General features: G+C 38.3%; 6 protein-coding genes, 1 long non-coding RNA gene and 1 pseudogene across 8 annotated transcripts; 3 read left to right on the forward strand and 5 right to left on the reverse strand.

The window, feature by feature from the left end:
• Positions 1 to 6,649: 6,649 nt before the first annotated feature.
• LOC125261553 (P2Y purinoceptor 12-like) lies at positions 6,650 to 8,743 on the reverse strand. Its single transcript, XM_048180107.1, has one exon. The coding sequence runs from the start codon at positions 7,821 to 7,823 to the stop codon at positions 6,663 to 6,665; it is 1,161 nt and encodes a 386-aa protein (XP_048036064.1). The 5' UTR covers positions 7,824 to 8,743; the 3' UTR covers positions 6,650 to 6,662.
• A 6,657-nt stretch (positions 8,744 to 15,400) lies between these two features.
• Positions 15,401 to 18,659, forward strand: LOC125261554 (annotated as a pseudogene).
• Positions 18,660 to 33,747: 15,088 nt separating this feature from the next.
• Positions 33,748 to 36,539, forward strand: LOC125261545 (complement C1q-like protein 4). Its single transcript, XM_048180098.1, has 3 exons — positions 33,748 to 34,009; positions 35,574 to 35,705; positions 35,907 to 36,539. Exons 1-3 carry the CDS (start codon positions 33,748 to 33,750, stop codon positions 36,185 to 36,187), a joined length of 675 nt encoding a protein of 224 aa, XP_048036055.1. The 3' UTR covers positions 36,188 to 36,539.
• Positions 36,540 to 40,686: 4,147 nt separating this feature from the next.
• Positions 40,687 to 67,772, reverse strand: LOC125261549. Its single transcript, XM_048180103.1, has 5 exons — positions 67,488 to 67,772; positions 67,300 to 67,387; positions 51,032 to 51,266; positions 46,523 to 46,767; positions 40,687 to 46,409 (listed from the first exon to the last, which is right to left on the reverse strand). The coding sequence occupies exons 2-5, from the start codon at positions 67,372 to 67,374 to the stop codon at positions 41,259 to 41,261; spliced, it is 5,706 nt and encodes a 1,901-aa protein (XP_048036060.1). The 5' UTR covers positions 67,375 to 67,387; positions 67,488 to 67,772; the 3' UTR covers positions 40,687 to 41,258.
• A 4,396-nt stretch (positions 67,773 to 72,168) lies between these two features.
• On the reverse strand, positions 72,169 to 74,064 carry LOC125261546. Its single transcript, XM_048180099.1, has 3 exons — positions 73,250 to 74,064; positions 72,846 to 73,128; positions 72,169 to 72,750 (listed from the first exon to the last, which is right to left on the reverse strand). Exons 1-3 carry the CDS (start codon positions 73,588 to 73,590, stop codon positions 72,169 to 72,171), a joined length of 1,206 nt encoding a protein of 401 aa, XP_048036056.1. The 5' UTR covers positions 73,591 to 74,064.
• An 11,087-nt stretch (positions 74,065 to 85,151) lies between these two features.
• On the reverse strand, positions 85,152 to 91,423 carry LOC125261544. The gene is made up of 9 exons (XM_048180097.1): positions 90,986 to 91,423; positions 89,504 to 89,691; positions 89,298 to 89,403; positions 88,956 to 89,089; positions 88,596 to 88,858; positions 88,442 to 88,499; positions 88,134 to 88,339; positions 87,867 to 88,026; positions 85,152 to 85,592 (listed from the first exon to the last, which is right to left on the reverse strand). The coding sequence occupies exons 2-9, from the start codon at positions 89,688 to 89,690 to the stop codon at positions 85,456 to 85,458; spliced, it is 1,251 nt and encodes a 416-aa protein (XP_048036054.1). The 5' UTR covers position 89,691; positions 90,986 to 91,423; the 3' UTR covers positions 85,152 to 85,455.
• Positions 91,424 to 98,854: 7,431 nt separating this feature from the next.
• On the forward strand, positions 98,855 to 103,235 carry LOC125261548. Of its 2 annotated transcripts, none has more exons than XR_007183361.1 (4): positions 98,855 to 99,859; positions 100,540 to 100,786; positions 101,156 to 101,283; positions 102,366 to 103,235. It is a non-coding gene; the product is annotated as an uncharacterized LOC125261548 (long non-coding RNA). The 2 variants fall into 2 exon arrangements; XR_007183360.1 differs by having other exon boundaries at positions 99,599 to 99,859; positions 100,647 to 100,786.
• Positions 103,236 to 105,445: 2,210 nt separating this feature from the next.
• Positions 105,446 to 112,758, reverse strand: LOC125261552 (SE-cephalotoxin-like). Its single transcript, XM_048180106.1, has 5 exons — positions 112,659 to 112,758; positions 107,885 to 110,503; positions 106,191 to 106,327; positions 105,959 to 106,077; positions 105,446 to 105,785 (listed from the first exon to the last, which is right to left on the reverse strand). Exons 2-5 carry the CDS (start codon positions 110,490 to 110,492, stop codon positions 105,659 to 105,661), a joined length of 2,991 nt encoding a protein of 996 aa, XP_048036063.1. The 5' UTR covers positions 110,493 to 110,503; positions 112,659 to 112,758; the 3' UTR covers positions 105,446 to 105,658.
• Positions 112,759 to 141,767: the final 29,009 nt, after the last annotated feature.

Genomic DNA, 141,767 nt, shown 5'->3' on the forward strand with positions numbered 1-141,767 from the left:
GGAGTAAGGAGCCCGCCATGACTTCGTCAAGTCCTCATGCACCTCGGGAAAGAACGGGGCGGAGCGTTGTCGAGGGGCTTGGCGACGGCCTGGAAGGAACCATTCGTCCAAGCGGCTCCGCGATGGCTCCTCTGGTGGGGCCCACTCAAGATCCAGATCCTCCACGGCTCTAGAGAGGACGCGGAAAAGCTCGGTGTCCATACCCGCGCTGTGGTCGATGGGCTCCAGGGAAGGCAGGGGGGCGGGGTCGTCCGACTCGCTGACCCATCCTTCAGGTTCAGAGGCTGCCAGAGACATAAAGTCGTAGAGCGGCTCTTCGTCGGATCCACCAAAGGAGACAAGATCACTCACATCTGCTGAGGGACGTTGCTCAGGGCGGGAGAACGAGACGGGGAACTGTTCTCTGTTGGGAGAGGGCGAGGCACGTGGGCGCTGGGCCGACGTGGGCTCGCTCAACTCCATGCGCTGGACCATCCTGCCCCGTGGTCTCTTCCTCGCCGGCTTGCGAGGGGAGGGAGACGGGAGAGCGCGAACGGCGGGGTTGAAGAAGGCGGCCCGCGAGCGCAGAGACGCCAGACTCATGTGGGCATGAGCCGCCGGCAAGTGCATCATCCGCATGGGGCTTGCCCAGACATCCAACGCACTCGTCGTGTGGCATTTAAAAATGCCGAGCGCCGTGAAAACGGCGATTGGGAGGCTCTTAATGGCGAGGGCTGGGCTCAAAAAGCGGTGAAAACCGCTGGAAAAGTGCTCATGGGAGGCTTGTATAAACCGCGGGGAGATGCTCTATAAGACGCGCCGGATGGGGGCGAAGGCGCTGGCTGGATCCGGCGAGTCAGCAGTGTCTGCTGCAGGGCCTCTTCGACGGCGGCAGAGCTTCTTCTCGGCGGCGAGCAGGCTTCGGCGAGGATCAGTGAAGAGAAGTAGAGTCGTCGCTGAAGGAGAAAGGACTGATGGCCTATGGTGAAATGCTCGCTTATATAGCCCATTACCCCGCCCCTTTCGGCGGGAAAGTTTGCGCGCTTTGTCGCCATAGGCCGCGCAGCTATGCCGCGCCGTCATTGGTTCAACAACTTGTCTATGAGTGAACCAATGATGATGCAGTTACACTGCGTTATTGAAAAGGCTTCAGTAGCGGGGAAAAAGGGAGACTTTTCACCCATATGCAGTACGAGTGAAGTATCGAAAGGGAACAAAAGATGACATCTATGCTTTCATGTCCGAAAACATTACTTTTGTCTTATATTTCATAATAAATTCAGACAAGCTCAATACTGACTTGTTTTCCATCAGTTTATTTTCATGAATATCTATATCTATACAACATCTTATGGCTGAATCCAAAATCCCGCAAACCCTCAGATATGGCTCCCTAGGTCCAGGATTAAGAACCACTGATTTAGGGTAATGATTTCATTTGAAATCCACCTCTACACCTCCACATTCACTATATCCATGTCTTCTTACAATTTCTCCTCTTGCTCTTTCCTGTACACCAGTGTCCTCCACTGTACTCAGCTCTTCTCCTATCCTCATTTTTACTTCCTCCTCTCTCCTCATATCTGATCTCCTTCTATCTCTTCCACTTTCCTTCTCATTACACCCCTTCCTCTACCCACACAACCACCTCTTTATTTTCCCCTTCTCTTACATATTTTCTTGCTCTATTTATACTCTCTCCTTTATATTTTCCTTATTATATAATGCAATTGTAATAAATGCATAATCATTTGGTAAAACTGCGTTTCCTGTGTTGCATGTATTATTAAAACCAGTTTGGGGCAAATTGAAAACATACCATGTGCATTTGATAATATGACACATTCCAGAGTTTTGTTTGTTGTGTTTGGACAGATTGTACTTTTTGTGATTTATGTAAAGCCAGTAAAAAAGCTGTGCTAATTTTTTCCTGATATATTAAAGATTTGAACTATTGTATGATGTATGAACTATTATGAAAACATCTGAGAATTTTGTGCGTAGTGTTTTGAGTAAATGGTTCACATGATTGTAATTTGTGTGAAATGAATGAAAACTTACAATCAGTTAAGGACATTTACAAAGAGCTCATGAATTCACTGTTTTGAGAACAGTGATCAGAGTTCGTGAGAACAGCACTCTCAGAGACATTAATTGTTGTAAATACAACAAACAATAATATTTTTGATTAATTGTGGTGGCATTTGCTTGAACGACACTATTTTATGCCTACGCCAGACTCGTTTGGTTGTTGTTAAGCTTAATGGAGGGCTATTACTTAAGTCACACTGGCTGTATTGAGACGTTTTAAAAGTAAATTTCATAGCAGTGATAAACATGTCGGAGCAAACACACTAGGGGTCTATCTGTGCTCATGCCTGCCCAGATCTGTCACAACCACAACAACACTGCTACAGATAACATACTCTCACTGAGGCTTGTGTCTTTCTGACAGAGAACTAGAAGTATCATATGCTCAGGGTTTTATCTCTGTGTATTTATTTTGACACATATTTTAGTTTTATTTCTGTATTGGTTTTCACAGTTCATATTGCACCATACAAACATTCCCAATGTGCAAAACTAGAGCAACAGCGGCTGGCAAAATCTCCCTGTTGGTAAGAATGAAACCAAGACTCAGCATGGTGAATTCATTCTGCTTTGGCTGTCATACTGAAAATACCATCAAACACTGACATACTTATCTTTCTCTTTCTGTTTTGAACATTGCTGTATATAAATGTACAATTGGTAGATGTGCACATAATTATGACATATCAGATTTTACAAATAAAATAAGAATTTCTGAACATTTTTTGCACAAGTATCCTTTATTTTTATCCCTGCATGGTACAGCCAGTTTTTGCACTCAGTTTTTGAGTAAAATACAGTAAAGAACAAATGAAGAAAACATTGTTCATGTGGTTTCTCTTTGGTTGAACATCATGTGTCAATGCCAGTGATGTTTTTTTAAGTGTACTTGCAGTTATCTGCAGCAAACATGCATGAGGAGACCAAGTGAATGACTTCAGCTTCATAACAGAGAATTCAGACAGATAAATAAACAGTCAATAAAGGAAGGATACTTCAGATTTAGAATGAATGATGATGATCATGGAGAAAGATGAATTATTCTTCTGAAGCGATATCTTCAACAAACCATACAATTCTAATTATTAGCTTAGCAGATGCTTTTATCCTAAGGAACGTCACAAGCAATTTATCATGAGCAACAATATTCATACATATTACACACTGCCAAATATAAACAAACAAACAAAGTGTGTTCATGGTTATGGATTATTTCCTGTAAGCACTCGCAGAAGAGGAGCTTCTTCAGCTGTTTCTCGAAAGTTGTGATGGTGTCAGCAGATTGGTTTGAGGTTTGCAAACCTCATTCCACCAAAAGGGCCCTCTCATGGGTCATTAAAACCTTAAGATGTCTTAAAGATAAATCAAATATTACAACAAAAAGTCTTTATTATGAATCATTTGATTATTTGCAGAATTCTGTTGATGTAGATTAATGCAGATTCTCACTGATGTGTTTAAAGGCAGTCAGGCTAGACTTTTCTCCATTGACATTCACTGACCGCATATGAATGCGGGAGACCACGGGCATATGACACTTTGAGGAATTCTGTCCTGTGAGTTCATATGACATGAAGATGAGTGACCAGTGAAAGATAAAAAACAACTTTGCAGCGTTGCAGGAAAGTGGAGTAGAAATATTTTCATGTTTTCAATGAAATTAATGGGTGTTATTTATTAATTGACATCATATCCTGTCTGTTGTGGTGCCCTGAAAATTTCTTGAAGGCTCAAATATAATTTAACTGCAGCTTTAAGACTTTGAGCAAAGCTTTTTCCATTCCCACTTACCTTAGGAAACCTGCTTCATGTTCTCTTCACACTAGCCAAATTTGCCATCGATGTCCTGCTGTATTGAATCATCGTCATTTGACATGTTTTGTGTGTGATGGCAGCATCTGACTGATATTTGGAGTGAGAGAAAACAGATGCTCAGGATGAGGTGAAGATGCAGTGAATATAATTCAAATGTATCACACAATCATGGCGTTTCTGTTATCATTTACTCAACCTTCAAGTCATCCCAAACATGTACAGCTTTTTTTTTCTTCTTTGGAACTTAAAACAAGATTTTTTGGAGATTACTGGATTTCAGAGATAGATTTTTTAACAACATCTTTTATGTTCCAGTGAAGGTAGAAATGCATACAAGTTTGGAACAACACTTCAGTAAATTATGCCTTTTTTATTCTTTTTGAAAATATCTCTTTTAAGTTATTTATTTATTTTGAATAAATTCCACAAATAAGTTATTTTATTCCATTCAGACACATTTCACAGTTTTTGTTTAATAAATAGTAGGGGTGTGACGAGACAGGTATCTCACGAGACGAGACGAGACTCGAGATTGAGTTCACGAGACGAGACAAGACAAGATTTTTACACACTATTTTTAAGAAATCCTCAATGGCGAAATACATGACTAGAAAAAATATTCTGCAGGTGTATTTGAAATGTTTTAACTAATCATCTTATAATGAATGTCATTCAGTTCTACTTTCTTAGTATGAATTATCATATGCGGTAAAAGACAACAATACTCAAACACTGTAAAAGGATTTGCCACAAACTCAACTGACTGACTTCTCTTCTGTATGATTTCAGTCTCTTCAGATCTTACTGTACATGATTTATGAGCTTCTACAACTTTTGACCTCCTAACTGAACTCCTTTCCACAATCTGATCATAGAAATAAAAACAGTATAAATAAAAATGGTAACACTTTACAATAAGGTCTCATTTATTAACATTAACATATTAACCAACATCAACTAACAATGAGCAATATATTTGCTACAGTATTTATTAATCTTTGTTTATGTTAGTTAATAAAAATAGTCATTCATTGTTAGTTCATGATAGTTCACAGTGCATTAACTAATGTTAACAAATGAAACCTTATTGTTTGTGCTTAATAAGATTAAGAGAAAACTGTTATTCATTTTTATGCTAACACTTTACAAGTTGAAACCATAATCGCACTCTCTTAATATTCAAAGTGCAAATAAGACCAAATTTTTCTTTGATACAGAGCTAAGAGATGGTTACAACTACGCTGCCCAGCCTAAAATAGCTTTCATATTGAGAGATATTTGCATTCATCAGGGAGCCGCTTTCAAAATGCGGGTATTGAAATCGCGTTTGAATGCGCGCGCGCGTTTACTTTCACTTTAAGCGATCGCGCGTAACTCTTTAAATATGGAGAGCCGGCAACCGTTATCCAACTTAATTAAATGTTTTTTTATTTAAACACAAAGCAAAAGGACAGTGGAGGCGTAATGTAAACGCAGCGGTGGCATATTCTTTCCTAATCATCCTAACACTCTGTCATGGCAACATCACGAGACTACTTTTCGCCTCGACGAGAAATCTCGTCACACTTTAGTCTCGCGAGATCTCGTGACACGAGATCTCGTCACACCCCTAATAAATAGGTAAAGTGTGTAAAGGCCTGTTTTTATGCTTAAATATAATACTCCCATAGCCTTATTTAGTGAAATCTGGCTAAAGACTGGCTAAATGTGTTTTTATAGTTTGAGTAAAAGAAAGAAAGAAGGGAAAGAAAATATAATACATGATTTATTTTTAGATCTATTTTTTTGAGATGTATTTATTTAGTTTGTTCTGGTGTATTAATTTTATTAGTTCATATCTTAAAAAGCATTACATTTTATGTTAAATTGTGCAACAACCCTGGAACAGAAGGTTTGGGAAGCAACTTTGGTCCAGTTGTGAAGCACAAGATGAAGAAAAACAGTGATGTGTTGCAACAGTCAAAGACATTTGCCAATGGTTTACAATAAATCTCAGCTTTTTGCCATAGTCCCAGTTTTATTTTTACAGTATTAGGTTTTTTTATTATTATTGATTTATTCATTACAAATATGACAACTATATCAGCTACTGTGACTTCACAATGAACTAGAGCTGGAAATGACTGATGTAACAGCATTGAGAATCAAAATGATCATCTGTGTCTGCATTACAATAATGTCTTTAACCTGTTATAGTGTTATATCCACAGTACTTATATTCCCAGCATGCACTGTGGCATTGATCAGTTAAGCGGTTGCATTGATTTTCTATTCACTGTATCTTTGTATTTAAAATTCTCTTTCTCACCATTGCCAAGTTTTCATGAAAAATGTTAGTACTCTTGCACATCTGGCAGAAGGTTTGTCAGTGAGAACAAATACTCAAATCACCAAAATACTATTGCATCCCACGCCTTTACAAATCAGTATTACTTCTGTCACTAGCACATTAAGAACTCTATGAATGTTTATCTTAACACAAGCTTTAAGGTCACACATCTACATGGAGAACATTGATCACTCCTGCTGTTGTGTCAGCTGACATCCTTCCTTCCGCTAGCCAATCATGGCAGGTAAAGCCTCTTGATTTGAATCAGGGTCAGACTGAGGTAATTGTGTGAAAGAGAGTGGAAAGAGCCAGAGTGAAGAGGAGAGAGACAGATGTTGTTAAAAGCTTTGATTCACCATGTTTGCTGTGTAAATCAGTTTAAATGGAAGAGTAGACATGTAGGAGAACCACAACATTTTCACATGGATTCGCACAGAGCGTCTGTCCATCATGTCTGCGTGTTGCCCAGAGGAGTGCTGGTCGAGTCCGTCCCAAGCTCCCCGCAGTGGCCAGGAGACAGACGCAGGGTGTTGAACAGGGATGTCCTGAAGGACTTGCAGAGGAAGAAGTAGATGAGAGGATCCAGCACTGAATTAAGGGAGGACAGCCACAGCGTGCTCTCCTTCAGCTGGAAGAAGAACAGCTTCTGCTGGCAGTTGAACATGCGTCCTCGTGTCTGGCTGATAGTGTACGGCACTCGGGCGAAGTGGAAGGGAACGAAGCAAACAAAGAAGACGGCCAGCACCAGGAACACGTTCACTTGAATGCTGCTCTTGTTTAGCTGTCTGTGCGGGACATTCGCTCCCTGCCTTGCCTCGTGTTGAGCGCGAGTGCGGGCGTAAGACTTGTACAGCTCTTTTGAGATGAGCGTGTAACATATTATCACGGTTACGAGGTTTCCCCAAAAGATCACCTGGCACACGTGGTTGACCAGCTCGTGCCACTTCAGTCCCAGATCCGTCTTGAGGTCACTGCATTTGAAGCGGTCCGAAGTGTTGCGACGGCTGGTCAGGATCACGTTGGGCAGCGCGAGAGCAAACAGTGACGTCCATATGAAGGCCGAGAGGAGCTTTCTGTGGAACAGCCGTCTAGCGTTGGTGCCCACAAAGGGCCACATGGTCTTCCTGCAGCGGTCGATGCTGATCAGGCCGAAGAACAGGATGCTGATATACATGGTGAGGTAGAACAGCACAGAGGACACGCGGCAGACAAACACTCGCACGCCGACGGTTGCTAAGTTGGCGTCGCTGAGGATCTTGAAGGGGAAGGTGAGGGTCATGATGATATCAGCCACGACAATGTTCTTCAGATAGATGATGAAGTGAGATTTACTGGGGATTCGGAGGAACACCCATGCTGCCAGGCCATTCAGTGACATGCCCAGGATGAAGAGGATGGTGTAGAGGAGAGGAAACACGGTCGTCTTCAGAGCGCTGTCGCGGGAACAGTCCTCCGACGACTGATTCCTGTCGGTCTGGTTGGAGTAAGTGTCCGTGACATCTGTTGTGAGCTCCATGGAGGAGTAATTCCTGTCACACAAACACACACTGCCTATATTTAGAAGAGCATAACGACCATAATGAATGTGACTAAAGAACATGTTTAGCATATATTTTTTTAATAGTATAATACAAAGGACTTACTGTATCATAGAATTTTTATATTAAGTGTCTTTAGCTACTATGTACTACATTTAACCCGTGTGCGGTGTTGAAAACCCAGTAACACTTTAGAATAATGGTCCGTCAATAATAAGTGACTATGCAGGAAGTAATGCAGGACTAATCTGTAGTACTGCTTTAACACATAAGGTACTACTATTAACTAATATAGAATCAAGCTTAACTAATCAGTAAGTAATATCAAATTTAGGACTAAGATAGCTCCTTATTAGCTAATCAGTAATTATAGAACGAGATTGGCATCATTATGACAAATTATTAAGAATTACTAATTAATAAAGCTTTAAAGTGTCTGAGATATATGTAATTATATTTTTTTACCCTCAATGTGGTCATGAAATGCATCATTAATTACTCAAGTGTTGCCTAGTCACTATGCAGGAACTACCAGCAATCTGGACCATTATTTTCTTTTTCAAAAACATCTTTTTCACTTTTAAAGTAATGGTCCAGATCAATAGTAGTTCTTGAAGGAACTAGTAGTTCCTTTTTTTACTCAGAACGTGGTCATAAAATGCATCACTTATTACTCAAGTACCTAGTCATTCTTCAAGAAGTACTAGTGATCTGGACCGTTATTTTAAAATGAAAAAGATGTTTTTCACTTTAAAATAATGGTGCAGATCACTAGTAGTTCCTGCATAGTGACTAGGTAACACTTGACACTTGTTTTATGACTATATTCAGAGTAAAAATGATGACTGATTATGTCTCAGACACATGATAATGTTCTTTACATTTCGTCAGTCAGTTAATAGTTATTAATAATGCTAATCTCATTAAGTAATGATTGATTAGCTAATAAGGAACTATCTTAGTCCTAAATTTGACATTACTTACTGATTAGTTAAGCTTGTTTCTATATTAGTTAATAGTAGTAGCTGAAGTGTTAATGTAGTACTACTCATTAGTCCTGCATAGTTACTTATTAATAACGGAGCATTATTCTCAAGTGTTACCGAAAACCCTATAACACCTTGTTCCCGGTCAAAAATTGCTTGTAATTCGCTCGTTATGCTATATTATCACCAAATATAGGATTCAATCTTTTTGTCAACTTGTTTTCTTTCAACGTTTTGTATTTATTTTTGAAACTGACTAATAGGTTGTTTGCAATCACGTGGTTCTGGTGACGCGCGAAATACCGGTGGAGGGCAAGCAGTGAAAATTAGAATGGAAGAGATGGAGAAAAGTCCTTTCTTTGCTGGTTTAGAAAGGTATAAACAGAAAATCACAACATATGTTGGACGCGATCCTTATGTTATGAAGAGGAGTGACTTTTCCGTTGAATTAAAAGACTTTCCTGCCATCGAGGAGGCAGATTATAGAGGATGTGAAGCTGCCGTGTTCAGTTCTAGTCTGGGTTTGTTTATATCGCGCTGCCTTTCTAGTGAAGATAGAGCAGTAGGGGAGAGTGGGGTAAAGTGGGACATTTTTTACATTTGCTCCCCTCTAAGCGAGCTAAAATGATATATCAGTAAAATGTACACATTTCCCATTAATTCAGGATGTTTCCTAGCCATGGAAATGATCAGAATGTATTCAGGATGAAGATCCATGAAAATATGATTGTTTTTAAAAAAAGTCATCTTGTGTCTCACTTTACCCCAGTTTAGGGGTAAACTGAGACAGACCACAAAAATCAAGGGGGTAAAGTGAACCAGCTGGGGGTAAAACTGATCCACTTACTTTTTCCACTGTGAAACTACCATAACAACACTTGTTGTAACCGTTTGAATCCTGACAGCTAGTCTGACAACCACACATTCCAGAACTAATGTCGGACTAGTAACAAAATCATGGGGATTGGTCAATTAAGCACTTTTTTTCCTAAACACTTGAAAGTAACTTTGAACAAAATCAAATACAACATAATATAATTCAAAATATTTTAATTAACATTCAAATGACAGATAGAACCAGTTAGATTAGAACACAGTCTGGGGGTCAGAACACAGGACCCTTAGGGTGCGTTCACACTTGTCATGTTTGGTTCGATTAAAACAAACCCTGGTGCAATTGCTCAGTTAGCGCGGTTCATTTGAACATATGTGAACGCTGCCTAAAAAGAAACTCTAAAAAGGATAGAATCCTCACACATGTTGGTTTTTCTTGTCATAGTCGCAAGTTTGCCCATCACAGGCATCAGATGCACGTCTCGTTTGTGTGTGTAACGGATGGATTCCCGCCGCTATTTTGACTACTTTACACATTTTATGAGCTCTTCATGAGTTCCCAGCTGGTCAAAATACCATCACATGCAGGCTACGCACACACAAAAAGCGCATTTACCTCAGCACACAGCATTGTTTTGGATGTTTGTTAAAGGTACAATCTGTAATATTTTTTTCCGCTAGAGGTCGCTAGAAGCCTATTCAAAACAAAGGCGTAGTTTGAATGGCTCCAAGTTTTAGAGCAGAAACTTGGGACATGTGGTCTCCATCTCAACGGACGGTGCAAAAGAATAGGGATTGGAGTCGGGAAGAACTCATGTTCATGGATGCGATTATTAACGTTACTGTAGAATGAAGCAGAGCAGGAGCGAGTGTTGTGGAGCTGAACGAGGAGCTGGAGCGATTGATCAACACACGCCTCACGAGCAGCGGGACTTTTATTATAACACAGTCACCAGCGCCGCTTCCGCTTTTCCGGTCATGAGTATGAAGTTTACGGGAGCTGTCCTTGTCGACAGAACCAGCGGCAGACGGTAAACAGTAATTATGTTCCATAAATAAGTAACACAATCCACCATAAAACGTGCAAGAAGTAAATAAGGAACAGCTTGAAGCAAGCTAGTGGTTTGCTGGACGCTCGGCACTACTTTCGCATTTGTCCACGACACTGTTGTCATGTGGTTTCTACGTCAGTAAAGGCGGTAACAAAGGGTAACCAACGTCATTGACAGGCGACTGCACTGCCCCGTGTCACTGTTTAGAATGGGAATTTTCTCATGATTACAAGGAGTTGAAAACATTAGAGATATTGTTAGTCATCAGCTGGACAAAATATATAACACTAGCCTAGTGGTTTTTGGATATTTTACTGCGAATATCTTACAGATTGTACCTTTAAGTTCCAATTCAAAATAGGCAATACATCATAAAATCTGACCAATCACATTGTGAATGTATTGAACGTAATGAACTCAAGGTTCGGTATCTTTTGGTTTGGTGATAAAATTGCCAATCTGAACGCTAATTGGACCGGGACTAAATGTTTTTTTTTTCTTCTTTGGTCCGGACCAAATAAACCAAACGAACCGAACTACAAGTGTGAACGCACCCTTAGAGCCAGCTAGTGTCTGGAGGTCAGAGCAAAGCACAATCAGAACCAGCTAGAACAGCCTGGGACTCAGAACACAGGACTAGACCCACCTGTATTAGAACATCAGCCTACTGTCATACTCTACAACTAGACCTACTCTACATTCCAGCCCTGAAGGTTACAGGGAAAGATGAGGAGATGCTCTCTCCATCTCTCCAGGCCTTTTAGGTTGAGGCAGCTTCTTTACCACATCACTTTTAGGAACATGTGCCACATCATTCTCCTCGAGGGTGTTTTGCCCCAGAGGTTGTCTTCCTGGTGTTTTGCCTAGGCATGATGGCTTTTCTACAATGTTTATGACATTAAAAATAAAACATATGTAATGTAATATTACATTAAAATATGTTTAAGACTAAATTTAACTTGTGCCTTATGTCTCACTTTACCCCAAAGCATTTGTCTCACTTTACCTCACCACTACATTTTAGAAAAAAATGATCACTCTTAGCAATTCAGGCTACTCTTCAGCTTGCATCATCACATGGTTTTATATGTTGATAGTTCATCAACATGTATGATATAAGTTTTTCTACCTGAATCAGTTTGCTTTGGCACAACAGTTGATTAAGTTGACCGCAAGAAAATTTACTTTTANGACTAGTGGAACCAAGGGAGGAAGGAGCCAAGGCTGAGCCAATGGGTTGAAAGCAGAGTGAAGGGTTCAGAGGCTAGAGGCCAGAGCTGGAGCCCGGAAGACCCAAGGCCAATCCACACCATGGAGAGATGTCAGAAGGGGGCAGAGGGGTTGAGGAACTGGCTGTCAGAGGAAGCGGGAGATGGAGGTAGAACGGGAACTTTGTAAACACAGGAGACTTGAAGCTGGGTGGGACCAGCGGGAGATTCAAGGTTATATCCTCCTTAAAATCATCTACATAATTTCCAGAGACCAGGCAATACTTATCCACAGTGGCAGGGATATGGCTGGGGCTTCCGTCCATGCCATTGAACTCCAGAAGTAGTCCCTCTGCAACACACAGTGTTTCCGGCTCACACACCTGGTCAGACTCTGATGCTCAGGATCCTGGGCGATGTTTGCCTCAGTCTTTAATCCTGCTGGCTCATTCATACACATCCTGATATTGATGAGTTAGATGCGTTCCTGGGTCAACATATTTTGTTGATCCTGGAACAACATTCTAGTCTGAAAACTTAGTCTTAACCCTATTCCTACTCCTAAACCTAACCCTACCCATAAGTTATCCCAAAAATCAGAGGGAAATGATAGATGAATAACACTGATGTAGAAGCACCAATTCATGATTTTAAGCCTAAACTTGACATAATCTGTAAACTTGTCCCTCAAATCTGATTGGTTGATTTCAATGTTGTTCCAGGATCAACAAAAATGTTGACCCATGAACATGTTGAACTCAGTAATATCAGGTTATGCCTCATTCATCACGACAGGCTCGGTCACATAGTCCTCAGTGGGCTGTAACAAATATTCTGTACAGCTTGCAGGTGGTGAATAGCTGGACTTTGGATCCAACGCATCTGGAGCGGGGCTGGTGACAACGTCCTCAACTGGGCCAATGGTGAATGCCAATCTGTTGTTCACCAGCACTCACTCCACGAAAGCTCAAGGACTGTTCACTGGTAGGCATGCCTTAGACAACAGAGTGAACGGTCAGGGTAGTGTGAAAGGCAAGCCAGGTCTAAAAAGTTCCTAGCATAATCTTCCAGTGAACGGTCCCTCTGATCCACGCACAGGAGTTGTACAGTGGGCAGGTCCGTAAGTGAAGGGGGAAGAGAAAAATAAGCTTTTTTTACTACAAAACCAGGACAAGGATGATTAAATATGATAAAAACTAAAAAGTACATTTTACTAAACAGTACTGAGACTAAAAAAATATCTGACACTTCTCCAAAGATATCACATCCTATAGAGATCCTTTATATATCCTTCACATCTACCTTTGTCATAATTCTATATTATAGCAACCTCTCTACACAAGAGCTACACTTGACTAGGAGCTTATTTTAAAAATAAATAGGTATATTTCTGATAACTGAAAAGAGACATCAGCCTTTCTTGATGGATCTACAGGAAGTCAGATGTAGAAAGAACGTAATGTCTATTTTTTCTATAATAAATACGATAACAGCCTTGACATGATCCCACCCAGAGGTATGTTGCATGAAGCTAGTTGAACAAACTCTGAGTTTCAGAGTAGGTTTAGAGATGACAAATCCATACAAATCCAACCTGGTTTAGATCAGGTTCAGTGTTTTCACAATGCTCGGTATAAACGTTCTCTGTTAACTCAGATTTTATTTTACAAAGAGCTCAAATGAATACACATATGCTCAATCCGTTTTAAAGACTTATATATTAATGCATGTATTATATTTATATTAAATTAAAAGCTAAATTTAATATTAATTGTGAATTAATATAATAACTATATGAAATGATATTATATAAATGATGCATAGTTATAATTCATATAATATAAATATAATAAATAATTAGCAGCAAAAAATGTTGTCCAATTTTTTTTTTTATTCAAAACTGCTTTAATTTGGAGATAGAGATACAGGGGGAGTGGCTTTATTGCATTAAATACATGTCACTTTACTCACAGTTCAGTTTAGGTCTGCAATCTCTAACCCAGAATAAAACCTGCTCCGGAGCAGGTCAGCCGTGTAGCATAAGTTACCATAGCGATGAACACCACTTAAAACCAATCCACCTTCTTGAGCCCAAAAAAAACAAAACAGAGATTGCTCAAACTAATTTTAAACTAACTTAGGTTGCAACTGAAACCAGCTTTGTGCAACATGCCACAGGGGACAGATATTTTTATAATATTAATTATAATGTTTACGTGGCATTTTAGTTTAAAACAGTGGTTTCCATCCTGGGGAACTTATGTTTTGAGGTCAAATATAAATGAATGTTCCAAATAATTGGGCACTGATCAGAATCAGCTAATAATCACATCCATTTACTCAATATGTTATAACCGTTTCTGATTGAACTAAACCCAAAACCAGTCATACAACTCATTTATAAAAGGAAACCTACTGCAATAACATAGTTTGTTTAACAAAGCATAAACATAAATCAGAGACTCTCATTGAATGCAAAATACCAGTAGTGTACAAAATGCAAAACAATGCAAAAATAAGTCAAAGATAAATTTCATACACAAATATAACATCACTTACTTTCAGTTGAACATAAAACAAATTTTTCTCAACAAGGACTCAAGGAGCACATGGCAAGGAGCACATGATTAAAGGCAGGAACACACCAAGCCAACAGTCGGCTGTCTGGCAGTTTTTGTTCGTCGCCCGACTAACTTTTCTCAGTTTGTTCCGTACTGTTGGCTGAAGTTGATTGGCTGTTCAGATACTGCCACCTGCTGGTTCAGAAAGGCATTTCATCTTACGCAGGTGCAGAACTGACGTGCTACTTGGCCGTTGGCTGTCTAGCATTGGTTTGGTTTGTCAGGCCAACTTTTGACACAGATGCTGTCGACGTGAGCCAACCCCACAGTCTGCTTTCATCACCACTAGTTCGTTGGCGCCGGCTTGGTGTGTTCCGGCCTTTATACATAAACATGTTGCCCTCTAGTGCCCCTAGAGAACGAGCCCTATAACAGGCTTGTGACTGTTATAATCTATCTCAAATCTTGTTTTTTAAGTTTCCAGTCAGCGTCAGAATTTTCACAAAAATATCTATGGCTTCCAGAATATTTTGTTAAGATTTACACCTATGCATTTAATATCAATTGGTCATCACATATTTATGTAAGGATGGAGGGTTTCAAGGGCAAAAGTTTGTGAACTACATCATAAATATAATACATCATACATAATGGCAATGTGGACAAGCATTTTTATGATACTTGGAATTTTGTAAAAAAAAAATGGTTGAGTCTCTCACAGAGGATCTCCAGAAGCATAAAAGGAGGAGTGACGACAGTGAAGGACGAGAGAGGACCAGGCCTGGACTTTATTTTATGTTTTGTTATGTTTGTGTGGCCGGCAGACATCCGTGAGGGTCTGTCGGCATTACTTTCATTTTGTATTTGTTTATTTTGAATTAAATATTATTGTTTGAAAGGTCGCCGGTTCCCGCTTCCTTCTTCCCGTATATACAAACTACGTTTTATATATATATATATATATATATATATATATATATATATATATATATATAGATATAGATAGATAGATAGATATAGATATATACAAATAATTTCTACATTGTCACTATTTATATATATTTAGTGACAATGTAGATAATTATTTGTGCATGTTCTTAAGTACTTTACTGGAGTAGAAATGTTTCTGTTGACTTCACTACAATTAGAAACAAAAATGAATACTAGTTATTGTAACTGCAAAAAAATAAACTGCACAGGTCACTGTGTGGTTGATTTCTTAATGCCAAAATAACCATGTGGACTGTTTCCATATGTGTTTGTAGATTGTCTGGCTGTATGGTGACAGAGGAAGGCTGTGGTTATCTGTCTTCAGCTCTGAGTTCAAACCCCTCACACCTGAGAGAGCTGGATCTGAGCTACAATCACCCAGGAGATTCAGGAGTCGAGATGCTCTCCGATGCACTCAACCATCCAAACTGCACATTGAACAAACTCAAGTATGTTAAGCAGGAATTTTTAGATATCATTAATTAATCAAATATCTCTTTGTCAGAGATATTAAGAGTAATTCTTTCAGATTACAAACCATGTAAAGTAAATGTAAAAATCTGATCAATATAATAATAATTATAATAAATTTGAGCTGCTCACTCAAAATGGGGAGAGAGATAAAACATACACTCATACAACCATCTACAACATATAACAATATAAACATCACAAAGTAAGCATTGTCATAATTAATCAACAGCAGATTAGAAGCAATCATTAGCCATAACACATATTGGCCCTCATTTACAAAACGAAGGTTCAACAAAAAATTAGAAAAGAAATTTAATTAGAAATTAAAAAATCATTTCCATGCAAAACTTAGCATTTATCAATATGGACATGAGTGGTGGCTATGATTAAATCTCATGTCAGGTCTCAGCTCTTGAGTTAGCTTGCATGCAACATAGTAAATGTGGTGAAGAATTGTAACGAAAGCATTTTGTTCATTTTATTTGATTTTTTTGTTCACAAAAGATGTCCGTTTTTGCTCCAGAAAATCACAGTAAGAGCTGAATAAAACAGTATAAGAAGTGCACATTAACGTCTTTTCCATAAACTCTCTCTCCCTTGCATTATCATCAACATAAACAGCGAATTTACACAAATACAATCCTTATAACTAACAGCAAACAAATATATAAAGACCTTATGCTTTTTGGGGGTGCTTAATAAACTGGTAAACTTGGCAACTCTGGATGTGGCATTATAACCTATTTATCTTGAGTAACAGGAAACATAATTTGATTAATCACTCAGCCCTGCACTGTGTGGGTTTACTGACTGAATTTGACACTGTGTTTTATAGTGTGGATCATGGAGGAGAGTTCAGGATTACAGCAGGACTACTCAAATGTATGTACAAACACACACACACACACACACACACACCTTTAGTGATTGTTGTTTGTTATAAATGTTTATCTTCTTGTTTTCAGATGCCTGTGATCTCACACTGGATCCAAACACAGCTCACAATGATCTCATTCTGTCTGAGGAGAACAGAAAGGTGACACATGTGAGAGAGTCTCAGTCATATCCTGATCATCCAGAGAGATTTGACAAGTCTCTTCAAGTTCTGAGTAGAGAGAGTCTGTCTGGACACTGTTACTGGGAAGCTGAATGGAGTGGAGATGCTGTTATATCAGTGACATATAAAGGAATCAACAGGAAAGGACGGAGTGATGACTGTTTGTTTGGATGCAATAAAAACTCCTGGAGTCTGAAACGCTCTAATGACAAATTCACTGTCTGTCATGAAAATAAGTTCACTGTCATCCATGTAAGAGAATCGGAGTGTATGTGGACGTGGCGACCGGCACTCTGTCCTTCTACAGCGTCTCTGACACACACACACTCACACACTTGCACACATTCACCTCCACATTACACACTCAGTCTCTCTGTGCTGGATTTAGGGTCTATGGTTTGAACTCCTCAGTGTCTCTGTGTGAGATTGAAAAGCTTGTGAGCAACATCACAGAGAAAAAGCTCAGGAGAAACAACCCTGACTGAAAGAAATACTCACACTTTATATGTTTTATTAACAAAAATCGGGAGGAGCACATGATCTACCCAATCAGTACAATTGGAGGCCTAGATATAGATAGCCGACACACCTCCATTCCTCGACAGTCTTTTCTGAGTCCCTTCGCCACCCCGACCACTCACTCTCGGCTAGTTCCTATCCCAGCCAGGGATTTGGGGGAGTACTCTGGCTTCGGGCCACATTCCAAGCTCGGAACTGTCCTCGGACAGCACACCAAATATTTCACGTGAACTCATGAAATACTGTTTATGTACTGTCAGTTACCCAGCATGCTTTGCATCTGTATAAGCTCTGACTGTCCATTTACTCGTAAAGAGTAAATTAAGTGTAATTAAGTGAAACTGGTTTGGTGGAGTTTTATTTTTTATATATTTAGTTTATAGTTTTTTATATCTCACTTATATAAAGGTATTGTTTGTATAATTGTATGTTTTCTTTTTTTTTCTCCTGTGAAGCGCTTTGAGATGCTACTTTTTAAAGTTTATTATTATTTGTTAGTTAAATGTCCAGAATTGTGTGTAAGGTCATATGTTGTGTTTATGTTTTATCACTGTTGAATTGTCTAGTCTCAGAAATGTAGTGCCACTTTACGGCCATGTTCAATAATGTTTTTTTTCTATCTTATACATTATATTTATTCAGCATACTATACTGAATAGAGTTTAAATATGGACTAGGTTCGACTCGAGGAGGATTCATTTGGTTGAGTCAATTGATATTTAATAAATTAACAGCCGGCTCTTTTATTGCAAACATGCAAGAAAATAAAGTTTGAATAAACAATTACCACAATTTAAACAAATACACAATTGTCTTCATCAAACTCAACACCATGAACAAAGTGGAAGAATGGTTTTGTGGTCCAAATGGTCCAAAGTTGTATGTGAATTCGATGAATCAAAACAAATAAATCAAAGTCTCAATAGTCAATAGTCCTTATAACTCCATTGGTGTGTGTGTATAATCCTCAAATGTCATTGCGTGACATTTTTGTGTTTGACTTTTTGTGATTTCTACCTGGGTAGTGTGTTTGTGTGAGATCTCAGTTTAGCTGTAAAGTTAAACCGATCCATGAAGAATCATAATTATTTTTTGAATTGTAGATCAGGGCTCTGGCTCGCCATTCAAATGTAGATAGCTAGCAGGATCAGCATACAAAAATTAATAAAAAAAAAAAAATGTGCACAAAACAATGCAGTGACATTAAGCATACATTTTGTAATTATGCTGGTTTATAAAGGTGTTTGTCATTTACAAATGCATTATAAATCATTAATAAGCAGTTATAACTGCATGAATAAAAAGGGCGACTTTAATGCAATACCTGCCAATTAGTGAGCTGTTTTTAACTCACATGTTATAAATGCTTAATAAATGTATTTATTCACACTTATTTAACTCAAAACCAGATTCATGGTTTATTTAATGATGCAGCAAAAATGGACTATCATAATCAGAGTGAAGGGTGTTGTGTTTGTGCTTTTCTTTTTAATATCTCATGACTGCCACTTTTCTTACTATGTTGCTTACCAGAAGTTTCTGTCTTACCCATGATACTCTCCAAAAAGATCATGATGCCTATCCACAGCTTGTTTATCAAGATGAAATTGAACCTTTTTTTTAATCAATATATTACTTTCAGATGAACAATTTACAGAATAATTTCAGTAAACAATTTTTTCTAAACACCCTCTCACCCCTGTCCCACCCCCTCAAGAGACAGAACACTTGCATGGACATTATTACAAGAGCTTGAGCTGATGTGTAAGATAATAATAATAATAATAATAATATATAAATACATTTTAAAAAGTTAAAGTAAAGAAGGGTTACATTATCACATCAGCATTTCCAATCAATGTAACATCCAAATTATTGAAATATTCAATAAATTTGCCCCAACTCTTTTCAAACATCAATGATTTTTTTTTTTTTTTTCAAATTATACATTATTTTTTCCACAGGCACATAAGACAAAAGTTCCCTATTGATTGATTGACTGATTGATTGACTGATTGATTGAATACTTTACTGAACAACAACAATCAACACGAAGTGTTCAAAAGGATAAAAACACAAAAAGCCCATAGGCTTATTTCCATTGTGGTCCTTAAGATGGAAGATGAGTAACAGTACATGTACTAACAACATTGAGGACAATGAAGAAAGGGAGCATAAAAAATACAAAAAAATAAACCAAAAACACAAAATAAAAACACAATTCCCAAAAGACAAGCAGTCAATACAATATTCCTACTACCTCAAGGGTTTCTATTTCCTTACTTTTTTCTTTTTTTTCTCTTTATAAGTTTAATAACCAATTTTTTATTGAAGATTTAAAATGATAATAGGAAGAGCTCAACAGTTTAAGGTTTAAAGGTAAACCATTCCACAAGACAGCTGCAGAGTATAGGAAAGAGTACTTTCCCACACAGCTCTTAAAGCGCCAGGGCCTGTAATCTGTGGAACTCCCCCTGGTGCAATAATTGTGCGTATCACTAATTTTTGAAAAGTAATCACATAAATACTTGGGTGCCAGATTATTTCTTATCTTATAAACTAAACACAGTTTAAGTTGAGAAACCCTCTCCTCCACTCTGAGCCACCCAAGATTTGAGAAATGGTCAGGAAGAAGATGAGTTCTAGGGTGTAATTTAAGGATCACTCTGATTAGTTTATTTTGACAGATCTGTAGCTTGTCTTTAAGACCTTAAGTAGTGCCTGTGTACCAAGATGTACAGGCATAGTCAAGATGACATTGAACAAGCGCATCAGCCAGGATTTTTAATGTTTTATTATCTAAGAGGCTGGATATTCTTGCCAGGAACTTAGTCCTTTGGCTTACCTTTAAGATAATTTTTCGAGCCATAAGCTCCCCTGACAGTTTGTTATCTAATATACGGCCCAAGTAAGTAACTGCTTCCTTGGCTGTAATTTCAACAATACCTACGACTACCCTAAAACCCATAGCCTTTTTCAGTTTATCTCTAGACCCAAAAAGAATTGACTCTGTTTTGCCAAGGTGGATAGACAACTTGTTGTCTGTTAGCCAAACACTGAGGTTAAAGGATTAGTCCACTTTTAAATACACTTTTCCTGATAAATTTACTCACCCCCATGTCATCCAAGATGGTCATGTCTTTCTTTCGTCAGTCGAAAAGAAATGAAGGTTTTTGAGGAAAACATTCCAGGATTTTTCTCCTTACAGTGGATTTCAGTGGCTACCAACAGGTTGAAGGTCAAAATTACAGTTTCAGTGCAGCTTCGAGGGCTTTGAACGATCCCAGATGAGAAATAAGGGTCTTATCTAGAGAATCGATCGGTCATTTTCGAAAAAAATACAACCGTTTATGCTTTATAAACAAAATATCGCATTGAACGTACTTTCCGCTTCCGCATTCTTCATAACGCTTACGCTGAATGTTCTACGCCTTCCCTATTCTACTTATGGAACGAACACGGCGCCAGTTTCGTTTTTTTCCGTAACTTGAATAGGGAAGGCGTAGGACATTCAGCGTAAGCGTTATGAAGAATGCGGAAGCGGAAAGTACGTTCAAGGCGATATTTTGTTTATAAAGCGTAAACGGTTGTATTTTTTTCGAAAATGACCGATCGATTCGTTAGATAAGACCTTTATTTCTCATCTGGGATCGTTCAAAGCCCTTGAAGCTGCACTGAAACTGTAATTTTGACCTTCAACCTGTTGGTAGCCATTGAAATCCACTGTAAGGAGAATAATCCTGGAATGTTTTCCTCAAAAACCTTCATTTCTTTTCGATTGATGAAAGAAAGACATGAACATCTTGGATAACATGGGGGTGAGTAAATTTATCAGGAAAAGTGTATTTAAAAGTGGACTAATCCTTTAAGGAGTTCTGAACTAAGCAGCCTTTCAACCTCTGATTTGTCTTTATGAGAGACTAGAATAGCTGAGTCATCTGCAAATAAAAACAAATTACAGTTTATAGCTGACGACATATCATTGACATATAATAGAAAAAAAAGAGGACCCAAAATACTCCCCTGGGTAACTCCGCAAGTTAATTTAAGTGGTGAGGACAAGGACCCTTCCACATCTACCACCTGTTCTCTGCCCACCAGGTATGACCTCACCTTCCCCTTTTCTACCTCTTTCCTAATAAAGTCTGTAAGATAAAGCAGACAGGTATCAGTGGAATGGGCCTTTCTAAAACCTGATTGGAAGTCAAATAAAAGGTTATGTTCTGCTAAATAACTGTCTATTTGCTCATAAATGATCCTTTCCACAATTTTTGATATTGAACACAAGATAGATACAGGGCAAAAATTTCCAGGATCAGATTTGGGCTCCTTTTTATATAAAGGTATCACTCTTGCCACCTTAAAATTACTGGGGAAATGATTTTTTTCAATAGATAAATTAATAAGATAAGTTATGACAGGAGTGATTATTTCAGCAGCATCCTTAAGAAATCTGGCAGGGATGTTATCAAACCCAGTAGCCTTGGAAAGATTTAGGCCTTTGAGTTTTTTTAGTAGGCTACCAGCTCCTCTGATACTTGTTTGAAATAAAAAGTGTTTGGCTGAACTCCCTTATCTTCATAAAACTTATGCACCCTCTGTGGATCACTAAAAACACCTGACGCAGATGGAAGCTTCTGCACCAGATTACTTGCAATTTTTGTGAAGAAACTATTAAAAGTATCTGCCACCCTAAACCATACAGCATGACTGAGCGGTTCTTCTGATTTCCAGTGTATGGCTATACATTTATTTGCTGCTATCAGAGCCATATTAAAGGTGCCATCGAACGTTTTTTTACAAGATGTAATATAAGTCTAAGGTGTCCCCTGAATGTGTCTGTGAAGTTTCAACTCAAAATACCCCATAGATTTTTTTAAATTAATTTTTTTAAACTGCCTATTTTGGGGCATCATTAACTATGCACCGATTCAGGGCTGCTGGCCCTTTAAATCTTGTGCTCCCTGCCCATCGAGCTCGCGACTCTATAATACAGTGCATTTACAAAGTTCACACAGCTAATATAACCCTTAAATGGATCTTTACAAGATGTTCGTCATGTATGCTGCATGCATGTGAGTATAGTATTTATTTGGATGTTTACATTTGATTCTGAATGAGTTTGAGGCTGTGCTTCGTGGCGAAAGCTAACATTACACACTGTTGGAGAGATTTATAAAGAAGATGTGTTTATGAATTATACAGACTGCAAGTGTTTAAAAATGAAAATAGTGACGGCTCTTGTCTTCTGTGAATACAGTAAGAAACGATGGTAACTTTAACCACATTTAACAGTACATTAGCAACATGCTAACGAAACATTTAGAAAGACAATTTACAAATATAACTACTAAAAATATCATGTAATCATGATCATGTCAGTTATTATTGCTCCATCTGCCATTTTTCGCTGTTGTTATTGCTTGCTTACCTAGTCTGATGATTCAGCTGTGCAGATCCAGACGTTGTCTAATGCCTTTCATAATGTTGGGAACATGGGCTGGCATATGCAAATATTGGGCCGTACATATTAATCATCCCGACTGTTACGTAACAGTCGGTGTTATGTTGAGATTCGCCTGTTCTTCGGAGGTCTTTTAAACAAATGAGATTTATATAAGGAGGAAACAATGGAATTTGAAACTCAATGTATGTCTTTTCCATGTACTGAACTCTTGTTATTCAACTATGCCAAGGTAAATTCAATTTTTAATTCTAGGGCACCTTTAACAAAATGTATATTCTTCCTTTGATCAAATTGGAGGACCGATTCATTGCCCGAAAAAAAAACTTAATGTAAAGTAAACACATGTAAACCATTTATTCATGAGTTATAAACATTAATAACCTGTGAAAGTGAACCTTAATGTGAAGTGAACACATGTGAACTATGTATTTATATGTATTTATTGACGCACACACAGATGATAGTATTTTTTTTCCCTGGAGACATTTTTTTTTTTTTGTTGAAATATTAATAAGAAATTCATAATTATTCTTGATATCATGATAAAGGATTCTGTAACTTTAGTATTTGGCCATCTGCACAGTACCTGCGCATGATAGAAACGGGAGCTATTATTTAAGATAACACACTTCTCTTCTTTGATCATACTCAGCACCACCTCAATACTCAAGCATTATACTGCCACCTTGTGCTCAAACTAAGAAACACCACATTTCCCCTCTTGAAAGATTTCTTCATATCACAGATTAATATTCTGAAATTCTTTTTTTTTTTCAGACTAAAACAATTACAACCTCACAATATTATTCTGTAAAAAACTTTAAGAAACTCAAAATCAAGTAAATATTACCGTGCACTGTTACTGTCATTAGCCCTTAACACTGACTTTACTCTGTAAATGAAATTGCATAAATGTAGTTTCAAGCATTTCAGGCAATTATAACTTCACATAACTTACAGTATAATACTCAAACAAGATGCTTTTTTTTATATGTAATAACAAGATTGTGATGCTATACTGTTCCTGGCTGTGGAAAAACATAATCTTTGCATAAGCTGCTGAAGGATCTTGATGTCAGAGAAGAATAAATTCAGTTTATTTTTACATTCACTGTGGATTATTTGGTAATTCAATCGCAATATCGACACATTTTATGACTTTTATTTCTAAATTATGACCTTTTTATGTAAAAAGCATGCTAACATTATAAATGCACATCAGGAAACATTATAAAATAATAATAATAAAAAATCCACTTTATGACCCCTTTAAATAGTGTGGTAGATTACCATCTACAGTTCGGTTTTGCAGAAGTAAGTGGTGCTTGACTAACTTGTACTGTAGTATGTTTTTAAGGGGGAAATATTAACAGGATTTAAAAAAACGAAATAACCGGCATGGGAATATTACGTTGGTGAGGTTCTGAATTTCGGTTTTCGATTACTTTGATTCATCGACCAGCCCTAACCTTTACGCTGCGCTAACGCTTCTCATTTACTTTGAATGGGTGACGACATGCGTTGCCGAACTGAATTGTGGGTTCCGTCATAAATAAAGTCACTTAAACTTGCATATGGACATACATTTTGATGTAATCATTCCTCATATTCAAGGCCTGTTTTATTAAGTTAGGTGCGATAAATACTATTAAAATGTGAGATTTAAACCATCCATTCACACAACCGTAGGTACACTTTCTGTGATTAGCTGTCCACATCCAAAAAGGATGCCGACCGCTGATCTATACAGTATATATTTTTTTAAAAATGCTTTAAAAAACCACAAACAAACAAAAAACCTTTGAGTCATAGTGCCACATGTTGAAATTAGAGATAAACATCTACTGAACCTTGAACATCCCGCTTATGATTAACAATTAACTTGAACTTCTTTTTTATCCTGAGCAATATTAAACCAAGTATAAAAGAAAGTAAGGACACTATAAAAAGAACAAGATTATTTTTCTTTCCCCATTGGCAGATAATTTTGCTTGTTTTAAGCAAAGACTCAATTAATTTAGATTTTCTTTCAGAAAACAAGATATAATATCTTACATCATTTTACTTATCTAGTAAATGCTTCTTGATTTAAGAATTTTTAGATATTTGGACTGGAAACAAACAAAAATACTACATAAGAAAAGCAGCAGAGGGCCTAACACAGAACCTTGTGGCACTCCATAATTTACTGATGTTATCTTAGACTTTTTCCCTGTTTAAATGGACAAAAAATGGTCTAATAGGTATGATCTAAACCACCTTAATGCCTGTCCCTGAATCCCACTATAATTTTGTAATCGATCCAAGAGTATTTTATGACCTTTAGTAGGGCTGGACGATTATAGCCTAAAATCAAAACCTCGATTAATTAAAAAAATTTACTTTGATTATGATTAATGAACGATTTTGTTTTTGTTTTTTTGCCCTCATAGTTCACTGACAAGGTTTGTACTGTAAATATGATTGACTATTAAAGGTGGGATATTTTTTTCCTATTGAAAAAGCAATCTGACAAAACAGCTCAATTTCAGCAGTTATTTTATCTATGCATGGTTGGTACATTTCTTACAGATTTCTGCTTGTTGTAAATCAGATAAAGTTAAATTAGCACAGTACCAGTAATGAGAGCAATTGCGTGTGTGAATTAGTGAAGTGAAGTTTAGTCAAGACGCAAGGCTCACCGTTCACGCGCCATCACTATGACAGGGCAGAGTCACGTGGCTACACATACTGTAGTATGTTTTTAAGGGGGAAATATTAACAGGATTAAAAAAAACGAAATAACCGGCATGGGAATATTACGTTGGTGAGGTTCTGAATTTCGGTTTCAATTACTTTGATTCATCGACCAGCCCTAACCTTTACGCTGCATTCACACGGGGCGCCGGCGTTAACGCTTCTCATTTACTTTGAATGGGTGACGACATGCGTTGCCGAACTGAATTGTGGGTTCCGTCATGTCGCTACACTCGCGTTGCAAGCGGCAGAAGTTGAAGATTTCTCAACTTTTCAAGTGCCAACGCAGGCGTCATCCAATCAGATCGCCCTATGCAAATACCCTAGAGCAGTCGCTAGCTAATTGCATTCGTGCAACACCGGAAAGTAATGTGATTGGCTGTTATCACTATAACGGTCACGTCAACACAAGCTTCAGACACGCTTTCCGTCAAGCGTTGAAGCTGACTCCCCGTGTGAATGCAGCATTAGTGTTGAACGCAGCACTAAGATCAAGTAAAACTAGTATTGAGATACAGCCTTGGTCAGAAGTAAATCATTTGTAATTTTAATGATTGCAGTTTCTGTGCTATAACGGGGCCTGAATTCGGACTGAAATAATAATAATAATAATAATAATAATAATAATAATAAAATATAAATAAAAAAAAACCTATAAACCACTTAGTGATTTTGCACCATATGACTAGAATCTAAACACACAGCAATGGCAAAACAAATGGTAAAATACAAATAGAAAATAGATGTGCACAATCAAACAGTAGTATTACATACAGTGTATTTTTAGACAGACTACTCTACATATGAACCAAAACAGAGAAGTTTTCAGAACCACTCTATATAAACACAATTATTTCCAGTCTTAAGATACTGTAAATTCTTACCATAAGCCATAATAAGCTCACTGCACCAATACACCAAATGATACATGAACACATTTATTTAGATTACTAATGCTGACAACAACTCATGATGGAAAATTGCTATGGGGAACATCTATGGTGACAAGCATACCTTACTTTTAGTTAACTTCTGAGGAACTTGGAAAGGAGATTAATATTGTGCCTTCAGTCTTCAAAGACCATAAAATGATTCATAAAGTAATCAACCTTGGAGATACAAGAACTCGAGGATTTAATTTCAGCTACTGGAAATTAAACAATTTATTGCTCGAAGATATTCAATTTAAGGATAGCTTAAGTCCAAAATGATACTAAATTATTTTCACATATGTTTGCAAATCGACTAAAGTTAGTTTCATAGATGATTGTCAATCTGGCTTTATATGTGGAAGATATATTGGCAATAATATTTGATTAATATTAGATTTGATTGATTATGATTTTCTTTTAAATGATGATAGTTACATTCTCTTTATAGTTTATTATAAAGCGCTCAATACCGTAAACCACAACTTTTTATTTGAAGTTCTGGATTTCTTTGGTTTTGGCAACAACTTTAACTATGCAGTTTGTACGTTATACAATAATTGCAATAGTTCCATTAAACTACCTTTGGGGACCGCTCCTAGGTCCCTATCATACACCCAGCGCAATGCGGCGCCAGGCACGATGCAAGTGTTTTTTGCTAGTTTCAGCCCGATGCAGTTATAATTTTCACATCCTGCGCCACGTTTAAATAGCATATGCATTTGCACCCATTTGTGCTCCCATGGGGGTGCTGGTCTGAAAACGAGGTGTGTTCAGGTGCGTTGACGGCACATTGCTGTTTTGAGGCAACTGAAATAGACTGTGGCATTAACCAACTGAAACCTGGCCTAAAGTAAATGGTGCAATATTTGCTCAACGTTAACAATTCAGCATTATCATAAGTGCATGAATCCACTTTCTTGTGAAAAGTTTTATATCAGGTTAATAATTACATTTATTGAATTATTATGGGGTTTGTTCATTTATTCACTTCTACTTCTGTTGATACAGGACATTGTTGCATGGTGGGGGAAAATAACATGTAAAGGTATTTTGTGGATTCAACACAAGTTAAACTCCATCAGCGTCATTTGTGGCATGATGTCAGTCACCTCAGAAATAAATTGTCAGACACTTACAATCGATGTAAATGGGACAAGCAGGAAACATTAAAATACATACTGTTTCATTAATATAGGCACAAGGCACAAATGAACTTGCATATGGATGTACACTACCAGTCAAAAGTTTGAAAAATACTATTTTTAATGTTTTTGAACGAAGTCTCTATGCTCATTAAGGCTGCATTTGTTTCATAATAAATACAGGGAAAACAGTAATATTGTGAAATATTATTACAATTTAAAAATATGGTTTTCTATTTTAATATACTTTAAAATATAATTTATTTCTGTGATCAAAGCTGAATTTCCAGCATCATTACTCCAGTCTTCAGTGTCACATGATCCTTCAGAAATCATTCTAATATGCTGATTTGATACTCAGTTATTATCAATGTTGAAAACAGTTGTGCTGCTTAATATTTTTTTGGAACCTGTGATACTTTTTTCAGGATTCATTGATGAATAAAAGGTTAAAAGAACAGCATTTATTCAAAATATAATATTTTCTAACAATATAAATCTTTACTATCACTTATCAATTTAACACATCCATGCTGAATAAAAGTATTAATTTCTTTAAAAAAAAAAAGAAAGAAAGAAAGAAAAAAATTAATGACCACAAACTTTTGAACAGTAGTGTATATTGTTACAAAAGATTTCTATTTTAAATAAATGCTGATATTTTTTAACTTTTTATTCATCAAAGAATCCTGAAAAAGTATCACAGGTTATAAAATAATATGTGACACTGAAGACTGGAGTAATGATGCTGACAATTCAGCTTTGATCACAGGAATAAATTATATTTTAAAGTATATTAAAATAGAAAACCATAATTTTAAAGCTGCTGTCCGCGATTTTTCCTCTTTGTCGCCATCTCTGTTTGAAACCTGCGATTGCAGTCATATGCGGAACAGTTATCTGTACGTTTGTTGTGCATCGGCACAGCTCGTCAGCGCGGATGAATCTAATGTTTGCTGTCAGTCACCGCACTGGTGTGGATACTGTACTTCAGAATCACAGATTCTACGTCTTGAAAGTATGACCAATATAAGAATTTTCACTGGAAAATATCATCTGAACAAGTAAGTAACATGTCTGCCATTTTTGTTCTGACCAACTGAGGAAAAAAGCATTAGGCCTACAATAAATCACGCTGCCAATGATGATTAAATCTAACGATCGCTTAGCTCAGATCATGTCAAACCGTGCACATTATTATTACTGTTATATTGTTCTCAAATTGTTATTGTTAACAACATCAGCATTGCATGACTGTGTATTTAGTGTGTATTAGCGTTACCTGTAGATTTCAATTTCTGTTTTTTCTGTATTTATTATGAAATAAATGCAGCCTTAATGAGCATAAGAGACTTCGTTCAAAAACATTAAAAATAGTAATGTTTCCAAACTTTTGACTGGTAGTGTACATTTTAAAGTAATCATTCCTCAAGGTCACACAGGTGCTAATAGCTAGGTGCTATTAATACTATTAAAGTGCAATATTTTAACCTGCTCTAGTGCGCAGATCAGACAATCCATTCACATGTGCACATTTCTGTGATATCCCTCTGTGTTCCATAATATATATATATATATATATATATATATATATATATATATATATATATATATATATATATATATATATACACAAACACACACACACACACACACACAAAAACTTTGAGTCAAAGTAATTTTCTGTTGATATCAACATAGTGCCATTTGTCACATTTGTCATTGATAGCATTTCATAATTTAGATATATTTTTAAGATCACACCCAGCACATCCAGGTTCCTAAATGACGATGAAGACTTAACAGAGCAGCCATCAAGTGTACAGTATTCTAGGTTATTATGTGCAGAAGTTTTTGGTCCAATAATTAAAATCTGTTTTTTTCTGAATTTAGTCATGGGAAATTACTAGTCATACAATTTTTTAAATGAGCTATGCATTCCTTTAATTTAGAAAATAAGAAATTAATAAGAAATATAGAGCTGAGTATCATCAGTGTAACAGTGAAAACTAACCCCATGCTTCCTAATGATATCTCCCAAGGGTTGCATGTATAGAGTGAAAAGCAATGGTCCTAGTACTGAGCCTTCCGGTACTCCATACTAATCTTGTGATTGACAAGACATCTCTTAGTTTACTACTACAAACTGATAATGGTCAGATAAGTATAATTTGAACCATGCCAATGTAATTTCACTAATGCCAACAGAATGTTGTGGTCGATAGTGTCAAATGCAGCACTAAGATCGAGTAACACTAATAGAGAGTACCAACCACGATCGGATGATAATAGATGAGTCTAATGAGAGCAGTCTTAATACTATGAAACTGTCTAAATCCTGAAATGAAATCCTCACAGATACCATTTCTTTCTAAAAATGAACATATTTGTGAGGACACTGCCTTTACTAATATCTTTGACAGAAAAGGTAGATTCGAGGTAGGATAAAAAATAAGCATATCTAGCAATTTTTAAAGCCTTCCTGTATGCATTAGTTGTCTTTCCACGAAATGCGAAAAACCTCTAGTTTTGTTTTCTGCCAGCTGCACTCCAATTTTCTGGCTGCTCTCTTAAGGACCAGAGTGTGCTCGTTGTACCACCACCATTGGGCTAATCTTTTTTTAATGCAAAGGAGCATCTGTGTCTATAGTGCTGGAAAAGAGAGTCAATAGTTTCTGTTGCAGCATCAAGTTCTTCTAAGATATCTGTGATGCTGAGGAGATCAAAATGATCAGGGAGATTGTTTATAAAGCAATCTTTAGTGGTAGAAGTGATAGTTCTACCCAGAGATGGGCACTCGAGTTAGAGACTCGGACTCGAGTCGCACTCGAGTCGCATTTTAACAGACTTCAGACTCGGACTCGGACTCGACCTGAAATGACTTCAGACTTGACTCGACTCGGCACAAAAGACTCGGAATATTTTAAAAACGACTCAAGTCTTTTACTCTTAACTACTGATATAATAAAGAAAGAATTTGTGTTGTATTTATATGGTTTTATAATATCTGCGTCACATATATTTCCTTGCGTGTCGTGGTAGATCGGACTCTTGTCATAGAATTTGATTACGTATGTCTGTGCGCATAAACTCCAAAATGTCATAATAAGAGTCCCATGCATCATGATGGAAGCCACCGTGCCATGTTCTTTCGTTCGGGTTTATTATCACGTCAGATCAGCTAGACGCACAGAATGTGGAAAAACAATTAAAGACACCGGAACAACATCATCAAATTTTATGAGACATCGCATCCACAAAGGTTAGTCACATTAACTCACACAACTAACTTTTATACAGTGGTGTAGCTGCATGGCTTATTTGAATTGCCAGCCTGTTAAAATATGAACTAAAAAAATCTAGACTTTAAACCTAGCACTACGTTTTTATCAATCTTCGAATTATTTGCAGCTTTTCTATTTCTTAATGTGTGTCCATAAGAGAGATAGAAAGAGATTCTAATCCATTTATTACTTAAAGCTCATATTTTAACGAATCACAGTCAGCATGTGTTTTATATTGACATTCTTAAACATTCCGAAGTTTGATATTTTCTGATAATGACTGTCGTCAATAACAACGAAGCTGTATAACAAACTGCTGTATAACAAATCGTGACTCACTGGCGCCCTCTTGTGTCCGTTTAGTGACTGTATTGAAAATGACTACTCGTGTTGCCAGGACAACTGTTTTGTACATTGTAATGGATTATAGACCTTTTATAGTCTCAATCAGCTCCCTAGCTCCCTAGGTAGTGAATCAGTACATAATGAAAGTGAATGTGGCTGATACCCTGATCAGTGCCCTGACTACTGAACTAGGGAGCTGATTGAGACACACGGCTTATTTACCAGAGAAACAAGCGCGCCGCCATCTTTATAAAATTGTCTTTGAACTTCCGTTTTGCGGTAGCTCTGTACATTTCTATGGCATCGCTGTCAAAGAATAATTAGTTGGTTAAGTGGATTTACTTATTGTAGAGTTAATGAAAGTTATCATGAGTATTGTTATGTTTAAAGCAGGTGTCTTAACAAATGTCAGTAGATCGGGAAGATTTTAAAACGAGCAGTTCATTCATAAATGTAATATCGCTGTGGAAATACAAACCGGAAGTCAAAAGACAACGAGCGCAACGCTGAAAAGGGGCAGGGCTACATAAGGTCTATAAAGCAAAAAACTGGATGTACATTATCCCTTACATCATAGGACCTTAATTTCAAATAAAACATTATAGAAAGATCATATAATTTTTCTATATAATACAACTAGGATAAACTAGGATTTGATTATGAGAATTTATTTATTTATTTATTTTTTTTTAATGACTCGAGACTCGACTCGGACTCGTGACAAATGACTCCAGACTTGACTCAGACTCCAGTGATAAAGACTTCAGACTTGACTCGGACTCCAGCTTAAAGACTTCAGACTTGACTCGGACTCCAGATAAAAGACTCGTGAACATCTCTGGTTCTACCTATTTGTAACAGGGAGTTTTGCAGCCATGGATAAATGGAGTATACACAAGACTAGATAATGATCTGAGATGTCATGGCTCTGTTGCAGAATTTCAATGGCATCAATTTCAATTCTATATGACAATATTAGATCTAAAGTATGATTACAACAATGAGTGGGTCCTGACACATGTTGTCTAACTAACTCCAATACAATTTAAAATGCAATTGAGTGAGGACAGTCTGCAAAGTATCTCATCACTCTAGCAAACAGGGAGGGGGCTAGAGCATATTACAGTGTCTGACATCATACTTGCGAGTTAATGTTAATTTTAGTGATCTCTGACTGGCAAAGTCGGACATCATTAGTGCTGACGTTAATATTAATCTTAGAGAAGTTGCGATTAGCATTAGCCAGCACTTTCACATTTGCTATGATGTGAGGCACTTGGCAAACATGTGACTATGGTTGTTGGTGTCTCAATTTTCATGTTCCGTGTAATAGAATCGCCAATTCTCAGTGGGTACGTCACTGAGTGGAGATAACCTGTTTGATGTTCTTATTGGAAATGTAGCTTTTAGCATAAGTTCTACCAGGAAGACTCTAATGCCACGTCATTCATTCATACTAATAGGTCTGGCCAATCACTGCTTGACACCTGGAGTATATAAGTACTGAACTCTTTTTCACATTCGCAGTTGATGACGTTGATGTTCCTTAGCAGTTGTTTGATGGTCCAACTACAAAGTTAAATGTTAATAATTTTAACAATGGGAAATGTTAAATGCTACAGTGGTGTTTTTAAGTCCATGTCAGCCATTCATTCCAAATGTTCATTGAGCTGTTGTGGCACCAGACTCAAGTTTCTATATCACTAATAAGAGTAAATCTCTTGTTTCAAATTTGAGAAGCATGCATGTCCTCTCTTTGTGGATTTCTTCTTTCATTTTCAAATTTTGTTTCAGCAGTCACTTTAATTGAAATCTCTCTGGGCCTATTATCAAAGAATCTTCATCACCATTCTGGCATCATCACTACATCAGCATTGATCTCAGTGATGCATATCTTCATTGTTTTATGCAACTTTGATGTTGCTTGGGTGTAGCATTTTTGCACTTTTTGTCTTTACACATACATCAGTATCAATTTTATGTCATAAGCAGCAAGCAGGGCTGTACAGTGCAGTCACACACATTTGTATGAGACACAGCACTTGATTGTGGAAAGTAAGTGCTTGTCATTGCTTGTTTGTGGCACAACAATGGGCCTCAGGATCTTGTCAATTAACAATCTTTCATGATTGTTCTTTATTGTCAAGGTGAGAATCCTGACTGGTGCCCCGAAATATTGGAAGGAATCATCTGACTCAATATTAATATTAATACAAAATATTAATATTTAAGACCAAAATCACTATATTTGTGTTGCCCTCATGTGAGGCTAATCCAAAAATCACTACAGGTGACATGTCCGGCGAGTATGCTGGCCATGCAAGAACTGGGATGTTTTCAGCTTCCAGGAATTGTGTACAGATCCTTGCAACATGGGGCCGTGCATTATCATGCTGCAACATGAGGTGATGGTCGTGGATGAATGGCACAACAATGGGCCTCAGGATCTCGTCACGGTATCTCAGTGCATTCAAAATCCCATCAATAAAATGCACCTGTGTTTGTTGTCCATAACATACGCCTGCCCATACCATAACCCCACCGCCACCATGGGCCTCTCGATCCACAACGCTGACATCAGCAAACCGCTCACCCACAAGGCACAATACACGCTGTCTGCCCTGTACAGTGAAAACCGGGATTCATTCGTGAAGAGAACACCTCTCCAAAGTGCCAGACGCCATTGAATGTGAGCATTTGCCCACTCAAGTCGGTTACGACGACGAACTGCAGTCAGATCAAGACCCAGATGAGGATGACGAGCAGATGAGCTGATATGTGTGATAAAACTGCACATTTTAGAGTGGCTTTTTATTGTGGCCAGCCTAAGGCACACCTGTGCAATAATCATGCTGTCTAATCGCATTGTCTGTTAACACTTTGAGATTTTCTTTAAAATGTAACATGCTTTATAAATAAAACGTATTATTATTATTTTTATTTGTAATCAGCATCTTGATATGCCACACCTGTGTGGATGGATTATCTCAGCAAAGGAGAAGTGATTACTGACACAGATTTAGACAGATTTGTGAACAATATTTGAGAGAAATAGGCCTTTTTTGTACATAGAAAAAGTCTTAGATCTTTGAGTTCAGTTCATGAAAAATGGGGGCAAAAACAAAAGTGTTGTGTTTATAATTTTGTTCAGTGTATTTATTTATACCTTAATTTGTCATAAAATGTAATACTAATCATTTGGTTGTTCAATTTTAGATAATCCAGTTAAGAAAAGCCTCAACTTGTGGGTTCTTTTTAGGGGTATGCTCCAACCCTGCCTTCATCTTCAGGCAGGATCAGCCAAATCTGCATCCCCAGGAGTAAGGACGAGGCCTACATGCCGAAAAAGTTTTCAATACAACTAAACATAAATCATTGTAGCTTACTACCATCTGTTAATTCTTTAACGAATAAATACCATGGAAATGTTCACCTGCCCTCTGAGTCTTTGTGGTACAACAGAATGGAGATAAACATCTACTGAACCTGAAACATTCCTTTGATTCTGCTTAACAATTAACTTGAACTACTTATTTATCTGAAGCAATATAAATCAAGTCCAAAAGACAGTGAATCAGGACACTATAAAAGGAACATGAGAGGCTGTGAGGATGACAGACCAAGAGCTGGAAACAAACATCAGTGAAGAATGAAGGCTTTAGTATGTATACTGCTGCTGTTGGAAACCTTTGTGTTTGTCGTCCAGCAGCAGGTAGATGGAGGACTCAATGAGAATGAGATCAGTCAACAGATCAGCTCTGAGGACGGAAGACAGAATCCACCTCAAACAGACACTTTGAGAGCTGAAGCTTCAACTGACAGACAACAATACTGTGATCTGGGCATCCCTGACATCTATGCATCACTGAGAGAACTGACGGATGAGCTGAAAAAGAAAAATGAAGATACCTCACCAAAACAATCACTTTTATATCAAAAATATCAAATGATCCTCAAAGTAAAACACCAATGCAATACATTGTATAGTGTAAATGTTAGTGTAAAGTTGAGTGTATACTGTGTAAATTGTGTTATCTATTACAATAATCAGTGTAAATGTCATTTAACAGAATCTTTATTTCTTCACAGAAGTTTCAAATCTTTCAAGTCAAGTCGAGGAGTTGAGAAAGGAAAATAGAGGTGAAAGTGTGCTTGAATGATGTTAAATTCAGTTATTCATTCTCAGTGTAATACAGTAATATATCACAATATTGCTTATGTTTTTCAATAACAGACAGAGAAATAGCTTTTTCAGCTTCACTGATGCAATCTGGCAGTGGATATACTGGTCCTTTTACCACTGACATCACACTGACCTACAAGAACGTCTTCACAAACATAGGGAACGCCTACAACCCAATTACAGGTAATTATCAATGAAATGGAGTCATAAAACACAGTTTATAGTAATGAAAACCTTCTGCTCCATTCAGACCTCTCTGCAGTTGTGTAATGTGTGTAAGAGAATTAAATGATCTGCAGTCTTTCAAAACTATTACAGTGTGTTTGGTAATTGAGCAATCATACAGGAAACAGCTGATTCTGTATCTCTTGTTATTTGATTTAGGTATTTTCACAGCCCCACTGAAAGGAGCGTACATGTTCAGAGTCTCTATATATGGTCATGCCCCAAATACAGCAGGTGCATTTATTTATAAGAATGGAGAGCGTGTGGTTACAGCATACGATATTCAGGATCAGGGTCGGACAAACTCCTCAAATGGAGTTCTGTTGATCCTGGAGGTTGGAGATGTTGTCTATGTGAAACTTGGGTCTGGCAGGAGGATATATGATAACGAGAATAACCACAACACTTTCAGTGGTTTCCTACTGTTTCCCTTAAGATAACAGGAGATTTGAAGAATGTGATTTCAATAATTCTGAACCTAATGATGAAAATCATGACGAATCATTAACATATGAACCTGTATTAATGAGGACTAATGTGTGTTGAAGTTTGCAGTCGATTACAGTATAAAGTCAGTATAATACACTATAATCAAAGTTCTGATCTGTCTATTCATGTAAGTTTGTATAAAGAGTTTCAGCATTGAGACAGACAGGACCCATGAATATCACATGTGACTCAAAAGTGTTTTGTTAAAGTAATAAATCTAAAATGTTAAATAATACCTTTTTAAGTGTATCTTGTTACTGATCCTTGATCTGTATCTATTCATCCTACATTAATAAGTAAGAGAATAAAGAGATTTTGTGGCATTATCTTTTCCTCATATTTTCTTGACTATTTCCCCAAGAATGCTTGTTTTCATGCATTAATGAAAACATATTTATCACCTGGATTTTACTTATTTATTTATTTATTTATTATGGTGTGTGTATTTTTTGGTGGCAGTTTCCAGAATGTTTTATTTTTAATTACACATTCACCAGAGTATGTATCATGTTAGATGCACAAACAAACTGCATAAATAGTTTATTTTGGTCTCTTACCAAATTCTGATACATTTAAACTTTTATGGACATGGACTTTTATACCTATGGACATTTTTTGCACATAAATATTGGCAATTAAATCACATTTAATTGCACATAAATATTGGCTGACAAATTACCCCCAAAAAGATCATTTGAATTAGTTTTGTTAGATGAGCTCTGAATATACATTTAAAAAAAAAAAAAAAAAAAAAAAAGTAGCTTTTATTAATTTACTTTTGAACATAAATCTCACTTATGCTACAAAAACCATGACATATTTTTTTATTATTATTTTTTAAACATAAGCCTGTCCCTTAAGCTACAATGGTCATAAATTAACAGAAACAGTTAAACTGACTAAAGTTTTTCTCATTCAACCAGTTGCTAACTTGTTTATATTTTCTGAGTTTAACCCCATAAGCCATGAAGGCATTTTAGAGTGTTTTTTCCCCCCTGAGTGACACAGGGGAAAGTAAAGACTCATAACTCATAACAAAATTATAGCAATGAGAGTCAAAATGTTGGTATCGTTTGAGAGAACACTTTTAAATTTTAGAAAACATAAATTACATTACATCCGAACATTCTCATGCTGAGAAACTGCTGATAAAAGACCCCCAAAAATATAGAATTTATTATCATTTTACATATCTATGTAAACAATTTTTCATTTTAATCAGTGTCTGGTGTAAATTTTTTTCCCCGTTATTTTCCACAATCGGAGCATGCGCCATGAAGTTATGAGCGAAAACGTGACAAATGCCTCATCTGTATATTATTTACATTTGGGTCTTGCGAGGTTTCACGTTTTAGTCAAAGCCCAAAACAATTAGGCTTGTTATAGTCTACTCTGTGAGACAAGCAACTATCTGAGCTGTATAATGTTTTTGACATATTAAAGTAATAGTACAAAACAATGTATTTAACAAATTATTATTAACAGAAATTATTAGTTCGGCTCTCGGGTCTGAGTCCTTAGTTCTTTTTTCACGTGACAAGACAGCCATTCATAACCTTCCTTAAAAAATAGTTTTTTTTTTTTTTTTGCTAGTGTAATAATTGATTTTCCTATATGAAGACTGAACATATTAGTCTAATATTTGTATTAAAAAGATTGGTCAGAAGAGACAGTGGCATAACATAAATGTTTATTGCACATATATTTTGATAATTATAATAAATGCATAAATAAAATATTACATACAGTCAACAGTAATACAACTGTAATGTATTTGTTGTGAGACACTTAGCCAGAAAGTGCTCATGTGACAACAGAACTAAGTTTTTATAAGCTGTTGACTCAAAAAAAATAGCATTTCAGTACACAAAATTTGTGGCATTGAGGCATTGTTCTGTCTTTTGTTATATGCAAGAAATTACGAGAAGGCAGCTTCACTCAATACAAACTCAATGGAGAGGGTTGAATTGTCCATGCATTCAAGCATATGTTATAATCCTGACTGATTAAAATGATTAAACGAAGACAATTAATTTTATGAGACCACACTGTATAGCCTACAACTATCAGTCTTTGCATTAATGTTGCAACAGCAACAATACTACTACTAATGGCTTTGTAATACTGTGCATATTACAGACTTTAAAGTCCCTGTGAACCAGTTGCAAACGACTTTTCTCCAGCGTTGTGACATAATGAAACGGAATATTGAATAGAGGTATGCATCAACGTCACTTTCCTGCCGGAACGCACTCCCTCAGCTGGACTGAGTGGTAAAAGAACCTGCTGAATGACTGGATTTAATAGACATTATTCCTGACTAGCCTACTGCGTTTCGAATTACGGGTTCCACTTCCGGTTTGGGGAACTTCCATTCAAAAAGACTGAAACTAATCGTTTCAAATCATAAGGTTGCCCTACAATTAAAGCTTATCTGTCAGCTTGACTGAATCAGCTGTCAATTTTTCTTTCATGTTTTATTTTCAGACATCATGAGAATTACATAACGCTTGGTATTGTAACGTAACGTGTTATAACAAGAATATCTATGGCAAGAGCTCTTTTCAGCAGCTGCTTTCTATCCTCCCGATTATTTTATTTTGTCCCTTTGCATACCACTGTAATAGTATGAAAAAGGACAACATATGCTGCACATTTGTGGTCTGTTCTTTCTATATAATTTACAATACATCCCATTAATAATTCACTGGAATTCATGAACAATCTCTCGTTTTTCTCCTCAAAGCCTCACGTCTCTTTCCAGGTTTGCTTTCTTAAATACAATTTATTAAAATGGAAATCACTTTGAAATAGTATCACACAATGCTGAAGTTCATGAACATTTTTATTAAGGCAATGTATTACATAATGCATATATATATCACAATGATATGTTCAACCCCGTCCGTTATTGCTGTGGAAAGAATCACACCTTTTCATGGCCTGTTGAAATTACCTTGTTGATGCTTTCACACTTTTAAATGTCCATTTATTGTTCACTGGTTGAAGGGTGAGTAGAATAATGTCATCTCATTGTACCCAGTTTAAAAATAAAACGCATTACTGCGTTCATAGAGTCTATCACTGACTGTTTACAGCTTAATGGAAGTTACTCCCATAATTCGCGCAAAGTGTCATGGGGCGTTGGAATAAGGTAGGGGAAACTGCAAGTAAAACAAACAATTACACTAAAGGTTGGACTTGAAATTGTTCCTTACAGCTTGTCAAAGAAACCTAATCCATGGACATGCAGCCAGGAATCATGTTTCCTGACATTTATATGTGCCTGATTTCGACACCGGGGAAATACATAAAGCAAATCTGCCTGTGAATATTTTATATAACTACAATATAGATAGGTTTAAATCCGAATAATCACTTATATCAATGTTATATATATTGTCATATCGTCCAGCCCTAAAACTTGTATAGTTTTTGTCAGTTTTAAAACACCCAATTTTGCAGAATATAAGATGGTAAATATTTAGTTGATGAGTTTTCAACACAATATATAACAATACAATATATACGGTATGATTTCACCTCAAAATCCAACGATTTGACACAAAATAATAACTGCAAATCCATGTTTCTCTGCCTGGAGTCCAGCTGTTTCTGTGAATTGCAGTGATTCATTTGCTTCTTTTTTCTGTAGCTTTCAGCAGTTTTTAAATATATACTTCAGGTTTTGTGTCAAAGCTATTTGTACATGGATGTGGATTGTGTGTTTTTCGCGGCATTCATGCTGAAAACCAGTGCTGCCGCTCAGTCTTTTGCCACTCAGTGGGCGTAACCGCAGTCATAACGGTCGACGGTGACGTCACGTGCATACCCTCTATAGAGGACAAGTTTTACTTTAGAGCTCCTCCTCTCCATCTCTCGCTCATAGCAGACTAACAGTTGGAGGGAAGTGGTTTAAGCGCCGTGCCACGTCTTTAAAATTCGAACGCATTGTTTTGTACAAGTGTACGGCGACATTTGGCGCCTGTCCGCAGCACCCAGCTACGACTCAGTAAGTTGTTCAAAATCCTGCCACGCCATGTACATTGTTTTACATTAAATTTATATTATATTTCTCTCAAATTGTCGTTAATGTACATACTGACTTAACCCTGTGCTGAAAGATACATTAGTTTTACATTCTTAGTTTAACAGCTTGAATAAAGTCTGAAAATGTATAATAAACGTACATAGCATTTTCTTTCATTTTGCTCTGTTGTGCCATTTTTCCATGTACACTAACCTCTGCGAAATATTAAAGCATAGGCATATGTAATGTTTCAGCATACGATGGACGATGTGATATCCCGTGATGGCACAGGAGAGGATTCTTCATATTCGAAAATGGCGGAAAGCGGCGATATGCAGCTCTTTTCAAGTCCTTAACTACCTCAGGGAAAAACTTAAACCTTTTTTTTTTTTTGGGGGGGGGGGGGGGGGGGTACTCTGTGTTCGGGCCGATTACCGAGCTCGGAGCCCTCTCCCCAGACAGCACGGCAAATACGTTTACCAATTAATTTACCTGAGTTATTTGCAAGTGTGAACTCGTGAATTATACTGCTTTCATCTGTGTTTTAAAACAACAAACGGACACAGCCTTTGTCTTCCCATGTGTGAAACAAATCAATATTCATGATGATTCATGCCTCCTTGCATACAGCTTTCTAACACAAAACATCTTACAAATTTTAAAATCTATACATTGTTTTAAAAAAATCTAGGCTAAATGATTCTCAAAAGTCTTGTGAACAAATATTCAGTATGGGTTTTTTGGCCTTATTTCAGTTACTTTTTTTGTTTTTACTAACACAAACATCATTTTCTCAAAACTGCAAACTTTTACATACATGCTGCTCACTTATTATTGCTTATTACTATAACAGAAATAAGCACAAAAGTCAGGGCATGTCAAAACATCTCAGAATGTCAGGACCCAGAAAACATCTCAGACTCCAGAAAAAAATAGTAAACAGTAATAGTAAAAATAGTTTTGCACATATCATTAGACCACATTTGTCCTCATCAGACAGCTGTTCCACATCCTTGTGGCCTGTTTTTTTCTCTTTGGTCATCAAAGAAACACTGAGTCTTATGTCTGCACATGACTTTGTCTAATGCCTCTTCTGTCTTACTGGCCAACTCTTTCTTAAATGTGTTGGTCATGAAAGAAGTTATATGTTCAGAACAGGAACTGATGAATTGCTCAGAAGCCTTCTGAGCGATAATCTGTAGAAGTTCTCCTTTAAGGCGTTGAACATCAGGTAATTTGTGCCGTTCATCTTGGTCATACTTTGGCATTTCTTTCTCAAGCTCACTGATGTTCTCCAGTAATTCAGGAACAAATTTCTGTTGTATTATCTCCTTTGTTGGTATGGCACCCAATATTTGACAGAGAACTGTTATGTACTCGGCTACTTTCAGAGCCAGCTTTGCCGTTTCAAGCACACCTGACTGTTTCTCTTTATTCATAATCTCTGTTGCTGCTTCACACACATCAGAGAGTTTGCTGATAACATCCTGTGCTGTGGTACAGTCCAGTATGAGGTAAGGAATTATCTTTTCGCAGAGCATGTGAACTGACTTTTTAACTTGCTTCTCATAATTCTGGTCAATCTTGAAATTCTCTTTTTTCAAGGCAGCTTTCGGAATGCCTGAGCTGATGAATTCAACTAGATTCTGATCCAGGTCACTGCTTTGCTTCACTGATGAAGTAACAGCATTCTGAAAGCTGCTTTGTAAAATCTTCTTAAATACTTCCTGGAGTGCTGCATCAACTGCGTAGTTCATGGCAGTGAGCACAGACTTTTTCCCGATTTCCTGAACTGCATATTTAGTTGCAGCTTTGAAGTTTTGTCTGACCACTGCTGAAGATGTCATGTTTTTCATTGTAGACTTAAAAGATTCTTTACCGAGGGTTGATAAACCAGACTGAATGCCACCTTTAAATGAAGTAAACATTGCCTTTCCTGATTTAATGAATCCAGATGCAACAGAAGAGAAAGACTTTGTACCATTGAGGAGACTTTTTGTCACTTTAAACACTGAAGTAACTGATTTCTTGATAACGCTAAAGCCAGCCGTTAGTAAAGAAAGCCCGATGCTGATACTCTTAGATATTGCCCATGATGCCCAATCAAACGTGCCCTTTATCATCCCCTCTATTCCACTGATCATGTCAGACACTCCTTCTGCAATCAGGCCCAGTCCAAACTGGCTGGCTGTTCCAAGTGTCAGCGCACAAACAAGAACCCCAGCGAGAACCTGTACAGCCCCGAGTATGAAACATATCAAAGCATCAAAGCAAAACTTGGGCTTGTTTTTCACCTCAAAAACAATACCCAGGCCATAGTCGTATAATGATCTCAGCTCATTAGTGATGATGAAGTCCTTTTCTTCAGACAGCATGTAGACTGAACAGTCCTCTGTAATGGCATCACTGTTGCTTTCCTCCAGCTCTTTAAGTTTATTCAATGCATTATCAATGTACGTCATCCAAGACTTAAATATGTTCATTCTGGCCTCCATTTGACTCTGAAAGTTGTTGTTTTTGTCTGTTTTCTGATCTTTGTTACCAGTGACTGATAAGTTACATGAGACCATTGTGTTTGAGACTTCTGAGACATAGACGCCAATTGATTTCTTTGCATCTTCCAGCAGTTTCATAGCATCTGCTTTATAGTTACCCTTACTGAGGTTGATGGTGATGTATGCCTGGTTATAGAGTGCCACAGCCTTGTACTGGGGGTCAGAGTTAACAACTTTTTGCCAATAGGATTCAGCTCCAAAGGCATTGTTGGATTTATCACGGCAGTGTAGATCAGTTCTTACAATTGCCTGTTTGACATGATCGTAGAAATTATCACTTTCTCCTTGCAGCAGCTTTCCACTTGTTTTGTTTATTGTCCTGATAAGGTCTTCTTCAAGTTGTCTGAAGTCATCATGTCTATTGATGTCATCCTCGTGAAGGGTCAACCACAAGGCCCAAGATTCTTTCAAAGTGTTGATGGCTGGCTGATAATCAAACTTGAGCTGACGATGTTTAAAGCATTCAGGTATATTTTTGAGCTTCATTCGCATGGGGTCCAGTTTTTCTTGCTCTGTGTAATACCTATCAAACTCCTTCAGCAATGTGCAAAATGTGGAGAACAGATTTTCCTTTAGGTTTATTTCAACCAGCTCATCACTTTCCATTTTGAGGATTCGTTTAATTTCATAGTCCTCTCTTAGCTGGCGCATAATTTCTACAGACTGACCTTGGTAAGGTTGTGCGAGATGATCAAAGTTCACAACCATCTGGACCATCCCAGGATTGCCTTTTCGAGACGTACGACCAAATATTTGTTTCTCGACTCTTCGGTTTTGTGGGAAGTGAGTAAGAAGAACAAAAAGACCACCACACTTATTCACACTTTCATCAACCTTTATGTCAGTCCCTCGTCCTCCGAGATTTGTAGCAATGATGATTCTGCCTGCACAGAATTTCTCTTTTTCAATGTTGTGCTTCTCACTGATTGTGTACAGAGTAATCTGTTCTGCCTTGAATCTGCTGCCCTCTTTCATTTTCTCATGTAGTTCATCTGCTGTTTTAACATCTTCACAAATTACCAAGACAACTTGTCCTCTCTCTGCTACTTTCCATGTAGTTTCACAAATAGTCTGGATCCATTGGTCATTCCCACCTTTCACCTGGATGACTGGAAGCTCCACCACCCTTTTATGGCGATGTGCAGGTACAGTGTAGCTCTGTGCTTCATAATGTCTTGCCAGAAAGTCCCGATCTGCCTTACCTCCTAAAGTACCAGAAACACCAAATATACCACTCCCATTGAGATACCTTTTAAAATAATGGAAATTTGACATGTAATTTGTCACAGTGGATATTGGTGAAATTGCAAGTTGGTGCTTGAACTCCAAAAATTGTTGCAGACCATTCCCCCACTTCTTGTTTTTCTCCAGCACACCGCTCGCTCTGAAGTCCACTGGAATGATTGCATTATACTTGTCTCTGTCATGGATGCCAGCAACTTCTCTTTCAGAGGCCAGTGAGGTGACAATCATGTATTCCCGGCCCCGTGACATCTCAACAGCCCTTAGTGCATTCTCAACAAAAACTGGTAACTGATTCTCAACATAGCTTTTCAAGAAAGCAGGAACAACAATGAAGTTGTTGGATTCTGTGGCTTTTTGAGGGTTATCTGAGTACATGATATATGACTTTATTGTGCTTACAGTAGCATCAATGAGCAATTTCTCAGACATGATTTCACATGCTAGTCCTCCTTCCAGCAGTAGCATTTCAACATTAAGGTCACATTTTTTTTCCCGAGTTTGAAAACATTTGGCTTTCTTGTTCTCTAAAGAATAGCAATTAAACACTGCAGTGTTTTCCAAGACCTCCTCAAATATACTCACAAGATCATACTGTTGTGAAACTCCAAGTTTCTTCATGACTTCAGATAATGCATTAGACATTCTGTTCTCATTCCCATAATCTTCATTTTCTTTCTTGCTCTCAGCTTGATGTAACTTTTCAACATCCTCCTGGGTGAAGAACCCCAAAGTCACTCCAGGTAGCAAGATCTCGTTTGCGGAAAAGCTTTCTGATGTTTCCAGCCCCATAACGGCGGCTGTTACAGCTTTATGAAAGTACTGTATCCTCGTTGCCCATTTTATCTCCCCCGTTTCAAACATTTCAATTGGTTGACAAGTAGAAATCATAGCCCATATGTTGGAAAGCACTTGCTCCACATGCCTAAATCCACTAGATTCATGGGACAAGAATGTTACTTGAACTCCATTATCTAAGGTCATGTAGTCCACTTCATCCACTATTACAAGCTCAAATGTCCTTGTACCGCGAGTAGTCCTCTTCTCAAATTCCTGTTTAAGTATGTCTGCAGCAAAGACTTCCACTGTGCCATATACTATTTGTTGCCTGTAAGCATTTTTAAAATGTTCCTCTTGTTCCTGTGCTGAATAGTCACTTGAGTAATGTGGAGGTACTACAGATGAGGTGATGTCAAACATTTCAAAAAAACGTTTCCACTCTTCTTGGTCTCGTCGGGCAAGAACTGGAGAGCTTGTCACAATGTCCACTTTTGTTCCACGAATGGCCAGGATTGTTGCAAACATGGCTAAGATACATGACTTGCCCTCACCTGTGCCAATCTCTAGAAGACATCCTTTATTTTCTGTCAGCTGTGCCAGGAGGAGCAAAAGCAAAGATGCTAGTTGTGTACGTCTTGGAAAATAGCCTTGAATCTTCATGTTGTCTTTTGTGGTGATTGTTGAGCAGTCTTGCACTGCTATTGACATTCCAATTAATACGTCTTTCAGAATGTTGATATCTGGGTTTGTAAGATTAAGGGATGTTATCTTCCCTTTTAAATCAGCAATTTGTTCTTTGTTAAGGTCCTTCAATTCATATTTTGGCAGTTCCAACTCTATGTATCTAAGCACATCCTTCAGCAGCACCAAGACTTTCTCTGGGCAGTTTGCTTCACAAAGTTCCTTTAGAATTATATCAGCATCTTTTTCCTTGTCATTCCTTTTTTCTTGAAGAAACAATAAGGGGTTTTCTTTCGTAAGAGCAGATAGAACAAGTTTGCATTCCAGGTGGTAGGTTTGTGCTGTGTGGAGAACTGAATCGAGTTGATCACATTTGATAGCTGGATTTTTGAAAATAAAGAGCATTATTTCTGTTGGTGTCCAGATTCTGTTGAACAATATTTGACCCAAAATCTCCCTACTTTGTGGTGAAAGCTCTGAGATCGTATCAAGTACATTTGATAAAATGTGTTCTGCCAAAGTTGGATTTGTGGAATGAAGCTGCTCCACCAAACCAAAGAGAAAGTCATACTTTTTCTCATACTCCCAGCCAAGCGGCTGATCTTCATCATCTTTAGCATCTTCAGTGCTACTGTGCGGACTGAACTGTAGAGATGCCTCGAGAACTGTGAGCTTCTCTGTAAGAGACAGTTTGTTATATCCTATAGCTTGATCAAAGGTAAACTGAGACCATTCTGAAAGGTTGTTTTCTTTACAGTATTGATCTGCAAGTTCATTCTGGAGCGTCTTAATCCTGTCCCAAATCTGGTACTGCTTTATCTCTTTATCTTTTGTGATTTGGTACTTTAACAAAAGCTCTTTGAATTTTTCTTCAACCTCAGTAACCTACATGAATAAATGTGCAAAACAAAAATGGGTCTCAGTAAAAAGTGATATTTTATCACACGCTGTATAAACAGAAGATTTGTAATTTAGGTAATTCCAAATTAAAGTCATACCTCGTCCCTCTCAAACACAGCAGCGTCGTCTTCTATTTGCTGATGGAGAACTTGCGTGTGTTTATATTGTTGCTCGTGACTTCTGAAGCTCTGTTTTTCACGAAGTTGCTCAGTTGCTTGAGAAAGCTTTAGTGTGGACAATTCACTCTCTCGGTCCAGCTCCCACTGAATCCTTTGCTCACGTTCCAAACGTTCCAGACGTCTTCTCTCCTCTTGCTGTCTCCGTTTTTCATCCTCAATATTTCCTGTATAAAGACATTGTCAGACACCACAGGATTAGAAATAATTTACAGATTACATTGAACATGCACTGTATAGACTATGGAATAAAAAAAAAAGAGAACTTGAATACAATAAAAATAGGTTTTGCATCTTCCCTTGTGTGAATATGTATGTAATTGGGATGTTACAGTACACAAAATGCATGGTTTGGTATGTACCTTGGTTTTAAGTCACAGTTTGGATCAATTTTGGTACAGTTTGAGGAAAAAATGTGAAAACAATTCCAAATAAATCCAGCAGAACTGTTGTTTCTCAGAGCAACACAGCGGTGTTTCATTACTGAATGAATCCATGGTTTTTAAATCGAGTGAGCCAATGATTCAGTGACTCATTCATAAAGAAAGATCAGTTGAATGAATGTATGAATGACTCACTAACTTTTTTTTACTACTAATTTGAATTAATTAATCGGCACAACATAATTAATTGGATAAAAAAAAAATTCTTGACAGTCCTAGTAAAAATAAATTTAATAGTAAAAACTGAAATACAAATGCTAAATTATTGGAATACAATGTGGTCACGAATAATAATAATAAAAAAGCTTCAATCAAAACTTTACCCGGTAAGTTCATTCTTACATTTACATCAGCCTGGCTAGATTTGACAACAGATTAATGAAAATTAAAGAGTTACAGAGGAGATTTCACAAAGCTATATAATTATATATTACTATAAGATTGTTTTAAATATCACATTTTGAATATAGCAACATGAAAATATTTAAAAACAAAATTATAAATTAAATATGAATGTAGAAGTCGGTTTGGTGTGCCGACTTTTTTCAATTCTTTTTGTCAATGCATTGTTTTTTTTGTTTTTTTTGCATTTTTTTTTTGCATTGTTGTATGCATGCTGTGCCATCAAGGTGGTTTATGCAGTCTGTGATGCTCCATACGACATGCTAGCATACAACTACCTTGACCTCATTTGAATACTTGATTAAAAGTTACAAAGCTATTTTCAAAGTCAAAATCATACTAGAAAATAAACACATTGTGTTTATATGACAAGATTATGCTAATTTTAGATATTTATTTTAAATAATTTTAAATAATTATGCTATTTCTGAAAGGACTTCAGTTAATGTTATTAGACCAACTATGTTTTTACATATTAACTAACCTCATTGTCAAAGTGAAGTTATTAAACATAATTTAGGGAGGAGTATGCCCATCATATCTTCATATTATAACAGGGTATAAAACCAGCCTCTTTGCACTTCTCGTTGTTAGTTCTTTTGGCATCCCTTCTCCTCCTTTTTGTACAATCCTGCCTGTGTTATGGGGGGCAATCGGATCTCGAATAGAATATCCTCTCTGAGCCCCTCTATAGCAGACAGCAAGCCAAGCTAAGATTATATAGGATACTCGTGAACCTTAAATATGCGTTAGAATTCATGCCTTTTTAAAAATGTTTTTAATTTTTTAATTCATTATGATTTGAGTTGCTTAAAATTTTTTTCGATCTTTGACCATGTTTTAAGTGTTAAAAGGCTTGTTTTTTTTACCTTGTTATAATTGGAAGCGCTTACTTCTCCCGAAATTACATTTAATAACTTCACTTTGACAATGACGTTAGTCAGCATGCAAACTGTAGTTGACCACATTGTTTGCTATTCCGATAGTTTTGTGCAATATATTAAGAGTTATAATAATGAATTGATTGCGTGTGTTATTCTCCACATAAAGGTGAGAATGTTGGTGTTTGGACCAAAAATATGTGACTTTAATCTTAGCGCCTATTTTACAATTTGTTTAGACTTTTTCTGAGATGTGAGCTCCGGTCATTCAGGGGTCGTGTACGCGCCGAGAACAGCTTCATCTTGCCCAGTGCTTCGGGAATTTGCCTTACTGTGGCCCTTTCCCAAATGGCACCCTAAACACTCACGCCCTTCCTACAAGTCTGCATTTTCGTGACGTAATGTTACTTTGACTGTTGGGAATAAGTCTGCCACGGAGCTTGCACCAGTGCGGGCTCAACAAAAGTACGCAGTGAGGGTGCATAACGGCTGCAAAGGGGGCGCTTGCGAGCACCCTTCTGAAGTCTAAAATTGACAAATGGGACACCCTACGGTCAATGGCTGCCATACATTTGGGATGGCAGCCATTGTAAGTCCACAAGACCGATAGTGCATAGAAGTGTGCCATTTGGGACAGGGCCTGTGTCTGAGACTCTGAGACTGAGGTGGGGAGGATTTATGAAGTTTGATTGACAGTTTGAGGATCCAACGGAGTGACTAGGTTTTGTCACAAGCTCTTTAAAATCCTTTTCATTTGTTAAATATTTGTAAAACCCACATACAGGCATGAAAGGTGACCAATAGCATTGATTAAATAAAATAAAAATGAGGAAATATAGAGATACAAAGTTTCCGCCAGACACCGACGATGAATTCTTAACTGTGTAGCATTTAAAAAAAAAAAAACATTTTATTTTTGCATTTGGTAATTATTCACGGCACACTGGTTGGGAAACACTGCTGTAGAGAACTGCTGTTGTCTGTTTGACTGAATTGTACAATTGTGTTTATTTCTTACTGTCATTTATAGTGGCTATATCCTCAGCAGACATTCAAACGGATTTTTATAATGGATATAATATTATGGACATCAACCTGAAAAAAAAAATGTTATATCAGACATAGGTAATGGTCGCTCAGGTCTCTCAGTCTCTGTACAAAATACAATGAGTTTCAAATTTAGCGACTTAACATTCCTTAATTACTAGTTCTAAAGTGACGTTTTAGAATTAGTAATGGGGGCTTGGTTAAACTGTCAACTTGAGATTTGAATTCGTGGCAGAAGGAAGTAGTGCTGCACAAAAGAGGGCTTTAAAGACTCTCGTTATTTCTTATTTATTTACACACTCATGCCGTCGAACTGTAGTATAAACGCAATATCACACGAGTAGCCATGTATATCAGCATGAACGAGTGTGATATTGCTTTATATATATATATATATATATATATATATATATATATATATATATATATATATATATATATATATATATATATATATACAGGGCTTGACATTAACACCAGCCAACCGGGTGAGACAGGCACTCCCACTAGCCACTTTGGCGGGTTGAATATAATTTCAGCCTACAGTGAAATTAAAGGGAGCTAAGCTTGTTTTAGCACAAAATTACAATCCGATCCCAGTTCTTTATCAATTAACTTGCATTTAGTGAAGGCGGGATCGGCAGAATCATGCTGAATGACACACAACTAAAGCGCTCTCTCGCGTGCGCAATCAGATCTCCTTGTGCCTGCCTCCTTGTGGAGTATCTTGCGTGAATACAGTCGGTTATGGCTTAAGTGGACGTAAACAGGTTGGTAAAAACTGGATATGTGTCAGTATATTACATGCATGCATTCAGCAGCCCAATTAAATATCTGTCTGTCATTAATGTTAATCAAACAACAAAATATGTTAAATAAATGTTAAATAAACCTACTCTATCTGAAAAAAAAATAATAATAATTTACTATTGTATTTGTAATTTACTAATTTGCTTCTTTGTGGCCCAACAAAAATAACTTATACAATTATAAAATTTATCATATTATGGTCATATTACCCACCCCTTGCCCACCCGTACATACCAGCTGATATACCATGTAGGCCTAGTCTTGATTTAGGTGGTCAGTCTGCATTTGAAAATTTGAAAAGGTTTTAAATCTAGCTAATCAAGTAAAATGACTCAAAATCAAGTAATTTTAGCATGTCAAAGTCAACTTTAATCATATAAAATATAATTTCCCAACAGCAAAATTATGGCCAGTGCTGAGTGGCTAGTAACTTTGGAAAACCACTAGCCACAGTGGTTGGTGAGCAAAAAAGTTAATGTCAAGCCATATATATATATATATATATATATATATATATATATATATATATATATATATATATACACTTTAAATGAATTTAATTTTATAAGTTACCTTAATCAAAACCACACAACTGCAAAAAAAAAAAAAACACAAAAAACATGATATTGAAACGGAGTTATCTGTTTTTGCAAATAAACTTTTTCAATATATTTGGCATAAAATGAATCCCATAAAAGCTTTCTCAGAAGAGTGGAGCTCATTAAAACAGCAAAGAAGAAATAACTCTGGAATCGGACACAAAGGTACACATGGGTATGATGGTCAGGGGTGAAAATACTATTAGCTGTTTAATGTGGTGCAGAACTGATATGTTTGTAGGAACTTACTGTAGTTGGGACAGTAACGAGAGCCACCGTCATTGGTGCAGCGCAACTCAATCTGGGAACGGTCGGGGGTTTCCCTTAAGGTAAAAGTGATTTCCCACCAGTATTCCTGGTTGGTGGTGTTAAACTCGTACTTAAAACTCTCATGTGTGTGATTTTCATATCTGAAGCAGATGTAGCAATTGATATAATAGTCCTCCTTATAGGATGTTGAGCAGCCAGCATCGATGCTTGTAAACTGGGGAGCAGAATTATACATCAGTTTCCATCAGAAAAGCATTATAGAAACTAACATGTAAAAAACAGACTGACATTATTGTGAGATTATTTCATGCTCTCAGTTATTATATGGCTAATCAAAAGACATGCTAACTAGGAAAAAACAATTATTAAGCAGAATTTAGGGTAACGCTTTAAATTACAGCCAGGAAAGTACTGCGTAATTACAAAGAATTTACAGCGTAACTTTCGATAATTATAGTGTACCTATACAGTAAGTATGTGTAAGTATAGGGGAACAATATGTAAAGTATTGGGAATAAAGGGGTAACAACCAGGAAAATAACAAATTATTTATACTGTAAGTATTTTAGAACTAAGGGGTACTTACACTGTTATGAAAGACAACGATCTTACATTTGGGAGCAATTTAGCGAGAAAGTGCACTGATTAAGTTTTTTCAAGGCAAGTAGAAAGAACTATTGCAATCTTTTTTAATACATGGGGAAATATGCTTTTGTTTCATGTAGTTACAGGGTAAGTGTGACATTACGGGGCGTAAATTAAAGTGGAGCTTGTTACACTCTTATTTCATGTAGTTACAGGGTAAGTATGACATTACGGGCCATAAATTAAAGTGGAGCTTGCTACCCTCTTATTTCATGTAGTTACAGGGTAAATATGACATTACGGGCTGTAAATTAAAGTCCGGGCCGTAAATTAAAGTGGAGCTTGTTACACTCTTATTTCATGTAGTTACAGGGTAAGTATGACTTTACGGGCCGTAAATTAAAGTGGAGCTTGTTACCCTCTTGTTTCATGTAGTTACAGGATAAGTATGACATTATGGGCCGTAAATTAAAGTGGAGCTTGTTACCCTCTTATGTAGTTACAGGGTAAGTATGACGTTACGGGCCATAAATTAAACTGGAGCTTGTTACCCTCTTATTTCATGTAGTTACAGGGTAAGTATGACATTACGGGCCGTAAATTAAAGTGGAGCTTGTTACACTCTTGTTTCATGTAGTTACAGGGTAAAAATGACATTATGGGCCATAAATGAAAGTGGTGCTTGTTACCCTCTTATGTAGTTACAGAGTAAGTATGACGTTACGGGCCGTAAATTAAAGTGGAGCTTGTTACCCTCTTATTTCATGTAGTTACAGGGTAAGTATGACATTACGGGCCGTAAATTAAAGTGGAGCTTGTTACCCTCTTGTTTCATGTAGTTACAGGATAAGTATGACATTATGGGCCGTAAATTAAAGTGGAGCTTGTTACCCTCTTATGTAGTTACAGGGTAAGTATGACGTTACGGGCCATAAATTAAAGTGGAGCTTGACCTCACTCTGAATAAAGCTGTCTCCATAGCAGTGCAAATGGAGACTGCATTGAAGAACTCTGAGATTCTTTCAGATACTTCACAAGTACGGGCCATACAGTGTCACCGGAATGTAAAGCATCGGGACAGAAAGACAGCATCTTCCTCTTCATCAGATCGTCCAATCGCCAACGCGAGACAATGGCGTTTATGTTATCGTTGCGGATCTAACAACCATCTGGCTAACAAACCTTCATGTCCAACGATCAAAGCAGTATGCAATTCATGTGGAAAAATTGGGCACTTTTCCAAAGTTTGCCGCTCATCACAGAAACAGGTGCGTAAGATCGTTATACCAGAGCTCACTGTATTATACATGAATGATCCTAAGACTGTGACAGACCAAATTCTCTGTTCCGTGCAAATTAAAACTAATGATGGACATTGTCAGCCAGTAGAGTTAATTGTTGACACAGGCTCATCAGTATCCATAATGCCTGAGAGCATTTACTATAAATATTTTTCTTCATGTGCCCTCAAGCCAGCTAAAGTAAAATTAGTTTCTTATTCCAAAGAGACTATTCCAGTGCTGGGCTGTTTCTCTACAGATGTCTTCCATGATGGTAGTACTGCAGTGGGCACATTCTACATAGTACAGTCAGGCACACCTTTGCTGGCAATAGATCTGCTGAAAGCACTTCACTGCCGTATTGCAGTGATGCTGTGATTACAAATGACAATTCTGAAATACTACCAGTGCATACTGTAGGATGCGCAAGTGGATTTATACATAAAGTGAAGTTGAAAGAAGGTTTCATTCCGGTTCAATAAAAATTGAGAAGACTGCCATTGGCAGTTAGGCAAGCAGTTTCTGAGGAGCTAAATAACTTGCTGGAGCAGGACATAATTGAACGGGTTGACGCATCTCCATGGGTCTCCCCAATTGTAGTGACACAAAAAAAAGGAGGTGGAATCCGCATGTGCATTGATTTAAGGGAGCCTAATAAGGCTATAGTTGTAGATAGCCACCCCTTGCCTCATCTGGGAGGAACTGTTGGCAGAACTGCGTGGGGCGACAGTGTTCTCGACCACAGATCTGGCCTCAGCATATCATCAGGTTCCATTGCACCCTGAAAGTCGTGATTTAACAGCTTTTATTACCCAGGATGGGTTGTTCCGTTATAAACGGAACCATATGTCCCATATGGACTGGCTTCGGCTGCGCCTGCTTTCCAGAAGATGATGATGACTATACTGCATGGATTGCCAGGTGTTCAAGCCTACCTGGATGACCTAATTGTTTATGGAGACACAGAGGACATCCATGACACTCGCTTAAATGCTGTACTTCACTGTCTAAGCAAGGCTGGTCTAAAACTAAATATGCAGAAATGTAAATTTAAGGTGCAAATCTTGAAATTTTTGGGGCACACGGTTTCTTCTGAGGGACTACATCCAGACCCTGCGACAGCAGGTGCGTGCACGACAGCAGCACGCACCTGCTCCCCATGATACAGTTTCACTGCGCTCATTCCTGGGCCTTACATCTTGGTATAGTAAATTTATACCTGATTACGCAAGAGTGGTTGAACCCCTCCGTGCTGTTTTGAGGACCTCCACTGACATGAACTTTCTCTGGACTGATAAGGCAGACCAAAGCTTTGTCACCCTGAAGACACTCTTATCAAAGAGCCCCATTCTAGCTCTGTTCGACCCACAATTGCCAACTTACGTGAGTACTGATGCTTCTGATTACGGTGTGGGAGGAGTCCTTTCTCAGCTACACACTGATGGTACGGAGCATGTAGTGGCCTCCCGAACTCTTTCGCCAGCTGAAAGAAAATACTCGACTGTGGAGAGGGAAGCACTGGCTTGTGTGTGGAGTATTGAAAAATGGAGGACGTATCTCTGGGGTAGGCATTTTGTTCTGCGCACTGACCACCAAGCACTTAAAACGCTCCCCTTACCTGAGACAAGTGACCCAACAGATGAACCTGAAATGGTTGCCACTATTTCTCACTTACTTGCCTTGTCGGTCTCTGAGTTCTCTTCTGCATCGGAGAGCTGCCCCCAGTTAGCCCAACTTCATGAACAGATCAAGAATGGCTGGCCTAAAACCAAGAAGTCAGTGAAACAAGAACTAGAACCTTACTTTCACATCAGAAACGAGCTGTCCGTGGAGGGTCCCTTAATTATGTGGGGTGATCACTGCCTTGTGGTTCCATTGTCACTGCGTACAAGACTGGTGAACTTAGCTCACGAAGGACACCAAGGCATTGTACGGACAAAACAAAGACTTCGCGAGCTCTACTGGTGGCCAAAAATGGGCAGAAGTGTAGAAACTCTGATTGCCTCATGTTTGACGTCAGCTAAACGACAAAACGGCCAAGACTGCACCGGCGCCTCTCATGTCTCCCTCTGAAGGAAGTCCAATCTGATAGTTCTCAGAAAATGAACTGTAACTTAGTGAATACTAATCACAAAAAAATTAGACTTGTGTCTAAAAAAACGTTGAAATGTTAGGTTTTAAATCGTGTAAGTCAAAACATTCGTGTAAGAAAACAAACATTCTGTGTTTATGTAATCTGTATGAAAAGAGAGCCATGTCAGAAATCCGTGATTCAGCTCATTATCCGCTAATGCGGCCACGCCCATGGAGAAAGCGCTATTCAGATGCAAATTCTGAGTCAATACATGCATTCATCGTCTCAATCGTGTATTTATTGTCTTGAAAAGTGTTTTGAATAGCCATAGTTAACGATCTCTGTCCTCTGTTAGTTCGGTTAGTTCCTGGATTGCCTATTCTTCTTTAGTGCTCAGGCATTTGTGGACTAAAGGTGTACAGAGCGCCCTCCGGCTGCAAGTATGAATTGAAAAAACACGTATGCAGCACTCATAGTAATGACAATAAATCCTGAATAAATATTACTCTTCTGTATAGAAAATTGACAAATATATGAGAATCCATCAATATTTCTCCAAATGTGCATGCTTTTAAGCTAAAAGCCTATATGAAATGCCATAGAGGTAACATAATTGTTCAGACACTTTGCATCACAGAAATACATATTTTAAAGAATATAATAGAATACCATTATTTTAAATTGTAATAATATTTCACAGTATTGCTGTTTTTTCTGTATATTTGATTGACACCATGATGCGATTTGAATCATGATCACAAAGGGTTTTTTCACAGCCTACCTGACTGAAAGGCCTCATTAATATGCAAGTCATTTCAGGTCATTATTATGTGATTCTTTTGTCTTCTCAGGTGATAATCACCCATTATACATGAGGATTCACGCCTCCACGCATACTGTGTTTCTTGACCAATGATGTTTTAGAAAATTTAAATCTCTCTATTGTTTTATATGAACAAGCAGGCAGCATAATTTTTACCTCATTTTGAAGCAAAAACTCTAGCCTACAACCTCAAATACCCAGAAGTCTTGTGAACAAAGATTTAATATATATTTTTTGGCTTTATTTCAGTGACTTAAGTTTTTTGTTTTTTCAATAACCACGCATAAACGTTATTCCTTCAAAAACACAAACATGTACATACATGTTCCTCACATATTATTGTAGCCTTTGTAACCGGCACCGCGGGGAAGAGGACGACCACCACGGCGTCGGGGTCCTCGGCCCTCTGGAGCGGGCCGTGGAGGGGGGGGGGTACTGTCACAGACACGTCAGGTTCCAACATCCAATCACAGCGCACGCCATCACCAGAATACTGATCACCGCCACCTGCACCTCATCACCTCACTCATCAACAGCACTATATAACCCACATGCACACAGCACTCCACGTCCGGTCTCGTTTGCATATACCCATGTTATGCTTATCTCAAGGACTCCTCTTCGTATACTCACCTGTCTCCAGTGTGTCTCCTTCCCTCTGTGTGCCTCGTCTGCTGTGTGGGTGTGTTTCAGTCAGCTCCTCAGTTCTCCAGCGATCTCCTCTGTGCTCCAGCGATCCCCAAGCTCCAACTTACATCTACCTGCAAAGAGAAAGGACAGTAACTATTCCTCATACTACCTGCTCAAACTTCAATATAACCAGTTCACTCATCTGTGTGTGTTCACCTGCTCTACTGTGGTCAAATAAACATCCATTACCTGTTACATCTGTGTCTGTCTCCTGTATACCGTAACAGAAGACCGGACCAACACCGCAGACCCAGTATGAGCCAGCCAGATCCATTCCAGGAACTTGTGGATGCACTTCGGCGCACATTATCCACTCATCATCCACTGCCATCTCCAGTTACTGTCCCTTCACCTGCACCAGCTAACACCACCAGCGATGTCAACACTCCTCCTTCACTGCCGCCGTACGCCAGTCCCATGGCCAAACCGGCGCCCTACTCAGGATCGGCGGAGGATTGCAGCGGATTCCTGCTGCAATGCACACTGGTCCTGGAGATGCAGCCGCACCTGTACCCGAGTGACACCTCCAAAATAGTGTTCATTATATCTCAGCTCAGCGGCAAAGCATTAAAGTGGGCCAACTCCATCTGGTCCCAGCAGGGCGCTGTAACCCAATCCTACTCGGCGTTTATTTCCCACTTCCGGGAAGTGTTCGGGAAACCGATCACGGACTCTTCAGCTGGTGAGAAACTTTATAATTTGAAACAAGGATCTCTGTCTGTTTACGACTATGCTTTGCAATTCAGAACGCTTGCAGCACTCAGCGGATGGAATGAACAAGGTCTAATAACGACTTATCGCCAAGGTTTGGAACCTCGGGTGCGGCTGCATCTCGCTGCATGCAAGGACTCCATCGGCCTCGAAAAGTTCATCCAGCTCTCCATTCGCTGCGCCACTCGCATGCAAGCGTGCATCCAAGAGCACCAGGACCAGTCCCTCTCCAACGTGCTCCTCTGCCGATCCGAACCTGTCAGCACCCCAGAACCAGCCCAAGTACCTATGGATGTGGAACAATCTCGTCTATCTTCTGAAGAACGCCGCCGCCGGCTGACCCTCCGTCTCTGTCTCTACTGTGGTGAACCCGGGCATGCTATTGCTGCATGCCCCACACGACCTCCGTGACCCCTGGTGAGTGCCATTATTCCTGCTACTCATAAGTTGAAACCACTCACTACTGTCGTCAATCTTACTGCCGCCAATGTCTCCCTTTCAGTGGTCGCGCTCATCGACTCGGGGGCAGCCGGCAACTTCATCTCCGGAGCCATCTGCCGCCACCTTCGTCTCAAGACCACTCCATCTCCTACCATCTACACGCTCAACTCACTAACCAGCAGACCCCTGAGCCGTAAGCGCGTCCGCACCGTGGCTGGACCAGTAACCATTCAAGTTGGTTTATTACACCGGGAAGAGGCTCATATGCTGGTTCTGGAGGACTCAACTGCTGACGTGGTTCTGGGGCGCCCCTGGTTGGAGCAGCATAACCCGATCATCTCCTGGAAAACGGGCGAAATCCTGAAGTGGGGCGACACTTGCTTCTCTCACTGCCTGGCTGAACTTTCTGTTCCACCATCTTCTTCACCTGACCTCTCTCTCTGCGCCACGTCCATCGAAAGTCCAGTCGAACAACGCTCCGTCGACATCCCCAAGTGTTACGCCCCCTTCAGCGATGTCTTCTGCCTGCAACGGGCTTCCAAGCTGCCTCCACACCGGCCATGGGATTGTGCCATCGACCTGCTTCCGGGTGAACCAGTGCCAAAGGGTAAGATATACCCACTTTCCATCCCGGAGGAGAAGGCCATGGAGGATTACATCAAGGAAGCCCTCGCCCAAGGTTACATCAGGCCGTCTACTTCCCCTGCTGCTTCCAGTTTCTTCTTTGTGGTTAAAAAGGACGGAGGCTTGTGGCCCTGCATTGATTATCGCTCCCTCAACAAAATAACCGTCAAGTTCCGGTATCCCCTTCCTCTCGTCCCAGTGGCCCTGGAACATCTCCGTGGTGCCACTGTGTTTACGAAGCTGGACCTCCGCAGCGCGTACAACCTCATCCGGATACGTGAGGGGGACGAGTGGAAGACCGCCTTCATCACCCCTACTGGCCACTACGAGTACTTAGTAATGCCGTATGGACTGGTCAACGCCCCCTCCGTATTCCAGGACTTCATTCATGAGGTGCTCCGGGAGTTTCTCCATCGCTTTGTCCTAGTCTACATCGACGACATTCTCATATACTCCCGGAGCCAGGCCGAACATCACCGACACGTTGCGGAGGTCCTCACCCGACTTCGCCAGTACAACCTGTTCCTCAAGGCAGAGAAATGCTCATTTCACCAACCTTCCATCTCTTTCCTGGGCTACAATATCGACCACAGTGGCATCTGGATGGACGAGAGGAAGGTGGAATCCATTACCAACTGGCCAGAACCCACCACCATAAAAAAACTCCAGCGCTTCCTCGGATTCTCCAATTTCTACAGACGTTTCATCAAAGGTTACAGTTCCATCGCCCATCCACTCACCAGCCTGCTCCGTCATCAGCCCATGTCTCTGTCCTGGACCCCGGCAGCCACCAACGCCTTTAACCAGCTCAAAGAAGCCTTCACCACCGCTCCCTTACTCGTACATCCAGACCCAGAGAAACAGTTCGTCGTAGAAGTGGACGCCTCGACAACTGGAGTGGGAGCGGTGTTGTCGCAGCAGCAGGGGACGCCAAGTAGACTCCATCCATGCGCCTTCTTCTCCCGCAAGCTCAGCCCGGCGGAAGTCAACTACTCCATCGGTGACAGGGAACTTCTTGCTGTTAAGATTGCCTTGGAAGAGTGGAGGCATTGGCTGGAGGGAGCCAAACACGCGTTCCTGGTGCTAACCGACCATAAAAACCTTGAATATCTTCGATCAGCAAAGAGACTGAACCCCAGGCAAGCCCGTTGGGCGATGTTTTTCCTCCCGCTTCAATTATACCATCTCCTACCGCCCAGGCACCAAGAATGTAAAGGCCGACGCTCTCTCCCGTCTCCATGCTCCTGACGAACAGACCGAGGAACCAGAACCCATCATCCCGAGCTCTCTCATCGTAAGTCCTATTACCTGGTCAGAAGAGACCATTCCCTCCTCCAATGCCTCCACAAACCCTCCGCCGGGCTGTCCACCCGGCTTGCTCTACATTCCACGGACACGACGCACTCCCACCATTCACTCGGCTCACACGTCACTTGGCACTGGTCACCCGGGGGTCAATGAAACCCTCTCGTTGTTTAAAGAACGCTTCTGGTGGCCAGGGATGGCTTCGGATGTCAGAAGGTACGTGCAGGGCTGTAGGGAGTGTGCCATCTCCAAATCTCCTCGTCATCTGCCAGCTGGGAAACTCCTTCCGCTGCCCGTTCCAGATCGCCCATGGTCACACCTAGGAGTGGATTTCATTACTGATCTCCCTGTCTCAGACGGAAATACCACCATCCTAGTTGTTGTGGACCGCTTCTCCAAATCGTGCCGTCTAATCCCACTTCCAGGATTACCCACTGCCATGGAGACAGCCGAGATCCTCTTCAACCAAGTCTTCAGATACTTTGGAATACCAGAGGACATTGTCTCCGACCGAGGACCCCAATTCATATCCAGGGTATGGAAGTCGTTCTACTCCCTCCTAGGTGTGGCCGTTAGCCTGACATCCGGATACCACCCGCAATCGAACGGGCAGACGGAAAGGAAGGTGCAGGAGATCGGCCGCTTCCTCCGTACCTTCTGTCATGACCACCAGGACTCTTGGAACCAGTTCCTGGGTTGGGCCGAGTACGCCCAAAACTCCCTCCGACAGTCTACTACAGGACTCACACCGTTCCAGTGCGTACTCAGCTACCAACCCCCACTGTTTTCCTGGGATGGGGAACCCTCCAACGTTCCGGCAGTTGGTTACTGGTTCCGAGAGAGCGAGAGGGTCTGGGACTCAGCACACCATCAACTGCAACGAGCCCTGCGCAGACGCAGGATGGTAGCTGACCTCCGACGTTCCAACACCCCTGTCTTCCAGCCTGGTCAGTTGGTTTGGCTATCCACCCGAGACATCAGACTGCGTCTGCCCTGCAGAAAGCTGAGTCCCAGATTCATTGGCCCATTCCCAATCGTCAAGCAGGTCAACCCAGTCACCTATCAACTCCGTCTTCCACAAGGGTATCGTATACACCCCACTTTCCACGTGTCACTCCTGAAAGCTCACCACCCTTCTGTTCTTCCCACAGGACCTGACGTGGCTCCCGCCGAACCCCCCCTTCCACTCATCCTGGAGGACGGAGCTGCATATGAGGTTCGGGAGATCTTTGACTCCCGACGTCGTGGTGGTCAGTTGGAATATCTTGTGGATTGGGAAGGATACTGCCCCGAGGAACGCTCCTGGGTCCCAAGGAACGACATTTTAGACCCCAACTTACTCCAAACATTCCACGACAGTCACCCTGAGAGACCGGCACCGCGGGAAGAGGACGACCACCACGGCGTCGGGGTCCTCGGCCCTCTGGAGCGGGCCGTGGAGGGGGGGTACTGTCACAGACACGTCAGGTTCCAACATCCAATCACAGCGCACGCCATCACCAGAATACTGATCACCGCCACCTGCACCTCATCACCTCACTCATCAACAGCACTATATAACCCACACGCACACAGCACTCCACGTCCGGTCTTGTTCGCATATACCCATGTTATGCTTACCTCAAGGACTCCTCTTCGTATACTCACCTGTCTCCAGCGTGTCTCCTTCCCTCTGTGTGCCTCGTCTGCTGTGTGGGTGTGTTTCAGTCAGCTCCTCAGTTCTCCAGCGATCTCCTCTGTGCTCCAGCGATCCCCAAGCTCCAACTTACATCTACCTGCAAAGAGAAAGGACAGTAACTATTCCTCATACTACCTGCTCAAACTTCAATATAACCAGTTCACTCATCTGTGTGTGTTCACCTGCTCTACTGTGGTCAAATAAACATCCATTACCTGTTACATCTGTGTCTGTCTCCTATATACCGTAACACCTAGTTTGTGCTGAATACAGTGTAATGACACTTTTTCCATAAATATGTTTATGAACAACTGAAAAAAGCACAAATGTCAGGGCATGTCAAAACTTCTCCAGGGTCCCAAAAATCCTCAGACCCCTGAGGGTTTGCCAACAGCCATATCACCCTGTAGCCCAAGACTGGTTGCCCACTGAAGCTAAGCAGGGCTGAGCCTGGTTAGTACCTGGATGGGAGACCTCCTGGGAAAACTAGGTTGCTGGGTGCTCACCCTGTAGTCTGTGTGGGTCCTAATGCCCCAGTATAGTGATGGGGACACTATACAGTCAAAAAGCACCGTCCTTCGGATGAGACGTTAAACCGAGGTCCTGACTCTCTGTGGTCATTAAAAATCCCAGGATGTCCTTCGAAAAGTGTAGGGGTGTAACCCCGACATCCTGGCCAAACTTTCCCATTGGCCTCTGTCCATCATGGCCTCCTAATCATCCCCATACAGTGATTGGCTTCATCACTCTGTCTCCTCTCCACCAATAAGCTGGTGTGTGGTGGGCGTTCTGGCGCAATATGGCTGCCGTCGCATCATCCAGGTGGATGCTGCACATTGGTGGTGGTTGAGGAGATTCCCCCTTCAATTTGTAAAGCGCTTTGAGTGCCCAGAAAAGCGCTATATAAATGTAAGGAATTATTATTATTAATTATTAATGACAAAAGTGTCATTACACTGTATTCAGCACAAACTAGGCTACAATAATATGTGAGGAACATGTATGTACATGTTTGTGTTTTTGAAGGAATAACGTTTATGTGTGGTTATTGAAAAAACAAAAAACTTAAGTCACTGAAATAAGGCCAAAAAAATATATTAAAACTGTGTTCACAAGGATTCTGAGTATTGGAGGTTGTAGACTAGAGTTTTTGCTTCAGAATGAAGTAAAAATTATCCTTCCTACTCCTTCATATAAAACAATAGAGAGATTTAAATTTTCTAAGACACTTTTGGTCAAGAAACACAGTATGCATGGAGGCGTGAATCCTCATGTATAATGGGTGATTCTCACCTGAGAAGACAAAAGAATTGAATAATAATGACCTGAAATGACTTGCATATTAATGAGGCCTTTCAGTCAGGTAGGCTGTGAAAAAACCCTCTGTGATCATGCTGATAACAGGATTAAAGTCCACTCAGGACAAAAAAAAACATGATTTTTGTGATCTCATGCATGCACGTATTATTGCACATGATATGAAGAACATGCTGTGTTTTAATTCATACTTGAGCCGGAGGGCGCTCTGCCCCTTTTGTCCACAAATGCCTCAGTAAAAGAAAAGGCATCTCATGTGACAATCAAGGAACTAACAGAGGCAAGAGATCGCTAAATATGGCTATTCAAAACACTTTTGAAGACAATAAATACACGATTGAGATGACGAATGCATGTATCGACTGAATTTGCGTCTGAATAGCGCTGGCTCCGTGGGCGTGGCCGCATTAGCGGATAATGAGCTGAATCACAGACTTCTGACATGGCTCTCTTTTCATACAGATTACATAAACACAGAAGGTTTGTTTTCGATTTGACTTATATGTTTTAAAACCTGACATCTTAACGTTTTTTTAGACATAAGTGTAATTTTTTTGTCATTAGTATTCACTAAGTTACAGTTCATTTTCTAAGAACTATCAGATTGGACTTCGTTCAGAGGGAGACGAGAGATCACGCATCATGTTAGTTTTCTTTATTTTACAAAAAGCACAACATTTTGTTTTTACTCTGAGTGTATACAAATGAAAGAAGATATTCCACTGATTAAAATGGTGTATAACTCTTGATTTTATGTGCAACATTGACAGAGTATTTTGAGTCTCTTTCACACTGATCAGAAAAAACCACGGTGGTATCGCCGGCGATACCCTCAGACCTCAGAGTGTTAATGGTCCATGGGAAAAGGTAGCCATCGATATTGTGGGACCATTTGAATCTGCTACATGGGATTGCTGCTACTCCATAACGGTAGTAGACTACTACAGTAAGTGGCCAGAAGTAGCTTTTGCATCGCAAGTGTCATCAGATGTCATCATAAACTTTCTGGACACCATCTTCAGTAGAGAAGGTACTCCACTCTGCTTAGTGTCAGATAATGGTCCACAACTAACATCCACTGCTTTTGCTGACTTTCTGAAGGAGCATAACTTTCAGCATTTGTACTCCAGCGTATATTATCCACAGGCCAACGGAGCAGTAGAACAATTTAATAGAGTGTTGAAACAATGCATCCAATCTGCAATTCAGGAAAGGAAGCCTTGGAAATCGGCTGTGACACAGTTCTTGCATAATTACCGGGCGACACCACATGCTACCACAGGGGCTACACCGTTTGAACTCCTGCGTGGCCGCAAGATGCCTACAAAGCTGAATGTCCTGCCTGTCAGCGCAGAAGTGAAGACATATCCTGAGATCTAAAACACAGTGACATGTAAACAGCAGAAATGTAAAGTATATACTGACCAAAGAAGAGGAGCTAAGGTACCTAAATTCAAGGAAAAGGACTGGGTGCGTGTTAAGAAACCAGAGCATGTTCACAAAGGTACACTGCTCCATGTTTGGTGAAAAGGAGAGTTGGTCCAAATATCTTCCTGCTGGAGGATGGGAAGAAATGGAATGCATCTAGTCTCACTGGAGTTCCAAATGAGGTATTGATAAGCTTGGGGAAAACGACAGAAGAGAAACCAAATGTACAGCCTCAGGCTCAGGGTGATGTGAAGGAACAGAGTCCTAGAAGAAGTGCAAGAGTTCTGAAACAACCAGCTTGGATGAAGGACTTTGTGTTAGAGAAATAAATAGGTGCTGAAATAGTCAGTGGTTCAAATCCAGTCACTTGTTGTTTTGGGTTGTTTACTGGGATTAGTTTAAATGTTATGAAGGCACTCCTTAAAGAAAGTGTTCTTTAAATTCAGGAGTAAATACACCATTTGTTTTGTTAATATTACTGGTTTTATATAAAGAGGTAAATTATTTACTTAAAGTAATCCTGTTTTACTTGTGATGTTTGGATTATGTTAGTATTATGTTGTAATGTTCCAAGACAGTACCCTAACAAAAATGCTTCAAAGAAAAGGGGAAATGTTGTGTCTGCAGAGATAATGTGTAGCCACTAGATGGCAATAGAGAAGGGAGAAAGAAGAGAGAGTAAAGTAGAGAGAAGAATATACACTCGTGTCTGTGGTTGCTTCTTTGTTTTATTACAAAAGTACAAACACCACACAATTAAAATACAACTTTAAGTATATTTAGTGTACTTTTGTGTGCTAAATTGGAACAACTTCAAGTATACTTAGTACACTTTAAGTATATGCCTGTGTAGGGACTAATTACATGCTTGATTAGTGATATTAAAGTGTACTTAATTTGTGTTATAAGTATACTTTATTTGTGTTATAAATATACTTTGTGTTATAAGTATACTTTATTTGTGTTAAAAGTATACTTTTATTTGTGTTATAAGTATACTTTATTTGTGTTATAAGTACACTTTATTTGTAATTTAATTACATTACAAAATAATTACGAGTGTCTTCCGAACACACAAGCAATATACAATGAATATATTATTTTACAGGTAATAGTATATACTGTATGCTCAGTACCTTTGGCTTATTCCAAATACTAAAAATTACACACTTTGCAGTCAATAACAATACACTTTGTTATTACTTATACTTTGTATAATATAGTCAACATTTGAAGCGGATCAAAACCTTTAATCAAAGTTGTCCTAAAACCTTCTTAGGACAACTTTGCTGAACTTTTTTGATCCACTTCAAATGTTGACTACTGTACTTTGAATTACATAATCTCACACAATACAGTTGTGCTACTATTTAAATACAGTTTACCACATTTTCCCAAAGTTGAATGCATTTGTTTTCAAGGCCATTAAAATAAATAAAATGTAACAACATCACTAATGAAGAGACATATTTCATTAACAAATCCAATGGTTTTTATTTAAACTTAACATACATTCAGCAAAACTTACCATGTTTTTCATTAAAGAAAAAAAATTATTGGACCAATGGTGACCCTCTATACACAAATACAAATTACACATTATATTCCATTTTCTGATGAGCTTCTCGTTGTGTCTGATGGCACAATGATGACTGCAGAGACTCGTGAAGAACAGCATCTGATGACAGAATATACCAAAGATAGAAGGTCATGATCAACTCTTTATTCACGTTTACAATAGTCTGTCTAAATCCTACATTGAACCAATACTATTTCTGAACAGTAAATGAGGATTAGCAGCAGGGAACTGTATCAGAATGGCATGTCGATATTGTTTTCGGTTCATAGTCAAGCATAAAACACTTTATGAATATCGTACAGAATACGGGTCGATTTGACCAATCATATGAATGTTTTGGTGCTGCATACAATGTGCCATAAACCACCACACACAAACTCAAAAAGGAGATATTAAGCCAAAATATTGCTCTCCGTTTATAAAAAAAAAAAAAAAAAAAAGTTTGTTAACTGGTAGACTACAACTCACCTCCCAATAGCAGCACTTTTCTCCGGTTCTTTCAGGATCGCGTAGGCCATTAGATTAGCCGGTTGTCGTCGCCATCACGGTCAGTCTGCGATGTCACTTGATTGAACTGGTCAGAATTCCCAAGATTGAGCGATGTATTGCGCTTTCAGTGTTTTATTAAATAAATTATACATTGGGACATTATAATTCACCTGAGTGACTGAGCGAGGGGATTCAGACGACGACCGTGACGTCAGCAGCTCTGATTGGTTGAAGGCAGTGAGCAACAAAATCTGATTGGTCACAGACCAAGTTGAAGAGACATTTGAATTCCGATAAGTTTAACCACTCGACATATTTTTTCGCATGTAACGTTATTGTGCTGCTGGTGTGTTGTTTAATATAGATTTGTGTGTTCGATTGTAAAATGATTCTGCCAGTGTAAACTTATTAAACATATTTACTCATATTTGGAAATTATAGGCTACACTGCATATATTAAATGGGCTTTTAATGCATTAGTCATACTGAAATAAATAAGCACAAGTAATAAAATGAATTCCAAGGATGAATAAGTAAATATAAGTAAATAACTAAAAAATATACTCAAATTTAACTTTAGATACACTACAACTTCAGGATATTAAATAATGTATTTTTTAAATACACTTTCAGTGCATTGTTACAATGATCATTTTCAGCACACAGTTAAAATATACCTCAAATATATTTTTATAAAATGCAAATAAATACACTTTTAAAAAATAAACTAAACTTACACTTCAAGTATATTTTCCTAAAATACATTTTTTAGAAAATATACTAAAGTACAATTATTTTAAAGTGTGTTAAAAGTTGTATTGTGAAAATATGATACTAATATACTTTTTATATATTTAAAGATGGTACATTTTTTGTTAGTATATTTGCAATGTACTATAGAAAAAGGGAATATATTTAAAATACAATAAAGTATACTTTTTTTTCACTAGGGATAACAGTGTAAGTACCCCTTAGTTCTAAAATACTTACAGTATAAATAATTTGTTATTTTCCTGGTTGTTACCCCTTTATTCCCAATACTTTACATATTGTTCCCCTATACTTACACATACTTACTGTATAGGTACACTATAATTATCGAAAGTTACGCTGTAAATTCTTTGTAATTACACAGTACTTTCCAGGCTGTAATCTAAAGCATTACTGAATTTAGAGTATAGAATTAAATAATCTTGTGTAGTGAATGGACCAAAACTTCTTACCTCGTTGCTCTGGGTGGCAAAATACCAGGTATAAGGAGTCTCATTGATGACTGTAACTGTAAGTCGGGCACCCATTATTCAGAATATTCTGTTACATTAAAACAGTACACATTGATCAGTATTCAATATTGATGCAAAGTAACTAAAAACAAATAGAATTGAGTTAATCATAACTAAAGAAGTGGAACCTGATTTCATTCCTGTTCAGAGTCCCTGGCTGGGAGAAAAGTGAAGAAGCTCATGCAGTCTGATGCTCTTTATAAACTGTTCATCAGAAGGTGAGGACAGAAGAGGGCTGAGCTTAGGACCATTTATAATAAATGATGTGACATTTACTTTACTTTGTGACGTTTTGATGAGATTCTGTCAACAGGATTCTACGGGAATGTGAAGCAGTTTGTCTCACATCTTTTTACCAGTTTACTGGGTGCAGTCTCTCAAAACATGTGATCCTTATCAATTCTCTGCACAAAAAAATGACACACCTTTCTCCAGGTAACCTACAAAGAAAAAGAAAAAACATCAGCATTTCATCACCCAAGATAAAATGTACACATGTTGGCATTGAAAAAGTTTAAAGTAAATCTATAAATTCAATGTGACTGATGATCAAAACTGCTTTTGGTGTTAAGTCCATGTACTCAATTCAAGCTCTTAATTGAAGTCATTGACATTTTTGATGTCATTTTGTTTTTCTATAGGAGCTAATAACCAATGACTACCATCTCAGCTAATGCGGTAAAGTTCAAAATGCTTTTAGAGGATGGGGTGTCACCTGTTGAAAGACACTGCCTTCACATGCTCAAAGCATATAGTAAGTTTCCCGCAGACACTGAGGGAGAGTCAGCTTCTAACCTAACTGTTGTTATTTACCTCATCTGCCATTAAACCTGCACTTGAGTTTATCTTCTTGCGTCAGCGTGCTCAAGCGTGACAGGTAGCAACTGTCATAAAGAGACCTGTTGTGTAACATTAGGTTACTTGACTAACCAGTCCCTGATAACATGAGTGAGGTATCTCACTATGGGAAAAGCTCTAGGCCTGACAGATCCTGGAAGCACCAATAACACCACATCTGTCAGTTGACAGACCAAATCACGACAGTGTAGCAGGAGTCCTGCTTCCCTATTTCATTCTCATCATACCTCTTCTCTGTGCAACTGCAAGGAGAGAAGTGTGGTGAGATACCTCACTCATGTTATCAGCTGCTCTGCCACGTAGCGCAGGTATATAATGCATATAATGGATAAAGCAGGTGCAGTGCATTCCTCAGGTTTTCGAGCCAAGCCGAGCCGAGCAGGTGACCCGGCACGCAGCGGGTGTGGCGACGGAATGTACATTTATCAACATTTATCCAGAAACGCCTTTGCATGTTCTGTAAGTTAAAACAATAATATCAGGCATGTACCCTCTCTGATTTTTGACCCAAATGGATTCAAATGAAGCTTCCATATTTTTATATTTGGTAATTAAGTTTTTTAAGGGTATGATCACACATTCAGTGTGTCACGTCATCAACTGCTAAATGTAAATCTACGTTCATTCTTTAGCTGGCAGAGACACGTGCTCAGCGCTCGACATAAGTAGAGTATCATATACACTGTCAGTAAAGGTGATTTATGGCCTAATTTATGGCTAAATTTATGACCCAAATGTTCTGTGTGTTGTCACTCAAGCTGACTGGTCAGTGGATGTCAAATATGTTTTATGAGTGCTGTGAGCCTTGATTGGCAGGTCAGTGGTTGTCAATGGTTGTTTTTATGGCTGAATTTATGGGTGTTGTCCCTCTGATTGGCAGGTCAAGAGTGTCAATGAGATATAGGGTTAGTTGGATTTATAGTTAGATATATGGGTATATTTATGGGGGTTATATCTTACCCCAGATTGGCATTTTTATGACATTTTGGTGAATCCTGGGTATCTGGCTTCTTCTAATCTGTTGGGAACTGATGTTTTTCCTTTGATTGTGGGGTGAAAGTCACCTTAGCAAATTTTACACCTCGGTGTGAAAATCAGTGCTGTTTGGCCAATGGGGCATATGCTAATTGAGTCAAAATATTTGAGTCAAGACATTAAGGAAATATTACCCCTACACCACACTGGCTATATCCATTAAAATTACATGTCTGGGCATGATCTTCTTAGAACAACGGTGTGTGCATGCGTGTTGGCACCATAGGATGATCAGTAATACCAGAACTATATACAGGGAGTGCAGAATTATTAGGCAAGTTGGTTTTCTGATCATATTTTTTTCCCAAGCACATTTTACCAATTCCAATCCACATCAATCTTAATAACTACTATTAATATTGTTTTTACATTTAAGTGAATATAATTGTTCAGAAGGCTGGATAAAAATTTATATTCAGGTGTGCAGAATTATTAGCAAGTTTTCAAGGCAAAATGAGCCAAAAAAGAGATTTAACCAGACTGAAAAGTCAAAAATTATTAAATACCATGAGAAGGACGCAATACAATGCAATACTAGAAATTGCAAAGTTAAAGCATGACCAAGGGACAGCAAAATGCTCATTGGTCAGCGGGTCAGACAAAAACAGGTGGAAAAGAAAAGACACGTTAACTGCAAAATAATTAAGAATTAAGGTGAAGAATTAAGTTGAAACCATCAGGAACCCTTTAGTCTCCAGGCCACCATTTTCCAGAACTGCAACCTACCTGGAGTCTCCAGAAGTGCAAGGTGTTAGGATTCAGAGACTTAGGTTAGCTAAAGAATCCTAAAAAATGACCCGCACTTGATAAGAATCACAAGCTGAAGTGTTATAAAATACATGAAGACTGGGTTTTTATAGGCCTTATAAACAGACAGCTTGAGAGTGACTCCTGAAGGACCAGCACCACATCCTCTTGTAACTGTTTGAAGAATTTATCTTCCAGAATCTGGCAGTAAGTTTTGGAAGATCATTTTTAGTCCATCTCTGCAAGACAGACATTTCAGAAAGAGATGGACTAAAAGTGAACTCAAACACCTTACTGCCAGATTCTGGATAAATTCTTCAAACAGTGGTACAAGAGGATGTGGTGCTGGTCCATCAGGAGTCATTCTCAAGCTGTCTGTCTATAAGCCCTATTAAAACCCAGTCTTAATGTATTTTATAACACTTCAGCTTGTGATTCTTATTAAGAGCGGGTCATTTTTTAGGTTTCTTTAGCTAACCCAAGTCTCTGAGATCCTGACACCTTGCACTTCTGGAGACTCCAGGTAGGTTGCAGTTCTGGAAAATGGTGGCGCTGGAGACTAAAGGGTTCCTGATGGTTTCACACTTAATTCTTCACCTTAATTCTTAATTATTTTGCAGTTAACGTGTCTTTTCTTTTCCACCTGTTTTTGTCTGACCCCGCTGACCCAATGAGCATTTTGCTGTCCCTTGGTCATGCTTTAACTTTGCAATTTCTAGTATTGCATTAGTATTGCGTCCTTCTCATGAGTATTTAATAATTTTTGACTTTTCAGTCTGAGTTAAATCTCTTTTTTGGCTCATTTTGCCTGTAAAAGAAAACTTGCCTAATAATTCTGCACACCTGAATATAAGGCATTTTTCATTTCCAGCCTTCATGAACAATTATATATCACTTATAAATGATTAAAAACAATATTAATAGTAGTTATTAAGATTGATGTGGATTGGAATTGGTAAAATGTGCTTGGGAAAAAAATATGATCAGAAAATCAACTTGCCTAATAATTCTGCACTCCCTGTATTAATGTTATTTTCCTAAGACAAAGAATCAGAAATATTCATCAAGCCAAAGAGTCCTCATTACCTACACACCCCAGAATAGGTGTTATTTGGGAGATGTTCTTTCTGGAACATCTGTATCTGTGTTTCCAAACTCACAGATAGGATCTATGTTAAAAAGACAAAAGAATGAAAATTATTTATTTAACTCACAGTGAAGGTGATTCTGAGTCAACCCGGTGGGTCATCCTGTGTGTTTGTGTTAATGGTTTTATGACAGTTGCTTTGATGTCTTCATCAAAACCTTTCTGGGGATTCGCTGGGCTCTCACACAAAAATATCTTATACTGATTTAGTGTACATAACATTGTCCAGTTCAGTTCAATTCACATTTATTTGTATAGTGCTTTTCACAATATGCATTGTTTCAAAGCAGCTTTACAGGGAGTGCATGTCAACATTTCAATAATCTGGAATCAAGAGTGTGCAAGTTGTGTAATTTCAGAAATGTATATACAAATCACCCAGTTAGCTAACAATCTATTACAGTTTTTTACAATCACTTTGCTACTATTTTCAGAACCTTTATGTCATTTTTCAAAACTCTAGACACAAAACTCAAAACGGTTATCACTTGTAACACAGGCTGTCTAATGTTCAAAACACTGCATTTTGCATTCACATCTTTAAAGAAATCTTGCACTTGCACCATCATTGGTTCAAAACACAAATTTACTGTGAAATACCATTGAAACAACTATAGATCACCCACACATAAGCAACCGATAGTTTCACTGTGTCATTGTTCGTACAATCATTAAATATTATAGAACAAAATAGGTGATACAGGTTTCATTATGGTACTACATGTACAGTAAATACATCTCTGTAAAAGTACTGCAGTAGTAGAGAGAATACTACAGACACAGTGGAATCATTGAACAAAGTTTGTAATATATTGATGCAAAACACTACAGTACAATCACAACATAGGTTTATTTGAATCAAAGCAAAAATAATTAGCTATGAAATAGAAAAGAAAGTACTGTAAAACATCAAATGCAGTGTTCCTCAACTTGCTTGTACTGTAAGAAACAAAACAGGAGTGATTACTGTACTTCTACATTGTCATCGACTCTGTGTTGTGGATTTGGCCACAGGTTCTTATCTACATCACAATGGATGTTTTCATTAGCCAAACATCTTGGAAAAAACCTTTGGGCATGGCGAATCCAGGCCTGACACTGGTCTGCTGGGATGTCATTGCAGGCGTCATCCATGACCTGTAGAAGAGTGACTTGTTCATGAGGTTGCCTATCATGAACCTTGTGGAGAAAAATTCCTCAATCGGGTTAAGGAAGGGAGAGTATGGGGGTAAATACAGGGTGGTAAATTGTGCATGGGCCTGAAACCATGCTTGCACCACATGAGCATGATGGAACCTGACATTGTCCCACACAATGACATAGGTCACACCTTCAGCTCTACAAACTTGATTGAGCTCATCAAGAAAGGTGACAAGAAGAGCTGCATTATATGGTTCAATATGAGGTCTGCGTCCCACCACACCATCTTCTGATATAGCCGCACACATGGTAATGTTGGCCCCACGTTGTCCAGGTACTTGGATGGTTGCCCGGTGGCCAATGAAATTCCAACCTTTCCTCCTTGTCTTGGCCAGATTAAAACCTGCCTCATCCAAATATATGAATTTGTGATGGTCATCATCAGCATCCAGCTCCATCACCCTCTAAAAATACATTTTGGAAAGAGATTTAGAGATTACTGTACAATGTATAATTTTTGGGACTGTTTTTACAACAGCCATCTTGAAACTGAACTTACCTGAACATACTCAGTCCTCATTTTCTTCACTCTGTCTGCATTTCTTTCGAAAGGCACACAGTATAGTTGTTTTATAGATACCTGGTGCCTTTTCAGTATGCGTGCAATAGTCGGCAAACTTATGGATCCCACATTGTTGAACATGTCTTCATTGTCCAAGATATGCTGGCAAATTTCTGTAAGGCGAATATCATTTCTGGCCCGAACCAAATCGACCATGGCCTGCTCTTGTTGGTCAGTTAGAATTTTGCCTCTGCCTCCACTATTTGGCCTGGTCACAATTCTACAGGGAACATTAGAGTAAGAAGACACTTGGTCACATCACCTATTCTGTGATACACATTGGTATGCAGTCATTTGACAGTTGAGAGTAGCATAATGTTTAGTGCATGCTGATAACTTACCGGTTCTCATTGCGGAAAGTTCTGATTATTGAGGCCACGGTTGACCTTCTGAGGTTTGGTTGTATCATTGTAGCCGCCTCAGTCATTGTCATGCCATGATTTATGACATGGTCTACAACTATTGCCCGAATTTCATTGGACACTCTATGCTGTTGCTGCCGCTGTCTTGGTCCGTGGCCTTGTCCTCTACCACATTCCCCCACACCTCTCAAACGAGGCCCACGACCACCTCTCAGAAGGGGTGCCTGTCCCCTGCCATTCCTTTGATCAACACGTCTTCCTCGTCTTCCTCCCACCACTGCTTGACCTCCATTGTGACCTGGATAACCTGCTGGCTCCATGTTACGTATCACTATGCTCTTGCAATTGGATCCCAATCAACTCTTTACTATATACTCATTCCTCAATGTGCACTCAATCATCAGTAACGAGTTGGCAGAATTGGACAAGCAATTACAAGGGCCTGCATCAGTGCAGTACTGTCAATACTGTAAATAGTCTGAAAAGGTGGTACAGTATTTGCGGCCACAGACAGTGTCTGATGAAGCTTTATGATAAAATATTAGGCTACATCCATGGATATTGTAGTCTAATTGGTTCATGCTCCACGCTAATTGGTGACAATGAATCTCATTATCTTGAAACTTTCATGATTTACAGTAAACATGGAAGATTGTCTGTTTCTGTACAACTATGCATTAAGAGTAATGCAACAGTTACTTATCATTTTGAGCAGTTGTATCAATTGATAGATAGATCATTGTAAGGAATAGACACTCATTTGAAATGTACAGGGAGTGCAGAATTATTAGGCAAGTTGATTTTCTGATCATATTTTTTTCCCAAGCACATTTTACCAATTCCAATCCACATCAATCTTAATAACTACTATTAATATTGTTTTTAATCATTTATAAGTGATATATAATTGTTCATGAAGGCTGGAAATGAAAAATGCCTTATATTCAGGTGTGCAGAATTATTAGGCAAGTTTTCTTTTACAGGCAAAATGAGCCAAAAAAGAGATTTAACTCAGACTGAAAAGTCAAAAATTATTAAATACTCATGAGAAGGACGCAATACTAATGCAATACTAGAAATTGCAAAGTTAAAGCATGACCAAGGGACAGCAAAATGCTCATTGGGTCAGCGGGGTCAGACAAAAACAGGTGGAAAAGAAAAGACACATGTTAACTGCAAAATAATTAAGAATTATGTGTGAAACCATCAGGAACCCTTTAGTCTCCAGCGCCACCATTTTCCAGAACTGCAACCTACCTGGAGTCTCCAGAAGTGCAAGGTGTTAGGATCTCAGAGACTTAGGTTAGCTAAAGAATCCTAAAAAATGACCCGCACTTGATAAGAATCACAAGCTGAAGTGTTATAAAATACATGAAGACTGGGTTTTTATAGGCCTTATAGACAGACGGATTGAGAGTGACTCCTGAAGGACCAGCACCACATCCTCTTGTACCACTGTTTGAAGAATTTATCCAGAATCTGGCAGTAAGGTGTTTGAGTTCACTTTTAGTCCATCTCTTATCCTGAAATGTCTGTCTTGCAGAGATGGACTAAAAATGATCTTCCAAAACTTACTGCCAGATTCTGGAAGATAAATTCTTCAAACAGTGGTACAAGAGGATGTGGTGCTGGTCCTTCAGGAGTCACTCTCAATCCGTCTGTCTATAAGGCCTATAAAAACCCAGTCTTCATGTATTTTATAACACTTCAGCTTGTGATTCTTATCAAGTGCGGGTCATTTTTTAGGATTCTTTAGCTAACCTAAGTCTCTGAGATCCTAACACCTTGCACTTCTGGAGACTCCAGGTAGGTTGCAGTTCTGGAAAATGGTGGCGCTGGAGACTAAAGGGTTCCTGATGGTTTCACACTTAATTCTTAATTATTTTGCAGTTAACATGTGTCTTTTCTTTTCCACCTGTTTTTGTCTGACCCCGCTGACCCAATGAGCATTTTGCTGTCCCTTGGTCATGCTTTAACTTTGCAGTTTCTAGTATTGCATTAGTATTGCGTCCTTCTCATGAGTATTTAATAATTTTTGACTTTTCAGTCTGAGTTAAATCTCTTTTTTGGCTCATTTTGCCTGTAAAAGAAAACTTGCCTAATAATTCTGCACACCTGAATATAAGGCATTTTTCATCTCCAGCCTTCATGAACAATTATATATCACTTATAAATGATTAAAAACAATATTAATAGTAGTTATTAAGATTGATGTGGATTGGAATTGGTAAAATGTGCTTGGGAAAAAAATATGATCAGAAAATCAACTTGCCTAATAATTCTGCACTCCCTGTAATGTGTGAATTGCCCTTTGAAATAGTAGTACTTTGATGTTCAGTTGTGTCATATTGAACAGGTGATTTTTGTTGAATGAACAAATGATCTAAGTTTTATGTGTATTGTATCCAAGCAATTGAGAAAAGGGTTAGAGTTTTGAAAAATGTGCATTTTGATCATTGGTTGTGAGTTTTGTGTCTAGAGTTGTGAAAAATGACATCAAGGTTCTGAAAATAGTAACAAAGTGATTGTGAAAACTGTAATTTAAACAATGTGCTCATTGAAGTTATGAAAATATGTTAACAAATGATTAGGATATATAGAAAAATTTAGCACTGGTGCATGTTGATCCAGAGTTTGGGGGTCCTTGCAGGGGGTTGGGGTCATATCTCCACAGGAGTTGAGGCATCTGAAGTCTTCTTCAGATCTGAATGTGTCTTTACTTTTGATACATTTGAAATGTTTTAGTTTTAATAGTGTGTGTGTGTGTGTGTGTGTGTGTGAGAGAGTGTCTGTGTGTATGTGTGTTGCAAAAGAACAAATATATATGAGTAAAATAAGACACACGATTTTAAACGTTTAAACATTTATACATTTGTTTGCCATAAAAGCAAGACATGTTGTCTATTTTCTTTAAACTTTTACTTTATTTTATTCTTTAATTTCTTTTAAAACAGTCTGATGACCAGCATTTTTATTATTAATGTAGCTGAGTGGTTTCCTCACATGAGCCAAAACTAATCTAGGTGTAATCTTTGTGAGGGCAGAACACAAAAGTTTGTGTTGGGTGATCAAGATTCATACTAAAAGAAAACTGTGAGTATGCTTAAACATGCAATTATACAATATTGTCAATATGAATATTATGGTTTCATGTTGATTTAATGTTTTGTTTGTTGTTTTTTTCTAACAATTTTGTAACTTCAACATACAGCACAAAATTAAAGAGATGAGGTTAGAAACAAACAGGTCATGGAATGTTCTATCAAAGCGTCACAATATACAGTTAGATATTTTTCTGTGTATGTAAATAGTTGTGCTAAAATCTATGTGCGTATTTTTACACATGGACATATTTTATCAGGGCTATGTCACACCGCTGTGATGCAAAGTTCTACACTTTTGCAAAGGCTATAGATAATTTTCAATCTTTATATAGAATTGTATGTATCCAAAACACCAAAAAAAGAGGAAATCACTAAGAAAAGAGGGTAAAGCACACATTGAAATGTATAGTTATAATAAAAATACAGAAACACATTTGTGAGCAGTTGTGAAAATCTGTAATTGTGGTTTTGCAAATGTTTTATTACTCTCCTAGTTTTAGTCATCTTGTTCAGATAGCAGATGACACGGTTCACATTATGTTTGATAGACTGTGTTTTGTTTTTTGCTGTCAACATTCAGAATAGGAATAAAAATGAAGAATTTAAGTGATAGTCTTTCTGCTTGAGAGTGTTTGACTAAACTGATGTTTCTTTTAGTGCAACTTTCCAGCTATCTATGAAAAGTAAGAAAAGTAAGTCTTGCACTGAAGTACACTTACACTAAGCAACGCCCTGAAAGCTGCACATTCATTAAAGGTTGAGGTTGTTCAACAGCATTCCACACTCTGGTAAAACCTGAAGATAAAATTAAAAAATGATGTGTGCACAAATCACCATGTAAATTCAAGCGTCGAATCACTAAGAAAAGGGTACAACATACAAGAGAAGCACCATTTATAATAAATACAGAATACAGAAAAAGGTATTCATGAGCGATTTCTAGTTTGTTACAAGTTTGTAAATCTGGTTTTGTAAATGACGTTTTTATTACTCCACTAAATTTAGTCATCTTGTTCAGATAGCAGATGACACTATTCACATTTTGTTGGTTGGGATGTGTTTTTGTTTTAGGTGAACACAAAACAGTGTAACTGCTTGTCCTCACATGGGAAAGCATGTGTGATGAAACTTTTTAAATATATGACTGAACTTTCTTATTTGACAAACCAGCATTTCAAACGGTTTCCTAAGTTGTTTAACGTCTGCAGAATAATTTCTTTCAACATCCCACTTGAGGTGAAAGATTATAGATTTTCAACTATTATCACCATCTTCTGTGTCTCAAATAAAGCTACTATATGTGCTAAAAACCTTTGTACATTTGTGCTCTTCTGTCAGATTTGTTAGAGGAACTATGCTGCAAACACATTAAGAACCATAAAGTCACATGCCCCTGTAAAGGCTATAGATAAAATCAAACAATCTTTCTACAGGTATTATATTTGCATAAAAGTACATTCAAGAGACTAATTTACTATGAACTTGTGTAAGGCATATATGAAAAAACAGTTAACTATAAAGAATACAGAAATCCTCTCTCCTGGTCTATTGTGAAAGTTTATGTTGTTTTGTAAATGATATTTTTCCATTAGTTGATGATGTTGTTTACATTTTGTTTCTTTGTTTTTGTATGTTTGTACAGTTTGTAAAGACTGCTCTCAGAATGTGGTCAAACATGTTCACAGGAGTTAATGAAAACACTATCAAATACAGCATAAAGAGAATTAAACGGCTTCTTCTAGTTCTTCGACATGACACTGCTTAAGACTAAACAAATGACATTTCTTTTAGGTCATCTTTCTGGTCTGTCTACAATGTGGGATCACAAGACACCCGCCCCAACATGAAAAGTGAGTCTTGCTGTTTTTCTCTTATACAGCTATTACACTTCAAACTTTTCTAACTATTACACTTAAAGCTGTGCATTTCAAGGCACAGTCATAGACACACAGTTCTTGTCACAGACACGTCAGGTTCCAACATCCAGTGCTTTTTTGTTTTTTTCTTTAAGTAAATTAGTTACTGTTGATAAGTAGTAGTTTTAAGTGAAAGGTGGGATGATTCAAGCCATTTTTTTTATTCTGTCAACACCAACACCATTTGTTATTCTTTTAATGAATACAAAAACATGTGATAAGCAGTTTTTGTCCTCATCAGCAGAATACTAAAATGTGTTTAACATATCGAAGATGTCAATAGTTATAACTAGCAAATGCAAGTGAACTGTTTTTTACTGAGATAATTTACAGTTATATGTGAAACAAACTCAGTCTCAGTCAGTTGGATTCTTCTTTCTATTGAACATTGTTATTGTAACGCATGTTTAACAATGCTGGTGTTCTCGGCCTCATCAAACTTCACACAAGTCACAAGGTCTTTCCCAGCAGTCAATTGACTCTGAAACCAAACCAAATATCAGGATGTAACAGTTTAGAGACATTTGTGTTTTTATGCTTCTTTGATTTGTTTGCACTTTTCCTGAAACACAACTGTTTTTCCCTTGTGAGGAAAAGCACTTACACTGTTTTGTCTTCACCTAAAACAAAAACACATCCCAACCAACAAAATGTGAATAGTGTCATCTGCTATCTGAACAAGATGACTAAATCTAGTGGAGTAATAAAAACGTCATTTACAAAACCAGAGTTACAAACTTGTAACAAACTAGAAATCGCTCATGAATGGCTTTTTCTGTATTCTGTATTTATTATAAATGGTGCTTCTCTTGTATGTTGTACCCTTTTCTTAGTGATTTGACGCTTGAATTTACATGGTGATTTGTGCACACATCATTTTTTAATTTTATCTTCAGGTTTTACCAGAGTGTGGAATGCTGTTGAACAACCTCAACCTTTAATGAATGTGCAGCTTTCAGGGCGTTGCTTAGTGTAAGTGTACTTCAGTGCAAGACTTACTTTTCATGTTGATGCGTCATGTGATCCCATATCATAGATAGCTGGAAAGTTGCACTAAAAGAAACATCAGTTTAGTCAAACACTCTCAAGCAGAAAGACTATCACTTAAATTCTTCATTTTTATTCCTATTCTGAATGTTGACAGCAAAAAACAAAACACAGTCTAACAAACATAATGTGAACCGTGTCATCTGCTATCTGAACAATATGACTAAAACTAGGAGAGTAATAAAAAATTTGCAAAACCACAATTACAGATTTTCACAACTGCTCACGAATGTGTTTCTGTATTTTTATTATAACTATACATTTCAATGTGTGCTTTACCCTCTTTTCTTAGTGATTTCCTCTTTTTTGGTGTTTTGGATACATACAATTCTATATAAAGATTATGTTTGAAAATTATCTATAGCCTCTATTTGCCTTCGCTGTGACATAGCCCTGATAAAATATGTCCATGTGTAAAAATACGCACATAGATTTTAGCACAACTATTTACACACACAGAAAAATATCTAACTGTATATTGTGACGCTTTGATAGAACATTCCATTACCTGTTTATTGGAGGGTCAAAGAAGATGGAAATCGCTGAAACATCCTAAGCTCATTTCTTTATTTTGTGCTGGATGTTGAAGTTAAAAGTGTTAGTAAAAAAACAAGCAAACAAAACTCTAAAGCAACATGAAGCCATAATATTCATGTTGTATCATTGAGAATATTGTATAATTACATCTTGAAGCATACTCTCAGTTTGAAAATGACTTCCATAGTATTTTCTTTTAGTATAAAGACTGGATCACCCAACACAAAGTTGTGTTCCGACATCACAAAGATCACACCTAGATTAGTTTTCTTGAGCTTTGTTTTTACTATATGCTTAAAAAGTTTTCTAAGTGGAAATGATGTATTTGTCACAAACAAATTCAAAGAGTTTTTACTCGTGTGAAGAAACCACTCGGCTACATTAGTAATAAAAATGATAGTCATCAGACTGTTTTAAAATAAATTAAAGAATAAAATAAAGTTTTGTTTAAACATGCCTTGCTTTTAATGGAAACAGATGTACAAATGTTTAAACAGTTAAAATCGCTTATGTCTTATTTTACTCAGAATTTTGAAGTAAATGTGTATTTGTTCTTTTGCAACACACATACACACACACACACACACACACACACACACACAGTAGCTGTATTTGTCTCTTCAACCCAGTTACCCTAGTCTCAACCCTGTCACACCAACAATTTTATAATTATTAATTATTATAATTTTATAATTATTATAAGTTTATAAAAAAAGTAATTTAACGTTTGTTGAACTTGGTCTGAAATGTTCAGAGCAATCATAAGAATACTGATTTTAGTTCATCAAGCCACATCTTTGATAAAAAAAATGCCGAGGTTGCTGTCACAAAAAGTGCCCATTTCAGGATTCAGTATACACAAATCCGCCGCGAACTCTATGGGCGCCGCCATCTTGCCTGCCGCCATTACTGCGTGCCTGCGAAGTGTGACGGTGTGACACTTGCCGGTGCCCTCTAATGACATTTCAATTAAAGTTCATCCTGCTCATTAAAGAAAATGTCTGGTGAAAGGGAACATGGGTAGATGATGTCAGGCAGTGGCCAAAACTTACCGATAAAGGTAATTTATTGACAACATAATGTAATAATGTAAAAATGTAATGTAATGTAATTAAGAAGTGTATTAATTGATGACAACAATAAAACCGAACGCTGTCATTACTAGCTGTGTTACTAATATGTTCACAAGCTTAAGTTTCAAATAATTATTAGGCCATCCTTAAAAATATTCTTGTTTGCCATAACCCGACAGACCCTGTCAATTTAGGACCGACCCAATTAATTATTTTTTCCCCTTTTAGTCCGACCGACTTGCCGATTGTAATTGCGTTAAGACCCACGGATTTTTTTTTTACTCTTCAAACAGCTAATACAAATGCAATAAAATGTGAGACACACGCAATTGGCGCTTTTCATACGCTCTCACGCCACACATCCATTTTCTCACGCACAGAAAAATCGCGAAGTAAAGAGGACACAGAGACCGACAGACTAGACAGAGCAGGTTACTTATGATAGAAAAAAATCTCAGCTCTCAGATTCTGTCAATTTTATTACGAAATTCAAACAATAAATACCGTTTGGTACTTGTAAATGTGACATGCTAGAAATACAGATTAAAAAATATTACAACATCAAACGACGTATAATGTTATGTTCTTGTAAACATGTTTTTCAAAATGGATTTATGTATTCACACCTATGATTCACACTTACCTTCATCTGAGGTAAATCTCTCAGAAATGACCGAACGCTGTCAGCTAGCAGCCCCTCACACAGAACCTGTTTTGGCTGATATGTGTACTGTATTACATCTTTATTATATTTTTACTTATATCATTAAATAAAGTTGTTATTATAATAAAAAAATGCATTATATTTAAATTGTTATTTTTAAATAATACTGCCAGCTGATAGGGCTCTCTGTATGTTTACAGCATTAAGTTAGGTGAGTTGTTTTTTTCTTGAGAAAAATTAATGCCTACCTTGTGTAGCCTAGCTAATATTTATCCAAATGAGTCAATATTAAATCAAATCACAATAATAATTAAATAATAATAATTGAATAAAAATAATAAAAAAGTGTAGCTTACCAGAAATTGTAGCCTACCATGTAAACATTGTAACATGTCACTAAACCTAATAAAATTCAGCTTAGTTACTAAAATGTTTTGACAATCACAATACACTTAATGTGATGCAATACAAAATTTTTTTTTTTTTACATTTTTTACGACCTACCGACCATTTTTTATTTTTTTGGCTGTTACGGCAAACCAAAATATTTTTAAGGATGGCCTTAGCCACGACCAGTTGTAGCAATAAAATACATGTTCTTATAGGTATTCAAGATTATTTTATTAATCATCTGGCATGCGATGAGCCATCTCGGTTATGTGTTTCATCCACTTTTGACGCACATCTTGGTCCTCCGTTCGACCAGGAACTCTGTGCAATCCGTATGGCCGTAAACATGGGCAGTCAATGTGCAACAAAGCTTCGTGGATTACACAAACGGTTTTATTCCAGGCCTGTAGTTTTGTGCTGTTGTTAAAACAACCAACCACACAACACGCTCTGCCCGGCATCACTGGACAGCATAGGTACTAAAAAAACTATATAGCTAACATCTGCTACAGCCTACGGGACCAACACGCTACTTCTTAGGGCTGTAACGATATGCGATATAAAACCGAAATCGCGATACGCAGGTCCACGAACCTGTATCGCGATGTGAGAAGGCAGAATCGCGACACACCCCTTCCAACTCCCAGAGTTATCCTGTCTCAATCAGCTCTCTAGTTCAGTAAGTGTTTCGCGCACACATTGAATCTTGCAAGCAGGTTTAAACGTTTCTCATGTCAGTCTCTTGCATGGTCGCGTGAGAAAAGTCGTGGCTTTCTTTCACCGCAGTGCCACAGCAACAGCTGTGCTCACAGAAAAGCAAAAGACGCTTGCGATGCTTTGCTTTAAGAAGTTCTGTGGGGCCGTTCACATATTGCGTCTTTTCCGCGTGCAAGTCCGTTATTATTTTCAAATGTAGCCGCGTGGCAGGCGTGCTCATAATGGGATCAACGCGGTCGCGACGCGCATGCAATTCTCAACTTCTCAGAATGCCGCAAGCGCACCGCAGGTCGTGTGACAAGAATCAACCGATCAGCTATGGCCTTTCCGTAACAAAACATCAAAAGCTCAGCCGAACAGCTGATCATAGCTGTACATGGTGGTTTTTATATCTTATCTCCATCAATATATCTCGTAGTAGAACTAATGCAAGGGCTAGAAATCATTTATCCTTTGCAGAAACATCCTGTTCCTCTTGGAGAGCTCAGTTCATGGTTGCATAGCAACGACCGACGCCACGGGAGCGCGAGCGCTTTGGGAAGAAGGAGAAGCGGTGCGGCCGCGCCTTCCACGCGTTTTTAGACGCGATATGTAAACGTCTAAGTTCATGTTAAATTTAACATTTTTTTTCAGTGACAGACAGCCCTATTCAACTGTTAATTTGAATACAGAAGGTTTTTATTAAATTTTTATATTTATTTATTTTATTGAAATGTGATCTTGTATGTACAACAAGGAAAATTATTGAAATTTGTTCATGTTTTTTTAATAAATCTTGTTTGAATTTCAGTTTCATTTTGTTCAAAATATCGTGATACGTATCGTATCGTGAACTCCGTATCGAGATACGTACCGTATCGTGACCTGAGCGTATCGTTACACCCCTACTACTTCTGCTACTTCCTTAGCAGCAAGGCACGCAGTAATGGCGGCGCTGCTTTACTTCCGTGTTTCGCCGGATTTGTCTATAGCAAAAGTGTGAGATTTTATGTAACTTTTATATTTGCAATTAGTGTTTCATTACAAATATATTTAAAGGGGACCTATTATGCCCTATTTAACAAGATGTAAAATTAGTCTCTGATGTCCCCTGAGTGTGTATGTTAAGTTTTAGCTCAAAATACCCCACAGATAATTTGTATAGCCTGTTATAAATGCTACTTTTAGTGGTTGAGCAAAAACGAGCCGTTTCAGTGCGGTCCCTTTAAATGCAAATGAGCTGCTGCGCTCAGCCTAAGAGGGCGGAGCTTCAAGAGCTCGTTCTCCCCTGTCAGGATTCAGTCAGGACGCACTATAATGTCAGAAACTACGAATATATGCTGCATGGACATAGAACAGGTATAGTTTAGTTCAATTACGGTTATAACTTATATTGTCTTCTTGTTTTTAATCTACTATATTAGTACAGGCCTGTTGTTGTACCTCACAGAAAAGATGAAGCGTCTGTTTTCACTCTAGAAAATCACTGTATGAGCTTAATAAAACACTGCAAGTGTGCATTAAAATATTATCCATAAACTCTCTCTTTCCCTTGTATTTTTTATCACCAACATACATAGATAAGTAACGTTAGCCTACACAGAAACACTGGTTACAACTAACGTTAACAGTAAACAAATATATATAAAGACCTTATGCCTTTTGGGTGGTGCTTAATAAACTTTATACCCGTAACAGTTAAATCAACTCTGATGAACTGTAATAAAGTGCCCTTACCTTCATTACTGCCGTATTTAGTGTCACTCTGGAGGCTGTAAGCTGGATCAGAACAGTTTTTACTTGTATATCCTTAAGTAACACATTTCTAGCACAGTCTCTGTTTTGTATTGTCCCTTTGTGTTGATATTCGTTCACGAAGCAGTCCAGTGTGAAATTATTCACGCAGACATAAACGAACTTCGACAGAACTGAAGGAGCATTTCCTGTAAAACCAAGTTAATCCACCTCGTCTTCAGCAGCTCAGATTTAGGTAGTAAATAAAGAGTTATGTGGATTAATCCATCCAGCTAAAACGCTCGCCAGTGAACTCGCTGGGAACGCGCTCAGGGCGGTTATATGTTCAAACTTAAGTGTCAGTCAACACTGTGGGCGGAGCCTGTGGCTTTTGTGACGTCACACTGCCAGGGATCTGGAAACGGCTCATTCTGAGACACTGCTTATGATTTATGGGGATAAAAAAAAAGGAGTGGGTGGATTTTTATCACTATACGGTGGTTGTGTACACGCACTGCCAACACACATTTATGTCCAAACACCAGGCAAAAGTGAGTTTTGCATAATAGGTCCCCTTTAATAATCATATTCAGAAAGCTCATTTCCCAGCTAGCAAAAATTGTGCGGGCCGAAAGCGGAACGATTAAGGCTGGAACACTCGGCCGATCCTCGGCATGAATCTAGGTCCGATTGCTCTGCGAGCGCTCGGTTTTAACGCGGCCCGATTGCGGAACCCCGAGTGAGAGAACGTAAGCTCCCCTCCAATCCCGTTCCTTATTTGGGCTTGTTTAAACTTTGATTTTATTGATTGGTTAATACTAAAATTGCTAAGCAACCGTTATGCAACATAACTGAAAATAAAACACACAAGGAAGCACAAGGATTTCATGTTTAATGCATTTTTTATTTACTTGAACACACATTCTCTCTCTCTCATTCTCTCACACACACGCACAAAAAAAAAAAAAATCAATCAGTTCAAATACGAATTTTCCAATATCAACATTTTAAATTTTAAAACAGTTTAATTCATTGTCTGTCTATTCGCCCTCTGGCTTCTGCCACCATCCCTATCAGATGCTAGCTGCAGCCACCTGGTGATGAGGAGCTCTATCTCCTTTTCTGTATTATCTTTGGTCAGGGCATTCCGGCGGACTGCATCTGAGAAAAACACAGATAGAAGAGGTCAGCATGACCATGTGATTTTACTCATAAAACCACCAAAACTTATTTTGGATGCAGGGATACATTTCTTTTTAGTTTAGGAGCACATTCAAAAATTTAGGAGCACCTTCTAAAAAGGCTAGAATAACCTTCCCATTATAAGGAGATATTTGACTATAAAATTAACCTTATTAAATGTCAAATTCATAAATTGAGTTAGAATAATAAGAGGCATCTCTTATTAATAAATAAATACTGTAATAATTCATCTTTGTACTCAGACCTGCCAACCTTGGAAAAATTTTTCGAGTACCAGTGTGATGGGACAGGACACAGGGTTTTTTTTGGGGGGGGGGTCATATTTTTTTTTTACATTTTTGAGAATACAATACACAAAGCACAAACACACACCCATCTTCGTTAATCTAATTTTGACTGTTATTTTATATTTTCACTACACCTGCTCAAAAGCATTTTTTTTATTCATGATTAATATTGCATTGCATAATGTGTGCTTATACAAACTGACAACCACAAGTGAATCACATTCACATATTTAATATGGACTAAAAAATTGTGTTTGCAATTTCAAGTAGGTTATATTTACATACAACTAACCTGACAGTTGAGTCTTTTACACAGGTTTTGTAATGAAAACTAGTCTAAAATTAAGAAACCCTTAGAAAAGAGTAAACATTGAGTTTATATGTGATTTATTTAAAATACTTAATTTATTATTCCAATATCCAAATATGCTAAAATATTTGGATATTGGAATAATATTGGATATACTAAATCCCACAGAAAAAAAGGTATCTATTTGTAACATGTTTGTATTGGCTAACCTTTAATCAGCGAATGTTTGTCTTGTTCAAATACAGCATATTTATAGAAAACAGTTAACAGTGAATAGACAGTACCCATAAGTGCAAAACGAATCGAGTATTCAAGAATATCAAGAAGTTATATAACGAGGGGTTGTGTTAACTAAAGAGTCCGTCATTTACCGAAACTTAAACACACGGGTGGATAATTAAAAATGTTTTCTGACAAAAAAATAACACAAGCAAGAACAAATTTTAAACCAAGCACGTCAATTTTCATTTTACAATGATCTTCCCTCTCTGTGCTCGCGCGCGTTTGTGTGTATGAGAGAGAGCTCGCGCAGCACTGAGACAACGGTGCTTTTAAATGCATAAGTAACTAATGTGCTAGTTTTCTTACAAAATAAGTAGGTTATGTAACATAATTAGGTACTTTAGTTAGTATTAACACAATAACGCAACACATGTAGGCTATACGTATCAAGAGAATAAATAAATAAACGCCTGTTTCTCCAGACTCGCGCTGTCAGTCAGTAAATACAGCACTTTCATAATACTAAGCCATTAGCGATTTCAATTTTATTTAGATTTGTTGTTCAACATACTTGAGCATGTTATACCCGTTTACCTCAAGGAGTCAGAAGTACCGTATGCTGTATTCCTCGCTTGAGAATTCAGTACTGAATGCAGGAGTGGAGAGGATCCGCGGGATTTTGTGTTGCTGTCGATTTGCAGTCTCTTTTTATTGATAGGTCAATCATCCCTGCTTGCTATTTGGGGAAATGAACCCAGCGATATGATTGGTCAAACTTTTCTTTTGCTGGATTTGAGCACTACGCGTGCACAGAGGACTCACCGGGTTTTTGCGTAGTATAGAGTGACAAATCGTACCAGCGTACTTTGAGGTCAAAACGCGTACCTGGTACGCAAAATGCGTACATGTTGGCAGGTCTGTGTACTGCAGAGGTGGCATTTAGTTATGTTTACAGACTGTTTAATGAGGCTCAGAAGTGGCATTAATGCATTTCAATTCATGATAATGTTATGATGTTAATGTTTTAAATAGAGTTTGAGTATAGAAATATTAAAACTAAAATAAGATTTTAAAAATGGCAAATACGCTGTTATTAGTGTCAACTGAGGGTGCACCCATAGAACCCATTGGCCGGTTGCATAAACAGCCGTGACGTTAAGACTGCGTCTTAAGAATGAGTCTGACTAAATAGCAATTAGTTAGGGCTAATCAGTCTTATTATTTGGATTTAAATTAGACCAATCTACCTTTCTATGTAACATACTTAAAACAATTATGATCAGTCTTGAAGAAAAAAATTAATGACTAACTTTTAAGACTAGTCTTAAAGGTTTATGCAACCGGCCATCGGGTCAGTCGCACTGTAGAGCCCTGGGATGTCACTACAGTGCAGTTTCCAGCACTGACACTCACCAAGAACCACACTTTTCAAAGTGAGCCCTTTGAATGCAGGCTTTCGGTTGGCCCCACTCCAATTAATGAGTCTCGCCAGCGAAGAGTTCATTGTTCTTTTCAGGACCCGCCCCACTGTGTCTTTAAGAGTCATGCCTCCGACCATTCCAAGAAGAACAGTCTGAAACAAAAAGACATGTACCTTATTAGTTACTTAAGGAATATAGCATGAGTGAGAGTGGGGACTGACTTTTAGGAATGATCTAATTAAACCATAATTTAACTCACCAAATTCTTCTTCTCCTCTGGATTCTTTAATGTCTCCTCCAAACATTGGAGCTCCTCAATAGTTGAAAGTGGGGGCCCAAAATGTGTTGGGTCTGGCGTGAAGTCTGGAACTGCTTGACTGCTGGAGATTTTTTGGAGCTGCACCAGGATGAGCAACTGCTGCTCCCTAATAGAATCGAGCTGGATGAGAATCTCCTTAGCAATTGCTGTAAGACACAAGAAAATGCAGGCATAGCAGATTACTAGCAAAACATTGTACGTAGATATGTCAGAGTAAACCGAGAGAGATCACTTTGTAGAATTCCTACCTGTAGGCACAGCCTCCCGAGAAGACCTGTGTTGTGTGTCATATACTTGTGGTGTGAGCTAAAAGAAGAAAAAGATGTTTTAATCTCATCACACATATACCAAAGTGTTTTTTTCTCTCCATGGGCTATAGAATAGCTTTCTTGCCCTTCTTACTTGAAATCCAGTTTGGTCTGATGACTGACTTCTGCCAGCTGCTGCATGGGTTGGGGTGTCAGTAGGTGTAGCACTCAGGCTGTTGGTAATGGAGACTGGAGACCACGATGGTGGACTAAGCGCTGTGATGTTCGCTGAAAGGGGAGAAGCCCGCGGACTTGCTGCCGAGTTGTTTGCATCAGAAGGGGGATCCACTGTGGTCTCTGAAATATGGCCTGGGGACCAAAAACCTTGACCAGCTGGCTGACTCCATTCACCTAGAGCTGTCACAAAGGTGCAATTGGCCATTATATTACTTTCACCCATATGCTTAATATAAAAGATTGATGGAAACCATTGTACCAACTGCAACAGGCCTACCACCAAGAGATGGGATGCAGGGGGCTGGTGCAAGTTGAGTGTAAGTTTTCTTTTTGGTTGGGGCACGAAGTGCAGCGGTCCTTCCCTGCTCCTCTTCCTCCTCTTCACTGCTGCTTACAATTCTTTTACATTCTCTAAAATTTATTACATTGGGATTTCAGTTTGCATTACAGTGAATAAATTCTATTTAATAAATTTTTTTTTTTTTTTTTTTTTTTTTGACAGGAGGTTGGGGTGCATTGTACGGCCCTCTAGCTTGCGGCCTAATTGTTTGCCCAGGTGTATGGTAACCTTTGACACGGTCATTCAAATGCTTTGAAGGAAATTATGGGCCACTCCTACCTATTCTTTCTCTTCATGTACTCTGGCCTGTTGTCCTCATCTTCAGTATTTAGATCAGAGGTAATTGTTGCCTCTAGCAGCTTTGCACAGGCAATCTCATACACGTCTGTCAACAATAAATTGATAAGGTCTAAATGGAATGGCTATTAAGGTTTCAATTCAATAAGTGTGAAATTGTGTAATTTGAGAATAAAGCACTACTATACCATGTGAATACATCACACGGACTCTGAATCGAGTCCAGTCAGCACCTGGCATCACCCCATCTTTAGTTGCCCTACGGAGCTTTGCAAGAGATACAAAAGGGGGCCAGAAACTTTTGCCTCCTTCCAGCCAATTAGAGTGGACAACTTCAACCTCCTTTGAATTGACAAACTCCACGATATGATACATTCTATAAAAAAGAAGAAACATAGATTGTCAGCTATAGAACATCATATTAACATACAATAACTTTTTAAAACAAAACATTAAGTGGGGCACAAATTATGATCAGCAATGAATCACATAGGCTAACTATGTGACTAAGAAACACTCTTTCATTCTCTCTCAAAATCTTATTGTATGAATTAAATATAATTATTTTTTAGAGCTACAAAAAGTTATTTTCTCATTGTCTTAGGTTGTTTGATTAACATTAAGGACACATACTTTAGTAGGTTGATTAATCTTACTGTCTCTTTAAGACCAAATAACCACAGATTGGTTTCTGACTCTATACTTACACTTAAGACATAAACAAATGTTTTTATTAGAAAAATAATACAGTGGAGATCGTTTTGTTTGTATGTGCCCTGTCGAGAACAAAAAGATTTTTTTTCGCTTGCTTTTTTGAAAGACGTCTCTGCGTGTGTGCACTTTTGAGTGCACTTAAACGCGCGCGCGCACACACAGACGGAGAGCGAATTACAAAATGTATGTTAATGGACTACAGTATGAGACACATAAGCGCAACCTTCTCTAAAGTTTACACATCTGAGTGGAGCTGGACCGGACACATTCAATGGCATATGCTTATGTGTGTACAGAAAGCTGCTCATTTTAGCGCCTTTTTGCGATTAAATTGTTTAAAATCACTTGAATGTTAACATTTGCAAGCCTTTGAAACACATGCAAATTATGAACTTTCCCCATTTAAATTTGCGTATTAATCCGCGAATCACATGCGAGCCGAACCATGGGTCGGATCAACTGCGATTTGTCACAAAACTACCAGCTAACATTTTGTTCCACTTAATTTTCTTCCACAGAACACTTGTAAATATTATTAACGTAAATTGCATTCAATAAAAATTGCGTCTAGCCTGGCTAATGCTTTGCCAAGCTGCAATGAAAATAAGCTAATAGCTAGTCAATGCTAGCTTTGTTCGCGCCATAAAAGTTGGAGCCACTTTCATATTACCCAAAATTTGCACTACTTTACTCAGACATGATAAATAATTTGATGTTGTCCTAATTAATAAATCTTAAATGAATTATTAATTCTTTATTTGTGTTTCATCTGGAAAAAAGTACATGAACATGTCAAAGAAACATGAATAAAGTTTAAACGGATCAATAATAATCAACATGTAATCAGCAACAGTTCGAAATATGTAGAGTTAATATAGGATGTGACGGGAACTCGATTGAAACTATGCTCAGCGTGAATGTTGACGATTTTTAAGGAAACTGAACACAAGACTTACCTCAAGTTCAACGTATGGCGTCGAAAAGGGATGATTCAGTCAGGCGTTGAGGTTTTATCTCACCCGTTGTGCACACGCCCCTCCAGTGATGAGCTGAGCGTACGTGCTGACGCTTTCTGCAGTAACCGTTGAAATCGGCTTCATACTGGCAAAAGGGTCTGAGCCGAGTATAGCCCTCAAGCCGTGCACCCGATACAGTAGATGGCAGTATGCAACTATGAAGTTGCTTCGCAACCCGCCATTAAAACTCAAAAGAAGAAGCGCTGTATTAGAGGTATAAATAATATAAATACAGTCCTGTTTCTCGCATAAACCGATCGTTTCGTGTCTTAGGACATCAACAAGCAGCAGGGTTTAATTTGGAATTGTCTGTGCATGTTTTTTTTTTTACTGTCTGAGATTTTGTTACGGACAGACTAAAACGGTTGGAGTTAAAAATCTACATTTGTGTTAAAGAAAGTCACTACATTGAATGGCCTCCATTAAAATCATCCTTGATTTAACCTAAGCCAGTCATTTCCAGAAGTGGTCCAGATCATACAGCCAGAGCTGGGTTACCAGTCACGGTGAACATGAATCGGCCCAGTGCTTACAGCCGTAACAAAAATGCATGTGCCAGAGTGAGCTGCGGGGCATATCAATCGGTCCGTTTAACACACGCCGATGCCGAGTCTTAGCCGCAGGTGCCGCAGGGCAGCCGAGCTCGGGCCGATTATACATGCTAGCTGGGTTAGTGTCTATAATGGGGTTGAAGACTAATAGTGCCCAATAATAATAGGGATTTGATTCCTGAGGTGGGAAATATACTTTTGTTAAGGGGTATGGGATACTTTGTACAGTTTGTAAATTTGTCAAATAAATTAAAATCTAATAAAAAAGGGCTAATGACAGTAAGTGCACAGTAATGTTTATTTGGTATTGTATTATTTAAAGTTCTTTACAGAATAATATTGTGAGGTTGTAATTTGTTTAGTCTGAAAAAACAGAATTAGTTTACAATAGTATTCTGTGATAATGAAGAAATCTTTCAAGTAAGAGGGCAAATGTGGTGTTTCTTCTTTTGAGCACAAGGTGGCAGTATAATGCTTGAGTATTGAGGTGGTGCTGAGTATGCTTGAAGATGAGATGTGTTTCTGAAAGCATCCCTGCGTTACACTCGGAAGGGATCATCCCTATGCCCTAATCCCTTCAAAGGGTTTACCCATCAGAGTGAGAGCTTGGGATGAAGGGGGTAGGGGTCGAAAAGCTCTTGTTTTGGAATGCACTTCTGTGTCATCTTAACGAAAAATTCAAGGAAGCACCTTTGTTGCACATTTTGTATGCTGGTCATTAATATAAACATGATGCACACATGCAAAGCCAATTTCACATGCATGAAACCTAATTCTCATACACACACACACACACACACACAAAAAAATGCGCACAAGAAAAAATATATACTGTATATTTACAAAAAAAGCAATTCATATGCAAAATAAAATATTTTCATAAAATACATTTTTAAAATTTAATACAATTCATAGATATACAACTCTGCACAAAAAAATTATATCCTTTTTTTCTGTTGCATAGGGATTATGAAATCTCTATTAAGGCTATCTGGGTCTTCCCCTATCTTCACTGCATGGTTGCGTGAGGGTTTCTTCACCGCATGGACATCGAGATAAGGGTGTAGAGTGACTTGCATTGTTCACTGCACTTATTTTGAGTTATTTGTTAATGATTTAGATATTAGTGCACGTGTGGTGACCCTTTGTTTCTTTCTCTTCCCAGATGCTTTGTTTATCCTGTATTATTTCCAGGGGTGGGTTATGATTTTTAACAATTTTGTATATGTTCTGTATCTCTAAAAATGGCATTTTGACAATAAAATTAACACTAGATCATCTCTTTATTCTGATCAATTCAATTGGACCATCAATATAAAGTGTAAACTAAATTATGATTTTTCTTTCAGAAAACAAGATTTTACTTATCTAGTAAAATGCTTATTTATTAATTTTAAGACATTTGAACTAAAAATTAGACCAAAATACTAAGAAAAGCTTTTTTTTTTTTAAGTGCAGGAAGACAAGATCTGTCTTCGGCTAGTGGTGTCATCATTAGAAAACTACAAAATTACATTTAAAATGTGATTCTAGCACAACAACTACATTGCTATATCAACTGTGTTTCTTTGAATCTCACAAAATAATCAATGTCTCTCTTTCATGTATAAAAGATCAAAACATTTTTACTTTTGTTTGTTTCAAATGGAGGACACATTCAGGTGATCGACAGACAAGTTTTAATTTAGGTACCTAATTTTAACTCTTGACTTGTGATCATCCACACATTTTTATTTTTTATTAATAAGTAATCATGGACCACTATCAAGTGAATTGTTGCATCATGTGCATTTTATACACTCCATAAAATCACATCTAGTATATCAACATCAAAAGATTTCCCATATGGAAAAGTTTTGTTAAAAACATATGTGATTCTTATATGTTCCAACAGAATATTATAAGGGACATATATGCTGCAAAAACCGCATATACAAATTTCATAATATTTATGTATTTTCAATCCTATATGTCATATATGTCCCACATATAACTAAAGTCTTGCAGATTTTCATGATGTAAAAACAGGAAAATAATGCAAATTTAAGGCCTATGAATGTCCACCATATCTCTTAAGATGTGTATAAAACAGTGCATCAGTATAAGGCTTCACTCATGCCCTCGCTCTTATCTTGTCCTAAGTGGAGCCCTACATATATTAATTACAAAATTAACATTTTAATTACAAAACTAATTAATTAGATTAACATTTTAACGTGGGATGACACTTGGTGACTTTAGTTGCATTAGCTCTGTGAACACAAAAATCATGGACATGATTCAGATATGTTAAAGGGTCAGGAGAAAAAGTCACACTTGGCTCCTTTGCGGTTAAAAATGACTGCCATAGGAAATTAATGGGAAATACGAAAACATACAAAAACTCTGAGAATGTTTTGGTGGTACAAACTACATTTTTTTTTTTTTAATTAACCAATTAGTAATGTACAAACAACATGGCATTATTAACACACTGTTGCATTACAAATTACAGAACAGGTGCATGAGAGAATACAATATAACATAAGCAAAAATATATAAAAATAAATAATAATTAAATAACATCTAATAAAGGGGGCTAGGGTTTTTCTATTAAATCATATTCTTCTATAATGGAGAAAAGCTTTATTGCATTTTTCTTTTTCATCACTTGGAGGGCTTTTATATAAGAAAAAAAAAAAAAAAACTCATTATGAAATGCATAAAACATTGGTTCCCTTTCGATACTTCACTCGTACTGCGTATGGGAAAGGTCTCCCTTTTTCCCCGCTGCTGAAGCCTTTTCAATAACGCAGTGTAACTGCATCGTCATTGGTTCACTCATAGACAAGTTGTTGAACCAATGACGGCGCGGCATAGCTGCGCGACCTATGGCGACAAAGCGCACGAATATTCCCGCCGAAATGGGCGGGGTTAGGGGCTATATAAGCAGGCGTTTCGCCATAGGATTTCAGTGTTTTCTCCTTCAGCGACGACTTCTACTTCTCTTCGCTGATCTCCGCCTGAAGCCGAAGAAGCTCGCCGCCTTCCTGACAGCTCTCGCCGCCGTCTGAAGAGGCTCCCGCAGCGGACTCGCCTGGACTCGCCGGTTGAGGACAGCGCCGGCGCCCTCACTGACTGCAGCTTCTGCTCCGTCGTCGAGCCGCCGCCTCCCGCTTCCCGCTCCCGGCCGCTTCCTGTGCGTCCCCTGCCGCCATCCGGCGCGCCGCCTGAGAGCTTCACCCGCGGCTTAACGCCGCTCTAAAAGAGCGATTTCAGCGGTTTTCACCGCTTCTAAGAGCTTCCGCGGCCCTCGCCGCTCTACAAAGAGCCACCCAACTGCCGTTTTCACGGCACCGGCGTCTCACGATGCCCCGTCACTCATGTGCTACGTGCAGGGCCCCCCTGCACGATAGCGACGGTCACAGCGAGTGTGTCGCCTGCCTAGGCAAGCCCCATGCGGACGGCGCGCTTGCTGGAGACTCATGCCCGCACTGCGAGTGCATGAGTCTCAGTTCCCTGCGCTCGCGGGTCGCCTTCTTCACGGAGGGCGATCTCGCCGCTCGCGCCCTCCCGTCTCCTTCCTCCCGCGAACCGGCCAGGAAGAGACAGCGGGGTAGAGCGACTCAGCCTTCACACAACGCACCGCTCTGCCCTCACCGCCGTCGACGGCGCCGAAGAGAAGGGATACGAGCACCTGCCACCCCTAGACGAAGCGGTGGCTGCTCACCTCTGCCCTCCCGCGGCTGTGGGATGGAAGACCAAGAGGGCCTTCCTTCCAAGCCCTGTCGGACCACCTCTACTTTGGCTGGACGGGCTTACACCTCGGCGGGCCAGGCTGCCTCCGCGCTCCATACAATGGCCATATTTCAGGTCTTCCAGGCCAAACTCCCGATGTGTCAGAATGGGTTATGGGGATCGTAACCCAGGGCTACTCGCTCCAGTTTGCACGACGCCCCCCTCGCTTCGGCGGGGTGCTTCAAACCTCGGTCAATCCGGACGACGCTCATGTCCTCCGAGCCGAAGTTATGACGTTGCTAAGAAAGGGAGCTGTGGAAATAGTTTCCCCGACAGAGAGCGAGTCAGGCTTTTACAGCCGCTACTTTCTGGTCCCCAAGAAGGATGGTGGTCTCAGACCCATTCTAGACCTCAGACTTTTGAATCACTCCCTCATGAGACGGAAGTTCAAAATGCTGACGCTGAAACAGATCCTCGCGCACATTTGCCCCGAGGACTGGTTCTGCTCGCTGGACCTGAAGGATGCGTATTTTCACATCCAGATAGCCCCCCGTCACAGACGATTCTTGAGATTCGCATACGAGGGAGTGGCGTACCAATATACGGTCCTGCCCTTCGGGCTGTCTCTGGCTCCTCGCACTTTCACCAAGTGCATGGACGCGGCGCTTTCCCCTCTGAGGCAAATGGGAATCCGGGTCCTGAATTATCTCGACGACTGGCTCATTCTAGCCCGTTCGCGAGCCGAGCTGGAACACCACAGATCCGTGCTCCTCAGCCATTTACAATGTCTGGGTCTCAGGGTCAACTTAGCCAAGAGCTCGCTGTGCCCCACCCAGCGAATCTCGTTTCTAGGGGCGGTTTTCGACTCAGTCCGCATGACGGCAGTAGTCTCGCCGGAGCGTGATTTAACGATTCAGCAGCTCACGGCCTCAATCAAGAACAAAGCCTGTCTCCCTCTGAAGTTTTTCCAGAGGCTACTAGGGCTGATGGCTTCCGCCTCCCCGGTGCTGCAGCTCGGCCTTCTTCGGATGCGGCCTCTTCAGTACTGGTTGAAGTTCCGGGTTCCTCCCAGCGCCTGGCGGCATGGCCGCTTATGTCTCAAAGTCAATCAGGCCTGTCTTCTAGCCCTGAAACCTTGGATGGACCCTATGTGGTTCAAGTGCGGAGTACCCTTACAGGCGGTCTCACGAAGGACGGTGCTCTCAACGGACGCTTCCAACTCGGGTTGGGGCGCTGTGTGCGAGGGCAGACCGGCCTTTGGCTCGTGGAGTCACGAGGAAAGCCGTCTACACATCAACTGTCTAGAGATGCTAGCAGTGATGAAGGCCCTTCAGTCTTTTCAGGCTCACTTGACAGGACGTCATGTTCTAGTCCGATCGGACAGTATGACAGTGGTGTCATATTTAAACCACCAGGGCGGTCTCTCGTCCAGCCGCTTATGCGCTCTGGCGAAACGTCTTCTGGAATGGGCTCTTCCGAGGCTTCAGTCGCTCAGAGCGACTCATGTTCCTGGCAGGAACAATCTGGGCGCAGACATGTTGTCACGGAGCAACATCCCCTCCGACGAGTGGATGCTCCACCCCCAAGTGGTCCTCAAGATTTGGGAGTTCTTCGGGAGGGCAGAGATAGACCTCTTCGCCTCAGAAGACAACTCTCATTGCCCAACATTTTTCTCGAAGGAAGTCGATGCTCTGGCCCATACATGGCCCAGCACGCTCCTTTACGCCTTCCCTCCGATCGCACTCATCCCTCAGGTCATCAGGCGCATCAGAGAAGACCAACACAGAGTCCTTCTGGTGGCCCCGCTCTGGAGGAACCAAGTTTGGTCCTCGGAGCTGTTCCAGCTCTCCCTGAGAGCCCCGTGGCCGATTCCCCTGAGACGGGACCTCCTCTCTCAGGCAAACAGAACGATCTGGCACCCACAGCCGGAGCTTTGGGCTCTGCACCTCTGGTCCCTCGATGGGAGCCGACCAGCCTCCCCGGGGACGTCCTAAATACCATTTCTCAGACTAGAGCCCCGTCCACGAGACGCCTCTATGACCAGAAATGGTCTGTCTTTGTTGATTGGTGTTCCTCACGCAACATAGACCCTGTGGAGAGTGACGTATCCTTCATACTGTCTTTCCTCCAAGAACGCTTGGAAATGGGGCGCACCCCTTCTACTCTTAAGGTTTACGTAGCAGCCATCGCGGCGTTCCATGCTCCCATTGCTGGCCAATCAGTGGGACGTAACGGCCTTATAATCCGTTTCCTGAGGGGTGCTAGGCGATTGAATCCTCCTCGCCCCCTCACCGTTCCCACTTGGGACCTCTCGTTGGTCCTCAGGGCCTTAAAGGGAGCCCCCTTTGAGCCAATGGGTTCAGCCGATATCAGGCCCCTAACGCTAAAAACCGCTCTGCTGTTAGCACTGGCATCGGTTAAGCGCGTTGGCGATTTGCAGGCCCTCTCTGTGAGCCCTGCATGCCTTGAATTTGGGCCTGGAGACTCGAAGGTCGTTCTGAAACCTAGGCATGGCTACGTTCCTAAGGTGCTCTCAACCCCGTTTAGAGCTCAGGTCATCTCGCTTTCTGCTCTTCCTCCCTCGGCGGATGAACGAGAGCTAGAGCTACTCTGCCCAGTCAGGGCATTGAGGACCTATGTGGAGCGATCGCAGCCTTTCAGGCAGTCGGATCAGCTCTTTGTTTGTTTTGGTGGCCGCACCAAAGGGTCTCCGGTCTCAAAACAGCGCCTTTCCCGTTGGATAGTAGACGCTATTAACCTGTGCTACTCCTCACTGGGTGCAGACTGCCCCATAGGAGTCAGGGCCCACTCCACTAGAGGAATGGCTTCCTCGTGGGCTTGGTCCAACGGAGTTTCCATTCAAGACATCTGTGAGGCAGCCGGCTGGTCTTCGCCGTCCACTTTTGTCAGATTCTATCATCTCGATGTCCCGACCTTGCAAGCTCGGGTTCTTTCGGTGTGATTAAGCGGCCTCTGGCGAGTTCCGCCTCACACAACCCCAGGGATTATTTCCTTAAGTGTAACTAGGGTTCGATTAAGGCTTTGCCTTCTCGCTTGTCTTTTGGACCCACTCCCATGTGTCCAACATCAGGCTGTATCGTTCCCAGCCGTGGCACGGCGTGGTTGAATTCGTTCCCCATACGCAGTACGAGTGAAGTATCGAAAGGGAACGTACTCGGTTACTAACGTAACCTTGGTTCCCTGAGATACGGAATGAGTACTGCGTCACTTGCCGTGCCACGAGGCTGCGGCTTCAGGGTCGTCGCTTCAGTCGATTACACTGAAATCCTATGGCGAAACGCCTGCTTATATAGCCCCTAACCCCGCCCATTTCGGCGGGAATATTCGCGCGCTTGGTCGCCATAGGTCGCGCAGCTATGCCGCGCCGTCATTGGTTCAACAACTTGTCTATGAGTGAACCAATGACGATGCAGTTACACTGCGTTATTGAAAAGGCTTCAGCAGCGGGGAAAAAGGGAGACCTTTCCCACACGCAGTACTCGTTCCGTATCTCAGGGAACCGAGGTTACGTTAGTAACCGAGTACGTTTCACCTTCAAGTACTTGGATTTGTGTATATAAAATTTTCCCAGCATAAGAATGTTGTTAATCAGGAAGTCATCTTTGTTACTGTTCATTATAAGTCCATAAGTGATGTCCTTTAGAGTGAAGTTTCCAAGGTGAGGCACCTTTGGATAAAGCCAGTCATGAATATCAGACCATAAAGCCTCCACATACATACAATGAAAAAATAGATGATCTGTGGTTTCTATATCATCACAGAATATACATTCATTAGAATCAAACCCAAACCTAAGTTGTAGGAATTCACTGGATGGATATATCCCATTTAAAATTTTAAAAGGTACAAACTACAAATAAACCACTGTGCAGAAAAAAGTGCACAACAACGAAGGGGTCACGCTCTAAAATATCAAGAGTGCAAAACAGACACATCCACCCCACACTAGTGTGACTATAAAACAGAGCAAGTTTTTACAAATGGGAAATAATCAAGAAAATCAAGAATTCAGCCGCTCTGCAGGAATATGCACTATGCAAAAAACAGCAAGAAGTTTACACACGCACACAAATGAACTGGTGTGGCTGTAACAATTATGGTAACATTGAACTTTTAAAGACTTTAAAAAGAGGTTGAAATCAGATCTGATTCTGGCCCAGATTAATTGATGTGTAACCCGGGTAACCTAAGAAAAGGAAAACAAATTCCAAAAGAAAAAGAGATTCATCCAATCCCTGATTCGTGCTGCAATGAGAGACACCCCTAAGAGCCAATAGTAGCGGCGCATTCATAAGTCCCGCTCACTGGTCTCGCCGGTGCTGCTTTCAGTGTGAGCAGATGAGAGCGAGTCAGAGCAGATCAGCACAGACCAGACAGTTTCTCCAGAAAATCCATTGATATAACTGGAAATGTGAATGAGTGCACTGAAAGTTGAGCTTTTGAAGTCGACGCGTCAGCCTGAAGTGATGTCGTCGGAGACAGAGAAGAGAGAGAGACTGAGCGGATCCCAGCGTGTTGAAGCACTGTGAGTAATCTTCCTTGTGTGAATAAAGATATGATTATATTCTGCTTTAGGGAGTGAAATTCCAGATATTAATAATGTAAATTACATGTTGAAGTTTCTAAAATGATTAATTTCTGAGCCGTTTTGAGTAGGCCGCGTGCACACAGCGCGAGCTGAACTGATTAGCACATGGGCTAAAGCTAACACGAGTAAATGTGATAATTGTGTCATGAAATGAGATAAAGAGTTATATATTAGTGTCTATTAATGTTTACTGCCTATTAATGTTTAATTTGATTGTGTCAATTTGAGATATTCATATGATTTATGGAAATGTCTGAATCAAAAGTTAATTGTTGTGTTTTGCAAGGCCTTACTTTCTTTCCATGGGTGTGAACGTGATAATTATAGTTTATTCTGGTCAATAAACCGAATCTAACTTTCACTTTACAACTTTTAGCAATTTATAACTAAACCATCACTGATTAAACATAGTTACTAGCTTCTTATTGTTCAGTTTATTTAATTGAAGTACCTTACTACACTAAAAATATGGTTTAAATAACGGCTAATATGCCCTTACTAGCCTATTTAAGTTGATCATTAATTACTAGTGTGTATGTGTGTAACATGCATAATTGTGGACCTTTAAAATAAAGTATTAACATATCTCCTTTGAGATCTGCCTCCCTCCCCTTCAGGTACAGTCATTTATGTTCATCTGTTTACATTTATTGAGGAAAGAAGACAAATATCTAAGAAAATGAATGCGTATCATTTCCATCTCTTGTTTCTTGTTTCTTGACAGACCGAAAGGAAAAGGACAGTGATTCCCAAACCACAGAGAAATTAATTACTGTTGATGAGTATCAAGCACAACCTCGACAGAGACTCAGAAGAGGCTGAAAAATGGAGGAAAACGAAAAATTGAGAAACGATGACAAAAAAGTAAGAAAAATGCACATACTTTACTGTTGTGGTGAATCAGCAGCCAGTTATCAAACTGTTTGGTGGATTACTTTAGTAGTTATTACTGTCTTTGCACTTCAAACTTTCAATTTTTTTGTAAAATATTATTATTCAACTTGCTATGTAAAGTTAAGACAAAGAATTTAATAATTATTGGTAATTAAATGCATTATCAAGTATATGACAAGAAACCTGAAGGTTTTCCAACCTCTAACATCTGGCATGATGGCTTTGTAAAACGCATCATTAACATTAAATTCATCAGCTTAGATGACCATATGTACACATAGTAAATAGGTGTAAGAGATTGCTTTATCATATTTTATTTTGCTATATTTTTGTTGCTAGAGCTACCAAATCTGTTAAATGAAGTGAAGATGGCCCTGAAGTCTCTGTTTGTCAGCATCAGTCACATAACTTGGATGATGGGACAGGATTTGCCACAGAGTAATTACAGAGCCCTTCCAGCAGAACAGGTAGTGTACTCGTTTATCTAGTCAATGAAGTGCTGAAACCCTGTTGTTGTTGTTATTACTATATTCAATGTGATCCAGTGGGAGTAAGTTTAGGTTAAAGGATTTGTTCAGTTTCAAATGAAAATTAGCTCAAGCTTTACTCGCCCTCAAGCTGTCCTAGGTGTATATGACTTTCTTTTTTCTGATGAACACAATCTGAGAAATATTAATAAATATTCTGATGCATCCAAGCTTTATAATGGCAGTGAACGGGATCAATGAATATAAGGCTGAAGAAAGTGCCTCCATCCGTCATAAACGTACTCCACACGGCTCCAGGGAGCTTAATAAAGGCCTTCTGAATCGAAGCAATGCATTTGTGTTAAAAATTTAACAATATTTAACAAGTTATGCAGTAAAATATTTAGCTTCCGCCAGACCGCAATCCATATTCAAGTTACGAAGTAAATTGGAATCACGTCAGTTACAGTTTTTTCCGTAAGTTTATTAGGGAAGGTGTAGGACATAGTGTAAGCTTTGTGAACTGCAAGAGTTTTACACTTTCTTCGTAACTTGAATATGGATGGCGGTCTGGTGGAAGCTAGATATTTTACTTCATAACTTGTTTAAATATGAATATTTTTTTACACAAATGCATCGCTTCGCTTCAGAAGGCCTTTATTAGGCCCCCAGAGCCGTGTAGAGTACGTTTATAATAGATGGATGTGGATGGAGGCACTTTCTTCAGCCTTATACTCATTGATCAATATTACTGCCATTATAAAGCTTGGATGTGTCAGGATATCTATTAATATTTCTCCAATTGTGTTCATCAGAAAGAAGAAAGTCATATACACCTAGGATGGCTTGAGGGTGAGTAAAGCTTGGGATAATTTTCATTTCAAAGTGAAATAATAAGTTTCTTGCTCCTTGCCACAATAGTAGCAATTCTTGTCAAACTCACAACTTTCTGGTTCCATTTGGAAGTCCAGATTCCCAAACATGCTGCTGTTGATTTGTCTAACTTAATATGTAGTCATGGACTGTGGGCAACTTTGTCCTAACATCAGCAATGTTTTGCCTTTTATTTGTTTGTCTCACAGGAGCAACGTTGCAGAAAGTGTCCTCATGTGGTGACCGCCAGCATTGGTACAGCAATTAATGCCAAACTTACTGAAATTAGAGGGAAGAAAACACAAAAACATCTGAAAACCTTAATGGTCTTTGATGATTGATAGCTGTGACAGTGTGTTCAAGATGTTTTGTTGTTGTTGTTGTTGTTGTTGTTGTTGTTGGAGTGTGTTTGTTTGTGTGTGTGTGTTTTGCCTTCGCAAAGTTCAGTTTGATATCAAGTTGTAATTTTAAATTACTCTTGTGGAGTATAATTTGATTGTCTTGTTGATTGTGTTGAAATAAAGTATTTCTAATGTAAATTTGTGCAAGTAATTGACTGAAATCATATATGATTTGTATATGCAGAGATATTGTAATATTTACTGAAATCATAAAAGATAATTATATGTAGAGATATGAGGTATTAGGTGGAAACATATAAAGTTTGAAGAACAGACACACAATTTACCTATTAAAAACATATAATCTGTATAAAATTCATATGAGCAAATAATGCAAAATTTTAAATGAATCCTATATGACTTGCATATGATTCAATCAAGAATTTTAAATGATTTGTATAGGAAATTTACTGATATTCATACACATTTTCTACTAAAATCATATACTATTGCATACTGTTGTCATGTAAAACTCATATAAGAATTTTGCAGTATTCATATATGACCTAAAAATCCCATACAAGTTTTATGTGTGCTTTTTAGTATGAAAGTGGCCATAATCGGTCTGATTTTGTATATGACATGTATTGGACTTATATGAAACACATAAGGAAATTCTGGCTGATTTGAGTAAAGAATATATATGGTTGCTGTATATGAAACATACAGGTTTTTTTCATATGGGTTAAGCCGCAACCATTATTTTGAGCTGTAACACTGAAGAAAGACACCCAATGTGCATCTAGTAACGTTTATTGAAGCACTTATTTTTCATTGGAATTTGCATACTCAAATTTTACATTATATGGCATTGAGTTTATAGTATTGACTGCGCAGAGAACATTGAATTTTACTGCAAACATACATAACATCCTGCAGGTGGAAATGTACTCCACTTTCATCAAATTTCAATGTCTAATACATTTTTAGAACTTTTTTAATTTTAAAAATACCACACTGAAAAACAACCAAATAAAATGACTAACAAAAAGCATGTGTTTATACCACTTACGAAATGTTTAAACTCCTTTCCATGTGTGCATTTTGGTCTAGTATACTAGTCTGGCTATCACCAGACCAAGCTCAATTTAAAATTGAACATTGGTCTGGTGAGTTTGCTATGTATTTCCTACTGCACAAGAGGCGTGATCAACGAGCATTAGTCACGCAATTGGATAGTCCTTCAACCAATCAGATCAACGATCCGGGTGACTTACTTGCAGAGCGATGCGAAAACTCCAGACAGGTTTACCGTGTGTCTCAATCAGCTCCCTAGTTCAGTAGTCAGGGCACTGATCAGGGAATCAGCCACATTCACTTGCATGATATACTGATTCACAACCTAGGGAACTAGGGAGCTGATTGAGATGCAGGTTTAGTTTGTATTGGTTTGTAGCATTGATCCGTGGTTTGCAGAAGCAGCAATGGCATCAAGCGATTTTTGCAGGTTGTGCAAAAAAACATGAAAGTGATCGGTATTTACACCCACTCGAGCAATTTGTTTGCTAAATAAAGAAGTCATTCAGCATCGTCGAGAGTTTAAGGGTGCTTTCACACCTGCCTCATTTAGTTCGGTTGAATCGTACCAGAGTTCGTTTCCCCCTTTGGTGCGGTTCGTTTGGGCAGGTGTGAAAGCAGCAATCGCACTCGGGTGCGCACCAAAAGTGGACCAAACAAGCGTACCGAGACCTGCTTGAAGAGGTGGTCTCGGTACGCTTTCAAACGAACTCTAGAGCGGTTCGCTTGAGATGTGAAAGCAATCGACCCAGTTAACGGACCAACGAATCAAATGATATAATTTTCATAACGGAAAATGTGATATAAAAAGCAGTAATGTCTGATTCTGTGAGTGAGCACATTATTTACCATATCTGAAAACCAACGAGCGCCTATGTTGTGTAATTACACTTCTCCGTGCGAGAATGCTGTCCCGACGAAGTCTCAATTCCCGCTCTGCTTCATTATAAAATTCAAATGGTCTCTCTCGACAGACACACTGACAACAGGTCGCCTACTAGACAGCGCTGGGAAATCCAGAGACGGAGAGAGAGAGAAAGAGCGCGCGTTTGAATTTGCCGCAGTATTAATATGAATGGAGTATATAATTTAACAGCGGGAGAGACGGCTACATTTATAAAGTGTTTGTGTGTGTCTCGACAGTTACAAATAAAGCCACAATAAGCTCATGGAGCTAGCTTGTCAATCATTATTTTGATGGATGACGCAGTGAAAACTCTGACCAATGAGAGGACAGTTGTACTCGCATGTGACTTGTCTGAACGCATTTTGGTACGCTTTGAAATGTTGCCATGTGAAAGCGAACCGAACCAAGAAGAAAATGCAACATTGTAACAAATTTAGTCACTGTTTCGGAACAAAACAAGCGATCCATAGGTGTGAAAACACCCTAAAAGGCGACTCTGATACTGTTCTGGTTCAGTGTAAATGAACGCGGATTATAGCCGCCCTAAACTACGTCACTGTCATGACAACCAAAAAGAATTCCAGTCAGCTCAGGAGGCACGAAATTCAAGAAGCAGGGAGACTAAACATATAGAGCAAATAATAAAAATATTGTCTACCATTAAGGGGCATTGAAGTAAAAGAGTCCTGTACTCACATCGTGAAGCAAACCACCAAAATAACAGCAGAGAATCATTGTGTGTCATTAATCGCTGTTTGTAATCTTCCTATGAAGAGACTGTCGGATCAACGCTCTGCTACATTTCTCTCAGATAAGGTAAATGCTTAACACAATCGGCGTCACTGTGATTGTGCATTGTTATTTTTGGAGTGACGGGTAGATCAGATAGAGTTTGAAAGCTGCTTGCCGTCGCTTCTCTATCGTCATCGTGTTATACCCGCCAATAGCGAGCAAAGTGGATAAGCCAGTCTGTGATTGGTTCCCGCAAAAGTGTAACAGAGAGCAGTAGAAATGAATGCACGGGTTTCCAGACTGAGTTGCCGAGCGAAATCAAATCGCCGGCAGATCAGGCTGGGTTTACCCAGACTACTAGTATACAGCACCTCCCTCAGTTCACAGCTTGAAAAATGAACTGGAGAAACTTAAGCACTAAACAGTGAATCATAGAAAAGTGTCTTCAGATACATGGCTGTGGAACCAGAACATAGAAACTTGCATGCCTGGTATCAGACTTCTTGGGAATGTGGCACAGAAAGCCATGTCGTGTGTTGAAAAGCTTCCCTACATATCCATTGCTCTTCGCACTATTGGGCAAAAAAAGCGAACATTAGACCACCATCACAGTTGTGACATGATTTTAATCTCAATAAAACATTTTTGATATGGGTTAAAAAAATTTCAGTTAGTCTGCAAACATGCATTTCATAAAGGTTTTGTAAAAATGAGTATTATGTATTGTATTTGTAATGGCACTAACCTACACACGTAGAATTTGACATGATTATACAAATGTGGAGCTCTTTCATACATGACCATGTCTGACTGTGTCCCCTCCATCCATTTCCAGCCACGTCCGTTACATGGATCAACCAGAATCTGCAGATTAATACATTCATTTTGAAAAGATAAGAGGCAACATTTCCCTGACTATGCATGCATTTGTTATCTGTAGTGTTTAAATATTAATATAATGTACTGCCCTAATGTACCTCATAGCTTTTATCCCAATACTCGCTCCAGTTCCATTCATACATGCAGTATTGATCCATTAGATATCCACTGTGCCACCCTTTGTCAGGTCCGATGGCTCTGCATACCACAAGTTGTGTTTTAGAACGAACAGCATCTGTAAACCACAAGGATTTATGGGTTAATCAAGCCTCATGATTTGAGAGTAGCTTCGTCTAGCTTGAAGATACAATGCTCTTGTGTTAGGTGAGCACAAAGTGCACAAGAGCTTTTTTTCCCTAGATGATCTGGGCTGGATTTCCTGAAACCTTCTTAACTCTACTTCGTTCTTAAATTATTCCTTAAGCTGTACCTTAACGTAAATATACGTGTGGCCTGAAACGTTCTTGCTTAAGTATACCTTCTGTGAGTCATTTAGTAAGGTTGATCTGGACCACTCTTAACTATACCTTATCACTGTTGATTCTGAAGCTGTAATACACCCAGTGTTCGATTAGGATTAGGGCAAAGAATAAAATGCAAAGATTCACTGCTAAATTCTAATGTGCTTTAGCACTGAACCAGAGACAGATGCGCGCTCCGCACTTGTCACGTGTCACAACTATTCAGTGTTTTTAACCTCATCAGGTTTATTTTAGGTTTCAGACATTTAAATACACATTTGAATTATGCAGGCTACTGCATAAAAAAAGACATTTATAGTTTGCTAAATTCAAATTACACTGATGTCTACAGAAGCTGCAACAATAACCCTTTCAATTATATAATCTGACAAAGTGTTTTATTTATATCAGATACACAATAAAGTTTACTCGATTCTTCTCCCAGTTCACCGGCCACATACTTTTATGTATTTCGTGGAAGGTTTCGTATATCCGACAGCTCTGAATTGCCGTGCAAACTCACCGCGCAACAAAACACATTCACTTCCACATATTTTACAATCTGAATATATCATAAAATTCATTATAAAGTTAACAAGTTTGTGAATATTTTGAATAAAAAATGAAAATAAACGATATAAACGCGATACCTACATGTCTGTCATCTGCATGACGCGTCTCCAAGGAATTAAAACTTTGCTCTAAGATAATGGTCGCCTTAAACTCACGCTGATGGGAGCTCCGTGCCCCCAGAATATAGATAAATTACAATATAGATTTAGTTTGCAATTTGGATTACTTTTATAACATCCCATGAGTCCTGATAAATGCAATTTCTACTTCTGAAGTGCTTCTTTTTATAAAGAACACTGATTTCTCACATAATGCAGTGAAGCAGCCCCTGTAAAGGGTGAATTATCAATTCACGAGCCATCGATATCAACCAATTCAAGGACAGCTCCTGGTAATGTCGCACTTAAGAAGATATAGATATAAGCAACTAGATATGCCTAGAGAAGGTATATCTTCAGTTAAGGTATAGTCTTCATAGCACGCTAAGAAACAACGTTATATCAGGAAACCCAGCCCTGTCCTACAGTTTTCTGTGCTTATCAGTGAATTTCATTGTAATTCATTTACATGATTTTATAATTACATTACATGGGATCAGGTACGGAATGGAAATGTAAGAAGAAGTTCAGTCATAACGGTGCTGAAGTGCTTCAAGGTGTAATATTTGTGATGCTGTCTATTAATTTGAAAGCGTGGACTAAACATGTTAAAATTAAGATTCTAATGTGAGTTTGTGTAAAGTAAAAGAGTGTTCATACTGCTAGGCACTCCTCCGGTCTGAATCCACTGGAGGTCCTGATTCCTGCAGCCCCAGGATGGGTCTCCTTTCCATGGGCTCACACAGGTGCAGCTCCTGCCGTGATTGAAGGAGGAGCACTTGGCGTTCACACCACAGGGTTTGACCAGGCATGCGTCACGACATGTGCCAAAGGTGCGAGTGCAGACCTCATTGTCCTTACAAACGCTGTTATGTGTGCAGTCGTTACACTTGTGTGGTATGAAGGATGGACAGGGCGACTCTGAGCACTTGTACTGAGCTGGCTTAGGGTGTGTGGCAGAGCCCCAGCCAAATGAGCACGAGGCCTTGCAGACAGTGGCTCCACCTTCAGATTTGCACTCGACTCGTCCGTTTACCTGCTCAGCGTAACACACAGGTAGGGCACTCCACTTCCCTCCAGAGCACACCTCAATCTCGGGGAAGGGCTTGTATGATCCACCACATCTCATTTTCACCTGCTGCCTGGCTGTGCTGTGGTAGTGCTTCTCGCAGTAGTTGTTCTGAAGATCCGCAGCCTTTAGAGGGCCACATCCATTTTCATGGAGGAGTTTCCACTGCTTAAAGACATAGTCCTGAAATAACTTCCTAACATTATCAATGTCCTTTGATTTTTCAGTGACCAGTAGGTATTTTGACCAAGCCAAAACAGCTTCCTTTTCAAGGGCAAACATGTAGCGCACAAAATAATCAATCTTGTCACTGTAGTTTTTTGAGCACTCTTCTAGCCCACCAGACTGACTTTGTGATTTCTGGACCAGCGACATGCGAAACATATCCAGAATATTTTGTTTGACTCCAAATCCAGTGCCCATCATCATGTGGTGAAAGAGTAAAAGATAAAATTGGAAAGACTGTCCCCCTGTGAACTGAGCTCCAACTTCAGAAATATAGTGGCGTTTGGTTATTGCACTGCTTTTAAGTTGAGAATGTAATGTATCGATGTAGCGAAACTTCTCAATCACGTCGCTGTATTTCACAATGGTTTGTGTCCACTGGATCTCATGTCGGACAGACTCAACTATTTCTTTAGTGTAATCCTTCAGATCCTTGACACTAAAATAAATTGCTGTCAGATCAGGGACTGGTTTATAGACCATGCCATCAATTTCACCTTCAAGAGCTGCATAGTCAATTATATTTTGGATGCTTTCCTCACACGCTGGACCGTGGAACATCTTATGGCACTTACAGAATCCTTGTGTGGTGCCCTTGATGGGTTTACATTCTCCATGGTTACAATTCACATCTGAGCAGGGAGGCTTCACAATATTTCCTTTGAGGAAGAAATTAAAGTCTCTGCGGGAGAAACAGCTCATCTCAATATCTGCCACATCTGTCTGTGCATAATCTGATCTTATATAAACAGCATGAAGAAACTGTATGTGGCTGATAACTTTAGCACCAAACCTGCTGAGCAGCTCCTCCTTCATCCTTATACACTCTATTTTGATCATACTTGACATTTCTTTTTGCAAACTGGATTTAATGTTGTCCTTAGTGCTTTGATCAACAACAGAGCCCTTTTCTTTATGAATTATGTGAACTGATGTCTTTTCTTGAGCATCAAAGTTAATTGACTGTCCAAAGGTAAACTCATTTTCAGCATCTTTTGAGTGGGCAATTACTATCCATTTGAACCAGTGGAACTTGCTCTCTAAGTGTTTCTTAATATCTGTAACTAGGTCTTTGCTACTTGAGAAACGTTGATTGCTAAGTTTCACAGCGTCCTTTTGAGCCCATGTCTCAAAGTCGTCGGCACACTCAATCAAGGCATCCTGTATGGCTGATAAAGTGTTGGACAGTTGTGTGACTGCTTCTTTTGCCTTTACTTCAGCATCATAGCCCTTTAGTTTGTAATAAAACACGTTTAACTTCAGTCCTGAGACCATCAGAGTGGTGAAGTAGGTGGAGTATTGCACCAGGACATTAAAATTACCATTGGATTTCTCAATGACGAGCTGTAGGAGATTCTTATTCAAGCTGACAGGATTGTTCTCAGTGATGTATCTGTAGAAATTAGCAACACTGTTCTCTGTGCCAGTGTCTTCATAGAAATTGGTGAACCTCTCAGCCAGCCTGGTCTTCTGTTCCTCTGTGGAGGCAGCAGGAGCAGACTTTATGAATTCTGTTAACTTGGCCCAGGAGTTCTTGATCACATTCTCGTCTTTACCATAACTGCTTGCATAGTTTGTCCATTCCATTTCTGTTTGCAGGGTGGAAATTTGTATGGAGAGAGAGTTGAGTTTACGGTTAACCTCGGCAAATTGTTCCTTCATGAACTCAAGCATTGGATTAGATTTTGGAATGAATGCAAGGATGAAGCTAATGAATGACCCGATAAAGCCAAAAACTACTGCGACTTTGCCAAGAGAACTAAAGATATTGAGGACTTTGAGGAGTGAGTCACGAGCTGTATCTGTCCTTTTTTTTAAAACTTCAGCCACATCATTGACCCGTTGGAGAAACTCTTTAGAGAATGCCATGCCCTTCTCCACTTGACTGACTTGTTTCATGCTAATTTCAGCTGTGCAGAAACAGCTATATAGAAGCAGATAAAGGATAGTGAAGAAAGTCTTCCCAGTAGCCATGACAGCTAAACCTGTTAAAAAAATAATACATTGAATGTGTAATTAGAAGTATTAAATGGCACTGGCCTGGCGTCATTTGCTTTTAATTCCACACACTCTCCCGTTATTTGCTGTTAAAGCTGCACTACAGAGGATTTCTTGAATAAGTTAACAATGTTGAATACTAATATTCAGCATAAGCGCATAGAACTAGCTGGCCTCACAGCTGCTAAAAAGATGATTGCATTGAGATGGAAACCTCATTCACTTTGTTAAATGTTGGATTCTTACATTTCTGGATGTGATCTATTTAGAATTATCCCCTGCTCGAGTTAATGGCGCAAATGAAAAGACTCCCTGTAGTTGGAACACTGTTGCTGAAGACACTGAAAGCCTGGTTAAGACAATTTATTTATTTTTTATTTTTATTTATTTATGCTTACTTGTTAATTTTAGCTTCTGAACTTGAGTAATTTCCCTTTATATATATATTTTTCCCCTCCATGTATTATATATGTATGTATATTTCCTTTTTTATTATTTTTTTTTTTTTATTATTATTTAATTTATGTATATGTGTTATATAGGTATATTTACATTTTTTTTTTTACTCTTTTGTGATTTTGAAATGCCTTGTAATATTTTGTTCTTTTCCTTTCAATAAACATTTGATTGCAAAAAAAAAAAAAGTTGTTGGTTTGATTTGGTGAAAAATAAACATAAATCATTATGTCCATAATTAGTACAACACATTATATAACTCGATAGTATGTATAGTAATGTCTGCTCCCAGAGGGGGATGGTTCCTCCCAGGGTTTTTTCTTAAAGGGATAGAAACATGCAATTTCTACTTCTGAAGTGCTTCTTTTTATAAAGAGCACAAATTGCATTTATCAGGACACTATATTTTGGGGGCGAGGAGCTCCCATCAGTGTGAGTTTAAGGGGACTGTTATTTAGAACAAAGTTTTAATTCATTGGAGACTCATCATGCAGCTGGCAGACATATAGGTATCTCATTTATATCGTTTTTTTTTTCTCTTCAATATATTCACAAACTTGTTAACTAGCCTATATCATGCATTTTATGATATATTCTGATTGTAAAATATGTGAAAGTGAATGTGTTTTGTTGCGCGATGAGTTTGCACGGCAGTTAGAGCTGTCGGATTTACGAAATCTTCCCCGAAATATCAACTAGTTGACATTATAAAATTAGTACCTAGTTTATCCAGCTTGCAATAATATAAATAAATATCAAAACATTTAGTTTACATTATTTAATTAGTAAGATTTGTTGACGAATTTTGTAAACAATAAACAATTTGTTCTGTTATGTGTTTTGACTACGTTATATGTTGTATAATTACGTCAAGGTATTTTAACAAAAAAAAAAAAATCTTTTAGAAGGGCCTCATTGATTAATTTTGCCTGGGGCCCCCACTTAGTGTCAGTTCGCCTCTGGGTACACTTAACTAAGAACGTTTCGGAAAACATGTATTAACATTAAGGTACAACCAAAGGAATAATTTAAGAAGGACGTAGAGTTAAGAAGGTTTTGAGAAACCCAGCCCTGTTCAGTATGCATTTGATTGTTTCAGATGTTCAGTAGCAGTCATGAGCGCGAGCGCGTGAACAATTTCTTTTTTCCCTCAATGTCAGTGGTTTCCTCTTAAACTTGCCTTTGAACACAAAACTCTGCAGGTTCACTTTATTCCGATATTTTCTAATATTCCAAATGATGCTGTAAATGTTATTTTTATACAAAGTAAAGGACATATTGGTGCTACAGATGAAATGCCAGAAATAATGTTCATCTCTCCTGTGTTCATTGCAAAAATATCTAATTATGATAATTTAAATTAAAAAAGTATCCAATGAAAAAACTGCAAGTAGCTACTTCAGTGGTTATTTCATTAGATACTGTCTTACTCTTACTCAAGTAACAATTAAGATTATAACTTTGCGTAAACATTTCTAAGTACTTTTACTTCAGTAGTTTTGTATACTCTACCCACCTGTGTGTGGATGAAAAACTTAATGTCTATAAAATTGAATACACTTAAATGTTGTCAAAGCCACTGACTACAACTTACATGGTGCTGAAAAGATTTGAGTAATCGGTTATTTTAGGAAAAACAAATGTAGAGATACAAGAGAAAAAGAATAAAACACCAGAAAAACTCACCAGAAAACACGATCACAACCAGACAAAGGCTAGAACCAACACTGGGCTATTTATACTAAAGCTATTGAATCACATGACAAGAAGAAGAGGAAGGCAAGGTTTAAAAAAAAAAGGACAAAGCTTCATAATAGAGTCAATGGAAACATGGCAATGACCCATATTTTTTGATGATATGGCTCAGTCTATCATGACAGACAACATCATTGTGGATTGCTGGGACAGGTTTGAGGTGTCTGAGTATAAAGCTTTGAAATTTGCTCCATTTGGCCTTTCCTAGCTATGTTTGTGAACAAGCTATAGCTAGGCAAGTGCTGAGACCTTGGCATAAGTTATCTGAGAGCTCAAATATCTTTCATTGGTTTCATTGTATGGCAAAATACAAACAAACAAACAAAAAAAACACTTGCCCAGTACACATACGGTCATCTGCCCAAAGCTAGTTTTTTCAATTTATAAAGTTTTAAATATGGATATTTTTCTTACAAAAATGCATCCCTTCGCTTCAGAAGGCCTTTATTAACCCTCTGGAGCTGTATGGATCACTTTGATTATGGACGGATGCATTTTTTTGGTTTGTTTTAAAATGCAGCCCCCCATTCACAACCATTATAAACCTTGGTGGACTAAAGATATTGTTAAATATATCTCGGATTGTGTTCGTCTGAAAGCAGTCATATACACCTGCTTGAGGGTGAGTACATTTTTTTTGGGTGAACTATCCCTGCGTGGACTGTGTTAAGATTACTGTCATTCTGTCAAGTCTCGTGTCATCGCCACCACCACAGAGCTCCAGCCCTGTCGTTGCCGGATGTTTGCAGCCTTGCGGCGTCTCCAGGATGTCCCTACTATGATGTTGAGCTGTAGGTTGCGCAAACACCGGCAGCGCCCATACGGTCCATCTTAGCCCGTCAACTTCGCCTTGGCTCCTCCTACCATCGGCTCCACTGGATACATTTCCTCTCTCAAGATCCATAAAGGTACTAAAAACAAATTTAAATCAGTTCATGTGAGTACAGTGGTTCAATATTAATATTATAAAGCAATGAGAATATTTTTGATGCACCAAAAAAAAAAAAAAAAAACAACTTATTTAGTGATGGCTGATTTCACATGACCCGATTTAGATGTGTTTTTAGTACATTAATGGATCTTGAGAGAGGAAATGTCACTGCTGGCTATGCAGGCCTCACAGAGCCATCGGATTTCAACTAAAATATCTTAATTTGTGTTCCAAAGATTAACGAAGGTCTTACGGGTGTGGAACGGATATACTTAAATATACTTAAAGTGCAAAAATAATATATAAATCTTGAATGATTAGTGTGTGTAACAGGGATCCACTGATGGGAAGTTGTAAAACCCAAGTACAGTTTATTTACAATATCCAAACTTGATGTCGGACACTTTCTTTTAAATTGTATAAATTCTATAAAGGAATTGGTTGATATCGATGGCTCAAGAATCAATAATTCACTCTATACAGGGTCTGCTTCACTGCGTTATGTGAGAAATAAGTGTTCTTTATAAAAAGAAGCACTACAGCAGTAGAAATTGCATTTATCAGGACTCATGTGATGTTATAAAAGTAATTTAAATTGCAAACTAAATCTATATTGTAATTTATCTATATTGTGGGGATGCTAGAGCCCCCATCAGCCTGAGTTTAAGGCAACCGTTATTTAGAGCAAAGTTTTAATTCATTGGAGATGCGTCATACAGATGACAGTCATGTAGGTATTGTGTTTAGATATATATATATATATATATATATATATATATATATATATATATATATATATATATATATATTTTTTTTTTTTTTTTTTTTTTATTCAAAATAGTCACAAACATGTTAACTATATCATGAATTTTATAATATATTACGATTGTAAAATATGTGGAAGTGAATGTGTTTTGTTGCGCAATGAGTTTGCACGGCAGTTAGAGCTGTTGGATTTACGAAATCTTCCTCAAAATAAATAAAAGTATGTGGCCAGTGAACTGGGAGTAAAATCCTTTTTGAACACTGGGTGTATTACAGCTTCAGAATTATATTCGTATTGACTGTCAACAGTGATAAGGTATAGCTAAGAGTGGTCCAGACCAACCTTACAAAAGTATGACTTACAGAATAACTAGGAACATTTCGGGAAACACGTATTAATGTTAAGGTACAGCTAAAGGTATAATTTAAGAACGACATAGAGTTAAGAAGATTTTGGGAAATCCAGCCCTGGCCCCTTATCTCACTCAGTTAAAACTACCTTTCATAAGTTAAGTGTTCATATGGGACAGGGCTTGAGTCTTGATCAACATATTAATTCTCTGGTTCACGGTTGTTTTATCAGTTGAGAAACATTGCGAAACTGAGGTCAGTTGAGCCCACAGTGGAGGTGGAAATGATTATACATGCTTTTATTTCCTCTTGCCTTTATTGTAATTCTCTTTTTACTTGTCTTAGTAATTCATCCCTGAAACAATTACAAGTGGTTCAAAAGGCTGCTTCCAAGCTTTTAACTAAGTCTCCAAAGAGATCACATGTAACACCAATTTTAATTTCTTTACAATGGCTCCCAGTCAAGTTTAGAATTCAATTTAAAATTCTTGTGATTGTATTATGCATGGTCAAGCTCCTTTTTATATAAAAATATAACTCCAGCAGGAATCCTCCAAACAGATCTTGTTAGCTGTCCCTCACTCTAGATTAAAGACTAAAGGCCTGTACATACCGGGACGAATATCGTGCGCGATTATCGCTGATGTTTACAAAGGGCGCCAATGTGAGTGTGCACAACAACACGAAAAACATCAGCCGTAAAAGCGTCATTTTTTTACAAGTTTTAAGTTTGTTTAATAAGCACAAATGCTCACCTTGCTCTGTTCTGCAATGTGCGTCCGTGACGTCAAGTAATACGCAATTACGTTGAAAAGGTCACGCTTGACTTAAGCGAAAGTAACGAGTCAGTGTTTACAAGTTGAACGTGCAAATACTCAAATGCCATTTACTAAAAAAGGTAAAACAACAATGTTGGACGATTTCGAACTTCAAGGAGAAGATGAGTTTTTCCCCCTGCCCTACCTTTTTGAACCGGAATACACAGAGGAAGAGACTGCTGTGGCAACACACACCTTTCAAGCATAACAAGACGTGGTGGTGCACATGTGGCAAATGCCAACCGTTGCCAACAGAGGAAGAATCTCGATGTTGCCACGACTGGACCATTTCAACCCCGCCATTTAGAATCAGTCGTTGAGTCCCTGTTTGGATTTCCACCGTTACTGAGCAACAGCGTTTTAAGGGGGTCGCACACCGGACGCAAAGCTCAGCGCCGTGCCACATCTTTAAAATTCGAACGCATTGTTTTCTATGAGTGTATGCACACCGGCGGTGACATTCAGCGCCTGTCCTCGGTGCCCAAGATACATTATTTTTACATTTTTAGTTAAACAGCTTGACTAGCTTGCAGCTCTTCTATCTGGAGTCGATTCAAAATTGAGCTCACGCGTATATAATGTGCGCGGCCAGTGTGCAATACCTGTGAGTTGTCAGAGACGCGACGCTGCGCGGCACCGAGCTTTGCGTCCGGTGTGCGACCCCCTTTTTGTTCTGATGGAGAAGGGTATGATAGTCTGATGGCACTGACAACACAGGATGGAAGAACCATTAGTTGTTTTAGCTTTTTTTGTAAACGCCATTTGTCTTAGTATTTGCACTTTCAGCTTGTAAACACTGACTCAGTACTTCCGCCTACGTCAAGCATGACCTTTTCAACGCAATTGCGTATTACGTGACGCCATGAACGCACATCGCAGAACAGAGCAAGGCAAGCATTTGTGCTTATAAAACTTAAACTTTTTTATTTTTTTAAATGACCAATCGTTTCACTAGACAAGACTTTTATTCCTTGTCTGGTATCGTTTAAAGCTCTTTGAAGCTGCAAAACTGTCATTTGGACCGTTTGGGCTCCATTAAAGTCTATTATATGGAGAAATATCCTGGAATGTTTTCATCAAAAAACTTAATTTCTTTTCAACTGAAGAAAGAAAGACATGGACATCTTGAATGACATCGGGGTGAGTAAATTATCAGCAAAAGTTTATTTAAAAGTGGACTTATCCTTTAAGGCTTTCCTTCATCCAGACCGGGATACATTCCTAAGGTCCTCACTAATACTGCGATACCTATTGTGCTGCAGGCCTTCTATCCTCCTCCATTTAAGTCCTCGGACCAGGAAAAGTTAAATCTGCTGTGCCCAGTTAGAGCACTAGATGCATATGTCCACAGAGCTGCCATGTGGAGAAAATCTGATCAACTCTTTGTGTGTTTTTGAGCACCTAGGAAAGGTCTCCCAGCATCCAAGCAGAGAATGAGCAAGTGGGTGGTCGAGGCTATCTCACTCGCTTATGAATCAGTTGGACAGCCTTCACCATTGGCTGTTAGAGCTCATTCGACTCAGAGTATGGCTGCCTCTAAGGCTTTTATTTTAGGGTTTCCCTGCAAGATGTTTGTGATGCGGCAGGCTGGTCCTCACCGCATACATTCAGAGCTAGAGGTTTTATGAATTAGACCTCGGCTCCACTCCAGGGGCGTAGGTGTGACTGTGAGTTGTGTGCTTCGGCTACACACGAACGGTCACTTGCTCATATGGCTACGTTGGGATTGTCATTCCCATAGTGATTACGCAGCGCAAGTTCCCTTGAAAGGGATCGTCTCGGTTATGTATATAACCTTAGTTCACTGAATATTGAACGAGATGTTGCATTGCCTTGCCATACTCCCAGCATGCCCGTAAGAAACTTGCTTCAGTATTTCAGAAGCTGAATGTGTGTGTTTTGGGGCAGGCTTTATAGGTCCTGGTAAGTGACGTCATCCGCCTATGACACAGCGTCTCTTTCCTTATTCAGGGAAATAAGGTTATATACATAACCGAGACGTTTTTGATATGACTTCATTTAACAGAAGAAAGACTGAGATGGCAGAAAGCGCACGCAATTTGTTTTAATTTTACAAAAGTTTTATTGTTATTGGGAGTGTACACACATAAAAGTAGACCCTTTACAGTTTTGTATGTGGTATTACTATTAACTATTTTAATTGATTTTACTTCTGTGTGGAAAAAATGGGGTGTTTGTCGACCCCAGAGAGTTAACTGCTTTGTACCCTGGAATTGTGGAAAGTTTACTTCTCACGCACAAGAAAGAATGTGGATTTACCGGTAAATGAGTAAACATTTCCGTCCATGTCTGAGGATTTATCGCGTTGGTGAATGGACTGAAAAAGGTCTGTGCACAAAAGCGGTCCATTTCTGTCTGTGTTAAGAAACCAGACACACCAGGGCACAAGTACAAAAATGTCATGCAATTTACAGATTTGTGCTCTGATGTGAATGGTCCGGAAATTAGCCTTTTCATGCATGCTTGTCACGGTTAGTTGCATACGAGATGAAACAGGATCTAAGAGCAGCAGTCTTTATTCAAAATCAAACTCAAATCTTCACATGACACGCAGTAACAGAAAAACCAATCAAACACTACGTAGAACTGACAACTGAACCAAACATAGGGTTAATATATGCAGTAGGCTGTCTGTTTCATTAATGTTAATCAAACGATCATGGAAAAAAGTACAAAACTGCAAACTCATGCCTTTCTTCCCCTTTTTATTTTATCAAACTTGGAACGGCACAAAAACGGGTGTGCCTCACCACCCTGAAAATATTTCTTAACAGTTTCTTAGAGTTGCACAAAAACCATTGTGTTGTTCAACGAAAGTTTGTTGTCATTGGAATGGAGAACTGCACCAAGAGAGTCATTCGTACTATTACAGTTTATAAGTGTATTGTTTGTACCATGGATCAGAAAAGATGCAAAGCATCAAACACATTGTTATGAATACTAAATTCAAATCTAAGCTCCTATGGGGTCATTATGCAAATCTTTTATATTGTTTTACGGTGTGTATTTTGATCTTAACACCTTTTAACCTTATTATTATTTATTATCAGGTTAGGTAAAGTAAGTCGAGTCTGGCCTAAATTATAAGCATTTTAAATTACTTACAATTTGGTCAGAAGACTCCTCTGTGGTATGTTCTTGTTCAAAGTCTTAAAACACTATAAATCAAGCTAAGGTAGGCAGCTTTTGTAATCAATTAAATTTCTTTTAATTGGTTACTTTTCTTTTTATAATAAACAAAAATGTAAAGGCAAATAAAACTTCATCATTAAAGTATAAAATACAGTAATCACTCTTGAGTCAAAGGTGTAGTCAGTTCTGGGCTTCCCATCTTCAGCTTGGGGTTTCTTGTCCTCAGCTCTGGGCTTCTAGGCGTCGGGGGTACTGACGTATCAGTATCCCAAGAGGCAATCAGCTCATCTAAGGACATCAGCCAAGAGTAGAACCACAGTTCTCTGTGTCCTTGAGACACTCACATAGAACCGCACACACCTCTGTGTGCTGCAGTCCAGTTCTGCTCCTCCTTCTCATGGACAGGCACACACATATCTTACAATAACTGTACATCTCTGGCCATACAGTATAATGCATTTCTAAGAAACAAACCAATATAAATAACAATAATATTGTAAGCATTGGCCAAATGTGTAGCAACAGACATCCAAAATTTTAACAAGGAGGCAGGGTAATTGCATTTTCTTGATATAACACAACACCCCCTTCATGCAATTATCCTGACTCATTATTTAGCATGTTGTTCACTTCAAATTTTAACAGTAACATGTACATTTGTTCATAATTCGTAAACATATTGGTTAGTAACACATTCAGGTAACATTCCACCCAGTTTTCTGGTTCCCATAATTTTAATAATCAATTATATTTCTCTGTACAGAATCATTTAATGGCAAAACTTTGTGCTCTGCTTGATTTTCAAGTATAAGCCAAATTTGGATCCTACAAAGAATCCATTAGTTACTTCAAGCACCCTTCAGGTCCTCCCAAAGGAAGGTGCGGCTCCTCCACTGGCTTAGACAGTTTGCAGAAGCCAAAGGAGATCTGAGCTTCCAGGCCATGTACCCTGGAAACTTGGGCCGACTGCATTCCCTCGGATCTTTTAGGCACAAAATTAGTATATGGGGTGTTTCTTGCTCCAGCTACAAATTTAAAAAAAAAAAACATACATTTTAACCAATTCAAACAGTTCACAAGGTTCCTTATCCATCAGTTTGTAAATATCTAATTGCCAAACTCTGGGTGAAATATTTTCAAGCAATTCATTTCATTCAAAACTGTTGCACTTACATATAATACATAGTAAATATTAATATTACAAATAATACATTACAAAAATGGTTTCTCTAGTTCATTCATTATTCATTCAGTACATTCATTATTTTCAAAACTATCCAGTAATTAATCCTTTGTGTCAACATTAGTCTTTCTGAATTATGTTCAAACATAAATTATATATTCTATATCAATAAAATTTGTTCCAATAAGGTTCCCATTGTCAATTTTGTAAACAAAATGTGTCTCCCAAGCTTAAAATTCACCATAATTTAAGCACTTCATATTTTAAATTCAAAAATTTACAAATGAATCTTATAACCTGTACTACAATCATAGAGTTTCATCTTCATTTACCATAACACATATTTTAACTTCCTTAATATACTATTTCAAATGTCTTTACACTAATAAACTATACTACTTTCACACATACAAACACAATCTAATTGCTATTACACCAAGTGCCGACAGCCACTTCCTAAACTATATTTCAAAGTCAACAGAAGACAATAATGTCTCTAATTCACACAATGGCTTTTAAGTATTTAAAGCGTAAATCATACTTTTAATAAAGTAATTTATTATAATAAATCTACATAAATCCCCATTATAAGGTTCATCCTTTGGTACATAATTTTCTGGTGGTATCTTATACTTTTGTAATCCTCAAAACACCCCCCAGAAATTAAATGGTCTTGTCAAGGGTTCTCCCCCTAAATCTCTCCTGAGTTCCAGGATTTCCTAAAGGGTTTCACTGACCCCAGCTAAGGTCTCAGTGCTGCTGGATGCATTGCTGTCGTTACTTGCTATCGTAGTCTATCTTATAACTGAATAAGAAGCATACACAAACTATACAGGACTCCTTATGCTACTTCTGCCCCCTTCTTTCAGGGTTTTCAGATTCACTCAATGCCGTTCAGTGCTCTTGGTTTCTAATGAGAGCTTGTTTGTCCTCCTTATCTATTCTCTTGCTGTGTTCAAACACCCTGCATCAATCACAGCAAAATGACTTGTCATTTCAAATACTACAATATGTCTACTAGCACATCTTATTTATAATGAGCTGATTTTCAATTATTAATTTAATTATGCTGTATTCTATAATAACAAACATAATTAACTATAGTTTTGGCAGCTTTCTCAGTTTCTCAGTTTCCCAGTTTCTCTCTTTTCAGTCCAAATCTTCTCTTTATCTTCTTTCTACATATTAGAAAATATTGCAATTTAATATAATAGATAGTGAGGCATATATTTTCCTTAGTTTCCATCATCTATTTTTTAAATGACTCTCTCTAAATATTATTGGCCTATATGCTCTGTGCTATCATCATACTTATCCACTGATTAATATTACTCTTTCTAGGTTTCTAAAAACAAAAATGTGCACAAAAAATGTTTTCTTCTTGAATAATATACTGTCCATATACTTCTGTCAACATACATTTCTTCTCAACCATGAAATATTCCACTAATATTAACATTCATTCTATATTTAAGTGTTGGCATATTTATTCAATTATTTTTATGTTTTTTATGAATGTATTTAGACAATCATTTTCATTTCTAACTCTTACTACAAGCACAAGGTAATATTATCCTGTCCATGGACACTCTTACTCTGTTTTATATCACCACTATCTCTTGATTAATTTTCTTACGTTAGAATATTCTTCTACTTAATTACTTCACAGTAATTAGTAGTTTTCAAAATGTTTGTTTCAATATCACCAAATAAGCATCATAATCTTAACTGTATTGTGGTTTTTAGGATTTGTCTCTGTTAGATTTTCTAAAATTACATTCTTACACAATTCAGTATATTATTTTTGTCATACATGCTCTTCTTAAACTTTGGCAAGTCTGACCAATGTTGCTATAGGTATGTTTACCTTCTCTTTCCCTTTTCCAAAATTATTCCAGCTTTTAAACAAATATATATATACTTTTCCTTCTTATTTACAATATTTTAATTTCCAGTAATTTTTCTTTAGGTTTATAAAGTCCCTTTTCGTTTTAAAGTGTATAATCACTTTATAGTGTATAAGTACTGCCTTCCTCTGCTCATACATTTCTGTCTGAACATTCTCCCCAAAACATCTTGCTGTTTTAGTCATACCAATATCATTGAGGTTTTTTAGCTTTTTACAATATTTACCCTCATTTACTTCATCTATCTTCCAGTGGACTCTAGTTTACCTACTGGATTCTGCATACCTTGTATACATGTATAGATATCCCATAATTCTCAGCTGTTTCATCATATAATATTTTATTTTTAATTAAAAAATGTATCTTAGGAATATGTCTCAATGTCTGCTATTACCTGTTTTAAACCAATTTGGTATTCCTTATTTCATATAACCACTTCATTTCAATGCATTTGGTGACGCTCTTCTTCAGTGTCAATGTTTTATAACTTGCATTTTCTGCCAAATCCAAATTATCTTCCTTTATGTAATATTAAATATATTTTTCCACTTTTCTGTAATACAAACTTGTAGATTTTCTACAGTAACATTTTTATATTATTTTTTCTCAGATTGGCTCGATTCTTCCAATGTTGTGTTCACATACAACAGAGATATATCTGTTCTTTATAGCAGAAATTATTATTTTATAAGTATAAGTATACGTTTTTATTCTTTTACTTCCAAAAGTTTTGGTCAATTGTACAGTAAAATCAACTAAAAGCCACATTCCTGCAACATCTATAGTTTTTTTTGTTTGTTTGTTTGTTTTAAATTAATAATTTATCCCACAAAAATTGTTTCTTATTGGCTGGATGTTTCTACATTTCAGCATTATTTTTGTTCTTTTTGATCTTGCTCTTTGTGGTCTTTATTTACTTTCATTGTTTCTGATAAGTAAATTCAAAATAACCCCACTCACATCAGAATCTTTTAATAATTTACTGTTCTGTTAATCTTGTGCCAGCTCTTTCCCATTTCACAGGTAAGAATCTGAGGTTCTGAGATGTTGGTCCTGTTCACTATTATTAAACTCTGCAGTCTGCTGTGAGTTTGTCCTGTTGTGCTGAGAGAACTTCTGTCCTGTCCTGCCCTTCCATGGCTCTCTGCCAGGAGATACAGCTCCTCTCCCCCTTCCTGAAGTTCACTGGCACATAGGAAACTCAGCTCTGCTATACACTTAATTTTTGTCCAATTTGTCAAAATTGATAAAGCATAATAATACATTTCATCAAATTCTCCCCTTCTTGGGAGATTAAGTTTTGCATTATTTTGCTATATTCTAAATAGCTTTTAGCAATTGTTCCCATTAACCATTTTTCTGGTTGGAACATTTTGCCATCTTTAAAGCAAGATTTCAGGCTCTCTAGATTTCTCCCAAATCTCCTGGGACAAAACCAGCAACCCCTTGCTTCGTATGTCATTCGTGTTTGTCAATACGTTTGACTACAGATACGACGCTAGAAATACCCAGCTGTTTCTGATTCTACACCTTTGTCCCTTCACTTTTGCCTTTACTGGTTAAATCACCATAGGTCCATGCCCCAAATTCTATGCCTACCACATATACCAGCAAGTTACTTCTGACGAATGTCTTCCACACATTCATCACATTGTATTCCACTGTATCCCGGACCATAGGCAGTCCTATATAGTCATCCATGTGCTCACTTAGTCTCTGGGACATTATTACTTTGAGGATAACTCATCCTACATTCCTGGCAGACACACACAAGGCTCTTTTTTACCTCCATGGCTCCTTCTAAAATTTTCAACTTTTCAGCAGTTTTCCGGCATTATCAGTGGTTTAACTATTAGTTCCTCTCTGAACCCTGGTTGTATTTTTAACTGAATCATCACAGTAAATACTGTATATTCTAATACCTTCTCAACACATTCGTGCATCTTATTTATTTAGTGAATTAGTTTTAGAGGTGTTATTAACCTACCTGTCTCTTTCTAAAAAAAAAACATTTTTTTTTTTCTGTTCGTTGACAGTATGCATTTCATTTTATGATTAAATTATTCTTAGTCCTAATATCTAGTTGTCTTTACAAACTAAAATTTGCCTTTATCTTATTCATAATTTTATTGTTAAATATCTTCTATCACATTGTTCTTTCTTACCTGGTAGCAAAGTATTTGAGTCTCAGTCTCTCCTTTTTCTAAACTTTTCTAGGCTTTTCTAGTCAATCATTCTGTTGTGAACACCAGTCAAGATGGCATTCCAGGGACCAGTTTATGACAGGGCCCCTCTGTAACTGCCGGTGTGTAGGAAGATGTGCCACACCGTGATTGGATCTTTGGTGAATGAACATTAATAAATGTTCAGCAACATCAGATAAGATGTTGGGACAACTACCAGACACCTCTTCCAGAACAGGAAGGGGGACCTTCTGCACCCACCAAAACCAAGGAGAAGACTTCTCATTGGACGACACATTGACTCTAACCATTAAACTCATTCTTAAGGTTTAGGCAAGGACTGCCATAAAAATTCCTTCAGGACCTCCTGGATGGAGCAGCAGAGACTGAAATAAAGAGAGACCACAGAGATCTATCTAAATCCATTCATACCTATGTTTGGAGGCCTTAATTTGATCTAAACTGCATCACATCCACTCCATCTTCATGCAAAGCACAGTTTATGTTAATGGTTACTGACTGCTAAAACAACAGGTCATGGGACAGACCTGTTAACAGATAAACAAATGCATGGATGATGATTTAACCATTTCATATCGTGTTTGGTGTCTAACTGGTCCCTACGATGCCTTTAATAATTTGAAAGAGGTTTGGTAAAGAAATAATGCATGGGTAAAATGTTAAAGACACTATTTTAACACTGTACTTTATGCTATGCAAATGAGTTCCACACTAAATATGTCCCCCGGGTAGACACACCCTTGTTCTGCGTTTCCAGCTCGACGGGGAAGGAGACATTAACAGACACTCCACGTCCTGAGTTTCTGACCTGACGAGGAAAGAGACTACAAGACGGTTAAGGTGAAGCTTTCGCGAGCAAAACCTTTTACATTGCTTTCAGCTGCACTCTAGCTGCAAAAAGGGCCCCAGCATTGAGGGACTTCACCTGACCCTTACGGCTCCTACAGCAGCGCAGTCCAGTCCGCAAAGGACCTCTGCATCGGCAGACATTGCCTGTACCACGCGGCTCCTCAGCGACGCAGCCAGCCTGCAAAGGAACCTGTGAAGATTCATCTGACCCAGCTGCCCAGTCCATCCTAAAGGACCCTCTTGGCGCAACCAAAGTTCAGCATCCTCCAGCCCAGTGTGGCACGACTACTGGAATGCAACTCCGCGCCCTCCCACTGCACGCAGCCTGCATCATCAGTGGAAGACGTCTCTGCTACTGGATTGATCACCCGACTGTGTGGAACGTAAATATAAACTTACCAAACCTCTTTTCTAGAGACCTTGGCATTAGTTTATACATGCAGCATATGTTTTTCTAACCTGTTTAGATAACAGTTATTTGAGGTCAGTTTGTTACAAATAATAGGGATATTATTTGTTGAATGATAAGTAAGCAATTATTTATCACCATTTTACCAGAGCCATTAGGTGGCTCCCATAAGCATTCCCATACGATTCTCTTCCATCCTACATTCAGTTCAACAGCATTGCATTTATCCATTCTGTGTTCACTTCATTTATTTGTTTCTTTGATTTAATTCAGTATTCTCCTTTGATTATTATTTTACTATCTTTTAGAAGTGCATATTCATTATTTCATTATTAATCGTTGTGGTATTTACTCTTGCATGTTTATTGTTAATAAATTTCATTGATTTTATTAAAGTATTAAGTATACGTTTTTATTCTTTTACTTCCAAAAGTTTTGGTCAATTGTACAGTAAAATCAACTAAAAGCCACATTCCTGCAACATCTATAGTTTTTTTTGTTTGTTTGTTTGTTTTAAATTAATAATTTATCCCACAAAAATTGTTTCTTATTGGCTGGATGTTTCTACATTTCAGCATTATTTTTGTTCTTTTTGATCTTGCTCTTTGTGGTCTTTATTTACTTTCATTGTTTCTGATAAGTAAATTCAAAATAACCCCACTCACATCAGAATCTTTTAATAATTTACTGTTCTGTTAATCTTGTGCCAGCTCTTTCCCATTTCACAGGTAAGAATCTGAGGTTCTGAGATGTTGGTCCTGTTCACTATTATTAAACTCTGCAGTCTGCTGTGAGTTTGTCCTGTTGTGCTGAGAGAACTTCTGTCCTGTCCTGCCCTTCCATGGCTCTCTGCCAGGAGATACAGCTCCTCTCCCCCTTCCTGAAGTTCACTGGCACATAGGAAACTCAGCTCTGCTATACACTTAATTTTTGTCCAATTTGTCAAAATTGATAAAGCATAATAATACATTTCATCAAATTCTCCCCTTCTTGGGAAATTAATTTATGCATTCTTTTGCTATATTCTAAATAGCTTTTAGCAATTGTTCCCATTAACCATTTTTCTGGTTGGAACATTTTGCCATCTTTAAAGCAAGATTTCAGGCTCTCTAGATTTCTCCCAAATCTCCTGGGACAAAACCAGCAACCCCTTGCTTCGTATGTCATTCGTGTTTGTCAATACGTTTGACTACAGATACGACGCTAGAAATACCCAGCTGTTTCTGATTCTACACCTTTGTCCCTTCACTTTTGCCTTTACTGGTTAAATCACCATAGGTCCATGCCCCAAATTCTATGCCTACCACATATACCAGCAAGTTACTTCTGACGAATGTCTTCCACACATTCATCACATTGTATTCCACTGTATCCCGGACCATAGGCAGTCCTATATAGTCATCCATGTGCTCACTTAGTCTCTGGGACATTATTACTTTGAGGATAACTCATCCTACATTCCTGGCAGACACACACAAGGCTCTTTTTTACCTCCATGGCTCCTTCTAAAATTTTCAACTTTTCAGCAGTTTTCCGGCATTATCAGTGGTTTAACTATTAGTTCCTCTCTGAACCCTGGTTGTATTTTTAACTGAATCATCACAGTAAATACTGTATATTCTAATACCTTCTCAACACATTCGTGCATCTTATTTATTTAGTGAATTAGTTTTAGAGGTGTTATTAACCTACCTGTCTCTTTCTAAAAAAAAAACATTTTTTTTTTTCTGTTCGTTGACAGTATGCATTTCATTTTATGATTAAATTATTCTTAGTCCTAATATCTAGTTGTCTTTACAAACTAAAATTTGCCTTTATCTTATTCATAATTTTATTGTTAAATATCTTCTATCACATTGTTTTTCCATAGCAATGAACAAATTCCCTTCATATCAGAGGAAATGTTCTAATAATCCAATAGTTTTGTCAACTATCCAAACTTTTAGCTCTTTACAAATTTTAAAATGGTTAAGCTCTGTAACTTTATTCAGATAGTTTTTACCTCACTTTGCATTAAGCAATTGGTCATTTTTAGTTTGCTAAATAATACCTGCAAAATTAAAAACATTAATTTCATTCATCACATCTTGCATGTAACTTTTATCAGTAGGCTATGAACAACTTTTTAGCATTTCCATCCTTCTGGTGCATATCTTAATACTTGAATTAAATTATTTCAGTTAATCAATATTCAAACTTTCTCTTTATTTCCCTAAAATATACTACGTTTTGTGGTCAGAACAAAAGCAGTCACTATCTCTGAATTTAAAATGACAAATTCTTTTGTTATATTTGTAAATTTTCAAATTTCATTCTGGCGATACATTCTTTCTCTCTCTGTTTCTTCCGGCTGCTTCAGTGGATCATCCACGTATCAGTTTGGCACAGGTTTTACATTCTCTGGCAGGGCCAAAAAACATAATCGCACTTTTACTCTGGTTCAACTGAAGCAGATTTTGAGTGATCCAGCTCAATGACATGCCATATTTTTAAAAAATTGAGCCCAGGGGCAACATATACAAGGAAAATAAAACGGGGCCAATAACAGAACCCTGGGGGACCCCATGTAAAGAGACGGGACTCAGGGTAAGATCCATCTGCAGGCTTTTATTAAACAGAGTTCGTAGTAAGACAGGCAATGGTCAAACAGTGGCAAACAGGTATGGCAGAGAGCTGGCAGAATCGTAGTCGAGGAACAGGCAATGAATCAGGGCAGGCAGATATCATTCACAAAATCAGGAAACAATAAACAGTCCAAAAGGTCCAAAGGGCAGGCGGCAGAGATTCGTACACGGGGAACAGACAGGATCAGAAACAGACAGACAAGATAAGTGACGCTCAGAAATGTAACTAGAGTTAACAAGACCTCGCAAAGTATGACAGGATGTGAGTGGCTTAAATAGTCCAGATAATGTGCTGCAGCTGGGTGTGGTGATTACTGATTGGTGAAGTGAGTGCAGGTGATTGCCAGGGAGGACTGTGGGAAATGTAGTCCGGTAATGACTGGAACCGTGACACCCGTGACAACATCTGGGCCCACAGAAGGTGAAGGAGACTCAATCACATTCACAAATGAAGAGTTAATTCATTTAATTCCTTCTACCATTAAAAAACCCAGCTCACAAATTAAAATAACTTTTAATCTAATAATATTAATTTAATTATTATTATTTAAGTATTTAACATTGTAATCTAAATTTATTTAAGATCACTTTTCCATCTCTTATTCTGTTTTTTCTCTCATGGCTTTTTCCTTCAGCTCAAAGCATTAAACTGGACTCAGTCACTACCCTAAATGACTCTCTTTGAATTTAACCGTTAGTAACAGTTTTCTTAACTTCTTTAATAATCCTACAATATAATTTTGACTTTAAAATAGTTTCTGTATAAAAAAAAATCATAGTACTTCATATGTAGGCTATAGGTGGATTTTATGGTTTTAATTAGTGCTTTTGCCAATTATAACTTTTCCTTTTTCTTCTCTACTTGTTTACAATTTCTTACTGCTAATAAATTATATAACCCATAGTAACAGTAATTCTATATTTTACTTAAATAGCAAAATAAAAATCATATTCTTTCTTACCTGGTAGCAAAGTATTTGAGTCTCAGTCTCTCCTTTTTCTAAACTTTTCTAGGCTTTTCTAGTCAATCATTCTGTTGTGAACACCAGTCAAGATGGCATTCCAGGGACCAGTTTATGACAGGGCCCCTCTGTAACTGCTGGTGTGTAGGAAGATGTGCCACACCGTGATTGGATCTTTGGTGAATGAACATTAATAAATGTTCAGCAACATCAGATAAGATGTTGGGACAACTACCAGACACCTCTTCCAGAACAGGAAGGGGGACCTTCTGCACCCACCAAAACCAAGGAGAGGACTTCTCATTGGACGACACATTGACTCTAACCATTAAACTCATTCTTAAGGTTTAGGCAAGGACTGCCATAAAAATTCCTTCAGGACCTCCTGGATGGAGCAGCAGAGACTGAAATAAAGAGAGACCACAGAGATCTATCGAAATCCATTCATACCTATGTTTGGAGGCCTTAATTTGATCTAAACTGCATCACATCCACTCCATCTTCATGCAAAGCACAGTTTATGTTAATGGTTACTGACTGCTAAAACAACAGGTCATGGGACAGACCTGTTAACAGATAAACAAATGCATGGATGATGATTTAACCATTTCATATCGTGTTTGGTGTCTAACTGGTCCCTACGATGCCTTTAATAATTTGAAAGAGGTTTGGTAAAGAAATAATGCATGGGTAAAATGTTAAAGACACTATTTTAACACTGTACTTGATGCTATGCAAATGAGTTCCACACTAGGGTGGGCAACACCGGGGCTGCTTCAGATAACAGTAGCCAATCACACTCCAGGATCGGCAAAGCGCCACATTTCAATCTCCTCCTCATCAGAAAGGGATAAATATGTCCCCCGGGTAGACACACCCTTGTTCTGCATTTCCAGCTCGACAGGGAAGGAGACATTAACAGACACTCCACGTCCTGAGTTTCTGACCTGACGAGGAAAGAGACTACAAGACGGTTAAGGTGAAGCTTTCGCGAGCAAAACCTTTTACATTGCTTTCAGCTGCACTCTAGCTGCAAAAAGGGCCCCAGCATTGAGGGACTTCACCTGACCCTTACGGCTCCTACAGCAGCGCAGTCCAGTCCGCAAAGGACCTCTGCATCGGCAGACATTGCCTGTACCACGCGGCTCCTCAGCGACGCAGCCAGCCTGCAAAGGAACCTGTGAAGATTCATCTGACCCAGCTGCCCAGTCCATCCTAAAGGAGCCTCTTGGCGCAACCAAAGTTCAGCATCCTCCAGCCCAGTGTGGCACGACTACTGGATCGCAACTTCGCGCCCTCCCACTGCACGCAGCCTGCATCATCAGTGGAAGACGTCTCTGCTACCGGATTGATCACCCGACTGTGTGGAACGTAAATATAAACTTACCAAACCTCTTTTCTAGAGACCTTGGCATTAGTTTATACATGCAGCATATGTTTTTCTAACCTGTTTAGATAACAGTTATTTGAGGTCAGTTTGTTACAAATAATAGGGATATTATTTGTTGAATGATAAGTAAGCAATTATTTATCACCATTTTACCAGAGCCATTAGGTGGCTCCCATAAGCATTCCCTTACGATTCTCTTCCATCCTACATTCAGTTCAACAGCATTGCATTTATCCATTCTGTGTTCACTTCATTTATTTGTTTCTTTGATTTAATTCAGTATTCTCCTTTGATTATTATTTTACTATCTTTTAGAAGTGCATATTCATTATTTCATTATTAATCGTTGTGGTATTTACTCTTGCATGTTTATTGTTAATAAATTTCATTGATTTTATTATAACTGTGTCTTCCTTGTGTTGATGATCAAAGATTCTACTAGTTGACCAGACTCACAAATCCTTCAGATAAATCAGTTGACCGACTCCCTCCATTTTATATTAATTCTGAATTATTGAACAGCTCCTTTGGAGTGCTCTTAAATTGTTAAGATAGTATTCTTAACTGGTGCCCCGTGTTACAAAAAGGGGGGAGGGGTCATCTGATACACTCATAATCACACCTTAAGTGACACATGATCAAAAATCACCACGTCACAGGTGAATGGAGTAAAAATCACTACAATTCTCAAGTTGCTTCAGTTTTCTACTCTCAATCTTATTATTATATTTTTTTTTCTAAACTTAATCAGACTTCTAATCACTTTTTAAGTTTTAAGTTACTCTATCATATTAGCATTTTTTCCCAGCTGTATAGTCATTGTTTCCTTTTTTATCAGGATTAAAGTAACCTTAGATTTGCAATATGTTAGGCTATGTTTTTTAGCCTTTTCCCCCATCACTATATACAATATGGCACTTTTCCCATTATATCCATGAAATGTTATTATTGTCCAACAAATCTACTAACGTTATTTATTTATTTATTTATTTATTTTTTTTTTTAGAGTAGTCTTCTGTTGATTTGGTTTTTAAATCCTTTTCTTAACTTTTATTAACTCTCTCTAAATTGTATTATCATGTTACAAACTGAGATTGTGCTAAGCTTCAGTTTTTCTTTCTTTGAATTTATTGCCCTTTATTTTTCTGGTATTTTTCAACAGCCAGTTTATACGTCTATACAAATGTAATTTGAAAATTTAGGTATTACCTATCTCAATATCACTTTTTCTTTTATCCATTAATATCTCTCAATAATAACCTGTTTAATTTATTATTTTAATGTCATTATTTTAATTAAACTTCAGTTGATAGGTCTGTCTTGCAGGGGCATTTTTCTCCTGTCCGCATAAGTACTATAGGATTTTAATTTCCTTTCCCTTTAACTCTTACTGATTTACTGACAATTAAAATATAACTAACCACAGTTATATTTACAATTTCAATTCCAATATTCTTTCTTGTACACTATTTAGTTCGTCATACACTATTCTGTTCGTCATTGAACTCCGAGGGTTAAAATCCAGACTCTTTTTCCAACTCTTTATCTGGCTCTGAAAATTCTCTCTGCCAGTTTTAACACTCTTTTGGCTTTTGATATTATTGGCATCTTACTTTCTCTAACTCTCTTGTCACAATCCATTTTTTTCCCATTTTAGACCCTCGGTTTGAGCAATACGGTTAAGGGTGAACACCGAGCTGACTTCATCTGTCCGTAAGTCAAATTTCTGTTAGGCACAACTTTCTTTGCCCCTCTTTTCTTAATTATCCTACATCATATCTCACTATATCTGAATATTTATATTCCATCTTTAACCTCAGGCTAATCATTCAATATTTAAAGTGTTACTTTTACTTTTACGTCTTTTAATATAATATATCAGATTCTCTGCTTTCACTGTCAGTGGTATCAGAGTCAAATTCAAGCTCTGAATACGAGCTCTAACTCCTCTGGCTCTGTCTCACCCTGACTCTGTTGTAAATCTCTCCCTATCGCAGGCTTCTCATACTGAAGTGCGGATGGCTGAGAGGGTCCTGGCACATCATCTTTTCTCATCCTAGATTTTTTTTTCCTTAGTTACTACTACTTTGCATTGTTATTTAACAAGTTTATTGTTAACAATCTATCTTCCATTATCCTCACTGTCTGGAATTTTTAATTATATTCTTTCAATACTACAGTATTGTTACTCCTTTTAAACTTTCTTTAACTTTCTATTAAAAGAAAAATTACCTGACTTATTTTGTAGTCAGTGTCTCCCTTCAATTATCACAACTATTGTTTTCCAGTCTTTAAGCATTAAGCGTTCTGAACTATGAGCTCTTAAGTCCTACTTTTAGCCTGCCTATATCCACTTCATAAAACTGTCCTCTGACTATTTTAGGCAAATTTCTTCCATTTATTTATAACTATTTTAACAACTATTTGATATTTATTTTCTATCTAGTTCTGGTGGTTTAAATAGTTTTCTTTTTGGCACTCTACCACACCTATAAGAATGTAAAACATTTTCTTTAGCTTTATGTATCAACAGTATCTATCACATTTTCCTGTTCTAGGAGCCTTATACTGTAATTTTATCACATTTTCCCTGTTTCCACTTTTTCTTCTTGCATTTCTGCTAGACCTACCTAGTCTTCAAGTTTCGACCATTTTGTTCTGTCACAGGAGCCACGTTCCATTTCTAGAACCTGTGTGTCTGCTCGAAAGGCTAATTTTTCTTTCTCATTGTTAAACGCATTGCTGGATTTTCGCTGGGCTCTCCCTGCCATAAGCGAAGCGTCCTTCACTAACAGGTCTTATCTTTAGCCCGTCTCTGCCTCTCATTCTCTGGGCTAGCTATGTGAGACTTTCTGTCTCTCCTACAGCTTTCTTAACCTTAAAGTTATCTGTTCTACGCGCGTTCAACCCTTTCTGGGCCGTCTATAAATAATCCCTCTAGATTATTTACATTTTTGGGTCTTACAGGTTACCTGGTGATTCATAGCTTTCCAAGTTTTTACATCTAAAACTCAAGCGCACGAGTGCGGAAGCGAATGGGAAAGCATTGCTCGATCGACCGTGGCCAGGGTTCGATGGATCAAAGCCCCACGTTGGGCGCCATGTTTTACGGTGTGTATTTTGATCTTAACACCTTTTAACCTTATTATTTATTATTCTCAGGTTAGGTAAAGTAAGTCGAGTCTGGCCTAAATTATAAGCATTTTAAATTACTTACAATTTGGTCAGAAGACTCCTCTGTGGTATGTTCTTGTTCAAAGTCTTAAAACACTATAAATCAAGCTAAGGTAGGCAGCTTTTGTAATCAATTAAATTTCTTTTAATTGGTTACTTTTCTTTTTATAATAAACAAAAATGTAAAGGCAAATAAAACTTCATCATTAAAGTATAAAATACAGTAATCACTCTTGAGTCAAAGGTGTAGTCAGTGCTGGGCTTCCCATCTTCAGCTTGGGGTTTCTTGTCCTCAGCTCTGGGCTTCTAGGCGTCGGGGGTACTGACGTATCAGTATCCCAAGAGGCAATCAGCTCATCAGTCTTTTATACTCGTGTTGTTTATCACAGACGTTACGTTATCTTCTTGATTGACGTACGTTGTAACTTTCCCAAAGTTTCCAGACCATTCTCAAGGCCTCGCAGGTGCAAGCTGTCTGGCTTTTGTGTCCTTGGACTGCAGTAAACTCAGCCAAGATGGCTGATGTCCTTATAAGGTTCTAGGAGTAGAACCACAGTTCTCCATGTCCTTGAGCAAACACATAGAACCACACACACGTCTGTGTGCTGCAGTCCAGTTCTGCTCCTCCTTCTCATGGACAGGCACACACATATCTAACAATAACTGTACATCTCTGGCCATACAATATAATACATTTCTAAGAAACAAACCAATATAAATAACAATAATATTGTAAGCATTGGCCAAATGTGTAGCAACATACATCCAAAATTTTAACAAGGAGGCAGGGTAATTGCATTTTCTTGATATAACACAACAATATAAAATTTTTAACTGGCCATTGAGACCCATTTAGACATCAACACGCATCATACAAACCTCAACAATGGTGACAATTAACAAAATATTCAGCTAAACAGCACACAACAATTCAGCTGCATAATTTATGCAAGCTGGGAGCCATGAATGAGTTCTGTATTATGCTGGCACCCAGCATGCCTTGCGGCATGAAGTGTTTTGTGGATTTTCACCATTGTTTGACACTGTTGATGTCTGAGTGTATCTAAATTATACAGTAGTTTAAAAATTATGCACCAAATATTTGTGACACTGTCCCGTTTTGAGTTTGTTTTTGTTCTGTTCAATTTGATCCTTTGTTTGCTCTGTGTATTTAAGATCTACTCTATCACACGGAGCTAATATAATGTTACACATCAGTTTTTCCCCAACAGTTAATCAAACGTTTACTTAAGACATAACAGATAATGTTTGCGTAAATACTCGCCAAGACGGATATTTTGAAATACTGTAATTATCTGTCAGTCAGCGCAAATAACATCGTTTTGTTTTCAAGTTTCAGATTTTATTGGTTCAGACTCATGCCATCAAGAACTTACTATGAATATTCACAAAGCTGGATTGCTGCGCTTTAAAACGATACCAAACTTGTGCTGAGAGGAAGCGCCAGTCTTCCAGAAACGAGCAGAGGAGCATTTTACATGGTTGAAGGAAAGGTTCTCCTCACAGAAAACGTACAAATAAGGATACTTTTATATGTTTAATTGCTACTTGGAGCACTGGTATCACTAGAAGAGGGTTAACTCTTCTTAACACCGATTAACTGATTTTTGTGAAAACCTCAAATTAGACCAAAATTGGACTTGTTTTGTCTGTAGCTCGAAATGATCCCATGCGCATTCTGACTCATTTTACCAGCACGGGTCAAAAAATGATGATTGGGTGTTAATGAAAATTTTAGATATACAATTGATGTAAAGCAAACACAAACACAATACATCTTTGCATAAAATTCACCTGAAATCATCTGATTGGATATTAAGTGTAAAGTAACAGTTTCACTGCTTTTAACTAATTTGAGAAGAAACTCCTAGTCAAGTCCCCTTTATTTATATAGTGCTTTATACAAGACAGATTGTTTCAAAGCAACTTTACAGTGTAAAAAAAAAAATGATTCAGTGAAGCAAACAGTTCATTTCAGCCATACAGTGGCTCTAATAGAAAATAGTGTGATTGTTCAATTGAAGTCAGTTCAGTGTTCAGTTTATGCTGCAGTACATGTAGTTTTCCAGCATAGAGCCAAACTCAACAATGGTGCCCAGCATGCATTGCAACATGGATCTTTTTTATTTTAAATTGAGTACCACCATTGTTGAGTTCTGTATGATGAATGTTTGTCTATGCATGTGTAATAAAATTTCGCAAAATGTTTTTACATCTTTCAGAAGCAGTATCTGCTCACCTCATCAGTATTTCTTCACTGTAATTCCACTATATTGTCACTAACTGTATTGCTACAACAACCATAGATTCAACTCTACAATCTGACTTGCATTCACATATTTCAATTATGATGGCAACAATTTTTAAGCCATATTTTGCCATTCATCCCAATGTTAAAAGTAGTCTTATTTATCATATTCCTTGTTACATGTTTTTGTAACACTGCTGCACAGAAAAGAAGATAATTTAATATTTATAAAGCCTAACCACCCAAACAAACAGGACACTGATCACCATAATGGTGATATTTTGTTCAATAAAACAACATCAGCAACTCTCAATAAAGCTAAACCTTTAATAATAATAGTCAGAAGTTTTTAATTAATGATGTATTTTATGTGCAGTTGAATTCCCTCTAAGTCTGTGCAGCTGTACATCTGCTTGAGGGTTCATATACACAACTAAAAATAGAAAAGTGTTTCCTTCACGTTTTTCTCGTACAGACATCAACGTTTTCAAAATGATCTTAGTGAAAACTATCAAAAACGCTGTGTAACATACTCAATATTTAGGAAAATACACATATTGAGAAATGTTTCATTGTTCATGTGTGTATTTTATTTTTTAAACGTGTAATGTAACCCATTTTGTTATTGTATTTTTGATTTATATTGTCTAAAGTAATATATTAAGACAATGAGGACTTTCTCCAAGTTTGAAAGACAGACTATGCTCATCCAATCAGGATTCAGCCCAGGAAAGGTGAGCTGTACACAGAAACTCAGAGGTGACGACGAAGAGGGGGAGAATCATGGCGTTCATGTATTCGTACACTGAGATTAATAATATCGGGAAATAAAAAGTAAATCCGCGGTGACAAATACCTATAGGAGACCAGTTTCCTTAAGTAAAGATGTACCAATAAAAGCAGTATTATGCATGCCAGGCAAGTAGTTGGCTATGTCACTTTGTACAGAATAGTGTGCCTATAGACTGGACATGTAATGCACATGCACATGATGTCACTGTTTTCACAAATTTGCATTTTTGTAGTTGATGTTGTATCCTCTAGCATTAAGTAACAGGACAAGTAATTCTTTTAGGTTCTTTATTCAGCACATGTTGCATATACTCTCAGAATCATACTCAGCACCACCTCAATACTGAAGCATTATACTGCCACCTTGTGTTCAAACTAAGAAACACCACATTTCCCCTCTTGCTTGAAAGATTTCTTCACATCACAGATTAATATTCTGAACCAATTCTCTTTTTTAGATTAAAACAAATTACAACCTCACAATATTATTCTGTAAAGAACTTCAAGAAACACAAAATCAAGTAAACATTACTGTGCACTGTTACTGTCATTAGCCCTTAACACTGATTTAACTCTGAATGAAATCCCATAAATGTAGTTTCAAGCATTTCAGGCAATTATAACTGTTTGCATAACTTACAGTATAATACTCAAACAAGATGCATTTTTTTTTATATGTAATAACAAGATTGTGATGCTATATTGTTCCTGGCTGTGGAAAAACATCATCTTTGCATAAGCTGCCGAAGGATCTTGATGTCATAGAAAAATTAATTCAGTTTATTTTTACTTTCACTGTGGATTATTTGGTATTTCAATTGCAATATCAATGCATTTTATGACTTTTATTTCTAAAGTATGACAATTTTTGATGTAAAAAGCATGCTAATGTTATAAATGCACATCAGGAAACATTATAAAAAAAAAATATAATAATAATAAATCCACTTTATGACCCCTTTAAATAGCCATAAAGCTCCAGGAGGTTCTCCTTTTAGATATAATCTAACGTATTTGCAGCTGTAGAGATGTAATCTGGAAAAACATCCACAGCTGCTCTCTCTTCAAGAATCATGTCCTGACTGTCAATGTCTGCTCCGATTTCTTACATGATTCATCCAGGGTGCTGTATTGAACATTTCCACCAAAGCAACAAATGGTAGTATGTGGTGCTGATCTAACTTGTTGTAAGATGGTCAGGAAATGGAGCAATAGTTTCTGGAAAGTGGATGGATGAAACTCGGCTTGCAAAAGTACAATGTTTGGAAGAACAAGAATAAATTCATAAAAAAGCTAACGAAGCCAACAAACTCTTTGCCCTAAGATACAGAGAATCTGTATTTTTTGCCATCTCTGTGAATGTTTCCTCTCCAGTAGGCCCAGTGAATAACATGCAGATGGTCTTGGCTGAATTCTTGTTCCCTTTCAGTCTCCAGACTTCACTTTTGTAAGTTGCCCATAGTCTTTTGATATGTGGAGTGTGAGCTCCTGTTGCTGGATCTGCAAACCACAAATGATGGTTCACATGCAAATGATGCCATGATCCTTTATGGTCCTACGTTTGACATACTTCTCAATAGGTGTGTCTCATTTCAAAAGCTGCATCCTCTGGAGGTCACATTTGAAGGCTGCATACATCATCGAGGCTGTCTCATTTAAGACTGCAAAGTAAGAAAGAAATTACAGTATTTTACACCTCAAGAGGAACATCGGTCAGTTTTATTACAGTTACTTTTCTTCAGTAAGATATCCTTGATGGCGTTTGCAGCCTTCAAACGAGACCTCCGGAGGACGCAGCCTCTGAAATGAGACACGGCTACTGTGTGGAAGGAGTTGGAGTTGTGACCTTCTTTTGACAACTTTTAAGATTGATCTTCTGCACTTTCCATGGATTCCCAGCATTCCAAAACCCCAGGATGGACAATTGTTTGAACCTGAGATCCTTTGTGGTAGATTTTCCCCTATGCACCTGACTTAAGTTTACCTGGGTCATCTCCAAGTCGATAGGTTAAAGGTGCAATATGTCATTTTTTTTTGTGCGCTAGAGGTCGCTAGAAGCCTATTCAAATCAAAGGCGTAGCTTGATGACGCCAAGTTTGAGCGCGGAATCTTGGGACATGTGGTCTTCACATCACAGCCAATGGAAATAATCGGGATAGGACTCGGGAAGAACTCATGTTCATGGATGTGATTATTAATGTTACTGTAGTATGAAGCAGAGCAGGAGCGAGTGTTGTGGAGCTGAACGAGGAGCTGGAGCGATTGATCAACACATGCCTCACGAGCAGCGGGACTTTTATTATGACACAGTCGCCGGCGCTGCTTCCGCTTTTCCGGTCATGAGTATGAGGTAACGCAGCTCTGTTTATCATATTAGATACATTTGAGAGTGTTGAAAATGATGTTATAATGTTACTCTGTGCGTTCACTCGGCGGCTGCTGTGAGACACTGTTACACACTGCAGTAAGATAGATCGATTTTACAATATCATATTAATGCTGGATGGCTTGTGTTGATAAATGGCATGCAATTAATTTTAAAACATATTGTATGATGGAGAAAATGCTGTATTACTGTTACTAAAAATAAAGCTGCATCTGATTATGCTATGTTAGCTACTTCACAAAATAGTGTTTTTCTCTGAGGCATGGTAAAGCATGGTACTTGCAAAAAATCAAGAAAATTATTAAACAATACGAATAAATGTGTTGAGCTATATAACAACAATTAGTTTTCTGTCTATAAATGTACCCAAACTATTGTTCCCTTGACTGTTTAAATAAGACATAAATATTACACCCCCTGGTAATTTTTGAACTGAGTAAGACTGAGTTCTGAAACACTGATAATACTGTTGATAATACAATGTATTTCTCAAAGAGTGTTACTGTTAAACCCAGCTTCACCAGGAGAGGGCACCCTAAGCGCTACACTAGTCTGAGCGTTGGCCGCTGATGCTAGTACAGTGGAAATAGTGTTCAGTATGTCATGAAAGAGTTCGAGTGTGTACACTACTGTGAGTGCTCCCGATCTAAACTGTGTTTTCATATCTCTTACAGAGAAATAAATGTGATGAGCACCACCTCATTCTTAAAAAGTGTAACACAAACATTTGGGTACTCAGGTGAACAAAACTTATAACACTGGTCTAGTGGTTTTTGGATATTTCACTGCAATATTCTTGCATATTGCACCTTTAAATAATTTATACTCTAGTGCATCTCTTAATCGATGTCGGCTGAGTCGGACAATGTCTTGACCCTTTTGAACACTATCACTTGGGAATAAGTGGTCTCTAGTGTTCCCTTGTATCAATCACAGAGAATCCCACCAGCAAAAAGAACAGATAAATGCATGGTAAAGCAATATGATTGGTTCTTCATATGTCAGACCCTTCTGTTACTAGGTGAAGCAAGATCTGCACAAATCATGTTTATTAGTTCGTTAGTTACTCAATATCCCATGGGGCTATTATATTTAGAGTCTAGTTTCATTTCCCCTTTTGTTATATTCAGATATGATTCAGACACACTGAATGTTATTCCTGCAAGAAAAAGAAAATCTTAGTTATGATTAATAAAAATTTCCATCACACCTTCCTCTGTTGTACTATCTTTGGGTTTCAGTGTTATGGCCTCCATCTTTAGGATCTACGTGTAGTGCCTCCTTGGTGATGTCCTGAAAGATGTCACACACCAAAATAACACCTCACCACTGATGAAAAGCAACGATATTTAAAGAAAATAGGATTAGACTCTTATTTAGTATAAAGCGAACTGCTGACTCCACTAATGTCTAGTAAAAACTTGCAGATTTTGTTGACATTTACATTTACATTAGGGGTGTAACGATACATCGATATGGATCAATGCATCGATCAAACGTCTAACGATACAATGCATCGATGCCACATTTATAATATCGATATGAGGTACCTTTATTTTGACACCCTCCACAACCTCACGTAACGTCCGCATTTCCGCCAAAGCGCGCATTTTCGTTTTCTCACCATACAGTCTGCCTGCGTGTCAGATTGCGAATGCGATGGAGCAACAAAGCGGTTGTAGCAGCGAAAAGACAGATGCAGAAAAGTTTGTGCCTGCTGTAGGACACAAATCATGGGTTTGGAAACATTTTGTATTTCTGAAAGCAGATGGGCAGGCAAAGAAATCCCACGTTATTTGTAAACTTTGCCAGTTCCAGTTGAAATACTACAAACTATTTTTACTATAAATACTACTTTTATTTATTTTTAAAAAACTGTAATTTTGTTTTTTTGTTGTTGTAAATGTCCCAATTGGGATAGAGGGTGTGTAATAATAATAATAAAAAAGAGATTAATAAAAAAGTTAATGTTATCAATTTTGGTTGTGAGGTAATAAAAATATGACTCGTTGTATAAACCTGGCACATAATATCTAAATATCGATAAATCGATCGATAGAGCCCTGAATCGAATCGAATCATAATCGTATTGTGGAATTTTTTGAGGTATCGGCAAATATCGTATCGCTGGCTGACAGAATCGATATCATATCGTATCGTGATGAACTGTCCGATTTACACCCCTAATTTACATCTACCTCATCCACAGTCCAAGAATGTGCTTTTAAAGACAGGGTTAATGATATTAAAGTTACACAAATAGCAAGTATCACTGAATGGAATTGTCAATAATGTTGGTAAAGCACATCTCTTGTAACGTCAGTCACGTTACTTACACTAAATAAAGCTCTCAGTCTGGAGTGTCCAGTGATCTCTCTTATTAGGGTTGCCACCTTCAGTAAGGCAAAATAAGGGATGATTTTTTTAATTCATTTACTTAAATTAGGACTTTATTATTATGTATTTTTTTATGTAATTTTTTTTTAATATATTGTATATGACAGGGTTATTTATATATATATATATATATATATATATATATATATATATATATATATATATATATATATATGAATGTTAAGTCAATAACATTTGAAGTGTGAAGGGTGAAGTGATGCATATGTGTAAAAAAAAAAAAAATCCATATTTAACAAGTTATGCAGTAAAATATATAGCTTCCACCAGACCGCCTTCCTTATTTTTCATTTTTAGTATATTAAGTACAAAATTGTTGCATAAAAATAGAGCACTTTAAGTACATTATGGAAGTGTGCTGAAATAAAATGTATTTTAGTGCACTTTTTTCCCCCTGGGATAACTGTTACAGGAAGTTATCTCTCCAGGAGACCCTGGTTCTAAACGTGTCAATGTGT

Source organism: Megalobrama amblycephala, unplaced genomic scaffold (assembly GCF_018812025.1).
Source record: "Megalobrama amblycephala isolate DHTTF-2021 unplaced genomic scaffold, ASM1881202v1 scaffold430, whole genome shotgun sequence".
Taxonomy (NCBI): Eukaryota; Metazoa; Chordata; class Actinopteri; order Cypriniformes; family Xenocyprididae; genus Megalobrama; species Megalobrama amblycephala.

Excerpts from the sequence above, each read along its gene's own strand:
- LOC125261553 (XM_048180107.1), bottom strand. The coding sequence starts at position 7,823 with ATGCTAAACATGTTCTTTAGTCACATTCATTATGGTCGTTATGCTCTT.
- LOC125261545 (XM_048180098.1), top strand. The coding sequence starts at position 33,748 with ATGGTCGTGGATGAATGGCACAACAATGGGCCTCAGGATCTCGTCACG. Across the intron at positions 34,010-35,573 it reads GAAGAGAACACCTCTCCAAA|ACAGAGAAATAGCTTTTTCA; the intron begins GTGCCAGACGCC and ends TTTCAATAACAG. Across the intron at positions 35,706-35,906 it reads CGCCTACAACCCAATTACAG|GTATTTTCACAGCCCCACTG; the intron begins GTAATTATCAAT and ends TATTTGATTTAG.
- LOC125261549 (XM_048180103.1), bottom strand. The coding sequence starts at position 67,374 with ATGGGTGCCCGACTTACAGTTACAGTCATCAATGAGACTCCTTATACC. Across the intron at positions 51,267-67,299 it reads TTGCCACCCAGAGCAACGAG|TTTACAAGCATCGATGCTGG; the intron begins GTAAGAAGTTTT and ends TCTGCTCCCCAG. Across the intron at positions 46,768-51,031 it reads TCGTTACTGTCCCAACTACA|GAAATATTGAGGATGAAAAA; the intron begins GTAAGTTCCTAC and ends GTCTTTATACAG.
- LOC125261546 (XM_048180099.1), bottom strand. The coding sequence starts at position 73,590 with ATGGAGCCAGCAGGTTATCCAGGTCACAATGGAGGTCAAGCAGTGGTG. Across the intron at positions 73,129-73,249 it reads ACTTTCCGCAATGAGAACCG|AATTGTGACCAGGCCAAATA; the intron begins GTAAGTTATCAG and ends TGTTCCCTGTAG. Across the intron at positions 72,751-72,845 it reads TGAGGACTGAGTATGTTCAG|AGGGTGATGGAGCTGGATGC; the intron begins GTAAGTTCAGTT and ends ATGTATTTTTAG.
- LOC125261544 (XM_048180097.1), bottom strand. The coding sequence starts at position 89,690 with ATGTATCATATCGTGGAGTTTGTCAATTCAAAGGAGGTTGAAGTTGTC. Across the intron at positions 88,859-88,955 it reads CTGCATCCCATCTCTTGGTG|CTCTAGGTGAATGGAGTCAG; the intron begins GTAGGCCTGTTG and ends CCTTTGTGACAG. Across the intron at positions 88,340-88,441 it reads TCGGGAGGCTGTGCCTACAG|CAATTGCTAAGGAGATTCTC; the intron begins GTAGGAATTCTA and ends TGTGTCTTACAG.
- LOC125261552 (XM_048180106.1), bottom strand. The coding sequence starts at position 110,492 with ATGGCTACTGGGAAGACTTTCTTCACTATCCTTTATCTGCTTCTATAT. Across the intron at positions 106,078-106,190 it reads ATTGGGATAAAAGCTATGAG|ATTCTGGTTGATCCATGTAA; the intron begins GTACATTAGGGC and ends ATTAATCTGCAG. Across the intron at positions 105,786-105,958 it reads GTCAAATTCTACGTGTGTAG|TGCGAAGAGCAATGGATATG; the intron begins GTTAGTGCCATT and ends TTTGCCCAATAG.